The following is a 144,179-nucleotide window of genomic DNA, read 5'->3' as shown; positions in this document are numbered from 1 at the left end:
CTGCCGCGGTTCCTCTTCCCAGTCACCGGAAGAGACCCCGAGTCCACAACACTTCCAAAACCAGGTCAGTGGTGGTATTCGTGTAGTCCTCCAGTCGCCCGCGCAGACTTCGCTAGCACCGAGTTCACAAAAACCTTAGTCATGACACTAGGCCTGATGACGACCAGACATGACTGAAATTTCTTAATCTTGCTCCCATCTGCCCGATCTCCAGGCTGGGAGGTTCACGATCATGCTGAGGATTTTGAGGAAGCAGAACCGGATTTCTGTTCCTGTGAACCTGTTGGAGCAGGTTTTCTGGATTTTTCTGACCTCCTCTAAGAAAGCGGAAGGGGGTTTAGACTTCTTAGCTTTCACGGTCCGAAAGGACTGCATGGTAGACATAGGATAATATTTCTTAGCAGGTGGTGTAGCTGAGGGAAGGAATGTTGACATACCCGCAGTTGCTGTGGAGATCCACGCATCTAACTCTTCACCAAACAGAGCCTGACCTGTGAAGGGTAGGTTCTCCACACTCTTCTTGGATTCCACATCCGCAGACCATTGGCGTAGCCAGAGTCCCCTGCGTGCCGAGACAGGCATGGACAAAGTCCTCGCATTGAGATGGCCAAGTTCCTTCATGGCCTCCACCATGAATCCTGCAGAGTCCTGTATGTGATGTAAGAACAATTCAATGTCACTTCTATCCATAGAATATAGGCCCTCATTCCGAGTTGATCGGTCGCAAGGCGAATTTAGCAGAGTTACACACGCTAAGCCGCCGCCTACTGGGAGTGTATCTTAGCATCTTAAAATTGCGACCGATGTATTCGCAATATTGCGCTCACAAACTACTTAGCAGTTTTAGAGTAGCTCCAGACTTACTCTGCCTGTGCGATCAGTTCAGTGCTTGTCGTTCCTGGTTTGACGTCACAAACACACCCAGCGTTCGCCCAACCACTCCCCCGTTTCTCCGGCCACTCCTGCGTTTTTTCCGGAAACGGTAGCGTTTTCAGCCACACTCCCATAAAACGGCCTGTTTCCGCCCAGTAACACCCATTTCCTGTCAATCACATTACGATCGCCGGAGCGATGAAAAAGCCGTGAGTAAAAATACTATCTTCATAGCAAAGATACTTGGCGCAGTCGCAGTGCGAATATTGCGCATGCGCACTAAGCGGAATTTCACTGCGATGCGATGAAAAATACCGAGCGAACGACTCGGAATGAGGGCCATAATTCTTTTAGAAATGTGCCTGAACACTTTACTATGGCTTTAGAAATCCATGCACAAGCAAAAGTAGGCCTTAAAGCTACGCCAGTAGCGGTGTGTAAAGATTTGAGTGTGGTCTCAATCTTACGGTCAGCCGACTCTTTTAAAACGGTGGACCCTGGGAAACCACTTTTTTTTAGACAACCTAGACACAGAAGCATCTACTACAGGTGGGATTTCCCACTATTTCCTGTCCTCCTCAGGGAAAGGAAAAGCAATCAGAACCCTTTTTGGAATCTGGAATTTTTTCTCCGGGTTTTCCCAGGATTTTTCAAATAACACGTTTAATTCCTGAGACGCAGGGAATGTAACAGGATTTCTTAGTATCAGTAAAGTAAGTCTCCTCTGTAGGCTCAGGTATCTTATCAGTAATGTGTAAAACGTCCCTAATAGCCTCAATCATAAGTTGTATATCTCCATCACTGTCCCCTGTATCAGAGTCGGTATCCGTGTCAACTTGCATTATCTGGGCAAAGCACGCTTCTTAGGGTAATTAATTGGGGTCTTTGAAGAGGTAGTGGGAGCTGAATATGACAAAACTGTAGAAGTCGGAACAATTAGACATACAAACTACACACAGAATGGTGCTTCTCGTGGTGGCGTAAGGACGCAATTGACGTATATGGATGCACCATGCTTCTTTATCGTGCATTGTGCATAGAGTCGCACGGTGTGCGCGTTGTAGCGTGGTGGGTGTATATACGGTAAAAGGCACAATCACTGAGAAACGCCATAAAGATGCACACAGACACATTCATACAACACATAAATTACACATAGCTAAAACACGTCCAACACAAGACTTGTATTATATTGTACTTATAAAAAAGAGTGTAAAGCCAGATATATATGTATTACTGTGACAAGACAAGTTAATCATATCATGTTTAGTGTTAAAATGGTCAGGAGAATGTGAGTAATAAACTGACAATTGGGACAACTAGTTATGATCAAATATAGGATTATAAAGTCACATTCTATGAGACAAAGGACTTCCTGCAGCAACATTACCAGTGGCAAACACCTGTACCTGCATCTTAAAACTGGACATTGCTTTCATATGAACTGACCAATAACACACAGTGAATGAGAAACCTCCCTCTCCTTGACCAATAGCATTGGCTTATGGTAATGATTGGGTAAAAATAACGATGAATAAGTGAATGTCATTTTCCAATGATTGGTGGTTTTGATCCTGAGGTATTGAAGGTATTATGAAAACAAATATGTCTGACCAAAGTCATATAAGATAAGAACAAAAACATAATAACAACTGTTTGAACTCGTAGCAACAATAAGTAGAAGTAAAAAAGGAAAGCAGGTACACTACCACCACCATATGTGGATGGGGAAGCAGTTACAGCCAGTATACAATCCATAGAAAATGAAAAAGAAATGTAATCTATACCATGTACTAAAGAATATCAAAAGTTTTATTCAGGAGGAGATGGTGACCCGACACTGGGTTCAGCCATTTCTCATGCACTCAGAGGAGTAATATCCAACAGATAAATAGCCTAAAGGGAAGTGGCTAAGACCAGTGGAACTGGTAAGTATGGTGCCATTCAAGTACATAGATTAGGGGTGGGCAACATGCGGCCCGCGGGCCGGATGCGGCCCGCGAACCGATTCTGCCTGGCCCGCTGTCCCATACCACTGTGCAATGACAAGCGGCCCGGCTGAGCCGCTTGTCATTGCGCTACGAAGCTCCGAGATGCGGCGCCGCTGAGGAAATACCCGGTCTGCTGACCGGGATTTCCTCTGTGACATCAGGCGCTGGGCGGCATAGGGGGCGGAGCCACGGCAAGAGAGTGCAGAGGGCAGCGGGTAGCAGCAGCGGCTCTGCGCAGCGCAGCGGGCAGCGGATCTGGCAGAGAAGGCGGTGGATAATCTGGGCAGCAGATCTGCCACAGTGAAATAAAAACATCAAATGTAAAGCTGCTATATGGGTCCGGGGGGGGGAAAGGAGGGAGGAGAGGAGGGGGGTAGAGACTGCTGTATAGGTTCAGGGAAAGGGAAGTAGAGACTGCTGTATAGGTTCAGGGGAGGGGGTGAAGGGGGGTAGTGACTGCTATATGGGTTCAGGGGTGGGGGAAGGGGGGTAGAGACTACTATATGGGTTTAAGGGAGAGGGGAGGTTTGAGACTGCTATGTGGGTTCAGGGAAGCGGGTGGGGGGAGCTAGTAACCAGCTGTGAATACGATTGATAACAGCATTACACAGGATGCTGTTTGTTTGTTTGTTTTCAGCAGTTTTTTATTTTTATTTTTTTATTACTGGATGTGTTTTTTAAGCCCAGTACCCACGGGCCGATTTGGGAGAGATGTGTGCTGAGCGAACCGCTCAGCACACATCTCTCCTGCCGCTCAGCACAGCGCGATCTGTGCTGAGCGTGCGGGGGGAGACGGGGGGGGGGGGGGCGCTCACTTCACCCAGCGGGTGAAGTGAGCGACCCGCTAGATTGGCCTGCATGCAGGCCAATCTAGCAGCAGCGATAGCGATGTGCGGGGCCGCGCATCGCTATCGCTGAGGGGGCTACACACGGAGCGATCATGACGATATTCTAAGCAATCTAGTCAGATTGCTTACAATATCGCTCCGTGAGTACCCCCCTTTAGACATTTGTATTTTGCCTATAAAAAACTACGTATGCGGTGTAATGTATATTGTGGTGTGTGTGTTTTTATATATATATATATATATATATATATATATAAAATACTAGTAATATATATATAAACTATGGGCCTAATTCAGAACTGATCGCTAGGGTGTGATTTTTGCACTGCTACGATCAGGTAGTCACCGCCTACAGGGGGAGGAGGGTAATCGCATGTGCAGGAGAGCTGCAGAAACAGAAGTTTGTGCAGTCTCTGCACAGCCCAGGACCTACTCTTCCAGTGCGATGATCGGGGCCGGAGCTGACGTCAGAAACCCTCCCTCCAAACGCCTGGTCCCTCCTGCATTTTTCCGTGCACTCCTCTAAACCGGTCAGTTGCCACCCACAAACGGCCTCTTCCTGTCAATCACCTTGCGATCACCTGTGCGATCGCTTTGTTCGCACCATCCCATCACTGCCTGACGCTCCCCAGCGCGGCGGACCGATGTGCCTGCGAACTGCAATGCATGCGCAGTTCAGACCCGATCACCCGCTGTGCGAAAATACACAGCAGCGACCGGGTCTGAATTGGGCCCTATAACGGGTCTTATTTTGCAGCAACTGCTGACTAAGGGGCTGATTCAGACCTGATCACTGTGCTGCAAATTTTGCTGTCCTGCGTTCGGGTAGTCGCCGCCCCCAGGAGGAGTGTAAATTCACCCGTGCAAGTGTACGATCGTATGTGTACGCAGAGCTACAAAAATCTACTTTGTGCAGTCTCTGCGCAGCCCAGGACTTACTCCTACAAATATTTGTTATTCATATTAGTCCCCACCCTTGTGTGTGGCCCTCGAACATTCACTGGAAGTGTTAAGCGGCCCCCCAGCTGAAATAATTGCCCACCCCTGACATAGATAGTAAGACAAAAATAAATAAAAATAAATAAATAAATAGAAATCAGGAAAGTAATGATATAAATGGAGAATATCCTGTCCGCACGTTAGTAGTTCCCAGTAGGAAAGCGGACAGAGAAGGGGTAACCCCCAGGGTGCTTCTTTATAACTATCACTTAAGAAGTATTCATTTCTAGGAAATAGGTAATTGAGATGAGGGCAGCTAGGAATGCCCTTGTCTAGATAAGCTTGGTAATGTTTGTTGGACCATGTACAGACCCTTAATACGGGATGAGAAGGATTAAATGAATACTTTGTATGACCTAGAAGTTTTTATTGTAGTACTAGAAAATTCTCTGTTAGGATTGAAGATCACTGGAAAAAACTAATTCGGCAAATGGGAGTAACGAGAGAAATGCAACATTACCCTTTGACAAAACCTGCAGAAGTTATGATTGGGCGTCTATGATGCTAAACTCTTTTCTTTTTCTCCTGGCAGCAGTGGCCCCTGACTAACTTACTCGAGGGGTCTATATTCTCTGATGTGGCAGATCTTCAAACCTCTTCTGCTAAACAGAAGAAGCTACAACACTCGATCGTTAACAAACTGCAAGATTTGGAGAACAGATCGCGCAGAAATAACTTGCGGGTTGTGGGGGTCCCTGAAGACGTAAAAGGTCCCGCCCTCTATGATTTTATAAGAACCACTCTCCCGGAGCTACTTCAGGTCTCTGATCAATGCCAATACATGGTAATTGAGCAGGCACATCGTCTGGGACCGGTACGCAGCCAAACGGGAGCACGACCCTGTGTGGTTATCTTCCGTATCCTTAACTAGGCACATAAAAATGTACTACTGGTAGCTTCCCGTAAAACCGGCTCCTAACTGGAAAGGAAATAAACTGCTCCTATTTCAAGACTATTCGGCAGAACTGACAGCTGCTAGAATAGAGTTCTCCCCAGTTTGTTCTTACTTAATCAAGAAAGGGAAAAAATTTGCCTTGTTATACCCGGCACGGCTTCGTATTTACAATGGGTACTCATGTGTGGACTTCACTTCAGCACCCAATGCCCAACAATTCTTGGAAGAACTGCACGCTGATACAGATGCCCAATCTGGACACGACGATGATTGACATGCCGGTCTGTTGCGATTGACTCCGTAACGCTCTCCTGCACAGTATCATTTATATCCAAATATGCCTGCTGTTCTCACTCTACTTGAATGTTTGAATTTATTTGAGATTCCTCTTGCAGAATCGATGCAACGATCCAACTTGCATCAGTGTTAAACCTGCTTCCCCCCCGGTTGGCGATGGCAATCCTGCCTTTTTGACAATCTTTTTTCATCGCCTGGGCGATGTCACAGAGCTCCTCCCATGCTCCTTATGTTAAATTTCTGGTTACCACACATTGGAAGTCTGACTTCCCAAGTTTACGCACCGCGGAGATGGGTAATCTTGACTCGGAAAGGTACGAGTCGGGGACCCAGCCTCTGTTTGGTGCCTTTTGTATGGTTGTATGTTTTCATGTTTTATATGTTTGTATTTTGTTATTACCAGGAACAAGTCTGCTCCCGATTTGTTCATCCCCTCTTACTTACTCACATGCGGGCTCTTGCTATTGAGGTTGTATTTTTGCTTTTAATTTTTCCTTCTCTGATGAGTAGTGATACCTTCATGACGTGTGTTTATTTAGATAAAAGATGTCGTTGATCAAAATTGGTTCACTACAAGTAGGTGGAGTAAACTCACCTTCCAAGAGAAGGAAGGTTTTGCTCTACCTGACTAAACAACATATTGATATAGCCTTTCTCCAGGAGATGCACCTGCTCCCTGAGGATGTAATCCGGCTGCAAATTCTTGGTTGGCGAGTATTACTTTCTGCTTCACATATTTCTAAAAAAAGAGGCGTAGTCATTTTAGCTAAAAGAACCGTTCCTATTGAATTACTGTCATCTACGTCAGACCCTGATGGGCGTTATGTTTTAATAGAGGTTAAGATTGGTGCAACAGTTTATGCTTTTTGCAATCTATATGCGCCTAATGCCTCTCCCCAAAAATGTTATGCTATCATTCTCAACGCCCTTCAGCAACATACTCATCTACCTATGCTAGTTTGCAGAGATTTCAATATGTATTTTTCCCCACACCTAGATAAACAGGGCACGTCAAGCAAACCCCACCTGGCTCAGAAATATGGTTTACCCATGCTGCTGGACAGGCTCCACTTGCTTGATAGCTGGAGAACACATCACCCGACTGACAAGGTATATACGTGCCTATCGGCAGCTCACGGTTCCCTATCCACAATTGACTACATTCTAGTCTCACCCTCTGTTTTCCAAAATAGAAGATGTGGAAATCTCCCCTATATGCATATCTGACCATGCCATGGTCTGGCTGATGCTACGCACCACTATAGATCTAGGCCCCTACATTCAATGGCGTTATCCTACTTCCTTTGCCACATCTATTAAATTCCGTAGCAAAGTCCAAGCTGCTTGGGCTGATTATGAATTACTTAACACTGAAACACTATCTAATGACCCTTCATTATTCTGACAAGCATCCAAGTCGGTTCTTAGAGGAACAATTATGGCCTACACCCATTCCTTTAAAAAGAAATTGGCGACTGACTACCTCTCTCAACAATCTGCCCTCACTGCCTCTTACCAACTCTACACCCCTCTCCTATCAATAAATCGACTTATTCCCTCGCAAAAACCCATTTTGACGCCTTACTTAACAAATTAGAATCCACATACTCTTTCCGCAAGGATCATCTTTTCTCTAAGTTCGGTAACAAGGTGGGCAAATTGTTGACCAATCTATTACGCAGCCAAATCCCACCAATGGTGATTCACCCATTGAGACTCCCTGATGGTTCCTTGGAATCCCGTAGCGCATATATCGTTCATATTATGACGGACTTCTACACATCACTATATTCTGCCCCCACAAATGACACCCAGACTGACTAATCCTTTTGGGAAAACTTACTTATTCCGACACTCCCATCCTCCGCTTCTGACTTACTAACAGCTCCAATCACTGAGTTGAAAGTTAAAACCACGATATCTAATTTGAAATCAGATAAAGCGCCAGGACCTTATGGTCTGACGACTGAATACTACAAACTCCTAGCTCCTTCCATAGCCCCTATTCTGACAGCTTTATACAACCAAATTATCACCACTCACACCCTCCCTCAATATTTTAACTCTGCTATAATTAAGCTAATCCCGAAACCAGGAAGAGACCATAGCAATCCCTCCTCTTACAGGCCAATATCACTTCTTAACCAGGATTATAAAATTCTAACGAAAATCCTAGCTGACAGACTTAAAATTTTCCTTACTTCTATTATCCACACAGACCAATCTGGATTTGTGGCTGGAAGATATTCCGTCACTAATGTTCGAAGAGTCTTCTCGGCTATTTTCTCGTCTTCCCAAACAACCTCCTCAATGCCTAGTGCTATACTCTCCCTAGATGCCGAGAAGGCCTTCGACATGGTGCTTTGGAATCATCTATTCTTTACCATGACCAATTTTGGTTTCCCGGAAAACGTTATTAAGATAATTAAAACTTTATATCTATCCTCTATCTCCCAACTATTATGTAATGGGTACCTATCACAGCCTATTCCCATATTGAGAGGCACCAGACAAGGCTGGCTTCTGTCCCTTCTGCTCTTTGATATTGCATTGGAACCGCTAGCGATCACGTTGCGTGCCTCCCCCCTTTATCAAGGAATACAGGTTGGTCCGATTGACCTTCGAATCTGCCTATTTGCAGATGACATGCTTCTGTTTTTATCAAATCCCGAACACTCCCTAACAGTGGTAATGGACATCATTGCCCGCTTCAGCATTTTTTCAAGCTACAAAATAAACATCGACAAATCAGAAATCATGCCCATATCCGGTTCCCTAGACTTTATGCACTCCGACCCATCTTTAAATGCCATGACTATTGTCTCTACGCACTTTAAGTACCTAGGTATCCAAGTACCAGCTAAACTTTCTGATGTATACGACCTAAACTTCACTCCCTTAATATTGCACATTTCTAATATTCTGGACGGATGGAAATCTCTTCCTCTGTCTTTGCTGGGTAGAGTGGCGGTCATAAAACATATTATCTTCCCAAAATTACTTTACCTTATGCAGATGCTCCCTATACGTATATCTAATAAAGATATCTCTTTTTTTAATACTACCTTCCAAAAATTCCTCTGGAAAGGAGGGAAATCCCGTATTGCAAGGAAAAAACTACAAATGTCACGCAAACACGGTGGCCTAGGCCTCCCTGACCTACTGCTCTATTCTCATTCGATTCTATTCCGATATGCCTCCGATTGGCTCTTAGAAAAAAGCATATTCACTGATTACAGCTTAGACTCTGCACTATTACATCCCTTGTCACCTAACGCCCTCCTCCATACACCAAGAGCAAAAAACTACCCCCCAAGTTGTTCCTCAATCCACTCTTTAAGGACACATATACATCATGGCTGGCTATTAATAAGAAATTTAAACGTGACCATCGATACACTAAACACATTTACTTATGGGGAAACTCCCTTTTTGAGCCGGGAAGGGACTCTTTCACTTTTCATAGACTTTTCTTGAAAGGCATCCGAGCTACCTCAGATGTATTTGACCCAGGAGGCAAATTATACACCTTTCCCTCTCTTCAGGAAAAATTTGGACTCACGTCGCAGTATACTGACCCCTACATGCAGATTCAACACTTTATTTCTTCTTTATCCCACTTTGCGCCATCTGGTTCCATCCCCGATGATATCGATTCACTGCTACACTACCTTAATCAGCATACTTATAGATTGAAATTCCTCTACCTTCCTTTATTGACATTTTACAAAGATAGAATCTGTACTACCATAGTATCTCAATGGTCTGCAGACCTCCCTGTGATAGACTCAACTGCAACTATATTCCAACACTATGACCGTTCTATGAAATTGCTGCGATCCTCCTTACTACAAGAGATTCATGCCAAAATGGTACATAGGGCGTATATCACACAAATGCAACGCCAGCGTTACATACCCTCGGAACTTAAATGTTGTATGAAATGTTCTATTGCCTCTGCGACATTTATACACTATGTATGGCATTGTCATAAAATCTGAAAAATTTGAAACAAGATTGTATATTTTATTAATACTACTTTCAAACTACAGCTTCAACCAGACCCAATCCCTTGTCTTTTTGCTAATTTTCAAACTTGGATACAACAGGGTATGCTGCCATGCATGATCCCCTTCCTTACAATCTTGGTATCCGTAGCGAAGGTTATTATGAGACATTGGATTTCGGCAACGTCCCCCTCATTATGTGAGGTGAAGACCCTACTCCTCAGGATTCTCTATTTTGATAGGGAATCGACAATTCCGGACCTGGAAAAGGGGGTAGTCCACTTTTACAGGAAATGGGGTATATACATTGAAACACTTGATGAGACAACACGTTCCAAAATGTTCAAGCTTTATGAAAACACTGACTGGTGGCATTATAAACGATTGAAAGACCTCACTTAAATAAGGTATACTCCTGGGTCAACCAATTGGATACTTTGTTTTTCTACTCCTCGGACCTGGGGTGTCCCCCCTCCCTCCCTTTTTTCTTCTTCCCACTGTTTTTATTTGGTCTCGAAATATCGCTACTGATCATGATATCCCATTCTTACCTTAAGAATCGCCTCATTGCAGAGCCCCTCTCTAGCTGAATAACACCACCCCCCTTGTTTAGTTTATATGCTAAGTTTATATGAGAAAGAGTTGTACTTGGTATGGCAGTCCTATAACTATTATAAAGAAGACAGACATAATTGCCATTTTTTGAACTTTTATTATCTTCATGTAACATTTGTATAAAGGCACAACAATCAGATAGGTTATCCGTTTGCTTTTATGATAAATCCATGCATAATGCCATCCGTTGTTGCTCGATGATAAATCTGTACCCCTGATGTCTAAACATATTTTGGTGATATCTGTTTAAGATGCATTCTACTGATTTGTTATTTGTTCTGATCTTTTCTCTCCTTCTCTGTAATGATGATGACTGTTGTTATCCTGAAAGAAAACTCAATAAAATATGTTTTAAAAAAACAAACTTTTGTTTCATCTCTTCCAGACAGGACACAAGGTCTCAAAGGATAAACTGCAGTTGTGTAGGACAAGGATCAAATACTTAGGACACTGACACACGAAAATCTCAAACATTTAACGAAAGACAGGATACAGGACATGATGCTACCACTTTAAATCCCAGGTTTCTCTATTTTGGCATTGTCATTACAGGAAATGGTTTCATCAAACCAGAAAGGGTTTCTCAAACTGAGAAATCTGAACTGGCATTTGGGAAGCTAAATGAGTGCTTGACAAGAGCCTCTGTGCTGGGAATGCCTGATTACGAGAAATAATTTGAATTACACAGTACAGAGACTGCTAGGTGCACGGTTGGGGTTTTAACACAGAGACATGGTGATGCCAGCTGACCAGGAGCGTACTACAGCGCCCAACTGGACACTGTGGCATGTGCACTCCCCCACTTGTAGAAGAAATGTAGCCAAAACAGCGTTGTTGGTAAGTAAAAAGTGAGGACGTAGAACTGGTACATGATTTGACAGTTCATACACCACATGCCGTATCGGTCCTTCAAAATTCTGCCCGAACCCGGCATGTTTCATCAGCACGAGTTACAAAAATAAGATTTTACTCACCGGTAAATCTATTTCTCGTAGTCCGTAGTGGATGCTGGGGACTCCGTAAGGACCATGGGGAAAAGACGGGCTCCGCAGGAGACTGGACACTCTAAGAAAGAATTAGTACTACTGGTGTGCACTGGCTCCTCCCTCTATGCCCCTCCTCCAGACCTCAGTTAAGGAAACTGTGCCTGGAAGAGCTGATATTACAAGGAAAGGATTTTGGAATCCAGGGTAAGACTCATACCAGCCACACCAATCACACCGTATAACTTGTGATAACATACCCAGTTAACAGTATAAACAATGACAGAGCATCAAACAACGGATGCCAACATAACATAACCCTTTATTAAGCAATAACAATATACACGTATTGCAGAAAGTCCGCACTTGGGACGGGCGCCCAGCATCCACTACGGACTACGAGAAATAGATTTACCGGTGAGTAAAATCTTATTTTCTCTAACGTCCTAGTGGATGCCGGGGACTCCATAAGATCCATGGGGATTATACCAAAGCTCCCAAACGGGCGGGAGAGTGCGGATGACTCTGCAACACCGAATGGGCAAACACAAGGTCCTCCTCAGCCAGGGTATCAAACTTGTAGAATTTTGCAAAGGTGTTTGAACCCGACCAAGTTGCTGCTCGGCAAAGGTGTAATGCCGAGACCCCTCGGGCAGCCGCCCAAGAAGAGCCCACTTTCCTTGTGGAATGGGCCTTTACTGATTTTGGATGCGGCAGTCCAGCCGCAGAATGAGCCTGCTGAATCGTGTTACAGATCCAGCGAGCAATAGTTTGCTTTGAAGCAGGAGCACCCAGCTTGTTGGATGCATACAGGATAAACAGCGAGTCAGTTTTCCTGACTCCAGCCATTCTGGCTACATAAATCTTCAAAGCCCTGACTACATCAAGCAACTTGGAATCCTCCAAATCACGAGTAGCTGCAGGCACCACAATAGGTTGGTTCAAATGAAAAGATGACACCACCTTCGGCAGAAATTGCGGACGAGTCCGTAACTCTGCCCTGTCCATATGGAAAACCAGATAGGGGCTTTTACATGACAAAGCCGCCAATTCTGACACACGCCTAGCCGAAGCTAAGGCCAATAGCATGACCACTTTCAATGTGAGATACTTTAACTCCACGGTCATAAGTGGCTCAAACCAGTGGGATTTCAGGAAACCCAACACCACGTTAAGATCCCAAGGTGCCACTGGTGGCACAAAAGGGGGCTGAATATGCAGCACTCCCTTTACAAACGTCTGAACTTAAGGAAGAGAAGCAAGTTCCTTTTGAAAGAAAATGTATAGGGCTGAAATCTGGACCTTAATGGACCCCAATTTTAAGCCCATAGTCACTCCCGACTGTAGGAAGTGAAGGAAACGGCCCAGCTGGAATTCCTCTGTAGGGGCCTTCCTGGCCTCACACCATGCAACATATTTTCTCCATATACGGTGATAATGTTTTGCGGTTACGTCCTTCCTAGCCTTAATTAGCGTAGGAATAACCTCATCCGGAATGCCTTTTTCCGCTAGGATCCGGTGTTTAACCGCCATGCCGTCAAACGCAGCCGCGGTAAGTCTTGGAACAGACAGGGCCCCTGTTTCAACAGGTCCTGTCTGAGAGGCAGAGGCCATGGGTCCTCTGTGAGCATTTCTTGCAGTTCCGGGTACCAAGTGGCCAATCTGGAACAATGAGTATTGTTCTTACTCCTCCTTTTCTTACGATTCTCAGCACCTTGAATATGAGAGGAAGAGGAGGAAACACATAGACCGACTGGAACACTCACGGTGTTACTAGTGCATCCACAGCTATTGCCTGAGGGTCTCTCGACCTGGCGCAATACCTTTTTTAGCTTTTTGTTGAGGCGGGATGCCATCATGTCCACCTGTGGCAGTTCCCATCGATTTGTAATCTGTGTGAAGACTTCCTGATGAAATCCCCACTCTCCCGGGTGGAGGTCGTGCCTGCTGAGGAAGTCTGCTTCCCAGTTGTCCACTCCCGGATTGAACACTGCTGACAGTGCTTGCACGTGATTTTCCGCCAACGAAGAATCCTGGTGGCTTCCGCCATCACCACCCTGCTTCTTGTAAACCGCCAAGGCGGCACATGAGCTACTGCGGTGATGTTGTCTGACTGAATCAGCACCGGTTGGTTGCGAAGCAGAGGCTCCGCTTGACTCAGGGCGTTGTATATGGCGCTTAGTTCCAGGATATTAATGTGCAGACAAGCCTCCTGACTTGACCACAGCCCTTGGAAGTTTCTTCCCTGAGTGACTGCCCCCCATCCTCGGAGGCTTGCATCCGTGGTCACCAGGACCCAGTCCTGTATGCTGAACCTGCGGCCCTCAAGAAGGTGAGCACTCTGCAGCCACCACAGAAGAGACACCCTGGCCCTGGGGAATAGGGTGATCAGACGATGCATCTGAAGATGCGATCCGGACCACTTGTCCAACAGATCCCACTGAAAGGCCCTCGCATGGAACCTGCCGAATGGAATGGCTTCGTATGACGCCACCATCTTTCCCAGGACTCGCGTGCAGTGATGCACCGACACCTGTTTCGGTTTTAAGAGGTCTCTGACCAGAGTCACGAGCTCCTGAGCTTTCTCCGCCGGGAGAAACACCTTCTTCTGGTCCGTGTCCAGAATCATGCCCAGGAAGGGCAGACGCGTCGTAGGATTCAGCTGCGACATTGGAATATTCAGAATCCAGCCGTGCTGTTGCAACACGTCCTGAGAGTGTGCTACGCTGATCAGCAACTGCTCTCTGCACCTCGCCTTTATGAGGAGATCATCCAAGTATGGGATAACTGTGACTCCTTGCTTTCGAAGGAGCACCATTTTCCGCCATTACCGTGGTAAATATTCTCGGTGCCGTGGAGAGACCAAACGGCAACGTCTGGAATTGGTAATGACAGTCCTGTACCACAAATCTGAGGTACTCCTGATGAGGTGGATAAATGGGGACATGCAGATAAGCATCCTTGATGTCCAGAGACACCATAAAATCCCCCTCTTCCAGGCTTGCAATGACCGCTCTGAGCGACTCCATCTTGAACTTGAACCTTTTCAGGTAAATGTTCAGGGACTTTAAATTCAATATGGGCCTGACCAAACCGTCCTGTTTCGGTAGCACAAACATTGTGGAATAGTAACCCCTTCCCTGTTGAAGGGGGAGGGGGGGACCTTTACCACCACTTGTTGGAGATATAATCTGTGAATTGCCGCTAACACTACTTCCCTTTCTATGGGGGAAGCTGGCAGGGATGATTTTAGGTAACGGTGAGGGGGCATCACTTCGAATTCCAGCTTGTATCCCTGAGACACAATCTGTATCGCCCAGGGATCCACCTGTGAGCGAACCCACTGGTGGCTGAAATTTCTGAGACGCGCCCCCACCACTCCAGGCTCCACCTGTGGAGCCCCAGCGTCATGCGGTGGATTTAGTGGAAGCCGGGGAGGACTTTTGTTTCTGGGAACTAGCTGTATGGTGCAGCTTCTTTCCTCTACCCCTGCCTCTGGCAAGAAAGGAAGCACCTCTGACTTTCTTGCCTTTTTGTAATCGAAAGGACTGCATTTGGTAATACGGTGCTTTCTTAGGTTGTGGAAAAAAATTTGAATTCCCAGCCGTAGCTGTGGAAACTAGGTCCGAGAGACCGTCCCCAAACAATTCCTCACCCGTATAAGGTAAAACCTCCATGTGCTTTTTAAAGTTGGTATCACCTGTCCATTGCCGAGTCCACAGGACCCTTCTGGCAGAAATCGACATTGCATTTATTCTAGAACCCAGAAGGCAAATATCCCTCTGGGCATCCCTCATATATAGGACAGTGTATTTTATATGCCCCAGGGTCAGTAAAATAGTATCCTTGTCCAAGGTATCCAGTTCCTCAGACAGAGTATCTGTCCATGCTGCTACAGCACTACACATCCAGGCCGGCGCAATTGCCGGCCTCAGTAGAGTACTTGAATGTGTATAAACAGACTTCAGGATACCCTCCTGCTTCCTATCCGCAGGATCCTTTAGGGAGGCCGTATCCTGTGACGGCAGGGCCACCTTCTTAGATAAGCGTGTCAAAGCTTTGTCTACCCTAGGGGAGGATTCCCAGCGTATCCTGTCCGTTGGCGGGAAAGGGTACGCCATAAGTAACCTTTTGGAAATTAGTACTTTCCTATCAGGAGAATCCCATTCTTTTTTACATAACTCATGTGAAGGGGGAAAAGTCACCTCTTGCTTTTTCTCCCCAAACATATAAACCCTCTTGTCAGGGACAGGGTTTTCCTCTGATTATGTGCAATACATCCTTCATTGCTATAATCATGTAGCGTATGGCTTTAGCCATTTTAGGCAGTAATTTTGCATCATCGTCATCGACACTGGAGTCAGAATCCGTGTCGATATCTGTGTCAACAATTTGGGATAGTGGGCGCTTCTAAGACCCCGACGGCCTCTGCGCTGTAGGATCAGGCATGGGTTGAGACCCAGACTGTCCCAAGGCTTCAGCTTTATCCAACCTTTTATGCAAGGAGTTTACATTATCATTTAACACCTTCCACATATCCATCCAATCCGGTGTCGGCACCGTCGGCGGAGACACCGCATTCATCTGCACCTGCTCTGCCTCCACATAGCCTTCCTCGTCAAACATGTCGACACAATCGTACTGACACACCACACACACAGGGGATGCTCTATTTGAGGACAGGACCCCCACAAGGCCTTTTGGAGAGACAGAGAGAGAGTATGCCAGCACACACCCCAGCGCTATATAACCCAGGAATTACACAGTAACTTAGTGTTTACCCAGTAGCTGCTGTTTGTGATAATTTACGCCTAAATTTATGTGCCCCCCCTCTCTTTTTTACCCTTTTTCTACCTTGATACTGCAGGGGAGAGCCTGGGGAGCTTCCTCTCAGCGGAGCTGTGGAGAGAAAATGGCGCTGGTGAGTGCTGAGGAAGAAGCCCCGCCCCCTCAGCGGCGGGCTTCTGTCCCGCGTTTTGTGTAAAATTAATGGCGGGGGCTCATGCATATATACAGTGCCCAGCTGTATATATGCTGTTTTTGCCAAGAGGTACCTTAATTGCTGCCCAGGGCGCCCCCCCTGCGCCCTGCACCCAACAGTGACCGGAGTGTGTGGGTTAGTGTGGGAGCAATGGCACACAGCTGCAGTGCTGTGCGCTACCTCATTTGCAGACAGGAGTCTTCTGCTGCCGATTTTGACGTCTTCTTGCTTCACCCGCCGGCTTCTGACTTCTGGCTCTGCGAGGGGACGGCGGCGCGGCTCCGGACGACCAAGGTTAAGATTCTGTGTTCTAACCCTCTGGAGCTAATGGTGTCCAGTAGCCTAAGAAGCGCAACCTAGCCGCAGATAGTAGGTTTGCTTCTCTCCCCTCAGTCCCACGTAGCAGAGAGTCTGTTGCCAGCAGAAGCTCTCTGAAAAAAAAAAACGTAACTAAAATACTTTCTTATTAGCAAGCTCAGGAGAGCTCACTAAAATGCACCCAGCTCCGTCCGGGCACAGATTCTAACTGAGGTCTGGAGGAGGGGCATAGAGGGAGGAGCCAGTGCACACCAGTAGTACTAATTCTTTCTTAGCGTGCCCAGTCTCCTTCGGAGCCCGTCTATTCCCCATGGTCCTTACGGAGTCCCCAGCATCCACTAGGACGTTAGAGAAATGGGAGCTGTCACTGATGACACCAGTATATTACTGCATGTGCCTTGTAATGCACAAAAGGTGGAGGATGAGAATACTGGTGAAGGAAAAATAAGATTTTAAACCTACTGGTACATCTTTTTCTCGTAGTCCGTAGAGTATGCTGGGGACTCCGTAAGGACCATGGGGATAGACGAGCTCCGCAGGAGACATGGGAACTTTAAGAAAGAACTTTAGGTATGGGTGTGCACTGGCTCCTGTCTCTTTGCCCCTCCTCCAGACCTCAGTTAGAGAAACTGTGCCCAGAGGAGACGGACAGTATGAGGAAAGGAGTTTTGTTAATCCAAGGGCAAGATTCATACCAGCCCACACCATTCTCCCCGTATAACCTGTGATATACTAACCAGTTAGAAAAGAACATAGCATCAGTCCGAGACCGATGAAACTATAACATAACCATTTAGTAAGCAAAACTATATACAAGTCTTGCAGAAGTAGTCCGCACTTGGGACGCGCGCCCAGCATCCTCTACGGACTACGAGAAAAAGATTTACCGGTAGGTTTAAAATCTTATTTTCTCTTACGTCCTAGAGGATGCTGGGGACTCCGTAAGGACCATGGGGATTATACCAAAGCTCCCAAATGGGCGGGAGAGTGCGGATGACTCTGCAGCACCGATTGAGCAAACAGGAGGTCCTCCTCAGCCAGGGTATCAACCTTAAAGAATTTTGCAAATGTGTTTGAACCCGACCAAGTAGCAGCTCGGCACAGCTGTAGTGCCGAGACCCCTCGGGCAGCCGCCCAAGAAGAGCCCACCTTCCTAGTGGAATGGGCCTTAACCGATCTTGGTAACGGCAATCCAGCCGTAGAATGAGCCTGCTGAATCGTGTTACAGATCCAGCGAGCAATAGTCTGCTTTGAAGCAGGAGCGCCAACCTTGTTGGCTGCATACAGGACAAACAGTGCTTCTGTTTCTCTGACTCTAGCCGTTCTGGCCACGTAAAGTTTCAAAGCCCTGACCACATCAAGGGACTCGGAATCCTCCAAGTCTCGCGTAGCCACAGGCACCACAATAGGTTGGTTCATATGAAAAGATGACACCACCTTAGGTAAAAATTGAGGATGGGTCCGCAATTCCGCTCTATCCATATGGAAAACCAGATAGGGGCTTTTATGAGACAAAGCCGCCAATTTCGACACTCGCCTAGCCGAAGCCAAGGCTAACAACATGACCACCTTCCAAGTGAGATATTTTAACTCCACCATTTTAAGTGGTAAACCAGTGCGACTTAAGGAAACTCAACACCACGTTAAGGTCCCAAGGCGCCACCGGAGGTACAAAAGGAGGCTGAATATGCAGCACTGCCTTCACAAAAGTCTGTACTTATGGGAAAGAAGCTAATTCTTTCTGAATGAAAATGGATAAAGCCGAAATCTGAACCTTAATGGAGCCTAATTTTAGGCCCAAATTCACTCCAGTTTGTAGGAAGTGAAGGAAACGGCCCAGATGGAATTCTTCCATAGGAGCATTCCTGGCCTCACACCAAGAAACATACTTTTGCCATATACGGTAATAATATTTAGCTGCACGTCCTTCCTAGCCTTTATCAGAGTAGGAATGACCTCATCCGGAATGCCCTTTTCCGCTAGGATCCGGCGTTCAACCGCCATGCCGTCAAAGACAGCCGCGGTAAGTCTTGGCACAGACAGGGCCCCTGCTGCAACATGTCCTGCCTTAGAGGAAGAGGCCACGGATCTTCTGTGAGCATCTCCTGCAGATCCGGATACCAGGCCCTTTGCGGCCAATCTGGAACAATGAGAATTGTCTGTACTCCTCTTTTTCTTATTATTCTCAACACCTTTGGGATGAGAGGAAGAGGAGGAAACACATAAACCGACTGGAACACCCACGGTGTCACTAGGGCGTTTACAGCTACCGCCTGAGGGTCTGTTGACCTGGCGCAATACCTCTGTAGCTTTTTGTTGAGGCGGGACGCCATCATGTCTATCTGGGGCAGTCCCCACTGACTTGCAATCTGTGCGAAGACTTCCTGATGAAGTCCCCACTCTCCTGGATGCAGGTCGTGCCTGCTGAGGAAGTCTTCTTCCCAGTTGTCCACTCCTGGAATGAACACTGCTGACAGTGCGCTTACATGATTTTCCGCCCAGCGAAGAATCCTGGTGGCTTCCGCCATCGCCACTCTGCTCCTTGTGCCGCCTTGGCAGTTTACATAAGCCACTGCGGTGATGTTGTCTGACTGAATCAGAACTGGTATGTCGCGAAGTAAGGTCTCCGCTTGACGAAGGGTGTTGTATATGGCCCTAAACTCCAGGACGTTGATGTGAAGACAAGTCTCTTGACTTGTCCAAAGTCCTTGGAAGTTTCTTCCCTGTGTGACTGCTCCCCAACCACGGAGGCTCGCGTCTGTGGTCACCAGAACCAAGTCCTGAATGCCGAACCTGCGGCCCTCTAGAAGGTGAGCACTCTGTAGTCAGCACAGGAGAGATACCCTGGCCCTGGGGGACAGGGCGATCAACTGATGAATTATGTAGATGTGACCCGGACCACTTGTCCAGTAGGTCCCATTGCAAGGTCCTCGTACGATGCCACCATCTTTTCCAGGACTCGAGTGCAGTGATGCACGGACACCTGTTTTGGCTTCAATAGGTTTCTGACCAGGGTCATAAGTTCCTGAGCCTTTTCTATCGGAAGATAAACCCTTTTCTGGTCCGTATCCAGAATCATGCCCAAGAAGGTCAGACGAGTCGTAGGAACCAGCTGCGGAAAGCCCAAACGGCAACGTCTGAAATTGGTAATGACAATCCTGTACCGCAAATCTCAGGTACGCCTGATGAGGTGGATATATGGGAACATGAAGGTATGCATCCTTTATGTCCAGGGATACCATAAAATCCCCCCCTTTCAGGCTGGCGATGACCGCTCTGAGCGATTCCATCTTGAACTTGAACCTTTTCAAGTATAGGTTCAGGTATTTTAAATTTAAAATGGGTCTGACCGAACCGTCCGGTTTCGGGACTACAAACAGGGTTGAGTAATATCCCCTCTCTTGTTGAAGTAGGGGAACCTTGACAACCACCTGTTGAAGATACAATTTGTGAATTGCATTTAACACTAACTCCCTTTCGATTTGAAAAACCGGCGAGGAGGCACCTCTTTGAATTCCAGCTTGTAACCCTGAGAAACAATTTCTATTGCCCAGGGATCCACCTGTGAGTGAACCCAGATGTGGCTGAAAAGTCGAAGACGTGCCCCCACTGGGGCGGACTCCCGTAGCGGAGCCCCAGCATCATGCGGTGGATTTTGTGGAGGCCGGGGAGGATTTCTGTTCCTGAGGAACTAGCTGTGTTGTGCAGCCTTTTTCCTCTGTTCTTACCTCTGGCAAGAAAGGACACACCTCTTACTTTCTTGTTTCTCTGTGACCGAAAAGACTGCATTTGATAATGTGGCGCTTTCTTAAGCTGTGAGGGAATATAAAGCAAAAAATTGGATTTACCAGGTGTAGCTGTGGAGACCAGGTCCGAGAGACCTTCTCCAAACAATTCCTCACCCTTGTAAGGTAAAACCTCTATATGCCTTTTTGAGTCGGCATCACCTGTCCATTGCCGGGTCCATAGGACTTGTCTAGCAGAAATCGACATAGCGTTGACTGTAGAACCAGTAAAGCAATGGCCCTCATTCCGAGTTGTTCGCTTGCAAGCTGCTTTTAGCAGCTTTGCACACGCTAAGCCGCCGACTACTGGGAGTGAATCTTAGCATAGTTAAATTGCGAACGAAAGATTCTCAAAATTGCGAATACACACTTCTTAGCAGTTTCTGAGTAGCTCCAGACTTACTCGGCTTCTGTGATCAGTTCAGTGCTTGTCGTTCCTGGCTTGACGTCACAAACACACCCAGCGTTCGTCCAGACACTCCTCCGTTTCTTCAGCCACTCCCGCGTTTTTCCCAGAAACTGTAGCGTTTTTACGCACACACCCATAAAACGGCCTGTTTCCGCCCAGAAACACCCACTTCCTGTCAATCACACTCCGATCACCAGAACGACGAAAATACCTCGTAATGCCGTGAGTAAAATACCTAACTGCATAGCAAATTTACTTGGCGCAGTGCGGACATTGCGCATGCGCATTAGCGACTTATCGCTCCGTTGCGAGAAAAAAAATAAGATTTTACTCACCGGTAAATCTATTTCTCGTAGTCCGTAGTGGATGCTGGGACTCCGTAAGGACCATGGGGAATAGCGGCTCCGCAGGAGACTGGGCACAACTAAAGAAAGCTTTTGGACTACCTGGTGTGCACTGGCTCCTCCATCTAAGACCCTCCTCCAGACCTCAGTTAGGATACTGTGCCCGGAAGAGCTGACACAATAAGGAAGGATTTTGAATCCCGGGTAAGACTCATACCAGCCACACCAATCACACCGTATAACTCGTGATACTATACCCAGTTAACAGTATGAAATATAACTGAGCCTCTCAACAGATGGCTCAACAATAACCCTTTAGTTAAACAATAACTATATACAAGTATTGCAGACAATCCGCACTTAGGATGGGCGCCCAGCATCCAGTATGGACTACGAGAAATAGATTTACCGGTGAGTAAAATCTTATTTTCTCTGACGTCATAAGTGGATGCTGGGACTCCGTAAGGACCATGGGGATTATACCAAAGCTCCCAAACGGGCGGGAGAGTGAGGATGACTCTGCAGCACCGAATGAGCAAACTCTAGGTCCTTCTCAGCCAGGGTATCAAACTTGTAGAATTTAGCAAATGTGTTTGACCCCGACCAAGTAGCTGCTCGGCAAAGTTGTAAAGCCGAGACCCCTCGGGCAGCCGCCCAAGAAGAGCCCACCTTCCTCGTGGAATGGGCTTTTACTGATCTAGGATGCGGCAGTCCAGCCGCAGAATGTGCAAGCTGAATCGTACTACAGATCCAGCGAGCAATAGTCTGCTTTGAAGCAGGAGCACCCAGCTTGTTGGGTGCATACAGGATAAATAGCGAGTCAGTTTTCCGGACACTAGCTGTCCTGGAAACATACATTTTCAGGGCCCTGACTACGTCCAACAACTTGGAATCCTCCAAGTCCCGAGTAGCCGCAGGCACCACAATAGGTTGGTTCAAATGAAAGGCTGATACCACCTTAGGGAGAAATTGGGGACGAGTCCTCAATTCTGCCCTATCCATATGGAAAATCAGATAAGGGCTTTTACATGACAAAGCCGCCAATTCTGACACACGCCTAGCTGAAGCCAAGGCCAACAGCATGACCACCTTCCACGTGAGATACTTTTACTCCACGGTCTTAAGTGGCTCAAACCAATGGGATTTCAGGAAATCCAACACAACGTTAAGATCCCAAGGTGCCACTGGAGGCACAAAAGGGAGCTGAATATGCAGCACTCCCTTAACAAACGTCTGAACTTCAAGGAGTGAAGCCAGTTACTTTTGAAAGAAAATAGACAGGGACGAAATCTGGACCTTTATTGAGCCCAATTTTAGGCCCATAGTCACCCCTGACTGTAGGAAGTGCAGAAGTCGACCCAGCTGGAATTCCTCTGTTGGGGCCTTCCTGGCCTCACACCAAGCAACATATTTCCGCCATATGCGGTGATAATGTTTTGCTGTCACATCCTTCCTAGCTGTTATCAGCGTAGGAATCACTTCATCCGGAATGCCCTTTTCCGTTAGGATCCGGCGTTCAACCGCCATGCCGTCAAACGCAGCCGCGGTAAGTCTTGGAACAGACAGGGCCCCTGCTGTAGCAGGTCCTGTCGGAGAGGCAGAGGCCATGGGTCCTCTGAGATCATTTCTTGTAGTTCTGGGTACCAAGTTCTTCTTGGCCAATCCGGAACGATGAGTATAGTTTTTACTCCTCTCTTTCTTATTATCCTCAGTACCTTGGGTATGAAAGGAAGAGGAGGGAACACATAAACCGACTGGTACACCCACGGTGTCACTAGGGCATCCACAGCTATCGCCTGAGGGTCCCTTGACCTGGCGCAATATCTTTTTAGCTTTTTTTTGAGGCGGGACGCCATCATGTCCACCTGTGGCCGTTCCCAACGATTTACAATCAGAGGGAAGACTCCTGGATGAAGTCCCCACTCTCCCGGGTGGAGGTCGTGCCTGCTGAGGAAGTCTGCTTCCCAGTTGTCCAATCCCGGAATGAACACTGCTGTCAGTGCTAGGACGTGATTCTCCGCCCATCGAAGAATCCTTGTGGCTTCTGCCATCGCCATCCTGCTTCTTGTGCCGCCCTGGCGGTTTACATGAGCGACCGCTGTGATGTTGTCTGACTGAATCAGCACCGGTTGGTTTTGAAGCGGGGGCTCTGCTTGACTCAGGGCGTTGTAAATGGCCCTTAGTTCCAGTATATTTATGTGTAGTGAAGTCTCCTGACTTGACCACTGTCCTTGGAAGTTCCTTCCCTGAGTGACTGCCCCCATCCTCGGAGGCTTGCATCCGTGGTCACCAGGACCCAGTCCTGTATGCCGAATCTGCGGCCCTCGAGAAGATGAGCACTCTGCAGCCACCACAGCAGAGACACCCTGGCCCTCGGGGACAGGGTGATCAACCGATGCATCTGAAGATGCGATCCGGACCATTTGGCTAACAGATCCCACTGAAAGATCCTTGCATGGAATCTGCCGAAGGGAATTGCTTCGTAAGAAGCCACCATCTTTCCCAGGACTCGCGTGCACTGATGCACCGACACCTGTTTTGGTTTCAGGAGGTCCCTGACCAGAGATGACAATTCCTGGGCCTTCTCCCCCGGGAGAAACACCTTCTTCTGTTCTGTGTCCAGAATCATGCCCAAGAACAGCAGACACGTCGCAGGAATCAGCTGCGACTTTGGGATATTCAGAATCCAGCCGTGCTGTTGCAACACTTCCCGAGAGTATCATCATTTCGGCCATTACCTTGGTAAATACTCTCTGTGCCATGGACAGACCAAACGGCAACGTCTGGAATTGGTAATGACAGTCCTGTACCACAAACCTGAGGTACTCCTGGTGAGGTGGGTAAATAGGGACATGCAAGTAAGCATCCTTGATTTCCAGCGACACCATAAAATCCCCCTCTTCCAGGCTTGCAATAACCGCCCTGAGCGATTCCATTTTGAACTTCCTTATATAAGTGTTCAAGGATTTTAAATTCAGAATGGGTCTCACCGAACAGTCTGGTTTCGGTACCACAAACATTGTGGAATAGTAACCCCGTCCCTGTTGAAGGAGGGGAACCTTGATTATCACCTGCTGGAGGTACAGCTTGTGAATAGCCGCCAGTACTACCTCCCTTTCCCTGGGAGCAGCTGGCAAGGCTGATTTGAGGTAACGGCGAGGGGGAGTTGCCTCGAACTCCAGCTTGTATCCCTGAGATACAACTTGTACCACCCAGAGATCCACCTGTGAGCGAACCCACTGGTTGCTGAAGTTCCGGAGACGCGCCTCCACCGCACTTGGCTCCACCTGTGGAGCCCCAGCGTCATGCGGTGGACTTAGTGGAAGCAGGGGAGGATTTTTGTTCCTGGGAACTGGCTGCCTGGTGCAGCTTCTTTCCTCTACCCCTGCCTCTGGGCAGAAAGGATGCGCCTCTGACCAGCTTGCCTTTCTGAGGCCGAAAAGACTGTACTTGATAATACGGTGCTTTCTTAGGCTGTGAGGGAACCTGAGGTAAAAAAGTCGACTTCCCAGCCGTTACTGTGGATACGAGGTCTGAGAGACCGTCCCCAAACAATTCCTCACCCTTATAAGGCAAAACCTCCATGTGCCTTTTAGAATCAGCATCACCTGTCCACTGCCGAGTCCATAATACTCTCCTGGCAGAAATGGACATTGCATTAATTCTAGATGCCAGCCGGCAAATGTCCCTCTGTGCATCCCTCATATATAAGACGACGTCCTTTATATGTTCTATGGTTAGCAAAATAGTATCCCTGTCGAGGAAATCAATGTTGTCTGACAGGGTATCAGACCATGCTGCTGCAGCACTACACATCCATGCTGAAGCAATAGCAGGTCTCAGTATAGTACCTGAGTGTGTATATACAGACTTCAGGATAGCCTCCTGCTTTCTATCCGCAGACTCCTTTAGGGCGGACGTATCCTGAGACGGCAGTGCCACCCTTTTTGATAAGCGTGTGAGAGCCTTGTCCACCCTAGGGGATGTTTCCCAACGTAACCTATCCGTTGCCGGGAAAGGGTACACCATCAGTAACCTCTTAGAAATCACTAGTTTCTTATCAGGGGAACACCACGCTTCTTCACACAATTCATTTAGTTCATCAGATGGGGGAAAAGTCACTGGCTGCTTTTTCTCTCCAAACATAATACCCTTTTTGGTGGTAACCGGGTTAATGTCAGAAATGTGCAATACATTTTTCATTGCAGTAATCATGCATTGGATGGCCCTTGTGGACTGTACATTTGTCTCATCCTCATCTACACTGGAGTCAGACTCCGTGTCGACATCTGTGTCTGCCATCTGAGCTAGCGGGCATTTATGAGCCCCTGATGGCCTCTGAGATGCCTGGGCAGGCGCGGGCTGAGACCCCGGCTGTCCCAAGGCTGCTGCATCATCGAACCTTTTATGTAAGGAGTTGACACTGTCGGTTAATATCCACATATCCATCCACTCCGGTGTCGGCCCCGTCGGGGGCGACACCACACTTATCGACTCCTGCTCCGCCTCCACGTAACCCTCATCAAACATGTCGACACAGCTGTACCGACACACACACAGGGAATGCTGACTGAGGACAGGACCCCACAAAGTCCTTTGGGAAGACAGAGAGAGAGTATGCCAGCACACACCACAGCGCTATATAACACAGGGATTTACACTAAAGAGAGTGATTTTTCCCAATAGCTGCTTATTATCACATTTGCGCCTAAATTTATGTGCCCCCCCCTCTCTTTTTTACCCTGGTTGTATATGATACTGCAGGGGAGAGCCTGGGGAGCGTCCTTCCAGCGGAGCTGTCAAGAGAAAATGGCACTGGTGTGCTGAGGAAGAAGGCCCCGCCCCCTCAGCGGCAGGCTTCTCCCGCGTTTTGTATGATGTTAATGGCGTTTTTTTTTGCACATATACAGTTTTATAAACTGTATTATGTTCATTTTGTGCCAAAAGGTATTATAATTGCCCCCCCCAGCGCCCTGCACCCAACAGTGACCGGAGTGTGTGGTGTGCTGTGGGAGCAATGGCGCACAGCTGCAGTGCTGTGCGCTACCTTAATGAAGACAGGAGTCTTCAGCCGCCGTTTTCGTCGTTTCTTCTGGCTCTGCAAGGGAGACGGCGGCGCGGCTCCGGGAACGGACGATCGAGGTCGGGGCCTGTGTTCGAACCCTCTGGAGCTAATGGTGTCCAGTAGCCTTAGAAGCACAAGCTAGCTGCAAGCAGGTAGGTTTGCTTCTCTCACCTCAGTCCCTCGTAGCAGTGAGTCTGTTGCCAGCAGATCTCACTGAAAATAAAAAACCTAACAAATACTTTCTTTTCTAGCAAGCTCATGAGAGCCCACTAGGAGCACCCAGCTCTGGCCGGGCACAGATTCTAACTGAGGTCTGGAGGAGGGGCATAGAGGGAGGAGCCAGTGCACACCAGATAGTACCTAATCTTTCTTTTAGAGTGCCCAGTCTCTTGCGGAGCCCGTCTATTCCCCATGGTCCTTACGGAGTTCCCAGCATCCACTAGGACGTCAGAGAAATATATATATACCGACTCTAGAGATGTTTTTGGAGTAATGCTCATGGTACTCTTCCTTGCAAACACATTAAATTGAGATGCAAAATTTGCGTTCCCTACAGGAAAAGGAGGTCTGGAAGGCGAAGGGATATGGCCAAGAGTCCTCTGGACTCTGGTGAGATGGACAAGGTGAACCAGTAGCCCCCAGAGCATATTTTCTAAGCTTAGCTGAGGCAGCACATGGTCTGACTCCCCTAGGGTAAGGAAGGTATGTGCAAATTGGTAAGAGCTTACTGAAATGCGCCAGGGTTCTTTTCTCAGGCGAGCAGGAATGCAATGTTCTCTTACTTGCATGAGGAAGAACATTTGGTAAGGTAGTATCAACAGAGCCACCCCATATTCCTCCTGCAGACGGACCTTTTCAGGTAATACAAATCGACTTAGTACAGTTAACACCCTGTAGGAATTTAAAAATGTATTGGTATATGCACTGAATGTATTTTCAAGTTTGGTAGAAAAATTTCCAGATGCCACTGGCAATACTGTTTTAACGGTATCCCTAGGATTAGAACCAAAGTGATAGCTGAAACTGGACTATTGTGGTCATAAACACTGCCACTACTGTTATCTAGCATCAGAAACACTCCCAAATCCCCACTTATTACCCTCTTTGAAATTTGTTTTGTTTTTGGAAGACAACCTCATGTCATGATCAATCCGCACCATGGGGGTAATTCCAAGTTGATCGCAGCAGGATTTTTGATAGCAATTGGGCAAAACCATGTGCACTGCAGGGTAGGCAGATATAACATGTGCAGAAAGAGTTAGATTTGGGTGGGTTATTTTATTTCTGTGCAGGGTAAATACTGGCTGCTTTATTTTTACACTGCAAATTAGATTGCATATTGAACACACCCCACCCAAATCTAACTCTCTCTGCACATTATATCTGCCTCCACTGCAGTGCACTTGGTTTTGCCCAATTGCTAACAAAAATCCTGCTGTGATCAACTTGGAATTACCCCCCATGATCTGAAATACACCAATGAGGTGACAGTACAGAACCTTATCAAGATGAGCCAGCATTTGAGAACTTAGCAAAAGAACTTGAAACTGCTGATTCCTGATATGCCAAATACTAACTGTCTTGATTGTGAACCAAGAGACTGTGTGATTATTCTTACGCTCAGGTTGGCAACTAGACAGTTGGGAAGGACCGTATCAAGTTTTGTTGACAGCACGATTTCAGTGAAAGTAGCCGAGAGACTTGGGTCCACGACACCCATTGCAAGAAATTCGTTGGTCCAGAAGGAACTCGTACAGGGAATGAAATCACAGAAATATCACTCGAGAATCTGTTCCGTGAAGACTGAGAGGCGGTACTGTTGAACACTACCTGATCGTACTAAAAGGATTACAAAAAGACCAGTCATTGTAATGGATTTGCTATAAGCAAGATTTGTTTTGTTCTATCTTTCTTTTGATAAATATTTTTTTTCCAGGACATTCTATTTTTGTGAAGGTTCCTGAGGAGTCGAGCGTGGGACTGGAACTGGTTCTGGAGAAATGTCTTTATAGGATCCCAGGATCAGCCTATGACTTTGTTTAAAGCCAGAGTAAAATCAGAGGTCTAGTAGATACGGAGTTCTGAGGCAATGTGATAGGCTATGGTCTGAGGAATACTGTATTTTGTAGTTACTGCGACCCTATAAATTGAAGAGAAGTGCATACAGAGATGTCAGTTAAGCAATAATGTTGAATTTAACAGACATTCTATGAGTGATTATCATACAGTAGCAGGTAAGGTTTTAAATTAAACGGAATGTTGGCTGTGCTCACAGGTACCTCAAAGACAAAATGATTCGGGATTAGTGCCATATCCATTAAAATTACCTGAGGTACTTGAATTACACAGAGGGGGGAACCGGTGGACAAGGAATATAATATAACTAGATGTTGCACTCTTAAAATCCACCAGTACCATAGATAAAGCCCTGGTATGTTTAAATCTGACCAATTTCAGAAAAACAGGAAATCGGGAGGTAATCAGGAACAAACCGACAATGGCCTATTCACACAGAGCAGATAAAGAGCTAATTAATACCATGACTGTACAAAAGATTGTTATATGTGGAAGAAAAGAGTTTGAGTGGCTCTCCCCAAACTCCGAAGGTTTATGTTATCTAGGAAGGATACTATCTGAAATAATAACCCCTGTTCAATGAAGAAACAGACCTAACATACGATCCAGAAATTGAAACTATAATCAAACAATACCATGCATACATGTGCCAAACAATGTATACATAATGTATATTTACGTCACCAATTGTATTTGTATGTATTAATATTAGAAAAGTGTGAGTTTTTGTTTACTATCAAAGGGTGGACTGTCTAAGTCTGAACAATTAGACATACAAACTACACACAGAATGGTGCTTCTCGGTGGTGGCGTAAGGACACAACTGACCTATATGGACGCACCATGCTTTTTTACCGCGCATTGTGCATAGTCGCAGTGTGTGCGGTGCAGCGTGGTGGGTGTATATACGGTAAAAGGCGCAATCAATGAGAAACGCCATAAAGACGCACACAGACACATTCAACACAAGACTTGTATTATATTGTATTTATATAAAAGAGTGTAAAACCAGATATGATTAACTTGTACTGTACAAGTAATACATATATATCATGTTTAGTGTCAAAATGGTCAGGAGAATGTGAGTAATAAACCGATAGCTATGGGCAAATTGTAGCACATTGCGACAATTAGTTATGATCAAATGTAGGAATATAAAGTCAAATTCTATGAGACAAAGTACTTCCTGCAGCAGCATTACCAGTGGCAAACATCTGTACCTGCGTCTTAAAACTGGACATTGCTTTTATATGAACTGACCAATAACACACAATGAATGAGAAACCTCCCACTCCTGGACCAATAGCAGAAGCCCCAGATGTATATCTTTTCCAATACACAGTATAGAAGTACTTTCCCTTGCCCAGGAAGCTCAGTGCTGCGGATTCTAACTGGTGATGACTGTCCACTGAGCTAAGGGTGATGTATACTGGCTGTGACTATTTCTTATGTAACTGTAACCTTATCTTATACTTATATATGTTATACTGAATGATATACTGTACACTTTATTTTGTATTCATACCTTTTAATATCAAATCTATCTATCTATATCTGAGCATTAGACCTCAGTATACCATGTGTGCGACTACTTGCTTTCTCTTAAAGGACATAGTGCTGCTATATTTAGCGCACTATTATTGTATATGGTAATAAGACGCAACTTGCGTCCACAGTATATCATAGGAATTTGGTTACCTACTGGTAAATCCTTTTCTCGCAGTCCGTAGAGGAAGCTGGGGTCCACATTTGTACCATGTGGTACAGACGTGTCCACCAGGAGCCATTGGCACTTTAAGAGTTTTAGAGTGTGGACTGGCTCCTCCCTCTATGCCCCTCCTACCAGACTCAGTCTAGAAACTGTGCCCGAGGAGACGGACATCTTCGAGAGGATTTAACACAGATAGTGGAGAGATTCATACCACCTCACACATACAAGGCACATCAAGCTAACTTAGCTTGAAAACTCAGCAACAGCTGAAACATTACTTACCAAGTAACAATGCAGCACTCAACTAAAACGAAGCTGTACTGAACCAAAAAACGATAGCAGGAAGACAAAGCGCTGGGCGGGCGCCCAGCATCCTCTACGGACTACGAGAAAAGGATTTACCGGTAGGTACCAAAATCCTATTTTCTCTTACGTCCTAGAGGATGCTGGTGTCCACATTAGTACCATGGGGATGTACCAAAGCTCCCAGAATGGGAGGGAGAGCGCGGAGGCTCCTGCAGAACTGATTGGCCTCTGATGATCTGAAGTTCAGTCAAAGTATCGAACTTGCAGAACTTTGTAAACGTGTTCGACCCAGACAAAGTTGCAGCTCGGCACAGTTGTAAAGCCTAGACATCCCGTGGAGCAGCCTAGGAAGACCGCACCTTACAAGTAGATTGGGCCTTGACAGTCGTAGGACACAGCAATCCTGCCGTAAAATACGCATCCTGGATAGTGAACCTGATCCAGCGAGAGATCGTCTGCTTAGAAGCAGGACACGCAATTTTCTTGGGATCATTCAGGACAAAGAGTCTGATTTTCTGTGACGAGCAGTCCTCTTCACATAGATATTCAGAGCCCTTACAAGATCCAAGTACTTTGATGTAATTGAGGAGTCAGTAGCCACTGGCACCACAATAGGTTGGTTGATATGAAATGCTGACACAACCTTCGGAAGAAACTGCTGACGTGGCCGAAGCTCAGCTCTATCTCTGTGGAAGATCAAAAGTATGGGCTTTTACAGGACAAAGACACCAACTCCGACACACGTCTAGCAGAAGCTAAAGCAAACAATGTGACAGCCTTCCATGTAGGACATTTGACCTCAACCTCCTGTAGAGGCTCGAACCAGTCCAATTGGAGGAACTGCAACACCACGTTAAAGGTCCCAAGGCGCCGTAGGTGGTACAAAGGGAGGTTGGATGTGCAGAACTCCCTTCAAAAAGGTCTGAACCTCAGGGAGGGCAGCCAATTGTTTGAAATCTGGACCTTCACAGATCCCAACTTAAGGCCCATATCCACACCAGCTTGTAAGAAGAGGAGAAACCATCCCAGTTGAAACTCCAATGCAGGAAATTTCTTGGACTCACACCAAGATACATATCCCCCCCCCCCCCCCGAATACAATGGTAATGTTTAGACGTTACTCCTTTCCTAGCCTGTATCAGGGTAGGAATAACCTTGTTCGGAATGCCCTTCAGAGTAGTATCAGGCATTCAACTTCCATGCCGTCAAACGTAGTCACAGTAAGTTTTGATAGGCGAACGGCCCCTGCTGCAGCAGATCCTCCCAAAGAGGAAGAGGTCTCGGCTCTTCTTGCAGTAGATCCAGCAGATCCGCGTACCAAGCCCTTCTTGGTCAGTCTGGAGCAATGAGGATCGCTTGAACTTTTGTTCTCCTTATGAGCTTAAGAACTCTTGGGATGAGTGGAAGTGGAGGAAACACGTACACCGCCTGGAACACCCACGGAGTCACTGGGGCATTCACCGCCACTGCTTGCGGGTCCCTCGACCTGGAACAATACCACCGAAGCTTCTTGTTGAGACGAGAAGCCATCATGTCGATCTGGGGTACACCCCAAAGATCTGTTACCTCCTTGAGCACCTCCGGGTAGAGACCCCACTCCCCTGGATGGAGATAGTGTTTGCTGAGGAAGTCCGCTTCCCAGTTGTGTACTCCCGGATTGAAGATTGCCGACAGCGGAACTGCATGCTTTTCTGCACAGAGGATGATTCTGGTTACCTCTGCCATTGCAGCTATGCTCTTCGTTCCGCCCTGTCGATTTATGTAAACCACCATTGTCACATTGTCCGACTGCACTTGAATGGCCCGATTTCACAGAAGATGGGCCACCTGGAGAAGACCGTTGTAGACAGCTCTTCGTTCCAGAATGTTTATCGGCAGGCCGGCTTCCAGACTTGACCACCTTCCTTGGAGGGATTCCCCGCGAGTGACTGCGCCCCAGCCCCGGAGTCTTGCATCTGTGGTTAGAAGGATCCAGCCCTGAATCCCAAACCTGCGGCCCTCCAGAAGGTGAGGTAATTGCAGCCACCAGAGGAGTGAAATCCTGGCCTTTGGCGACAGACGTATTCGTTGGTGCATGTGCAGATGGGATCCCGACCACTTGTCCAGGAGATCCAGTTGGAAGAACCGAGCGTGAAATCTCCCGTACTGCAGAGCCTCGTAAGAGGCCACCATCTTCCCCAGAAGGCGAATGCACTGATGAACTGACACCCGGGCTGGCTTCAGGACATACCGGACCATCGCTTGAATCACCAACGCCTTTTCCTCTGGGAGAAACACTTTCTGCACCTCCGTGTCGAGGACCATTCCCAGAAAGAACCAACCAGGAGGTTGTCCTAATTGTCATTTTTGAAGATTCAGGCTCCAACCATGTTCCCTGAGAAGCTGGGTCGTGAGTGCTATGGACCGTAACAGCTTCTCCCTGGACAATGCCTTCTTCAGCAGATTGTCCAGATACAGAATTATGTTCACCCCGTCTGCAGAGAATCATCATTTCCGCCATCACCTTGGTGAACACCCTCGGTGCTGTGGAGAGCCCGAATGGGAGGGCCTGGAACTGAAAGTGACAGTCCAACAGTGCAAATCGAAGATAAGCTTGATGCAGCAGCCAAATAGGAATGTGGAGTTATGCATCCTTGAAATCCAGGGATACTAGGAATTCCCCATCCTCCAGACCTGATATCACTGCCCTTAGAGACTCCATTTTAAACTTGAACTCCCTCAGAAAGGGGTTGAGTGATTTTAAGTTCAGAATGGGCCTGACCGAACGGTTTCGTTACCACGAAATGGTTAGAATAGCAACCTTTGTTTTGCATATGAGGAGGTACTGGTACAATAACTTGTGCCTTCACCAACTTTTGGACGGCTTCTTGCAGGACAGTCCTGTCTACCAGCAGAGCTGGCAAGCTTGATCTGAATAAAATCGGTGAGATATTGAAATTCCAGCCTGTACCCCTGGGACACAATATCTTGCACCCAGAGGTCCAGGCCGGAGAACCCAGACCTGACTGAAATATCTGAGTCTCGCTCACCGGCCCCACCTGCGGGGCGTGCAGTCCACCGTCATGCGGAGGACGTTGTTGTACCTGCAGCAGGTTTTTGTTCCTGGGAGCCTGCAGCCACAGGTTTCTTGAACTTGTGCCGACCTCCCCGAAAGAAGGTGTTGGACGGCTTGACATTTCTGGGCTTGTTAGATCAAAAGGGCTGTGATGTAACTGAAGAAAAGAGTTTTTTCAGAGCAGGTGCAGCTGAGGGAAGAAAGGGTGACGTACCAGCCGTAGCCGTGGAGATTCACTCATCTAACGCTTCCCCAAAGAGCCTGACCTGTGTAGGGTAGGGTCTCCACACTTCTCCTGGATTCCGCGTCGGCAGACCACTGGCGCAACCAGTCCTCGACGAGCTGTAACAGACATGGAGGAAATCCCCGCAGCCATGGAACCCAGGTCTTTCATGGATTCTACCAGAAATCCTGCCGAATACTCAATGTTATGTATCTCGCTTTTATGAGGAGATCCTCCAAGTATGGGATGACTGACTCCTTTCTTGCGAAGAACCATCATCTCAGCCATCACCTTGGTGAATATTCTCAGAGCCGTGGAGAGTCCGAAAGGCAATGTTTGGAACTGGTAGTCCTGCACCGCAAACCTCAGGTATTCCTGATGCAGCGGGTAGATGGGAACATGTAAATAAGCATCTTTGATGTCCGTCGATACCAGAAATTCCTTTTCCTCCAAGCTGAAGATCACCGCTCTCAGGGATTCCATCTTGAATTTGAACCCTTTCAAATAAAGGTTCAGAGTCTTTTAGGTTTAAAATCGGGCTGACCGAGCCATCCGGTTTCTGCACTACAAACAGGCTTGAATAAAACCCTTTTTACTGTTGTGACACAAGAACTAAGGAAATAACATTATCTTGACATTTCTGTATTGCGTTCAGCACTTTTGCTCTGTCCTGAACAGAAGCTGGTAAGGCCGATTGAAAAATCGGCACGGGGGAAGGTCCTGAAATTCCAATTTGTACCCTTGGGATACTATCTGCAATACCCAAGGATCCAGATCTGAGTGAACCCAGACCTAGCTGAAAGACAGTAGACGTGCCCCCACCCGGTCGTACTCCCGCAGGGGAGCCTCAGCGTCATGCTGAGGTTTTAGCAGAAGTAGCTGTTGACTTCTGCTGCTACGAACCTGATGTTGTAGATTTTTTACCCCTTCCTCGCCCTCTTCCTGCGAAGAAGGGGGTAACCTTTGCCTTTTTGGACCGAAAGGATTGCATCGTATGAGAATAAAATCCTTTCCTAGGTGGAGCAGCTGCGGAAGCAGAAATGCTGACTTGCCTGATGTAGTTGTTGGGATCATGGCATCCAGCTTGTCTCCAAAGAGGGCTTCTCCATTGTAAGGAAGCGCCTCAATGTTCTTTTTTTTAACCGCATCAGCATTCCATTGGCTGATCCACAGCGCCTTGCGGGCTAAAATCGCCATAGCGGAGGATCTTGAACTCAACAACCCAAAATCCTTCATAGCTTCAACTAAGTAACCTGCAGCATCTTTGATATGGCCGAGAGTTAGGACTATTACATCCCTGTCAACTGTGTATGTTAACAAGCAAGTTGTCAGACCATTTTTCCACAGCGTTACCCACGAACAAGCAATGGTGGGCCTGAGCACCGTTCCGTTAGCTGTATACCGTATTTGGTGGCGTATAAGACTACTTTTTTGCTCTGAAAAACATGCCTCCAAGTGGGGGGGGTAGTCTTATACTCCGGGTGCACTTCATACGCCGGGTGCCATAGTGGCCTCCCGATGCACTGTGGCCACGGCGGGTCATCAGCAGCGATACAGGGGTGCCAGCCATTTCGGCGTGACCGGCCAGTTCTGCTCGGCGGGAAGCAGAGACGCTCCGACCCGCCCCTTGCACATGCGGTCATAATATACAGTATGTCACTTGGTATTAATAGACTGCTGCTAGTGACAGGGAGGGCAGACAGGGAGCAGGGACCAATCCAATCAGGCTTTGTATACAGCCAACCACAGTACTGCACCATTGTACAGTACAATACAGCTTAGAAATGTCCAGCAGTCAAACCCCTATCAACCCTATCATGGCACCAGCATGTGTGTGGAAGGTGTGCAGAAGAGGGGGTAGTCTTATACGGCGAGTATATAACAAACTCTATATTTTGAGTGGAAATGTTGGGGGTCGTCTTATACGCCCAGTCTTATACGCCGGCAAATACGGGTATATGGATTTCAGGGTTGTTTCCAATTTACGGTCAGCTGGATCTTTTAAGGAGGCTGTACCAGGGGCAGGCAAAACTATTTTCTTAGACAGCCGATAAACTGAGGTGTCTATCATTGGGGGGAGTCTCCCATTTGTGCCTGTCTACACGTATCCTTCTGAGAAGGGTAAATTTCTTCTCTGGGTTAGCCCATGATTCTTCAAAGAACGCATTCAAATCCCTTGAAGGAGGAAAAGTCACAACCTGCATTTTATTTAATTTAAAAATAAGATTTTAAAACATACCAATAAATCTTTTTCTCACTGTCCGTAGAGGATGCTGGGGACTCCGTAAGGACCATGGGGTATAGACGGGCTCCGCAGGAGACATGGGCACTATAAAGAAACTTTAGAATGGGTGTGCACTGGCTCCTCCCTCTATGCCCCTCCTCCAGACCTCAATTAGAGAACTGTGCCTAGAGGAGACAGACAGTACGAGGAAAGGATCTTTGTTTATCCAAGGGCATGATTCATACCAGACCACACCATCCACACCGTATAACCTGGAATATACGCAACCAGTTAGCAGTATGAACAAAACAGTATCAGGCAACGACTGATTTCAACTGTAACAACCCTTATGTAAGCAATAACTATATACAAGCCTTGCAGAAAAGAGTCTGCACTGGGACGGGCGCCCAGCATCCTCTACGGACTAGGAGAAAAAGATTTACCGGTAGGTATAAAGTCTTATTTTCTCTTACGTCCTAGAGGATGCTGGGGACTCCGTAAGGACCATGGGGTTTATACCAAAGCTCCAGTCCGGGCAGGAGAGTGCAGACGACCCTGCAGCACCGACTGAGCAAACGCAAGGTCCTCATCAGCTAGGGTATCAAACTTGTCACCCGTAGCCAAAGGCACCACAATAGGCTGCTTCATATGAAATGATTAAACCACCTTGGGCAAAAATTGAGGACGAGTCCTCAACTCCGCTCTATCCATATGGAAAATCAGACAGGGGCTCTTGTGAGACAAGGCCGCCGATTCGGACACCCGCCTCGCAGATGTCAAGGCCAACAACATGACCACCTTCCAAGTGAGAAATTTTAATTCAACAGTCTGAAGCAGTTCAAACCAGTGAGAGTTTAGGAACCGTAACACTACGTTAAGGTCCCATGGTACCACTAGGGGCACAAAAGGAGGCTGAATGTGCAGCACTCCCTTTACAAAAGTCTGGACTTCTGGAAGAGAAGCCAATTCCTTCTGAAAGAAAATAGATAGGCTCCATTAAGGTACAGATTACGGCCCTAACTTCAGGCCCATATGTGGAGAAAACGGCTCAGTTGGAAATCTTCCTTAGGAGCATTCTTGGCTTCACACCAACATACATACTTCCTCCAGATACAGTGATGTTTTGCCATCACCTCCTTCCTAGCCTTTATCAGCGTAGGGATGACTTCTTCCGGAAAACCTCTCCCAACTAAGATTCGGTGTTTGACCGTCATGCCGTCAAACGTAATCTTCTTGGAACTCGCAAGGCCCCTGCTGCAACAGGTCCTCCCTGAGGGGAAGAGGCCACGGATCTTCTGTGAGCATTTCCTGAAGATCTGAATACCAGGCCCTTCGAGGCCAATCTGGAACAATGAGTATTGTCTGCACTCTTTTTCGTCCTATGATTCTCAATATTTTTGAGATGAGAGGAAGAGGAGGGAACACCTAGACCGACTGAAACACCCATGGTGTCACCAGGGCGTCCACCACTACTGCCTGAGGGTTCCTCGACCTGGCACAATACCTCCGAAGCTTCTTGTGGAGGCGTGACGACTTGAGGAAGTCCCCAATGACTTATCTCTGAAAAAACTTCTTGATGAAGTCCCCACTGTCCTGGATGGAGATCGTGTCTGCTAAGGAAGTCTGCTTCCCAGTTGTCCACTCCTGGAATGAAGACTGCTGACAGAGGGCTTACGTGATTTTCCACCCAGCGAAGAATCCTGGTGGCTTCTGCCATTGCCACTCTGCTCCTTGTCCCGCCTTGGCGGATTACATGAGCCACGGCTGTGACGTTGTCTGATTGAATCAGAACCGGTAGGTCGCGAAGAAGATTCTCCGCTTGTCGTAGGCCGTTGTATATGGCCCTCAATTCCAGGACATCGATGTGTAGACAAGCCTCCTGGCTTGACCATAGTCCCTGAAAATTCCTTCCTTGTGTGACTGCTCCCCATCCTCGGAGGCTCGCGTCCGTGGTTATCAGAACCCAGTCTTGAATGCCGAACCTGCGACCCTCTAGAAGGTGAGCACTCTGCAGCCACCACAGGAGACACCCTGGCCCTGGGGGACAGGCTTATCTTCTGATGTATTTATAGATGGGACCCGGACCACTTGTCCAGAAGGTCCCACTGAAATGTCCTCACATGGAACCTGCCAAAGGGGATGGCCTCGTAGGCTGCCACCATTTTTCCCAGAACTCGAGTGCATTGATGAACAGACACTCTTTTTGGCTTTAGCAGGTCTCTGACCATGTTCTGGAGGTCCTGGCCTTTTTCCATTGGGAGAAAAACCCTCTTCTGTTCCGTGTCCAGAATTATGCTTAGGAATGATAGACGAGCTTGTAAGGTAAAACCTCCATATGCCTCTTTGAGTCGGCATCACCTGTCCGAAATCGCCATGGCGTTGGCTCTCGAACCTAGCAGCCCAACGTCTCTCTGAGCGTCTCTCATATATAAGACTGCGTCTTTAATGTGACCTAAGGTCAATAAAATGGTATCCCTATCTAGGGTATCAATATCAGCTGACAAGGCATCTGTCCAAGCTGCAACTGCGCTACATAGTAACATAGTATCTGAGGTTGAAAAAAAGACAATTGTCCATCGAGTTCAACCTATTTGTGGTGTCCTATGCATGATGATTTGACTAAAATTTCTGACCGATGCTGCTGTCAGCCATTGCATTTTATCCCTATTTATAGTAACTATAATGCATGACTATGCACCATACTTCTGGATATCCTTATCCAATAGGAATTTATCTAACCCATTCTTAAAGGTGTTGACAGATTCCGCCATTACAACTCCCTCGGGCAGGGAATTCCAAACACGTATTGTCCTTACCGTGAAAAAGCCTTTACGCCGTATTGTGCGGAATCTCCTCTCCTCTAACATGAGCGAGTGTCCACGAGTCCTCTGTGTTGATCTAACCAAAAACAGGTCCCGCGCAAGCTCTGTGTATTGTCCCCTTATATATTTGTAGATGTTGATCATATCCCCTCTTAGTCTCCGCTTTTCCAATGTAAACATGCCTAGTCTTTCAAGCCTTTCCTTGTATTCCATCGTCTCCATGCCCTTAATTAGTTTGGTCGCCCTCCTCTGTACCTTTTGAAGCTCCAGGATATCCTTTTTGTAGTACGGTGCCCAGAATTGTACACAGTATTCAAGGTGTGGCCTCACTAGTGATTTATATAACGGGAGTATAATACTCTCGTCCCTAGCATCAATACCCCGTTTTATGCATGCTAATATCTTATTAGCCTTCTTTGCTGCAGTCCTACTTTGGGTACTACTGCTTAGCTTGCTATCTATGAGGACACCTAAGTCCTTTTCCAGTACAGAATCCCCTAATTTTACCCCATTTAGTAGGTAGGTGTAATTTTTGTTCTTGTTACCACAGTGCATTACTTTACACTTGTCTGTGTTGAAACGCATTCTCCATTTGGCTGTCCATGCTTCTAATTTAACTAAGTCGTTCTGAAGAGACTCGGCATCCTCCTCTGTATTTATAGCCTTACACAATTTGGTATCATCTGCAAAAATTGACACCATGCTCTCTAGACCTTCTGTTAGGTCGTTAATGAAAATATTGAACAATAGCGGTCCTAATACTGAGCCTTGCGGCACACCACTTAGCACTTCAGTCCAAGTTGAAAAAGATCCATTAACCACAACGCGCTGCTTCCTATTATCTAACCAGTTTTTGACCCAAGTGCATATTGTGCTTCCTAGCCCTGATTCTTGTAGCTTGTAGATAAGTCTCATGTGTGGTACAGTATCGAACGCTTTGGCAAAGTCTAAAAAGATTACATCCACGTCTTTACCCTGATCTAGGTTTGCGCTTACTGTTTCATAAAAGCCAAGTAAGTTGGTTTGACAGGATCTGTCCTTCATAAACCCATGTTGATTCCTTTTAATGACTTTATTGGTTTCAAGGAACTTCTGAATACTATCTCTTAGAATACCTTCCAATACTTTCCCCACTATAGATGTAAGACTAACTGGTCTATAATTACCTGGTTCAGCTTTACTTCCCTTTTTGAATATAGGCACTACTTCCGCTATACGCCAGTCTTTGGGAACCATACCTGATATAACTGAATCCTCAAAGATCAAAGATAGCGGTTTTGCCAGTTCAGAGTGAAGCTCCATTAGAACCCTTGGATGAATACCATCGGGCCCTGGCGATTTATTAATCTTTAAATGTTTTAATCGGTCACAGACTACTTCTTCGCTTAAATAAGTACCTATCAGTGTGATATTCTCATTATTGAGATTGTGTGTCAGTCCCTGAATTGGGTCCTCTCTAGTGAATACTGTTGAAAAAAACTCATTTAGTGTGTCCGCTATGTCATTATCATTTTTGCTTAAGACTCCCAACTTGTCTTTCAAAGGGCCTATACTCTCCTTTTTAAATCTCTTGCTATTAATGTATTAAAAGATTCTTTTGGGATTCGCTTTGCTTTCCTTTGCTACTAGTTTTTCAGTTTCTACTTTAGCCGCTCTTATTTCCTTTTTGCAATTTTTGTTACATTCCTTATAGTGCTGAAATGACTCTGCTTCCCCGTCAGATTTGTATTTTTTAAATGCTCGCCTTTTCTTGCCCATAAGTTCCTTAATCTTTTTGTTAAGCCACATCGGTTTATGATTTTTATTCCTTTTTTGCTACTCATAGGAATATATTTGAGTGTATTTTTAGCTAGCAGGAATTTTAGTACCTCCCATTTCTCTGTAATATTTTTTCCTAAAAACAAACCTTCCCATTCAATGTCCCTGAAAAATACCCTCATCTTTTCAAAATTTGCTTTGCTAAAGTTTAAAGTCCTAGTTGAGCCAGTATACCCATGTCGATGCTATTTCCGGCCTGAGTAAAGCACCCATATGTGTATAAATAGATTTTAAAGGTAGTTTCCTGTCTGCGATCAGCAGGATCCTTGAGGGCTGCCATGTCTGGAGACTGTAGCGCCACCTTCTTGGACAAGCGCGTTAAAGCCTTGTCCACCCTGGGTGAGGATTCCCACCGTATCGTCCCGTGCAGGAAAAGGATACGCCATAAGAATCCTCTTGGGAATCTGCAGTTTTTCATCTGGAGTTTCCCAAGATTTTTCAAATAACTCGTTTATGGGGGAAAGGTAACCTCAGGTTTCTTTTTCTTAAACATGTGCACCCTCGTGTCAGGGGCAGAGGGGACATCTGTGATATGCAAAACCTTTTATTGCAATAATCATATAATACTTTTGGCCACCCTTGGGTGTAACCTTGCATCATCGTAGTCGACACTGGAGTCAGAATCCGTGTCGGTATCAGTGTCTGCTATTTGGGATAGAGGACGTTTTTGGGACCCTGAAGGGCCCTGCGACACAGCTAAAGCCATGGATTGACTCCCTGCTTTTCCCCTGGACTCTGCTTTGTCCATCCTTTTATGTAATAGTCACATTTGCATTTAAAACATTCCACATGTCCAACCAATCAGGTGTCGGCGTTGCCTACGGAGACACCACAATCATCTGCTCCACCTCCTCCTTAGATGAGCCTTCCGCTTCAGACATGCCGACACACTCGTACCGTCACCCCCACACACACAGGGATATATTTATATAGAGACAGTTCCCCAACAAGGCCCTTTGGAGACAGAGTATGCCAGCACACACCCAGCGCCAACTCAAACTGGAAACAAAATTCCCAGATAAATAGCACTTTTATATATAATTATCTGTATATAATACACTCACTGCACCTTGCAAATGCCCCCCCACCCTCTTTTCTGCCCTGTGTCACCGTGTTCAGCAGGGTAGAGTCCGGGGAGCCAGCTTCCCTGCAGTGCTCTGTAGAGAAAATGGCGCTGGTTAGTGCTGTGGGATCAAGCTCCGCCCCCCCCCCCAGCGGCAGGCTTCGGTCCCGCTCAATTTTGTAATACTGGCAGGGGATTTTAATATATACTGCCTCCGCAGCCTATATATGTACTAGCCAGTCCTAGAGGTATAATATTGCTGCCCAGGGCGCCCCCCCTGCACCCATCCGTGCCTGCAGTGTGTGGGAGCAATGGCGCGCAGCGTTACCTCAGTGAAGATCTGAAGTCTTCTACCGCCTTTGAAGTCTTCTTTCTTCTTATACTCACCCGGCTTCTTCCGGCTCTGTGAGGACAGTGGTGCGGCTCTGGGACGAACGGCGAGGGGAGACCTGCGTTCCAACTCCCTCTGGAGCTAATGGTGTCCAGTAGCCTAAGAAGCAGAGCCTATCACTTAAGTAGGTCTGCTTCTCTCTCCTCAGTCCCATGATGCAGAGAAATAAAAAACCAAACAAAATTCTTTTTTCAGAGAAACTCAGGAGAGCTCCCTGTAATGCACCCAGTCTCCTCTGGGCACAGGAACTGAGGTCTGGAGGAGGGGCATAGAGGGAGGAGCCAGTGCACACCAATTCTAAAGTTTCTTTATAGTGCCCATGTCTCCTGCAGAGCCCGTTTATATCCCATGGTCCTTACGGGGTCCCCAGCATCCTCTAGGACGTAAGAGAAATAATCCTTTTCCACAGGGACCAGTGTTGTTTCAGGAAACTCCAACACTTCCTTTATAGCAACTATCATACATTGTATGCTTTTGGCTAATTTGGGATCTACCCTCTCAAATCCCCAGTGTCGACGTCAGAGTCGGAAACTGTCTGCGTCCCCTTGCATTATTTGGGCCAGAGACCTTTTCTGGGAACTGGATGGGACCCGAGTGGATGATATGGAGGGGTCAGTAAACCTTGCATCCTCCACAAACTGCCTCCAATATTTAGTCTGTTGTTCAGACTCAGAATTTCTTTGCAAGCATTGACATTCTATTGCAACATTCTCACCCACTCCAGCTCCTTCCGAGAGGGAAGGGCCCCACATTATCCTCTTGTGCATCTAAAATGGGTTCTTCCCGGGAAGAACCCTCCCCAATGTTTGACATGTTACACACTTGTGTACACACACCCCTATCACACAGGGGAGTTATTGGGGACTGACCCACACTAAAGACACAGAGGGATCTGCCAGTCCAAAGACTGCGCCTTATTGTGAAAATATTACCCACTTACAGCGCATATACCAATAATAGGCTCACAGACCTAATTATAATTAACACTCTCTGACCCTTCTATAACACTCTGTACTTGTATCAGCGTTGTCATGAGAAACAGCATTCAGGAGCTTCACACTGGTTTCTACAGGAAAAATGGCACCCAGTGAGTGTTCTGGCAAGTCTGAGGAGAAGCCCCGCCCTTCAACCTCAGCAATGTAATATTTATACTGGCTGGGGATGGCACATCAGCAGCTGTACTTGTATGTACCCTTTTTTCAATTGAGAGTAAGGTTTAAAAACATGCCCTCAGAGCCCCCCCCCTCCGCGCTCTGCACTCTTTTGCTGAGACATGGCGCACAGCGCTGCACATGTACTTGTATGCCGCCAACGATGACCGGAGGATCCCCTCTCTGCAGGACTCCGGTAATACTCACCAGCCCTCTGACTTCTGGCTCTGTTAGGGGTGGCAGCAGTGCTGTGGGAGTGAATGCTGGCCAGACTTGGGCTGTGTTCAGTACCCTTCAGGAGCTAATGGTGTCCTGTCAACGGATGCAGAACCATTAACTAATTGAGAAGTTGGTTCTTACTTCCCCCCCTAAGTCCCACAAAGCAGGGAAGCCGTTGCCAGCAGCCTCCCTGTAAAATAAAAAACCTAAGTCTTTTTTCAGCAAAGCTCTGTAGAGCTCCACTAGTGTGCATCCAGTCTCCTGGGCACATGTTCTAAACTGAGGTCTGGAGGGAGGAGCCAGTTCGGCACTTTAAGACTTTTCAACAGTGAGAAGGCTCCTGCGGAACAGTCTACACCGCATGGTACTAAAATGGACCCCAGCATCCTCTAGGACGTAAGAGAAATGCAGTTTACCACTACTAAGCCCTGTATTAGTTGTGGTAAATTAAATTTCTGGACTTTACTGCCCGACGCAATGTGAACAATTGAATAGCTCCAGGCATTGATCTCGTGTTTAAACTCACGTTCAAGTGGGGGGCGTGGCCACGGCAGCAAGGGACTAGGAAGCAGGATCGAGGAGCTCCCTGGACACAGATCCTGAAATAATCCTGGGGCTCTTTTTGTTGTCCTCCCTGGACTCCTCTCCTGTCTGGCGGCGGTGGGGAAGCAGCAGGCTCCGTCACTGATCCGTGCGAGCGCTCCCGGCTTGCGCCAGCGGCCGCAACACAATCCCCGGCCTCAATTTCGTAACTCCGCCGGGCGCGCGTGCGCGATCACGCTCCCGAGGCGGGCACAGCGGCCAGCGGCACCGGAGGACAGCGGCACCCCACTCCTGCACCTCCAGGGCTCCCCATATATATAACTCTGCTCCCCTGAAGGCTGGTGCAGGGAGGGAGGAGGGGAAAAATCAGTGTGCTGGGCGGCCATTTTACATACAGCTTCCTGTGTCTCTCCTCACTTCAGGGTGCAGTGTGTGTGAAGATACACTGGGCTGGAGGATTTGGACTGGATATATATTTAACACTGGACTCCCCTGGTCCCCCCTTCTCCCTTCAATATAACAGCTGGCTACCCCAGTGCCTGATGTGCTGCTGATATTGCATTCACCACCCACAGCTATACTTCTTGACACTGAATACCGGGACTCTGAGTACTGCTGGACCTTGATACGATGGTGAGGGGCGGCCAGAGTGCGGCCGCGGCTAAATTGGAGAAGTTTGCTCGACAGCCTGCAACCCAGTCATCCCCCTGCCAGAATGGATCCCTCGGCCGGGGCCGACTCAGGGGCGAATGCACAGCCATCTGCTCCTTCCATCCAGCAGGTCTTGGAGGCCATTGCGGCCAGTGAACAACGTCTGTCGGACAAAATGGAGAAGGTGCAGTGTGATTTATCACTGCTGCGACAGGACGTCCAGCGAGTACGAGAGAGGGTGGGCGAAACCGAGAGAAGGGTCTCCAACTTGGAGGACCTCAGCGGCCCTTTACAACGATCGGTGTCTGCAGTTACACAAGTCACAACGATGCAAACCAAACTCCTGGACATGGAGGGCAGACTCCGCAGAAATAACGTGAGATTTGTGGGCCTTCCAGAAAAGGAGGAGGGGGCACACCCCGAAGATTTCCTGCAGTCCTGGCTAAAAGAGGTATATGGTGCTGAATCCTTCACCTCCCAGTTTGCAGTGGAGCGGGCTCACCAGGTGCCCTTCCGGCCTTTGCCCCCAGGCGCTCAGCCACAAACTTTAATAGCAAAATTCCTGCACTACAAAGATCGGGACTCTGTCCTGCGCCTGGGACGCGTGAAGGGCCCCCTGATCCAGAACTGAATCCGGGTGTCGGCATTTCCGGACTTTGCAGCGGACGTTCAGAAAGACCGGGCCCAGTTTCTTCCCATTAAGAGACGTCTTCGTGACCTGAACCTACCCTACTCGATGCTGTTCCCCTCCAGGCTGCGTGTGGTGGCGGACGGGGAGACCAAGTTCTTCAGCTCGCCCAGGGAAGCGGCTTCCTGGTTGGACAGATATGCTCCTGGGGTCCGCCAGCTGGCTCCAGACTGACATCGGGTCGCCCTCCTCTATGGGCCTACATTCCGCAAGTATAAGTCCAGGGAGCTTCCTCTCGTTTAGTGGTTCTGGACTCTGCTGAGAAGTGATACAAACGTATAAACGCATAAAGGTTTTTGTATTGGGGTTGTTTTGATCTGTACGCCTGGTACAGTGTTGCCGTAGGCTTTGGGATCTCCAGGGCTATAGTTTGGTTAGGGATATGGGTATGCCACAGTTTGGGGAGGTATACGGGGTGGGGGGATGTTTGGGGGCCACTGTTGGCCTCTCAGCAGTTTTTTTGTTATATGTTTTGAACTTACGAAGCCTATATACTTGTTCTTTAAAGGGTGTGGTGGGGCCGCACTGTTTTCTGGGGTTCGGCTCGGGGTCCGGGGCCTGCGGACGACATGATTATGTGAGCGGAGCGCCGGGTGGACGGGCGGTTGCTAGTAGTTCTGTGCCCCTGTTGATATCTTGGCCGACATGCCTCCCCTAAAAATCGTGACATGGAATGTCCGGGGCATCAACAACAAAGTTAAGCGATCCTTGGTATTTAAAATGATCAAGAAATATGGCCCGGACATCATTTGTCTAAGTGAAACCCACTTGGAAGGGAACAGGCTGTTGTCGCTCCGCAGGCCTTGGGTGGGGTGGGCGTATCATTCCTCGCACTCCTCCTATTCCCGAGGGGTGTCGGTAATGATAAAGAGGACCGTACAGTTTGAGATGATCAGGGTAAATACAGATTCACACGGTAGATACGTGTTCCTAGAATGTAAACTGTTTTCACGTAATTTTTTCCTATTGTCTGTGTATGTCCCCCCCCCCGTTTTCATATGATGTCCTGCAAAAGGCCGCCTCATTTGTTGCCTCCTCCCCCCGCCATCTGCCTGGGGGACTTCAACGCTGTGTTGGATGCCTCTTTAGACAGATGGGGGGCTCCTCGGGATCAAGGGGCGGCTTGATTACATCTAGATCTAAATTCACAGATTTTCTAGATAGCATGCAGTGGGTAGATGCCTGGAGGATTCGGAATCCTACCCTCCGGCAATACTCCTGTTATTCGGGTACACATGGCTCCTTTTCCAGAATCGACTTGGCCCTGGTCTCGCCTGAGCTTATGCCTGGCGTGACGGATGTCCGTTACGAGGCACGGGGGGTATCCGATCATTCACCCCTGGTGCTTACATTGGATGGGGGCTGTCAGAGGGGACAGTCATATTGGCGGTTACATCCGTCTTGGCTGGCCCAACTGGGCGATTGCCCGGATTTAGCGCCCACATGGGAGGGATTTTTCGCGGATAACACAGGCACGGCCCCGGTCGTTTGGGATGCATTCAAAGCGTATTTGCGAGGTACATTGATTGGCAAAATTGCTGCCTGCAAAGTGGCCCGCAGGGCGACGGAAAGACAGCTTGAGACTGAGTGTAGGGACCTGGAGACACGATACCTGACTGAGGGTACCCCTGCGCTGAAGGCCCGCTGGCTGGTGGCTCAGGAGGCATGGCTGGCTCACCTTTCAGACAAAAATGCACGCTCCCTCTTGTTTAGGGCCACTAATATCTATATGCAGGCGGACAGACCAGGTAGTTTGCTGGCCCACTTAGTGCATTATGACCGACCCGGGACCACGATAACACAGCTGCGTGGCCCCGACGGCTCCACGGTAAATAACACCCCTGACATCGCACAAATGTTCCTCCGTTACTTTAGGGAGGTATACGATAGTCGACTGACATGCTCCATGGAGGACTTAGACATGTACCTGACAAATATACCACTTTCTAAACTCTCCCCTGAGGCTAGGGACGCCTTGGACGCGCCTCTGACCCTGGAGGTGATATCGGCGGTGGACGTGTCCCCTAGTGCTAAATCCCCGGGTAGTGACGGTATTCCCACGGAACTATATAAACAATACATTGGGTTTTTTGTTCCCCAGCTGCTTGACACGTATGTTGATATGTTTGCCGCAAACTGCCTTCCTCCCTCAATGTCCGAGGCGATTCTTATAATGCTTCCAAAACCTGGTAAGGACCCCAAGCTATTGGAGTACTACAGGCCAATCTTCCTTATTCCCACCGATGCCAAGATCCTGGCGAAAATTCTTGCGGTCCGGCTCAACCTAGTAATAGAATCTATAATTCACCCGGATCAAACCGGCTTCATGCCTGCGAAATCCACATCCATCAATTTGCGTAGGCTGTACACTATTTTGCAGGCTCCTCATGACTTCCCCTCGGACGCGGCTGTGGTCTCATTGGACGCGGCCAAGGCATTTGACAGCGTTGAGTGGCCCCACTTGTGGGGAGTCATGGGGAACATGGGCTTCGGCCCAAACTTTATACAATAGATCAAACTGTTATACCAGAATCCACGCGCCAGGGCCCTGGTGAACGGCTACATTTCCTCCTCCTTCCCTTTGACACGGGGCACCAGACAGGGATGCCCCCTCTCTCCTGCCCTGTTTGCCATAGCCATAGAACCCCTGGCTTGTTTGATTAGGTCGCACCCGGACATTGGGGGTATAGATACGGGTTCCTGCACTGACAAAATAGCCCTTTATGCGGATGACCTGCTGTTATTCCTCCGAGACTACACGGTGGATATGCCCACTGTGTTGCGGGTCATCGAGACCTTTGGTGGGTATTCGGGTCTCCGCATAAATTGGTCCAAATCATTTATTATGCCCATTATAGGCCCTATCCCCCAGGTTCCGAAAATATCCCTACCGCTGTGTTGGACAGTCCAGTTTAAGTACCTCGGGATCTTAGTTACTAACGACCCATCAGATTTTGTGCCCTTAAACCTTGACCCTCTTGTACAGACAGTAGTGCGCAAATCGAGAGCTTGGTGTAAGCTTCCATTGACAATGACGGGCAGGGTCGGCCTCATTAAAATGGTAGTTTTGCCTAAACTATTGTATGTCCTCTTGCAGTCCCCTGTATACATCTTTCCAGCGTTCTTCAGGAAATTAAATAGTGTCATGACGTCCTTGATATGGGCCAATAAAAGACCTAGAATAAAATTATCCACCCTTACCAGACAAAAAAGGGAAGGCGGCTTGGCCTTGCCCCACTTCCAATTGTACTACTATGCTGCTCAGTTATCACATATTGGTATGTGGCTCCGAGGAGGGGGCGGGACTAGGCTGGGCGTTCCTTAGGTGCTATTACCCGGATCTTTCCCCGGCACAGTTCCTGGTGGGGGGAAACCCTTCTAGATTCTCACCTCCTATTGTTTTTCAGGCTATGAAGATTTGGCTAGCATTGAAGGGCCTGCTTGGGTACGAGGGTATGGACCCGGATACCCCCCTATGGCACTCCACACTGCTCAGTGAACCGGGGTCTCTAGAGGGCGAGAAGGTGTGGGCCTCATATTCGATAGTTTCACTGTCCCAGTTATATAGCGATGATTCATTGAAATCATTTCAGCAATTAAAGGAGGAGTTTGGACTCCCGAACTCTCACTTTTAGATTCTTACAGCTCAGGCACGCCTTGCAGGCACAGTTCGGAGATTCTACCCCGGCGCTCATCCCCTTCCCCATAAAAATATTTCTACACTCACTGGGTCGAGTCAAGGTGATCTCCTTCACCTACTCGTACCTTCTTCAAACAGTACATGCAGACCCGCTCTCGAATCTTCGGGAGAGCTGGGAGTGTGATTTGGGTCCCATAGATGGGGAAGATTGGGAGGGCGCTCTGGATAACCCGAGCCAGGTCACCAAATCGCTGCGGTTTCAGCAGATACAGCTTTTCATTCTGCATAGATCATACATGACACCGAGCAGGCTGGCCAGATTTAGGTCTGATAGCGCTGATGTTTGTCCCAAGTGCGGGGTTGCCGGAGGCACATTCTGGCACCTCACATGGGAATGCCCGTTGCTGCAGGTGTTCTGGGCTGGGGTCGGGTCGATTCTGGAACATACGGGGATACCGAGAGGTTTGCCGACTCCGAGATTTTGTATTTTGGGGGTGGGTGATCCTGACTATGGGTCCAGTTGGGAAAACATGTATGCCCGCAGTATGTGCGCTCTTGCAAAGGTGTGTATTGCGCGGACATGGATGGCCCCGCGTCCTCCCACGATACCTGCTTTCAAAGGATTAGTAAACGACACCCTATTAAAAGAACGCTATGTATATATGAAATATAATGCCCTTACCAAATACGAGAAGATATGGTCTCCCTGGATCAATTCCACATACTCCTCCCTTGCCCTTCAGATTTAGAGGGCACAGGCCTTCGCTGCGTTGCGCTATGTGGGCCTTGGAGCGATGGGCCGAACCTTTATCTCTCCTTTAACGTAGTTGTTTAACCATCTAGCTGCCACACCACGCCATACACACCTTGGCTCGACTAGGCTTGAGTTCATTTTAAGGGGTTTTGTTTGGGTGTAGAGGGGCTGTGGGCTATATAAAGCCTACTAGACGGGGTAATTACAATAAAGGTTAGGGGAGAAAATATCTAAAATGTTAAGTATGTGAATTATGATCTGCTTACAGACTTCAGAAAAGATATGTATATGGTGGGGAAACTGCACGGGAAAAGCAATACGGGGAATGTTATTCGTATATGTATACCCTTGGAGACAAATGTGATTCAGAATATTGTGTAATACCACACGTGCTTCCCAGTGTTCACTGAAATGTCTATCTTTATTATGCTGTTAAATAAAAAAATTACTCTATTAAAAAAAAAACCTCACATTCAAGTGAACTCCCCTTTATGGGCGGTATTCAAGTTTTTCCACCCCTTCCACACCCGTGCTGTTTCTGCTGACTGGAGTGGTGGTATATCAGCTCCCAAATCCTGGAGTTGTAAGGCGCCCCAACCCCTTGAGTAATAAGGCACCCAATCCTTTACACAGCTAAACCTTATTACTATGGGCGCGATAACAGGGATCACTTTAGAAAGGAGATTGGGCGCGATATCATTTGAATACCGCCCTATGTATCACATTCTATATGGACAAAATAACTCCATTAAAGCTGCAATCCCACAAATTTTTAACAAATATTGAACATTGTAACAGGAAGCTTCAGTTTTCTGCAGGATAAACTAATCATATTAGATAAAACGCATATGCATTTGAGGGTTACAAGTTGATGAGGATGTAACCTGATCTCCATGTCCGTCCCGGTCAGGAAGCTCATCAGCCTTACATTATAGAAAAGGAAGGTAACTGAGGAGATTGCGATACAAAAAAAGAGGAGCATTGATCTTCGCTTACACAAACATGTCATTAGTGGTTGTCATGGCAATCAAATGACTATGGGGGAAATTCAATTCTTAGGAAGTGCTTCCAGGTATCTAGCATATCGGCCAATTACAATACTGCTGATACCACAATTTGGCGCTTGGATGTCGGGAATTTAATACCCATTATATAATAGCAGTTTGAAGACAAACAAATCGGAGAACTATAGTCCTCCACAATGTCTCATCTCCCAGGTAACAAAGGTGATATCTGTATTTGAATGGGATTGTAGCTTTAAATAACTTCTCAAATAATACTACTCAATGACTGCACCTGTGCTTTCTGAAGCAAAATATTCTTTATTCAAACGGAATGAAAAGCAGAAGGGACCTCACTAAAAAATATGAAAAACAAAGTTTCAAGGGGGGAGGGAAGGAGAGACACGTGACTAGGATAACTGGGAAACCTATAAATTATAAAGAAACATTACACTTCTTCCCCTGCACTTTTAAATGAATGCTAATCATACAAGAGCTCATATGAAAACCAGCACCACACAATTTTGAGCTGGTATTTTCATAACTATGTCTGTCTTGCCAACATACTTTCCCACCAGTCATATTACCAAACTTCCATTAAGCATCAAAATAGACATCCACATATATCAAGAGCATGCATCAAGTATGCACTTGCTGCTTTATGACTTGGCAACTTCTTTTGATGCACTTAAAAACAAAATTACATGTTGAACTGTCGAGATGCTAACAGACCATAAGATATATATTAAAAAATGCTTTAATTCCTGAAATAAATATAAAACATCCAACATGAGGAGCATAGCAGAACTCCATATAGTAGTAGAAAGTCGGGGAAAGGGAAGTCAAGCCACCGTGGGAGAGGCTGATCTCGACCGTGGTTTCAGAGGAGAGCTGGCTGACTGGGCTTCCTCTTCAACCTCCTGTTTAATAACCTCTGTAGGAAGGGGAGAAGGGGGAGAAGTTGGAGAAGCGGAACCATCTCTAGCTTCAGAGTGGGCGACGATCTCACCCTCCTCTATTTCCTGATCGGATTCCGTGGTAAACGCCACGGTGTCCTCTTTTTTGATTTTCTTACTCGACTCTCTACTGCTGCTTCTCTTTTCACGACTGCGTTTCAGATTTTTCTCTTTGCTGCAACTACGGCTTGAATGCCTGCCATTTCTTCTGCCCCTTTCCTTGCTTCGACTCCTCTCTCTGCTACGGTTTTCCCTCTTTTTTCGTCTGCTTTCTCTTTCCTCTCTGCTGCAACTTCTACTTCTTTCTTTGCTGTGACTATGTCTGTCCTTCTTCTGGCTGCTGCTTCTATCCCTTTCTCTGCTGCGACTCCTATCTCTACGCTTCCTATCCTTGCTCCTTCGTCTGCTGTTCCTATCTCTCCTATGCCTATTCTTCCGTTCCATGCTTCTACTCCGTTGTCGCTTACTCCTATCTGTGCTACGGCTTCTATCCTTATCCTTCCTTCGACTTCCATTCCTATGCCTTCTTTCTTTACTCAGACTCCCTTCTCTCTTTTCCTTGCTTTGGCTTCTTTCCTTATCTTTGCTGAGACTCCTACTTCTTTCAAACTCCCTAGTTGGACTTTTTTCTTTACTACTGCAGTTTTCTCTCTCTTTGCTTCCATTTCCATCTTTGCTCCTGCTCTCCCTCTCCTTGCTGCAACTTTTCTCTTTGCTCCCGTCTCTGCCCTTGCTTTGGCTTCTTTCCTTACTTCTGCTGTTCTGCTCCTTGCTAGAACTCCTGCTTTCTCTCTCCCTGCTTCGGCTTTTACTCTTCTTTTGTTCCTTACTGGGGCTTTTGCTTGTCTCTTTGCTTCTTCCATCCCTATCCTTTCGTTCTTTGCTATGACTCCTACTTCTCTCTTTGCTCCTGCTTACCCTCTCTTTGCTGCGACTACGACTGCCTCTTGTCCTATCCTTACTTGGACTCCTGCTGTCTCTCCTGTCCTTACTTCTGCTTCGACTATTACTCCTCTCTCTGCCTTTTGCCCTATCCTTACTGCGACTCCTACTGTCCCTCCTTTCCTTGCTAACACTTCGACTATCTCTTCTGTCCTTGCTGTAACTCCTGCTCCTCCTTTCCCGCCTTCTGCTGCGAGAGCGAGATCTGAAAATTAGAAGGGAAGAAAATGTCAAAACATCTACAGATTGGCACATTATAGGGTCAACAACAGAACAGTTCAAACTGAAATGCAACTTACCTTGATCTAGAGCGACTGCTTCTCCCTGAGCGTGACCTGAAATATAGAATGAAAAAAATGATTCATGTCCCACAAATTGTAAAGGAAATAAGCACTCTACATTGCAAAGATATGTATGAAAGTTAAAAGATGACAAGCTTCATAATAAATCAAAGATTATGCACATCTTATGAGTACCTGTTATTATAATATGCAAGTGGTGATTACTATGTATGACATCACCACAAAGCTTAAAAAAGGGACAGCACCTTTAGAGTATAAGTGCAAAAAAATAAAAATAATTACCACCTAACCTTTACAAAGATGACCTGATTTGGCAAACGTGGCCAAACTCAGTCCTACTTAACAGTTCAGGTTTTCCATAACTCCCAGATGGTGCACATGTGCATTCAATACGAAACGCAAATAAAGTGCCGGCTGCTGGTATCCCAGCATTCAGGATACAGACACCGGAATCCCGACAGTTTGTTTGGGCGAGACATGTACAATGTGCATGGACGCCCAGACATCAGTTGAATTGTGACAATTGTTTGGGCAGCTGAACAATCCCATTTAGGATTTTTAGACGCTCAATACAATTGAATCAGAGCTAGAGAGATGAAATAAGATTTTACTCACCGGTAAATCTATTTCTCGTAGTCCGTAGTGGATGCTGGGGACTCCGTTAGGACCATGGGGAATAGACGGGCTCCGCAGGAGACTGGGCACTCTAAAGAAAGAGTTAGTACTACCTGGTGTGCACTGGCTCCTCCCTCTATGCCCCTTCTCCAGACCTCAGTTAAGGAAACTGTGCCCGGAAGAGCTGACATTACAAGGAAAGGATTTTAGGAATCCACGGTAAGACTCAAACCAGCCACACCGTATAACTTGTGATAAACATACCCAGTTAACAGCATGAACAACAAACGAGCATCACTCAACGGATGCAACAATAACATAACCCTTTTGTAAGCAATAACTATATACACGTATTGCAGAAAGTCCGCACTTGGGACGGGCGCCCAGCATCCACTACGGACTACGAGAAATAGATTTACCGGTGAGTAAAATCTTATTTTCTCTAACGTCCTAGTGGATGCTGGAGACTCCGTAAGGACCATGGGGATTATACCAAAGCTCCCAAACGGGCGGGAGAGTGTGGATGACTCTGCAGAACCGAATGGGCAAACACAAGGTCCTCCTCAGCCAGGGTATCAAACTTGTAGAATTTTGCAAATGTGTTTGAACCTGACCAAGTAGCAGCTCGGCAAAGCTGTAATGCCGAGACCCCTCGGGCAGCCGCCCAAGAAGAGCCCACCTTCCTTGTGGAATGGGCTTTCACTGATTTTGGATGCGGCAACCCAGCCGCAGAAAGAGCCTGCTGAATCGTGTTACAGATCCAGCGAGCAATAGTTTGGTTTGAAGGAGCACCAGCTTGTTGGATGCATACAGGATAAACAGCGAGTCAGTCTTCCTGACTCCAGCCGTTCTGGTTACATAAATCTTCAAATCCTGGACTACGTCAAGCAACTTGGAATCCTCCAAGTTACGAGCAGCCGCAGGCACCACAATAGGTTGGTTCAAATGAAAAGATGACACCACCTTTGGCTGAATTCTGCCCTGTCCATATGGAAAACCAGATAGGGGCTTTTACATGACAAAGCCGCCAATTCTGACACACGCCTAGCCGAAGCTAAGGCCAACAGCATGACCACTTTCCACGTGAGATACTTTAGCTCCACGGTTTTAATTGGCTCAAACCAGCGGGATTTCAGGAAACTCAACACCACGTTAAGATCCCAAGGTGCCACTGGTGGCACAAAAGGGAACTGAATATATCAGCACTCCCTTAACAAACGTCTGAACCTCAGGCAGTGAAGCCAGTTCTTTTTGAAAGAAAATGGATAGGGCAGAAATCTGGACCTTTATGGACCCTAATTTTAGAACCATAGTCACTCCTGACTGTAGGAAGTGCAGGAATTGACCCAGCTGGAATTCCTCTGTAGGGGCCTTCCTGGCCTCACACCAAGCAACATATCTTCGCCATATACGGTGATAATGCTTTGCCGTCACGTCCTTCCTAGCCTTCATCAGCGTAGGAATAACTTCATCCGGAATGCCTTTTTCCGCTAGGATCCGGCGTTCAACCGCTATGCCGTCAAAGGCAGCCGCGGTAAGTCTTGGAACAGACAGGGCTACTGTTGCAATAGGTCCTGTCCGAGAGGCAGAGGCCATGGGTCCTCTGTGAGCACCTCTTGCAGCTCCGGGTACAAAGTCCCTCTTGGCCAATCCGGAACAACGAGTACTGTTCTCACTCCTCTTCTTACGATTCTCAGCACCTTGGGTATGAGAGGAAGAGAGGAAACACAGACCGACTGGAACACCCACAATGTTTCCAGTGCGTCCACAGCTATCGCCTGAGGGTCTCTTGACCTGGCGCAATACCTTTGCAGCCCCTTGTTGAGACGGGATGCCATCATGTCCACTCGTGGCAGCTCCCATCGACTTGTGATCTGAGCAAAGACCTCGTGATGAAGTCCCCACTCTCCCGGGTGGAGGTCATGCCTGCTGAGAAAGTCTGCTTCCCAGTTGTTCACTCCCGGAATGAACACTGCTGACCGTGCTTGCACGTGATTCTCCGCCCAACGAAGAATCCCGGTGGCCTCCGCCATTGCCAGTCCGCTTCCCGTGCCGCCCTGGCGGTCCACCGCAGTGATGTTGTCCAACCGAATCAGCACTGGTTGGTTTCGAAGCAGAGGCTCCGCTTGACTCAGGGCATTGTATATGGCCCTCAGTTACAGGATATTGATGTGCAGACAAGTCCCCCGACTTGACCACAGCCCCTGGAAGTTTCTTCCCTGAGTGACTGCCCCCCCATCCTCGGAGGCTTGCGTCCGTGGTCACCAGGACCCAGTCCTGTATGCCGAACCTGCGGCCCTCGAGAAGGTGAGCACTCTGCAGCCACCACAGAAGAGACACCCTGGCCCTGGGGGACAGGGTGATCAGCCGATGCATCTGAAAATGTGATCCGGACCACTTGTCCAACAGATCCCACTGAAAGATCCTGGCATGGAACCTGCCGAAGGGAATGGCTTCGTATGACGCCACCATCTTTACCAGGACTCGCGTGCAGTGATGCACCGATACCTGTTTTTGTTTCAGGAGGTCCTTGACCTGAGTCACGAGCTCCTGAGCCTTCTCCTCCGGGAGAAATACCTTCTTCTGGTCTGTATCCAGAACCATGCCCAGGAAGGGCAGACTATTCGTAGGAATCGGCTGCGACTTTGGAATATTCAGAATCCAGCCGTGCTGCAGCAACACTTCCTGAGAGTGTGCTACGCTGATCAGCAACTGCTCCCTGGACCTCGCCTTTATGAGGAGATCGTCCAAGTATGGGATAATTGTAACTCCTCGCTTCTGAAGGAGCACTATCATCTCCGCCATCACCTTGGTAAATATCCTCGGTGCCGTGGACAGACCAAACGGCAGCGTCTGGAATTGGAAATGACAGTCCTGTACCACAAACCTGAGGTACTCTTGATGAGGCGGATAAATGGGGACATGCAAATAAGCATCCTTGATGTCCAGAGACACCATGAAATCCCCCTCTTCCAGGCTTGCAATAGCTGCTCTGAGTGATTCCATTTTGAACTTGAATTTCTTCAGATAAATGTTCAGGGATTTCAAATTCAAGATTGGTCTGACCGAACCGTCCGGTTTCGGTACCACAAACATAGTGGAATAGTAACCCCTTCCCTGTTGAAGGAGGGAAACCTTTACCACCACCTGCTAGAGATATAGTTTGAGAATGGCCGCCAACACTACCTCCCTTTCCATGGGGGAAGCTGGCAATGCCGATTTTAGGAAACGGTGAGGGGGCGTCACCTCGAATTCCAGCTTGTATCCCTGAGACACAATTTGTATAGCCCAAGGATCCAACCGTGAGCGAACCCACTGGTGGCTGAAATTTCGGAGACGCGCCCCCACCGCTCCTGGCTCCGCCTGTGGAGCCCCAGCGTCATGCGGTGGATTTAGTGGAAGCTGGGGAGGACTTTTGTTCCTGGGAACTAGCTGCGTGGTGCAGCTTTTTTCCCTTACCCCTGCCAAGAAAGGATGCACGTCTGACTTTCTTGCTTTTTTGAGAACGAAAGGACTGCATCTGGTAATACGGTGCTTTCTTTGGCTGTGAGGGAACATAAGGCAAGAAATTTGACTTCCCAGCTGTAGCTGTGGAAACGAGGTCCGAGACACCGCCCCCAAATAAATCCTCACCCTTATAAAGCAAAACCTCCATGTGTTTTTTTAGAGTCGGCATCCCCTGTCCATTGCCGAGTCCATAAGACCCTTCTGGCAGAAATGGACATTGCGTTTATTCTAGAGCCCAGCAGGCAAATGTCCCTCTCGGCATATATAGGACAGCGTCTTTGATATGTCCCAGGGTCAGTAGAACAGAGTCCCTGTCCAGGGTATCTATCTCCTCCGAGAGATTATCAGTCCATGCTGCTACAGCACTACACATCCAGGCCGAAGCAATTGCTGGCCTCAGTAGTGTACCAGAATGTGTATAAACGGACTTCAGGATAGCTTCCTGCTCTCTATCCGCAGGATCCTTTAGGGCGGCCGTATCCTGAAACGGCAGGGCCACCCTCTTAGATAAGCGTGTCAACGCCTTGTCTACCCTAGGGGAGGATTCCCAGCGTAACCTGTCCGTTGGCAGGAAAGGATACGCCATCAGTAATCTCTTGGAAATTATTACCTTCCTATCAGGGGAATCTCACGCTTTCTCACATAATTCATGTGACGGGGCAAAGTCACTTCTTGCTTTTTCTCCCCATACATATAAACCCTCTTGTCAGGGACAGGGTTTTCCTCTGAAATGTGCAATACATCCTTCATTGCTATAATCATGTAGCGGATGGCCTTAGTCATTTTAGGCTGCAACTTTGTATCATCGTCACTGGAGTCGGACTCCGTGTCGGCATCCGTGTCAACTATCTGGGATATTGGGCGCTTATGAGACCCTGAAGGCCTCTGAGCTGTAGGACCAGACATGGGCTGAGACCCTGACTGTCCCAAGGCTTCAGCTTTATCCAACCTTGTATGCAAGGAGCTTACATTATCATTTAACACCTTCCATATATCCATCCAATCAGGTGTCGGCACCGTCGGCTGCGACACCACATTCATCTGCACTTGTTCTGCCTCCACGTATCCTTCCTCATCAAACATGTCGACACTGACGTACCGACACACCGCACACAGGGAATGCTCTGACTGAGGACAGGACCCCACAAAGGCTTTTGGGGAGACAGAGTATGCCAGCACACACCCCAGGGATTACACAGTAACTTAGTGTCTACCCAGTAGCTGCTGTTAGTGATAATTTGCGCCTAAATTTATGTGCCCCCCCCTCTCTTTTTTACTCTTTTTGCACCTGGATACTGCAGGGGAGCTTCTTTCCAGCGGAGCTGTGAAGAGAAAATGGCGCTGGTGTGCTGAGGAAGAAGGCCCCGCCCCCTCAGCAGCGGGCTTCTGTCCCGCTTCTATGTGTAAAAAATGGCGGGGGCTTGTACATATATACAGTGCCCGACTGTATATATGTATTATTTTGCAAAAAGGTATCTTAATTGCTGCCCAGGGCGACGCCGGTTTTATATTTGTCTATATACATAAATATATATATTTTTTCTACAGATAAAAATAAGGAGAAGGTGCGCTCATAGTGCAAATCAATACTTTAATGGAAAGTACACCGATAGGTATAATCCAGGACAGGTAATTCAAAGACTCGTACCCTAATTACCCACACTGTGGGCTGAATACCACATGATATAGAATTTTTCCACAAGGCTGTAGCTGTGATCGCCTACCGCAGTCCGGGACAAAGCACCGTATCCGGCCGTGAAAGAGCCAGGACCCGTCAAGCCACCGTGCTGGGGAATCATGCAGATCATCCAGTACACTTGCAGGAGAGAGACGTCAGACAGACAGACAGTCTATCATGTGGTATTCAGCCCACAGTGTGGGTAATTAGGGTACGAGTCTTTGAATTACCTGTCCTGGATTATACCTATCGGTGTACTTTCCATTAAAGTATTGATTTGCACTATGAGCGCACCTTCTCCTTATTTTTATCTGTAGAAAACTTATCTCCTGGAGTTCGGAGTCATTATAGGAGGAATGTGCTGCGGTAATTAAACTTACCAGTGCCCCAAACCCGGACGGTTGGTCTGTGGATGGTCCATCATAGAGTCACCAGCGCACCTGTACATGCTTTGCTAAATAAATATATATATGCACAAATACTTTTAAACACATAGGAGTGATTCTCCAGACAGTGAACAAACTCCTGTGCACCACTTTTTTTCTTTTAAAACTGGTCTGTTAAGTTTTCATATAACAAAAATTTCTTAATTGCTTAGCAGCAATGCCTAAAGCCAGGTACACACTAGTCGATGTGCGTACCCGGCGATATTGGCTGCGCCAGGGACCCAGTGGGGTGCCGGCATCAGCAAGTGCATACAAACTTGCTGATGCCAGCATGAAGGGAGCAGGGGCCATGCTGCGCCCTTGTTAACCAGGTCCTTCCTTGCCTGGACTGTTCAGACGAGGGAGGGGGCCGTTAACGATATTGAGTGTACAGACTAGACAGTAAAAGAAATCGCTCAGAATGGCCCTTCTGAGCGATATCTTTAATGTTCTCGTCTAGTGTGTATGGAGCTTTACTCTCTATAACTTAAAACCTACTAAAATCTTGGCATTTTGGAGAAGTATGTTTAAATTTATGTAGCTGTCCCGTGCATCACAGAGAATCGCCAATAGATGCAATACATATGCTATTAATTTAAAAAAAATCTGCATTTTGCGGTTGTTTGTTCATGTCATTCAAGAATCTGTGACATTATGAAACTCACATTTGTCAGTAGCTGTATCACTGGCATTTGTCCAATATATCAATTTACCAATCGACACATCGTATGTATTTGTGCAGTATAAAATTAAGTCACGGTTTCAATTACAGCACCTAATCATAGCTTTAATTATGGAAAACAAAGTTACTGGAATATGGCAACAATTGAAAACTTACAAAACCAGTGTCTTAACAATAGCAAATACACCCATAATATGGTGACAAAAATAAAGTCAGCCACATGAACTACCAAGCTGGCAGTTTCCTCCAAGTACTCTTCCCTTCCCAATTATGGGGTATATGCAATTCACGGCGAATCGCGGCAATTTTTCGCCGTTTTTTAATTCGACTAAATTCGCCAGGTGAATTCCGGAAGGTGGCTTCCGGAATTCACCATATTCAATGAAAAACGGATTCGCCAGAATCGCGGGCGAAAATCGGCCGATTTGGCGGATTTTGCCGCGATTTTAAAAAACGGGAAAAAACGGGAAAAACCCGGAAAAAAAAAATGGCGTGGGGTCCCCCCTCCAAAGCATAACCAGCCTCGGGCTCTTCGAGCTGGTCCTGGTTCTAAAAATGCAGGGGAAAAATTGGGCAGGGATCCCCCGTATTTTTAAAACCAGCACCGGGCTCTGCGCCTGGTGCTGGTGCCAAAAATACGGGGGACAAAAAGAGTAGGGGTCCCCCGTATTTTTAACACCAGCATCGGGCTCCACTAGCTGGACAGATAATGCCACAGCCGGGGGTCACTTTTATGCCGTGCCCTGCGGCCGTGGCATTAACTACCCAACTAGTCACCCCTGGCCGGGGTACCCTGGGGGAGTGGGGACCCCTACAATCAAGGGGTCCCCCCCCCCCAGCCACCCAAGGGCCAGGGGTGAAGCCCGAGGCTGTCCCCCCCCATCCAATGGGCTGCGGATGGGGGGGCTGATAGCCTTTTGTGATAATAAAAAGATATTTGTTTTTTTCCATTAGTACTACAAGTCCCAGCAAGCCTCCCCCGCAAGCTGGTACTTGGAGAACCACAAGTACCAGCATGCGGGAGAAAAACGGGCCCGCTGGTACCTGTAGTACTACTGGAAAAAAAATACCCAAATAAAAACAGGACACACACACCGTGAAAGCAAAACTTTATTTCATACGCCGACACACACATACTTACCTATGTTGACACGCCGACTGCCACGGTCTCCGACGATCCGAGGTACCTGTGAAAAAATTATACTCACCTTCCAGCGTCCAGAGGTACATCCAGGTCCAGAGATAATCCACGTACTTGGCAAAACAAAAAAACAACGATCCATACCGGACTAGAAAGGGGTCCAATGCTCTCACATCAGACCCCTTTCTCCCGAATGCCGGGACATCACGTGACTCCTGTCACTGAATTCCCTTCAGCCAATCAGGAAGCGCTACTTCCGTGGCGCTCATCTGATTGGCTGTGCGCTGTCTGTGATGTGACAGCGCATCGCAAAGCCGCTCCATTACTTTCAATGGTGGGAACTTAGCGGCTAGCGGGGGGGTCACCCGCTGACCGGCGGGTGACCTCACCGCTAGCCGCTAAGTTCCCACCATTGAATATAATGGACTGGGCTGTGCGATGCGCTGTCTGCTCAGACGCACAGAGCCAATCAGATGAGCGCAACGAAGTTGCGCTTCCTGATTGGCTAGAGAGACCTTTCTGTGACAGCTGTCACTAACAGGTCTCTCTGCATTCGGGGATAGGGGTCCCATGTGTCAGCATGGGACCCCTTTCAGTCCGGCATGGAGCGGGTGTTCGGTTTGTTTTTTTCTCCAAGTACGTGGATTTATCTCTGGAGCCTGGTTGAGGTGAGTATATTGATCTTTTATTTTCAGGTACCCCTGGATTCTACATGGAGAAGAGGACCGATGTCGGCGTGTGAACATAGGTAAGTATGTGTGTGTCGACGTATGAAATAAAGTTTTACTTTCACGGTGTGTGTGTCCTGTTTTTATTTGGGTATTTTTTTTCCAGTAGTACTACAGGCACCAGCGGGCCCGTTTTTCTCCCGCATGCTGGTACTTGTGGTTCTCCAAGTACCAGCTTGCGGGGGAGGCTTGCTGGGACTTGTAGTACTGCTGGAAAAAACAATATTCTTTTCATGATCACAAAAGGCTATCAGCCCCCCCATCCGCAGCCCATTGGATGGGGGGGGACAGCCTCGGGCTTCACCCCTGGCCCTTGGGTGGCTGGGGGGGGGGGGGGGACCCCTTGATTGAAGGGGTCCCCACTCCCCCAGGGTACCCCGGCCAGGGGTGACTAGTTGGATATTTAATGCCACGGCCGCAGGGCACGGCATAAAAGTGACCCCCGGCTGTGGCATTATCTGTCCAGCTAGTGGAGCCCGATGCTGGTGTTAAAAATACGGGGGACCCCTACGCTTTTTGTCCCCCGTATTTTTGGCACCAGCACCAGGCGCAGAGCCCGGTGCTGATTTTAAAAATACGGGGGATCCCCTGTCAATTTTCCCCCCGCATTTTTAGAACCAGGACCAGCTCGAAGAGCCCGAGGCTGGTTATGCTTTGGAGGGGGGACCCCACGCCATTTTTTTTAAGGATTTTACCGTTCCAGCAATAAAAAAAATAATAAAAAAATAATAATATTTTAAAAAATATATAAATAATATTTGTGCCTCCAAAAAAAAAAAAAAAAAGTACCTAATCCCTTCTAATATAAATAGATCTGCTATTCCCCAAAAAACAAAAAAAACAAAAAAAAACATGTTTAAATTTTTTTTATTTGTTTTCACCCTCCAAAGTGTGGCGGATTGAAAATGACGAATTTGCTGTCTAAAAGCACTGCTGTCGAATTTCCAAACTTGAATTGAATATGCTTTGGTCGAATTGCAGCACTTATATCATTGCAGAAAAGTCGAATTTGCAAAAATTCGAATTTCAAAAAGTCGAATTTTGAAAGTCCGTTTTTTGGTCGGAAAGCACTGAATTGCATAGGCGAATTTTTTTTTTGGTCGAAAATGACCCGAAATTCGACAATTTCGGGAATTCGACTGCAATTGCATATACCCCTATGTCTCTACCTTTCTAATCCATTATCTCCCATCAGGTATCAGAATAACCACGAGCCAATAAATCACTGCGACTTACCTAAAGCCGGGTACACACTAGCTGATGTGTGTACCCGGCGACACTGGCGGCGACCCGTGCATACACACTTGCTGATGCCGGCGTGAAGGAAGCAATAGCGGGGGCCCATCGTTAACGAGGTACTCCTTCGGCTGGACTGTTCAGAGGGAGGGGGTCGTTAACGATGTTGAGTGTACAGTCTAGGAGATAGTAAAAGATATTGCTCAGAATATCCCTTCTGAACGATACATTTTACTTTCTCGTCTAATGTGTATGGGGCTTTAATATTAACACAAAAAGGTAGATTTCTGAGCACTAGGTTTTGAGCAATGCTACTAAAAGCAAGAGTTACACAGACAGGATTAATTTTAGTATGAAGTTCAATTAACTGAAACTATTTTATTGCAACCTCAATACATTTCTCTCAAGACAAAAAAAGTCAGCACTTGTGGAGGAATGCCTGACTGCATCTGGTTGATAGAGCTAGATAACTGATACAGTCAATAAGGTCGACAGGTACAAAAGGTAGGCATGCAAGAGGTGGCCAGTGCTTAAGGCTATCAGGTTCAAATAATCAATATTTGTGTGTGTGTGTGTGTGTGTGTGTGTGTGTGTGTGTGTGTGTGTGTGTGTGTGTGTGTGTGGGGGGGGGGGGGGGGGGGGTTCTTTCTACTTTATCACTCACTAATCACTAATTTTTCATCCATGTGGACTAAGAATGGGAAGCAAGGGGAGTGTGGCACCCTTCCTGAAGAATGGTGAGCGAAGAGAGCCCTGCAATGGGGCACGGTACACTAACTGGGGTCACGTGGTTAAACACAGAAAAGGATTTTTTTTTTAAATGTGTCGACCATTGTCATTGTCAACGTTTTGACCATGTCGACCATTTGGATTTGACCTACTGACTGTCGGGGGGGGGGGGGGGGGGGGGGGGGGGAATTAAATTGTTTCGGGCGTCCAGTTTTCCTGTCTAAATGGGATGGTTTAGATGCCCAAACAGTTGTCACAATTGAATTGTTTGGATGCACATGTATATCGCGCCCAGACAGACCGCGTTTAGCTGCGTAAAACAACAGTGTCCTGCTTTGAGCATGCAAACTACTGTTTGGACAGCCAAAGTGCCGAGTTTGTAAACTTGTTTTCTTGCACCTCAGGAGGCTGCAGGAAAATAGGATTTTGGTACTTACCAGGTAAATCCTTTTCTTTGAATCCATAGGGGGCACTGGAGTACTCTTGGGATATGGACGGTTTCCGTAGGAACAAGGCACTGAATATTAAAATTTAGAACTCTCCTCCCCTCCATATCCCAGAGTACCTCAGTGTTTTTTTACTGAGCCGAACAGGAGCGAGAGATGTTGACAATGGAGAATTACATATAACAGAACGGACAACAATAAAGTTGACACATAACGTGACTGACAACTAAACAGTTGGCACAATAACCGATAGAACTTGAAACTTGAACCACTCGGTAAGTGTTACCATACGATTCCCTGAACTTACTGCAAACTAGGTAAAACTGCTCTGGGTGGGCGTTTAGTGCCCCTATGGATTCAAAGAAAAGGATTTACCTGGTAAGTACCAAAATCCTATTTTCTTTTTCATCCACTAGGGGTCACTGGAGTGCTCTTGGGACGTACCAAAGCTTCCCCCGTGGGCGGGAGAGCAGTTTGGCACCTGTAACACTAGGCGGTCAAAGCTAGATGCTGATGCCGCAAACGTATCAAACTTGTAAAAATAGGATTTTGGTACTTACCAGGTAAATCCTTTTCTTTGAATCCATAGGGGGCACTGGAGTACTCTTGGGATATGGATGGGATTCCGTAGGAACAGCACTGAATATTTAAATTTAGAAACACTCCACCCCTCCATATCCCCGAGCACTTCTCAGTGTTTTTTACTGAGCCGAACAGGAACTATAGAGATGTTGACAATGGAGTATTACATATAACATAACTGACAATAACGAAGTTAACACATAACGTTACTGACAACTAAACAGTTGACACCCTAACCAGCACTTGTAATTTGAACCAGTCGGTGAAAGTGTGTTACCATAAGATCCTCAGAACTAACCACAAGTAGGTAAAACTGCTCTGGGTGGGCGTCCAGTGCCCCCTATGGATTCAAAGAAAAGGATTTACCTGGTAAGTACCAAAATCCTATTTTCTTTATCATCCACTAGGGGTCACTGGAGTACTCTTGGGACGTACCAAAGCTTCCCCCGTGGGCGGGAGAGCTGTTTGGCACTTGTAACACTAGGCGGCCAAAGCTAGATGCTGATGCCGCAAAAGTATCAAACTTGTAAAAGCGCACAAACGTGTGCACTGAAGACCATGTAGCCACCCGGCAAAGCTGCGTCGCAGAAGCCCCACGACCAGCTGCCCATGAAGTTCCCACAGAACGTGTGGAATGAGCGGTTACTGACGTAGGCGGTTGTAACCTAGCATGAAGGTAAGCCTGACGTATGGTCAGTTTTATCCATCTGGATAAAGTTTGTTTAGATGCTGGCCAACCTATCTTGGCAGCATCATAGAGAACAAATAACGTATCCGTCTTACGAACTGAAGACGTTCGGGATACATAAACGCGTAATGCGCGTACCACATCCAGAGTTCCAGAATGTGCTGTCAACACAGGAACTACTATTGGTTGATTGATGTGAAAAGATGACACTACCTTTGGTAAGAAGGCGGGATTCGTCCGAAGTTCCGCTCTGTCATCATGAAACACCAAATACGGTGGCTTGCATGACAAGGCACCCAAATCCGAAACACGCCTTGCTGAAGCTAAGGCTAGGAGAAAAATTGTTTTCCAAGTGAGAAACTTTATATCCACTTGTTGTAAGGGTTCAAAATATGAAGACTGTAAGAACTCCAAACCAGATTCAAGTCCCATGGCGCTGTAGGTGGAATGAATGGAGGCTGTACCCTGAGTACACCTTGGAGAAAAGTGCGTATAGACGGCAATAGAGCCAATCGTCTTTGAAAGTAAATTGACAAAGCAGATACCTGCACCTTTAGTGTAGATAAACGCAATCCTCCATCTAACCCTGTTTGTAGAAACAACAACAGGCGGCATACCTTGAAAGCGGATGTCGGAAATTTCCGAGCTTCACACCAACCTATATAGGCACGCCATATTCTGTAATAATGAGCTGCCGTAACCGGCTTCCTAGCTCGTAACATGGTTGGTATAACTGAATCTGGAATGCCCTCTCTTCTTAAGAGGGCGGTCTCAACAGCCACCCCGTCAAACGCAGCCGCTCTAAATCGGGGTAAAGAAACGGACCCTGTTGTAACAGGTCTGGACGTATCGGGAGCGGCCAAGGATCGTCTGCGAGTAATCCTCGGAGATCCGAGAACCAAGCTCTCCGAGGCCAATGAGGCGCCACTAGTATGACTGTGACCGACTCTCTTTTGATCCGTTTTAGCACCAGAGGGAGCAGCGGAAACGGTGGAAACAGATACACAAGACTGTACGGCCACGCGACAGTGAGAGCATCCACCGCCACTGCCTTTGGATCTCTTGTTCTGGACACATACTGGAACGTTTGGTGATTGTGTCGAGATGCCATCAGGTCCACCTGAGGATAACCCCATCGCTGAACCCACATGTGAAACACTTCTGGATTTAATGACCATTCGCCTGGATGAAAATCCCGACGACTGAGATAATCCGCTTCCCAGTTGTCCACTCCCGGAATGAACACGGCCGACAATATCACCTGGTGGCATTCCGCCCAATTGAGGATTCGAGCTACTTCCCGCATTGCCATGCGGCTTCTCGTTCCTCCTTGTTTGTTGATGTATGCGACGGCCGTCGCATTGTCCGACTGCACTTGGACAGGCTGAGAGCGAATCCTGTGCACTGCTTGTCGTAGCGCATTGTAAATTGCGCGGAGTTCTAGAACATTTATAGACAGCAATTTCTCGTGATCCGCCCAGAGACCCTGGAGCTGACAATTTTGAATTACCGCTCCCCAACCTCTGAGACTGGCGTCCGTAGTTAGAATTATCCAATTCCAAAGTCCGAACCGTCTTCCTGCGGTTACATTGTGTTCCTTGAGCCACCAGAGCAGAGATACTCTTGCTATTGGCGACAACCTCACCCTGTGGTGAATCTGCAGATGCGAGCCCGACCACTGGGCAAGCACGTTCAGTTGAAATGGACGAGAGTGAAATCTTCCGAACTGAAGCGCCTCGAAAACTGCCACCATTGTGCCTAAAAGGCGAATGCACAAGTGTACCGACACTGTGCGTGGCTTGAGCACTAATTGTACTAGATGGTGTAGCATTTGTACTTTCTGTTGTGGTAGGTAAATTCTTTGATTGACCGTATCGAGAATCATACCTAGGAACTGAAGGCGTTGAGACGGAATTAGATGTGATTTCTTGAAATTTACAATCCAACCGTGGTGAACCAGTACATTGTATGTTAGCAGCGCATGTTGGGTAAGTATCTGCTGAGACGGAGCTTTGATGAGCAGATCGTCTAAATACGGAACTATTGTCACTCCCAGGGATCTGAGGTGAGCTATCATCACAGACATCACTTTGGTGAATACCCGAGGCGCTGATGACAGGCCAAACGGTAGAGCCTGAAACTGGTAATGGTTCTGGCGTATTGCAAACCTCAAGAATTTCTGATGAGGCTGCCAAATTGGAATGTGTAAGTACGCATCCTTGAGGTCTAGCGCAATCATAAATTCCTTGGTCTCTAACCCCGCAATCACCGAACGTAGAGACTCCATTTTGAATCTGTAGTAAGTTACGTACTGATTGAGCCCCTTTAAGTTCAATATTGGTCTGACTGAGCCATCCGGCTTCGGGACCACAAACAGACTTGAATAATAACCCTGACCCTGTTGGTGTACAGGGACCGGAATCAACACTGCCGAATCCAGTAAGGACTGAATGGCAATTTGCAAAACCGTCCTCTTGTCGTCCGACAGAGGCAATCCTGTCTTGAAAAACCGCAGAGGCGGAAGACAGTCGAACTCTATTTTGTAACCTTTTAACACTAAATTGCGGATCCAGCCCTCCGCGGATGTGTGGAACCACGCCACATGGAACGTCTGAAGGCGTGCTCCCACAATTGGAGAACCGAGATGGGCTGGTAACCCGTCATGCCACTGGCTTGTCGGTAACCTTAGCGTCTTGGCGAGTTGTGTTGGTTTGATGGAAACCACGTCCTCGACCACGTCTAGCAGGCGTGGCTGATCCTCTGCCATCGAAAGGGCTGAGGTCTAAAGGATTTGAACGAAGGTCCAGCGTACCTTCTTCTTGGAGCCGGTGGAGGCAATGGTAAGAAAAATAAGATTTTACTTACCGATAATTCTATTTCTCGGAGTCCGTAGTGGATGCTGGGGTTCCTGAAAGGACCATGGGGAATAGCGGCTCCGCAGGAGACAGGGCACAAAAAGTAAAGCTTTTCCAGATCAGGTGGTGTGCACTGGCTCCTCCCCCTATGACCCTCCTCCAGACTCCAGTTAGGTACTGTGCCCGGACGAGCGTACACAATAAGGGAGGATTTTGAATCCCGGGTAAGACTCATACCAGCCACACCAATCACACCGTACAACTTGTGATCTAAACCCAGTTAACAGTATGATAACAGCGGAGCCTCTGAAAGATGGCTTCCTTCAACAATAACCCGAATTAGTTAACAATAACTATGTACAATTATTGCAGATAATCCGCACTTGGGATGGGCGCCCAGCATCCACTACGGACTCCGAGAAATAGATTTATCGGTAAGTAAAATCTTATTTTCTCTATCGTCCTAGTGGATGCTGGGGTTCCTGAAAGGACCATGGGGATTATACCAAAGCTCCCAAACGGGCGGGAGAGTGCGGATGACTCTGCAGCACCGAATGAGAGAACTCCAGGTCCTCCTTAGCCAGAGTATCAAATTTGTAAAATTTTACAAACGTGTTCTCCCCTGACCACGTAGCTGCTCGGCAGAGTTGTAATGCCGAGACCCCCCGGGCAGCCGCCCAAGATGAGCCCACCTTCCTTGTGGAGTGGGCCTTTACAGATTTAGGCTGTGGCAGGCCTGCCACAGAATGTGCAAGTTGGATTGTGCTACAGATCCAACGAGCAATCGTCTGCTTAGACGCAGGAGCACCCATCTTGTTGGGTGCATACAATATAAACAACGAGTCAGATTTTCTGACTCCAGCTGTCCTTGCAATATATATTTTTAATGCTCTGACAACGTCCAGTAACTTGGAGTCCTCCAAGTCACTTGTAGCCGCAGGCACTACAATAGGCTGGTTCAGATGAAATGCTGACACCACCTTAGGGAGAAAATGCGGACGAGTCCGCAGTTCTGCCCTGTCCGAATGGAAAATCAGATATGGGCTTTTGTAAGATAAAGCTGCCTGTTCTGACACTCTCCTGGCCGAAGCCAGGGCTAGAAGCATGGTCACTTTCCATGTGAGATATTTCAAATCCACCTTTTTTAGTGGTTCAAACCAATGAGATTTTAGGAAGTCCAAAACCACATTGAGATCCCACGGTGCCACTGGAGGCACCACAGGAGGCTGTATATGCAGCACTCCCTTAACAAAGGTCTGGACTTCAGGGACTGAAGCCAATTCTTTTTGAAAGAAAATCGACAGGGCCGAAATTTGAACCTTAATAGATCCCAATTTGAGACCCATAGACAATCCTGATTGCAGGAAATGTAGGAATCGACCCAGTTGAAATTCCTCCGTCGGAGCACTCCGATCTTCGCACCACGCAACATATTTTCGCCAAATTCGGTGATAATGTTGCACGGTTACTTCCTTGCTTCAATCAAAGTAGGAATGACTTCTTCCGGCATGCCTTTTTCCTTTAGGATCCGGCGTTCAACCGCCATGCCGTCAAACGCAGCCGCGGTAAGTCTTGAAACAGACAGGGACCCTGCTGAAGCAAGTCCCTCCTTAGAGGTAGAGGCCACGGATCTTCCGTGATCATCTCTTGAAGTTCCGGGTACCAAGTCCTTCTTGGCCAATCCGGAACCACTAGTATCGTTCTCACGCCTCTTTGCCGTATAATTCTCAATACTTTTGGTATGAGAGGCAGAGGAGGAAACACATACACCGACTGGTACACCCAAGGCGTTACCAGCGCGTCCACAGCTATTGCCTGCGGATCTCTTGACCTGGCGCAATACCCGTCCAGTTTTTTGTTGAGGCGAGACGCCATCATGTCCACCATTGGTCTTTCCCAACGGGTTACCAGCATGTGGAAGACTTCTGGATGAAGTCCCCACTCTCCCGGGTGAAGATCGTGTCTGCTGAGGAAGTCTGCTTCCCAGTTGTCCACTCCCGGGATGAACACTGCTGACAGTGCTATCACATGATTCTCTGCCCAGCGAAGAATCCTTGCAGCTTCTGCCATTGCACTCCTGCTTCTTGTGCCGCCCTGTCTGTTCACATGGGCGACTGCCGTGATGTTGTCCGACTGGATCAACACCGGTTTTCCTTGAAGCAGAGGTTCTGCCTGGCTTAGAGCATTGTATATTGCTCTTAGTTCCAGAATGTTTATGTGAAGAGACGTTTCCAGGCTCGTCCATACTCCCTGGAAGTTTCTTCCTTGTGTGACTGCTCCCCAGCCTCTCAGGCTGGCGTCCGTGGTCACCAGGATCCAATCCTGTATGCCGAATCTGCGGCCCTCCAATAGATGAGGACTCTGCAACCACCACAGAAGAGACACCCTTGTCCTTGGAGACAGGGTTATCCGTAGGTGCATCTGAAGATGCGACCCTGACCATTTGTCCAACAGATCCCTTTGGAAAATTCTTGCGTGGAATCTGCCGAATGGAATTGCTTCGTAAGAAGCCACCATTTTTCCCAGGACTCTTGTGCATTGATGTACAGACACCTTTCCTGGTTTTAGGAGGTTCCTGACAAGCTCGGATAACTCCTTGGCTTTTTCCTCCGGGAGAAAAACCTTTTTCTGAACCGTGTCCAGAATCATCCCTAGGAACAGCAGACGAGTTGTCGGCATTAACTGGGATTTTGGAATATTCAGAATCCACCCGTGCTGTTTTAGCACTTCTTGAGACAGTGCTAATCCCATCTCTAGCTGTTCTCTGGACCTTGCCCTTATTAGGAGATCGTCCAAGTATGGGATAATTAATACGCCTTTTCTTCGAAGAAGAATCATCATCTCGGCCATTACCTTTGTAAAGACCCGAGGTGCCGTGGACAATCCGAACGGCAGCGTCTGAAACTGATAGTGACAGTTTTGTACAACGAACCTGAGGTACCCCTGGTGTGAGGGGTAAATTGGAACGTGGAGATACGCATCCTTGATGTCCAAGGATACCATAAAGTCCCCCTCTTCCAGGTTCGCTATCACTGCTCTGAGTGACTCCATCTTGAACTTGAACTTCTTTATGTACAGGTTCAAGGACTTCAGATTTAGAATAGGCCTTACCGAGCCATCCGGCTTCGGTACCACAAAAAGAGTGGAATAATACCCCTTCCCTTGTTGCAGAAGAGGTACCTTGACTATCACCTGCTGAGAGTACAGCTTGTGAATGGCTTCCAAAACCGTCTCCCTTTCGGAGGGGGACGTTGGTAAAGCAGACTTCAGGAAACGGCGAGGTGGATCTGTCTCTAATTCCAACCTGTACCCCTGAGATATCTGCAGGATCCAGGGATCTACTTGCGAGTGAGCCCACTGCGCGCTGTAATTTTTGAGACGACCCCCCACCGTCCCCGAGTCCGCTTGAGAAGCCCCAGCGTCATGCTGAGGCTTTTGTAGAAGCCGGGGAGGGCTTCTGATCCTGGGAAGGAGCTGCCTGTTGCTGTCTCTTCCCTCGACCTCTGCCTCGTGGCAGATATGAATAGCCCTTTGCTCTCTTATTTTTAAAGGAACGAAAGGGCTGCGGTTGAAAGGTCGGTGCCTTTTTCTGTTGGGGAGTGACTTGAGGTAGAAAGGTGGATTTCCCGGCTGTAGCCGTGGCCACCAAATCTGATAGACCGACTCCAAATAACTCCTCCCCTTTATACTGCAAAACTTCCATATGCCGTTTTGAATCCGCATCGCCTGTCCACTGTCGCGTCCATAAAGCTCTTCTGGCCGAAATGGACATAGCACTTACCCGTGATGCCAGTGTGCAGATATCCCTCTGTGCATCACGCATATAAAGAAATGCATCCTTTATTTGTTCTAACGACAGTAAAATATTGTCCCTGTCCAGGGTATCAATATTTTCAATCAGGGACTCTGACCAAACTACCCCAGCACTGCACATCCAGGCAGTCGCTATAGCTGGTCGTAGTATAACACCTGCATGTGTGTATATACTTTTTTGGATATTTTCCATCCTCCTATCTGATGGATCTTTAAGTGCGGCCGTCTCAGGAGAGGGTAACGCCACTTGTTTAGATAAGCGTGTTAGCGCCTTGTCCACCCTAGGAGGTGTTTCCCAGCGCTCCCTAACCTCTGGCGGGAAAGGGTATAATGCCAGTAATTTCTTTGAACTTATCAGCTTTTTATCAGGGGCAACCCACGCTTCATTACACACGTCATTTAGTTCTTCTGATTCAGGAAAAACTATAGGTAGTTTTTTCACACCCCACATAATACCCTGTTTAGTGGTACCTGTAGTATCAGCTAAATGTAACGCCTCCTTCATTGCCAAAATCATATAACGTGTGGCCCTACTGGAAAATACGGTTGATTCGTCACCGTCACCACTGGAGTCATCGCCTGTGTCTGGGTCTGTGTCGACCGACTGAGGCAAAGGGCGTTTCACAGCCCCTGACGGTGTTTGAGTCGCCTGGACAGGCACTAATTGATTGTCCGGCCGTCTCATGTCGTCAAACGACTGCTTTAGCGTGTTGACACTATCCCGTAGTTCCATAAATAAAGGCATCCATTCTGGTGTCGACTCCCTAGGGGGTGACATCCTCATATTTGGCAATTGCTCCGCCTCCACGCCAATATCGTCCTCATACATGTCGACACACACGTACCGACACCCAGCAGACACACAGGGAATGCTCCTAACGAAGACAGGACCCACTAGCCCTTTGGGGAGACTGAGGGAGAGTTTGCCAGCACACACCAAAAGCGCTATATATATATATATATATATATATCAGGGATAGCCTTATAATAAGTGCTCCCTTATAGCTGCTTTGTTATATCAAAATATCGCCATAAATTTGCCCCCCCTCTCTGTTTTACCCTGTTTCTGTAGTGCAGTGCAGGGGAGAGACTTGGGAGCCGTCCTGACCAGCGGAGCTGTGAGAGGAAATGGCGCCGTGTGCTGAGGAGATAGGCCCCGCCCCTTTTCTGGCGGGCTCGTCTCCCGCTATTTAGAGAAATCAGGCAGGGGTTAAATATCTCCATATAGCCTCTGGGGGCTATATGTGAGGTATTTTTAGCCTTTATATAGGTTACATTTGCCTCCCAGGGCGCCCCCCTCCCAGCGCCCTGCACCCTCAGTGACTGCCGTGTGAAGTGTGCTGAGAGGAAAATGGCGCACAGCTGCAGTGCTGTGCGCTACCTTTAGAAGACTGCAGGAGTCTTCAGCCGCCGATTCTGGACCTCTTCTGACTTCAGCATCTGCAAGGGGGCCGGCGGCGCGGCTCCGGTGACCATCCAGGCTGTACCTGTGATCGTCCCTCTGGAGCTTGATGTCCAGTAGCCAAGAAGCCAATCCATCCTGCACGCAGGTGAGTTGACTCCTTCTCCCCTCAGTCCCTCGCTGCAGTGATCCTGTTGCCAGCAGGAATCACTGTAAAATAAAAAACCTAGCTAAACTTTTTCTAAGCAGCTCTTTAGGAGAGCCACCTAGATTGCACCCTTCTCGGCCGGGCACAAAAATCTAACTGGAGTCTGGAGGAGGGTCATAGGGGGAGGAGCCAGTGCACACCACCTGATCTGGAAAAGCTTTACTTTTTGTGCCCTGTCTCCTGCGGAGCCGCTATTCCCCATGGTCCTTTCAGGAACCCCAGCATCCACTAGGACGATAGAGAAACAGACTTACCTCCCGTAGCCTCCGCAATCCATGCGTCCAATTCTGGACCAAACAACTTCTTGCCATCGTAAGGCAACGCCTCTATACTTCGTTTGACCTCTGCCTCCGCCTGATAAGTACGCAGGTAGAGTGCTCTTCGTGCCGTAACTAGCGACGATGAAATACGAGAAGTGAGCTGACAGACGTCAGTAGACGCTGTACAGAGATACTCTACAGCCTCAATCATTTGATTTACAAGAATTATTAGGTTTTCATCATGTAGAGAAGATTTGAGTTCTGTAAGCCATATTATGAGCGCCTTAGTTACCCAAATGCCAACCAATCCAGGTCTTAGCATCACACCTGCTGCTACATACATGGTTTTTAGCATAGTTTCTATCTTGCGATCTGAAGGATCTTTAAGCGTAGTAGCTGCTGGCACTGGTATGGTTAATTTCTTGGTAAGCTTTGACACTGAAGAATCAACTATTGGTGGATTCTCCCATGTACACGTTACCGAGTCTGGAAACGGATAACTAGACTTAAATCTGCGAGGTATAGAAAACCGTTTATCTGGATTCTGTCGTGTTTCTACTAACATCTGATTTAGAGAATCCGACACAGGAAAACTTACTGGCGTCTTCCGTCGTTTAGTAAATACGACCTGATCATTGGTGAGAGGCCGCTCAGCTTCAGGAAACCTTAGAGACGGACGTACCGCTCTGATGAGATCATCAATGCCGGAACTGTTAACATCCTCGCCATCTGACTCCACTTCGCCCTCCTCACCCTCATCGTGTTCCGTGAGGTCTGGCATGGAATCGTCAGAATGCAACATAGCAGACACTGGAAAATCATAAGACATATGAAAATTATCCTGTTTGCCCAAAATGGATTTGGACCTTACGCAAGGCTGAGATGCCTCCGGTAGTTCTGGCGGTCTCACCCTAGACTCAGATCTTATCGTTTCTCGCTCCAGACGAGCAGCGGTCATTTCTGTCTGTAATCTATCCAGTACATTTACTAACATACCCCACGGAGGGTCCGGTGAGGACATTGGTTGTAAAACTGGCGCAGAAATGGTATTCTGAACGGAATCCACAAAACATACTGTACATGTGGTAGATGCATCCGGTAACACAGCCACATACTTTGCAATTATGCTTTTTAGTTTTTGCTGGTGCCTTACTCATTATGGCGACAGACAATACAATACACAACAAACAGACACCTGCACGACTCAGTAAAATAGCAATAAGGTGTCTCTGTATATATATCTGGCCAAGTGCAGTACACGTGGCCAGTACTAAGAAATGTTATCCCAAATTCCCACTACACCCCTGCGCCTCCGGTGGAGTAGAGATGTAGGACAGGAACGTTCTGGAATCACAGGAGGAAGACACAGGAAGCATGGTTAAACATGGCTGCCATGCTATCTTATACATATAATCTTAGTGCTGGTTACAAAACTTTCACTGATTATAATGCAACAATCCCTGCAGCCTCTTATCTGCTGCTGCAGTATTTCATATGCCGCTTATTGCCCCTGTATTTATTATTGTTTGTCCCCCCTGTAATGGCTGCCTGCTCTTTTCGACTCAGAGCAGCGGCAGCACAGCGTGTGGGGCCCCAGCGGGTATCGCAGAGCGCTGTGAGCCCGAGTGAGCCGCGTGTTGGGACCCGGAGCAATAACGGCGGCCAGCCCCGTGAGCGAGAGAGCTGTGGCGGCCGGCGGCCTCTGAGAGGAGATCAGCGCCTGCACGGAGGTCTGCTGTGGCCGTTGGGAGGGCGCTGAGTGGGGAGAGCAGCGGCGTGGACACACGCCTGGAGCGCTAAGCGCTAACAATGTCCCCACACCTCGGGGCGGCAGCGGGAGCTGACCGCCCCGTCCTTCACATACCTGAATCCTGCAGTTGTGCGGAGGCTCCGACGGGGCTTCTTAAACAAGCGCCGGCCAGCCTGTGCAGGAGGCTGTGTGTGTGGCTGTGAGGGAGCTCTTTCAGAGAGGCCCGACACGCCCGTGCTGCTATCAGCAGCTGCACTATCCCTGACCCTGCCTTTTGGAAGGGGGAAAGGGATGTGTCAAATAGTAGAAAAAATAAAAAAGAAAAATTAAAAATTTCTTCAAGTAACCGTGACTTCAGTTACCGAGCTGTTGCCACGTGGAGCACAGAAAAAACACTGAGAAGTGCTCGGGGATATGGAGGGGTGGAGTGTTTCTAAATTTAAATATTCAGTGCTGTTCCTACGGAAGCCCGTCCATATCCCAAGAGTACTCCAGTGACCCCCTAGTGGATGATAAAGAAAGCGCACAAACGTGTGCACTGATGACCAGGTAGCCGCACGGCAAAGCTGCGTCGTAGAAGCCCCACGACCAGCTTCCCATGAAGTTCCCACAGAACGTGTGGAATGAGCTGTTACTGATGTAGGCGGCTGTAACCTAGCATGAAGGTAAGCCTGACGTATGGTCAGTTTAATCCATCTGGATAAGGTCTGCTTAGAAGCTGGCCAACCCATCTTGGCAGCATCATACAGAACAAACAACGTATCCGTCTTACGAACTGTAGACGTTCGGGACACAAACGCGTAATGCGCGTACCACATCCAAGGTTCCAGAATTTCCTGTCAACACAGGAACTACTATTGGTTGATTGATGTGAAAGGATGACACTACCTTTGGTAGGAAAGCGGGATTCGTCCGAAGTTCCGCTCTGTCATCATGAAACACCAAATACGGTGGCTTGCATGACAAGGCACCCAAATCGGAAACACGCCTTGCCGAAGCCAAGGCTAGTAGGAAAATTGTTTTCCAAGTGAGAAACTTAATATCCACTTGGTGTAAGGGTTCAAAATATGAAGACTGTAAAATCTAAAACCAGATTCAAGTCCCATGGCGCTGTAGGTGGAATGAATGGAGGCTGTACTTTGAGAACACCTTGCAGAAAAGTGTGTACAGACGGCAATAGAGCCAATAGTCTTTGAAAGTAAATTGACAAAGCAGATACCTGCACCTTTAGTGTAGATAAACGCAGTCCTCCTCACACCAACCTATATAGGCACGCCAAATTCTGTAATAATGAGCTGCCGTAACAGGCTTCCTAGCACGTAACATGGTTGGTATAACAGATTCTGGAATGCCCTCTCTCCTTAAGAGGGCGGTCTCAACAGCCACTCCGTCAAACGCAGCTGCGCTAAATCGGGGTAAAGGAACGGACCTTGTTGTAACAGGTCCGGACGAAGTGGGAGCGGCCAAGGCTCGTCTGCGAGTAGTCCTCGGAGATCCGAGAACCAAGCTCTCCGAGGCCAATGAGGCGCCACTAGTATGACTGTGACGGACTCTCTTTTGATCCGTTTTAGCAACAGAGGGAGCAGCGGAAACGGTGTAAACAGGTAAACGAGGCTGTACAGCCACGCGACAGTGAGAGCATCCACCGCCACTGCCTTTGGATCTCGCGTTCTGGACACATACTGGGGCGTTTGATGATTGTGGCGAGATGCCATCAGGTCCACTTGAGGGTAACCCCACCTCTGGGCCAACATGTGAAACACTTCTGGATGTAATGCCCATTCTCCTGGATGAAAATCCAGACGGCTAAGATAATCCGCCTCCCAGTTGTCCACTTTCGGAATGAACACTGCCGACAACATCACTTGGTGACGCTCGGCCCAATTGAGGATTCGAGCTACTTCTCGCATTGCCATACGGCTTCTCGTTCCTCCTTGTTGGTTGATGTATGCGACCGCCATCGCATTGTCCGACTGCACCTGGACAGCCTGAGACCGAAGAATGTGCACTGCTTGTCGTAGTGCATTGTAAATTGCCCGGAGTTCCAGGACATTTATAGACAGCAATCTTTCGTGAGCCGCCCAGAGACCCTGGAGCTGACAATTTTGAACTACAGCTCCCCAACCTCCGAGACTCGCGTCCGTCGTTAGAATTATCCAATTCCAGGCGCCGACCCGTTTCCCTGCGGTCAGATTGTGTACATTGAGCAACCAGAGTAGAGATACCCTGGCCCGTGGCGACAACCTCACTCTGTGGTGAATCTGCAGATGCGAGCCCGACCACTGTGCGAGCACATCCAGTTGAAAAGGACGTGAGTGAAGTCTCCCGAACTGAAGCGCTTCGAAAGCCGTCACCAATGTGCCTAAGAGGCGAATGCACAAATGTACCGAGACTGTGCGTGGCTTGAGCACCAATCGAACCAGATGACGAGTGATCTGTACTTTGTTCTGGTAGGTAAATTCTTTGATTTACCGTATCGAGAATCATACCTAGGAATTGCAGTCGTTGAGACGGAATCAGATGTGATTTCTTGAAGTTGACAATCCAACCGTGCTGAACTAGGATATCGTACGTTAGCAACGCATGTTGGAGGAGCATCTGTTGAGACGGAGCTTTGAGGAGCAGATCGTCCAAGTACGGAACTATTATCACTCCCAGGGATCTGAGATGAGCTATCATCACAGACATCACTTTGGTGAATACCCGAGGCGCTGACGAGAGGCCAAACGGTAGAGCCTGAAACTGGTAATGGTTCTGCCGGATTGCAAACCGCAAGAACCTCTGATGAGGTGGCCAAATCGGAATTTGTAAATACGCATCTTTGAGATCCAGCGCAATCATGAATTCCTGTGGCTCTAAACCTGCAATTACCGACCGCAGAGATTCCATCTTGAATCTGTAGTAAGTGACGTACTGATTGAGGCCCTTTAAGTTCAACATTGGCCTGACCGAGCCATCCGGCTTCGGTACCACAAACAGACTGGAATAATAACCCTGCCCCTGTTGGTGTACAGGGACTGGAATCAAAACGGCTGACTCCAGCAGAGACTGAATGGCAAGTTGCAGAACCGCCCGTTTGTCGTCAGACACAGGCAGTCCTGTCTTGAAAAACCGCAGTGGCGGGAGACAGTCGAACTATTTTGTAACCTATTAGCACTAAATTGCGGATCCACCCATCTGTGGACGTCTGGAACCACGCCAAATGGAACTTCTGAAGGCGTGCTCCCACAACTGGAGATCCAAGATGGGCTGGGAGTCCGTCATGCCACTGGCTTGTCAGTGACCTTAGCGTCTTGACGACTGGCGTTGGTTTGTTGGAAACCACGCCCTCGACCTCGTCTACCGGCCGTGGCTGGTCCCCTACCACGGCCTCGAAAGGGCTGAGGCCGAAAGGATTTAAACGACGGGCCAGAGTATTTCCGCCTTGGCGCCGTTGGAGGCAATGGTAAGAAAACAGACTTACCACCCGTGGCCTCAGCAATCCATTTGTCCAATTCAGGACCAAACAACTTCTCGCCACCGTAAGGTAACGCCTCTATAACTCTTTTGACCTCCGCTTGCCAAGAGCGCTCGTCGTGCTGCAACTAGCGACGATGAAAGGCGAGAAGTGAGCTGACAGACGTCAGTAGAAGCTGTACATAGATAATCAGCAGCTTCCCAGATTTGATCAGCGAGAAGTATAAGGTGATCGTCATGTAGGGCAGACTTGATTTCTGTTATCCATACCAGGAGCGCCTTAGTTACCCAAATGCCAACCAACCCAGGTCTAAGCAACACTCCTGCTGCTATATACATGGATTTTAGCATAGCTTCAATTTTACGGTCTGAAGGGTCTTTAAGCGTAGTAGCCGTTGGTACTGGTATGGTTAATTTCTTTGTAAGTTTGGACAGACGAATCCACCAATGGCGGATTCTCCCATGTAGCTGTCAGACTCCGGAAACTGGTAACTAGACTTAAATCTGCGAGGTATAGAAAACCGTTTATCCGGATTCTTTCGTGTTTCCAGTAACATCTCATTAAGAGAGTCTGAAACTGGAAAACACCTCGGAGTCCTCTGTTTAGCAAAGACGACTTCATCACTTGTCAGAGGCTCCTCAGATTCTGTAAACCTCAGAGACTGACGCACCGCTCTGATGAGATTATCAATGCCTGGGCTGTCAAAATCTTCACTATCGGACTGCTGGTCTACTTCGCCCTCCTCACCGTCATCTTGCGCAGTGAGGTCTGGCATAGAATCATCAGACTGTAACATAGCAGAAACTGGTAAATCATAAGACAAAGTAAATTTATCCCTACTACCCAAAATGGACTTGGACTGTTGGCAAGGCTGAGACCCTCCGGTAGTCCTAGCGGTCTCACCCTAGACTCAGATCTTGCCGCTCCCCGCTCCTGTCGAGCGGCGGCCAATTCTGATTGCAATCCAGCCATGACATCTGCTAGCATAGCCCATGGAGGGTCCGGGGATGAAACCGGCTTAGACAGCGGAGCAGAGATTGTATTCGTAGCTGAATCCACAAAACATACTGTACATGTGGTAGATCCATCCGGTAACACACTGACAGACATGGCAGTGCGTTTTTGGTTTTGCCAGTGCCTTACTCATTATGCAGACAGACAATACAACATACAAAGACAGACAACCTGCACGACTCAGTAAATAGTACTAAGGTGTCTCTGCCAGATATAGATATATATATATATATATATATATATATATATAGATATAGATATAGATATATATATATATATATATATATATATATATATATATATGTGTAGTGCACGTGGCCAGTACTATATGAAACTGATCCAAAATTCCCAACACCCCTGCGCCTCCGGTGGAGTAGAGATGTAGTACAGGAACGTTCTGGAATCAAACTGGAAGACAGGAAGCAAGATTAAAATGGCCACCATGCTTCACAGTGCAGGGTATATGTAACAAGTGCAGCCAACCGTGTAATATAGGCTTAACAGCCTATCTCATCAATGTCACCCCCCTTATGCAGCCCTCCGCTAATGTAATCTCCCATCCCCCCCCCCCCTTCTGCTCCCTCCCCCGTGGCCCGTGTACCGCTGTCTGAGCGGGAATTACTGGGGCGCGGGTATCTCACTCCCAGCGCAATCAGGGTGCAGGGAGCCGGGGAGCGCTGTACTGGAGCACGGTCCAACAGCGGCAGCCGGCGGGTCTCAGCGGTGGAGGCGGCGCTGCTCGGAGCGGTTGCCGGGGCGGCCTGTCAGGAGCGGCGGGTGCAGTGAGAGCGGCGTCAGTGAACAGTGTCCCCACACAGCGGGGCGGCAGCGTGCGCTGACCGCCCCGTACCCCCAAGCATACCTGACTCCAGAGGCGAAGGCTGTGACGGCGCTTCTATCTGTAAGCTCCGTCCAGCTGTAGCAGCAGTCAGGGAATGAGCTGCGTGTGGCTGTGAGGGTTTTTTACAGAAACATTTTTTTACAGAAACTGGGAAGGGATGTGCTGTGAGCAAAAAATTTAAAAGTAGAAAAAAATAAAATAAATATATTCAAAGTAGTGTGGTTAAGCTCCACACAAGCCCTGTTGCTACGAGAAGCACAGAAAAAACACTGAGGTACTCTGGGATATGGAGGGGAGAGTTCTAAATTTTAATATTCAGTGCCTTGTTCCTACGGAAACCTTTTATATCCCAAGAGTACTCCAGTGACCCCTAGTGGATGTAAAAGAAAAAATGTTACCTCCATGGCTACTGAGCGCCCGAACAGCAGAGCAATTGAATTGCTACCGTCAAGCACCATCTAGTGCAGTGATGGCTAAACTTGACACTCCAGCTGTTGAACTACACATGTTCATATGGTGTGCAGTGCATGAGTTGAACAACTTGTAAGGCATAGAAATGGTTCATTATATCTACAGGAAAATCATAGGAGGGGATTAAATCGTTTTTGCCACTAGATCAGTGATGGCTAACCGACACTCCAGCTGTTGTTGAACTACACATCCCAGCATGTCCTGCAACAGTTTTGCTATTTGGCTTTGCTAAACTGATGCAGGGCATGCTGGGATGTGTAGTTCAACAGCTGGACCTAGTGGCAAAAACGATTTAATCCCCTCCTATGATTTTCCTGTAGATATAATGAACCATTTCTATGCCTGACAAGTTGTTCAACTTGTGCACTGCACACCATATGAACATGGTACTATACCAGACAACCACAAAGTTTTATAAAACACTTATGTATGATACAAACCAGCATACTAACATAGCGCTAAACACACTAGTACTATTATGCATTATACAAACCATATGCCATTACCTTGATCGACTGCGAGAGGAAGAGTGTCTAACCAAAGATCCTGCCCTGTCCTCCACCAGACGTATCTTTCTACCATTGACCTCTGTTCCATCCAGTTTATCTAATGCCCGTTTCATGTCAGAGTATGAGCGAAATTCTATGACTCCTTCATTAGCTCGACGCTGGTGAGCATCAGCATAAGTGACCTCTCCAGCCTGGCGCATGAAATCCTGCCGGACAGATAATTATATGTAATGCATTTAAGCGAGTGACATGGACAATAGAAGCAAAAAAAGTCTAAACCACAAATAGCAAAACTAAGATACAGCAGACTCACATGAAGCTTAAAAATAGGAATTTAATACCTACCGGTAATTCCTTTTCTCCTAGTCCGTAGAGGATACTGGGATGGTCTTAGTACCATGGGCTATAGCAGTGATGGCTAACCTTGATACTCCAGCTGTTGTTGAACTACACATACCAGCATGCCCTGCATCAGTTTTAGCAAGCCCAAATAGCAAAACTGTAGCAGGGCATGCTGGGATGTGTAGTTCAACAACAGCTGGAGTGTCAAGGTTAGCCATCACTGGGCTATAGGGAGCAATGACGCTTTAAAAATTCTTCAGTGCGCTGGCTCCTCCCCTCTATACCCCTCCTGCAGACTCAGTCTAGGAAACTGTGCCCGAGGAGACGGACATACTATGAGAGGAGGAAAATAGAAAAGAAAAAGTAGTGATGTAATGAACTACACAACATAAGAAGGATAGCCAAGCTAACCACAACTTGAAACTAGGAACAGCAACAGCAGACCCAACCAAGAACACAAAAACAATGCTTGCAGGAAAATAAACGAATCACAGAGGCGGGCGCCCAGTATCCCCTACGGACTAGGAGAAAAGGAATTACCGGTAGGTATTAAATTCCTATTTTCTCCCACGTCCTAGGGGATACTGGGATGGTCTTAGTACCATGGGGATGTCCCAAAGCTACCAGACCAGGTGGGAGAGTGCCGAGACCCCTGCAAAACCGAGCAACCAAACTGAAGGTCCACTGTAGCTAAGGTACCGAACTTTTAAAACATGTCAAAATGTGTTCGAACCAGACCAAGTAGCTGCTCGGCATAACTGCAAAGCTGAGACACCACGGGCAGCTGCCCAGGAACAACCCACCAAACTTGTGGAGTGGGCCTGACTAGAACTCGGCAGCGGCAAGGCTGCCGAAGAGTAAGCATGTTGAATTGTCATCTGGATCCAACAAGCAATAGACTGCTTTGAAGCAGGACATTAAATCTTCGTAGCGTCAGAGAGAACAAAAATAAGAATTTACTCACCGGTAATTCTATTTCTCGTAGTCCGTAGTGGATGCTGGGAACTCCGTAAGGACCCTGGGGAATAGCGGGCTCCGAAGGAGGCTGGGCACTCTAGAAAGATTTATGACTATCTGGTGTGCACTGGCTCCTCCCACTATGACCCTCCTCCAAGCCTCAGTTAGGACACTGTGCCCGGACGAGCTGACATAATAAGGAAGGATTTAGAATCCCGGGTAAGACTCTTACCAGCCACACCAATCACACCGTACAACTCGTGATACTATATCCAGTTTGACAGTATGAAAACAACTGAGCCTCTCAACAGATGGCTCAACAATAACCCTTTAGTTAACAATAACTATTTACAAGTATTGCAGACAATCCGCACTTGGGACGGGTGCCCAGCATCCACTACGGACTACGAGAAATAGAATTACCGGTGAGTAAATTCTTATTTTCTCTGACGTCCTAGTGGATGCTGGGAACTCCGTAAGGACCATGGGGATTATACCAAAGCTCCCAAACGGGCGGGAGAGTGCGGATGACTCTGCAGCACCGAATGAGAGAACTCCAGGTCCTCCTCAGCCAGGGTATCAAATTTGTAGAATTTTGCAAACGTGTTTGCCCCTGACCAAGTAGCTGCTCGGCAAAGTTGTAAAGCCGAGACCCCTCGGGCAGCCGCCCAAGATGAGCCCACCTTCCTTGTGGAATGGGCATTTACAGATTTTGGCTGTGGCAGGCCTGCCACAGATTTTCTGACTCCAACCGTCCTAGAAACATATTTTCAGGGCCCTGACAACATCCAGCAACTTGGAGTCCTCCAAATCCCTAGTAGCCGCAGGCACCACAATAGGCTGGTTCAGGTGAAACGCTGACACCACCTTAGGGAGAAATTGGGGACGAGTCCTCAATTCTGCCCTATACATATGGAAAATCAGATAAGGGCTTTTACATGATAAAGCCGCCAATTCTGACACTCGCCTGGCTGAAGCCAAGGCCAATAACATGACCACTTTCCACGTGAGATATTTCAGATCCACGGTTTTTAGTGGCTCAAACCAATGTGATTTTAAGAAACTCAACACCACGTTGAGATCCCAAGGTGCCACAGGAGGCACAAACGAGGGCTGAATATGCAGCACTCCTTTCACAAATGTCTGAACTTCAGGTACTGAAGCTAGTTCTTTTTGAAAGAAAATCGACAGAGCCGAGATCTGTACTTTAATGGAGCCTAGTTTTAGGCCCATATTCACTCCTGCTTGCAGGAAATGCAGAAATCGACCTAGTTGAAATTCCTCTGTTGGGGCCTTTTTGGCCTCGCACCATGCAACATATTTCCGCCATATGCGGTGATAATGCTTTGCCGTAACATCTTTCCTGGCCTTAATAAGCGTAGGAATGACTTCTTCCGGAATACCCTTTTCCTTTAGGATCCGGTGTTCAACCGCCATGCCGTCAAACGCAGCCGCGGTAAGTCTTGGAACAGACAGGGCCCCTGCTGTAGCAGGTCCTGTCTGAGCAGTAGAGGCCACGGGTCCTCTGAGAGCATCTCTTGAAGTTCCGGGTACCACGCTCGTCTTGGCCAATCCGGAACCACGAGAATGGTGTTAACTCCTCGCTTTCTTATTATTCTCAATACCTTTGGTATGAGAGGCAGAGGAGGGAACACATAAACCGACTGGTACACCCACGGTGTCACTAGAGCGTCCACAGCTATCGCCTGAGGGTCCCTTGACCTGGCGCAATATCTTTTTAACTTTTTGTTGAGGCGGGACGCCATCATGTCCACCTGTGGTTTTTCCCAACGGTTTACCAGCATCTGGAAGACTTCTGGATGAAGTCCCCACTCTCCCGGGTGGAGGTCGTGCCTGCTGAGGAAGTCTGCTTCCCAGTTGTCCACTCCCGGAATGAACACTGCTGACAGTGCTAGTACATGATTCTCCGCCCATCGGAGAATTCTTGTGGCTTCCGCCATCGCCATCCTGCTTCTTGTGCCGCCCTGTCGATTTACATGGGCGACTGCCGTGATGTTGTCTGACTGGATCAGCACCGGCTGGTGTAGGAGCAGGGATTTTGCTTGACTTAGGGCATTGTAGATGGCCCTTAGTTCCAGATATTTATGTGAAGGGAAGTCTCCTGACTCGACCATAGTCCTTGGAAGTTTCTTCCCTGTGTGACTGCCCCCCAGCCTCGAAGGCTGGCATCTGTGGTCACCAGGACCCAGTCCTGTATGCCGAACCTGCGGCCCTCTAGAAGATTGGCACTCTGCAGCCACCACAGTAGCGACACCCTGGTTCTTGGAGACAGGGTTATCAAGCGATGCATCTGAAGATGCGATCCGGACCACTGGTCCAACAGGTCCCACTGAAAGATTCTGGAATGGAACCTGCCGAAGGGAATTGCTTCGTAAGAAGCGACCATCTTTCCCAGGACCCGCGTGCAGCGATGCACTGATACCTGTTTTGGTTTCAGGAGGTCTCTGACTAGAGATGACAACTCCCTGGCTTTCTCCTCCGGGAGAAACACTTTTTTCTGGACTGTATCCAGAATCATACCCAGGAACAGTAGCCGTGTCGTCGGAACCAGCTGTGACTTTGGGATATTCAGAATCCAGCCGTGCTGGTGCAGCACCTCCTGAGATAGTGCTACTCCCACCAACAACTGTTCCTTGGACCTCGCTTTTATTAGATCGTCCAAGTACGGGATAATTAAAACTCCCTTCCTTCGAAGGAGTATCATCATTTCCGCCATAACCTTGGTAAATACCCTCGGTGCCGTGGACAGTCCAAACGGCAGCGTCTGGAATTGGTAATGGCAATCCTGTACCACAAATCTGAGGTACTCCTGGTGAGGATGGTAAATGGGGACATGCAAGTAAGCATCCTTGATGTCCAGGGATGCCATGTAATCCCCCTCGTCCAGGCTCGCAATAACCGCCCTGAGCGATTCCATCTTGAACTTGAATTTCTTTATGTATGTGTTCAAGGATTTCAAATTTAAAATGGGTCTCACCGAACCGTCCGGTTTCGGTACCACAAATAGTGTGGAATAGTAACCCCAGCCTTGTTGAAGTAGGGGTACCTTGATTATCACCTGCTGGGAATACAGCTTGTGAATTGCCGCTAGCACCGCCTCCCTGTCTGAGGGAGCAATCGGCAAGGCAGATTTTAGGAACCGGTGGGGTGGAGACGCCTCGAATTCCAGTTTGTACGCCTGAGATACTATTTGAAGGATCCAGGGATCCACCTGTGAGCGAGCCCACTGATCGCTGAAATTCTTGAGGCGGCCCCCCACCGTACCTGGCTCCGCCTGTGGAGCCCCACCGTCATGCGGCGGACTTGGAAGAAGAAGCGGGGGAGGACTTTTGCTCCTGGGAACCTGCTGTTTGTTGCAGTCTTTTTCCCCTACCTCTGCCTCTGGAAAGAAAGGACCCGCCTTTTCCACGCCTGTTTTTCTGGGTCCGAAAGGACTGAACCTGATAAAACGGCGCCTTCTTAGGCTGTGAGGGGACATGGGGTAAAAATGCTGACTTCCCAGACGTTGCTGTGGAAACTAGGTCCGAGAGACCATCCCCAAATAATTCCTCACCCTTATATGGTAACACTTCCATGTGCTTTTTTGAATCTGCATCTCCTGTCCACTGGCGAGTCCATAAGCCTCTCCTAGCAGAAATGGACAATGCACTTACTTTAGATGCCAATCAGCAGATTTCCCTTTGTGCATCTCTCATATATAAGACTGAGTCTTTTATATGGTCTATGGTTAACAGGATCGTGTCTCTGTCTAATGTGTCAATATTTTCTGACAGTTTATCTGACCACGCAGCGGCAGCACTGCACATCCAAGCTGACGCAATAGCTGGCCTAAGTATAATGCCTGTGTGTGTATATACAGACTTCAGGATCGCCTCCTGCTTTCTATCAGCAGGTTCCTTGAGGGCGGCCGTATCCGGAGACGGTAGTGCCACCTTTTTAGACAAACGTGTGAGCGCTTTATCCACTCTAGGGGGTGTTTCCCAACGTGACCTATCCTCTGGCGGGAAAGGGAACGCCATTAGTACCTTCTTAGGAATTACCAATTTTTTATCAGGGAAAGCCCACGCTTCTTCACACACTTCATTTAATTCATCTGATGGGGGAAAACCTACGGGTAGTTTTTTCTCTCCAAACATAATACCCTTTTTAGTGGTACCAGTAGTTATATCAGAAATGTTTAACACCTCTTTCATTGCCTCAATCATACAGTGAATGGCCTTAGTGGGCATCAGGTTTGACTCATCGTCGTCGACACTGGTGTCAGTATCCGTGTCGACATCTGGGTCTGCTTGAGGTATTTTAGAGCCCCTGACGACCCATGCGACGCCTGGGCAGGCACGAGCTGAGAAGTCGGCTGTCCCACATTTGGCATGTCGTCGATTTTCTTATATAAGGAGTCTATACGTGCACTCATTACTTTCCATAAGCCCATCCACTCAGGTGTCTGCCCCGCAGGGGGTGACATCCCTTCTAAAGGCGTCTGCTCCGCCTCCACATCATTATCCTCATCAAACATGTCGACACAGCCGTACCGACACACCGCACACACACAAGGAATGCTCCGAATGAGGACAGGACCCACAAAAGCCCTTTGGGGGGACAGAGTGAGAGTATGCCAGCACACACCAGAGCGCTATATAATGCAGGGACTAACTGAGTTATGTCCCCTATAGCTGCTTTTTATATATGTATTGCGCCCAAATTTAGTGCCCCCCCTCTCTGTTTTTACCCTGTTCTGAAGTGTAGACTGCAGGGGAGAGCCAGGGAGCTTCCTTCCAGCGGATCTGTGAAGGAGAAATGGCGCCAGTGTGTCTGAGGGAGATAGCTCCGCCCCTTTTCCGCGGCCTATTCTCCCGCTTTTTTCTGGATTCTGGCAGGGGAATTTACCACATATATAGCCTCTAGGGCTATATATTGTGGTATTTTTGCCAGCCAAGGTGTTTTTATTGCAGCTCAGGGCCCCCCCCCCCCCCCCCAAGCGCCCTGCACCCTCAGTGACCGGAGTGTGAAGTGTGCATGAGGAGCAATGGCGCACAGCTGCAGTGCTGTGTGCTACCTTGGTGAACACTGATGTCTTCTGCCACCGTTTATCCGGACCTCTTCTTGCTTCTGGCTCTGTAAGGGGGACGGCGGCGCGGCTCCGGGACCGAACACCAAGGACTGGGCCTGCGGTCGATCCCTCTGGAGCTAATGGTGTCCAGTAGCCTAAGAAGCCCAATCCGGCTGCAAGCAGGCGAGTTCGCTTCTTCTCCCCTTAGTCCCTCGCTACAGTGAGCCTGTTGCCAGCAGGTCTCACTGAAAATAAAAAACCTAAAACTATACTTTCTTTCTAAGGGCTCAGGAGAGCCCCTAGTGTGCATCCAACCTCGGCCGGGCACGAAAACTGAGGCTTGGAGGAGGGTCATAGTGGGAGGAGCCAGTGCACACCAGGTAGTCCTAAATCTTTCTAGAGTGCCCAGCCTCCTTCGGAGCCCGCTATTCCCCATGGTCCTTACGGAGTTCCCAGCATCCACTAGGACGTTAGAGAAAATAAGAATTTACTTACCGATAATTCTATTTCTCATAGTCCGTAGTGGATGCTGGGAACTCCGTAAGGACCATGGGGAATAGCGGCTCCGCAGGAGACTGGGCACAAAAGAAAAAGCTTTAGGACTAGCTGGTGTGCACTGGCTCCTCCCCCTATGACCCTCCTCCAAGCCTCAGTTAGGATACTGTGCCCGGACGAGCGTACACAATAAGGAAGGATTTTGAATTCCGGGTAAGACTCATACCAGCCACACCAATCACACTGTACAACCTGTGATCTGAACCCAGTTAACAGCATGATAACAGAGGAGCCTCTGAAAAGATGGCTCACAACAATAATAACCCGATTTTTGTAACAATAACTTGTATTGCAGACAATCCGCACTTGGGATGGGCGCCCAGCATCCACTACGAACTATGAGAAATAGAATTATCGGTAAGTAAATTCTTATTTTCTCTAACGTCCTAGTGGATGCTGGGGACTCCGAAAGGACCATGGGGATTATACCAAAGCTCCCAAACGGGCGGGAGAGTGCGGATGACTCTGCAGCACCGAATGAGAGAACTCCAGGTCCTCCTCAGCCAGGGTATCGAATTTGTAAAATTTAGCAAACGTGTTTGCCCCTGACCAAGTAGCTGCTCGGCAAAGTTGTAAAGCCGAGACCCCTCGGGCAGCCGCCCAAGATGAGCCCACCTTCCTTGTGGAATGGGCTTTTACAGATTTTGGCTGTGGCAGGCCTGCCACAGAATGTGCAAGCTGAATCGTACTACAAATCCAACGAGCAATCGTCTGCTTAGAAGCAGGAGCACCCAGTTTGTTGGGTGCATACAGGATAAACAGCGAGTCAGATTTTCTGACTCCAGCCGTCCTGGAAACATATTTTCAGGGCCCTGACTACGTCCAGCAACTTGGAGTCCTCCAAGTCCCTAGTAGCCGCAGGCACCACAATAGGCTGGTTCATGTGAAACGCTGAAACCACCTTAGGGAGAAATTGAGGGCGAGTCCTCAGTTCTGCCCTGTCTGAATGAAAAATTAGGTAAGGGCTTTTATATGATAAAGCCGCCAATTCTGAGACACGCCTGGCTGAAGCCAGGGCTAACAGCATGACCACTTTCCATGTGAGATATTTTAATTCCACAGTGGTGAGTGGTTCAAACCAATGTGACTTTAGGAGACTCAACACTACATTGAGATCCCAAGGTGCCACTGGAGGCACAAAAGGAGGCTGTATATGCAGAACCCCTTTGACAAACGTCTGAACTTCAGGCACTGAAGCCAGTTCTTTTTGGAAGAATATTGACAGGGCCGAAATTTGAACCTTAATGGACCCTAATTTTAGGCCCATAGATAGTCCTGTTTGCAGGAAATGCAGGAAACGACCCAGTTGAAATTCCTCTGTAGGGGCCTTCTTGGCCTCACACCACGCAAAATATTTTCGCCAAATGCGGTGATAATGTTTCGCGGTTACATCCTTCCTGGCCTTGATCAGGGTAGGGATGACTTCATCTGGAATGCCTTGTTCCTTCAGGATCCGGCGTTCAACCTCCATGCCGTCAAACGCAGCCGCGGTAAGTCTTGGAACAGACAAGGTCCCTGCTGGAGCAGGTCCTTTCTCAGAGGTAGAGGCCACGGGTCCTCCGTGAGCATCTCTTGAAGTTCCGGGTACCAAGTCCTCCTTGGCCAATCCGGAGCCACGAGTATAGTTCTTACTCCTCTCCTTCTTATGATTCTCAATACTTTGGGTATGAGAGGCAGAGGAGGGAACACATACACTGACTGGTACACCCACGGTGTTACCAGAGCGTCCACCGCTATCGCCTGAGGGTCCCTTGACCTGGCGCAATATCTGTCTAGTTTCTTGTTGAGGCGAGACGCCATCATGTCCACCTTTGGTTTTTCCCTACGGTTTACAATCACGTGGAAGACTTCTGGGTGAAGTCCCCACTCCCCCGGGTGGAGGTCGTGTCTGCTGAGGAAGTCTGCTTCCCAGTTGTCCACTCCCGGAATGAACACCGCTGACAGTGCTGTCACAATTTTCCGCCCAGCGAAGAATTCTTGCAGCTTCTGCCATTGCCCTCCTGCTTCTTGTGCCGCCTTGTCTGTTTACGTGGGCGACTGCCGTGATGTTGTCCGATTGGATCAATACCGACTGACCCTGAAGCAGATGCCTTGCTTGACTTAGGGCATTGTAAATTGCCCTTAGTTCCAGGATATTTATGTTAAGAGACGTTTCCATGCTTGACCACAAGCCCTGGAAATTTCTTCCCTGTGTGACTGCTCCCCAGCCTCTCAGGCTGGCATCCGTGGTCACCAGAATCCAGTCCTGAATGCCGAATCTGCGGCCCTCTAGAAGATGAGCACTCTGCAACCACCACAGGAGAGACACCCTTGTCCTTGGAGATAGGGTTACCCGCTGATGCATCTGAAGATGCGATCCGGACCATTTGTCCAGCAGATCCCACTGAAAAGCTCTTGCATGGAATCTTCCAAATGGAATCGCTTCGTAAGAAGCCACCATCTTTCCCAGGACCCTTGTGCATTGATGCACTGACACTTGTCCTGGTTTCAGGAGGTTCCTGACTAGCTCGGATAACTCCCTGGCCTTCTCCTCCGGGAGAAACACCTTTTTCTGGACTGTGTCCAGAATCATCCCTAGGAACAGTAGACGTGTTGTTGGAATCAGCTGCGATTTTGGAATATTTAGAATCCACCCGTGCTGACGTAGCACTACCTGAGATAGTGCTACTCCGACCTCTAACTGTTCCCTGGACCTTGCCCTTATCAGGAGATCGTCCAAGTAAGGGATAATTAAGACGCCTTTTCTTCGAAGAAGAATCATCATTTCTGCCATTACCTTGGTAAAGACCCGTGGTGCCGTGGACAATCCAAACGGCAGCGTCTGAAACTGATAATGACAGTTTTGTACCACAAACCTGAGGTACCCTTGGTGAGAAGGGTAGATTGGGACATGGAGATAAGCATCTTTGATGTCCAGAGACACCATATAGTCCCCTTCTTCCAGGTTCGCTATCACTGCTCTAAATGACTCCATCTTGAATTTGAACCTTTTTATGTAAGTGTTCAATGATTTCAGATTTAAAATCGGTCTCACCGAGCTGTCCGGCTTCGGTACCACAAACAGCGTGGAGTAATACCCCTTTCCCTGTTGTAGGAGGGGTACCTTGATTATCACCTGCTGGGAATACAGCTTGTGAATAGCTTCCAATACTGCCTCCTTGTCGGAGGGAGACGTTGGTAGAGCAGACTTCAGGAACCGGCGAGGGGGAGACGTCTCGAATTCCAATTTGTACCCCTGTGATACTACCTGCAGGATCCAGGGGTCCACTTGCGAGTGAGCCCACTGCGCGTTGAAATTTTTGAGACGGGCCCCCACCGTGCCTGAGTCCGCTTGTAAAGCCCCAGCGTCATGCTGAAGACTTGGCAGAAGCGGGGGAGGGCTTCTGATCCTGGGAAGAGGCTGTCTGCTGCAGTCTTTTTCCCCTTCCTCTGCCCCGGGGCAGAAATGAGTGGCCTTTTGCCCGCTTGCCCTTATGGGGACGAAAGGACTGAGTTTGAAAAGACGGTGTCTTTTTCTGCTGAGAGGTGACCTGGGGTAAAAAGGTGGATTTCCCAGCCGTCGCCGTGGCCACCAGGTCCGATAGACCGACCCCAAATAACTCCTCCCCTTTATACGGCAATACTTCCATATGCCGTTTGGAATCCGCATCACCTGACCACTGTCGTGTCCATAAACTTCTTCTGGCAGAAATGGACAGCGCACTTACTCTTGATGCCAGGGTGCAAATATCCCTCTGTGCATCTCGCATATATAGTAATGCATCCTTTAAATGCTCTATAGTCAATAATATACTGTCCCTATCCAGGGTATCAATATTTTCAGTCAGGGAATCCGACCAAGCCACTCCAGCGCTGCACATCCAGGCTGAGGCGATTGCTGGTCGTAGTATAACACCAGTATGTGTGTATATACCCTTTAGGATATTTTCCAGCTTTCTATCAGCTGGTTCCTTGAGGGCGGCCGTATCAGGAGACGGCAACGCCACTTGTTTTGATAAGCGTGTGAGCGCCTTATCTACCCTAGGGGGTGTTTCCCAACGCGCCCTAACCTCTGGCGGGAAAGGGTATAATGCCAATAATTTATTAGAAATCAGCAGTTTTTTATCGGGGGAAACCCACGCTTTGTCACACACCTCATTTAATTCATCTGATTCAGGAAAAACTATGGGTAGTTTTTTCACACCCCACATAATACCCCTTTTTGTGGTACTTGTAGTATCAGAAATGTTCAAAGCCTCCTTCATTGCCGTGATCATGTAACGTGTGGCCCTACTGGACATTACGTTTGTCTCGTCACCGTCGACGCTGGAGTCAGTATCAGTGTCTGTGTCGACCATCTGAGGTAACGGGCGCTTTAGAGCCCCTGACGGTGTTTGAGACGCCTGGACAGGCACTAACTGATTTGCCGGCTGTCTCATGTCATCAACAGTTTGTTGCAAAGTGCTGACACTGTCACGTAATTCCTTCCATACGACCATCCAGTCAGGTGTCGACTCTGCCTCCACATCATTTTCCTCCTCATACATGTCGACACAATCGTACCGACACACAGCACACACACAGGGAATGCTCTGATAGAGGACAGGACCCCACGAGCCCTTTGGGGAGACAGAGGGAGAGTTTGCCAGCACACACCAGAGCGCTATATATATATATTATATATATATATATATATATATATACATACACACAGGGATAACCTTATATAAGCGTTTCTCCCTTCTATAGCTGCTGTATTTGTATTATCTGCCAATTAGTGCCCCCCCTCTCTTGTTTTACCCTGATTCTGTAGCAGGACTGCAGGGGAGAGTCAGGGAGCCGTCCTTCCAGCGGAGCTGTGAGGGAAAATGGCGCTTGTGTGCTGAGGAGATAGGCTCCGCCCCTTTTTCGGCTGCCTTTTCTCCCGCTTTTTTTAGGAAAACTGGCAGGGGTTAAATGCATCCATATAGCCCAGGAGCTATATGTGATGCATTTCTTTAGCCATATAAGGTTTAAAACGTGTTTTATTGCGTCTCAGGGCGCTCCCCCCCAGCGCCCTGCACCCTCAGTGACCGGAGTGTGAAGTGTGCCGAGAGCAATGGCGCACAGCTGCAGTGCTGTGCGCTACCTTATTGAAGACAGGAACGTCTTCTGCCGCCGATTTTTCAGGACCTCTTCGCTCTTCTGGCTCTGTAAGGGGGCCGGCGGCGCGGCTCCGGGACCCATCCAAGCTGAGCCTGTGATCGTCCCTCTGGAGCTAATGTCCAGTAGCCAAGAAGCCCAATCCACTCTGCATGCAGGTGAGTTTGCTTCTTCTCCCCTTAGTCCCACGATGCAGTGAGCCTGTTGCCAGCAGGTCTCACTGAAAATAAAAAACCTATTTAAACTTTTACTCTAAGCAGCTCAGGAGAGCTACCTAGCATGCACCCTTCTCGGCCGGGCACAAAAATCTAACCGAGGCTTGGAGGAGGGTCATAGGGGGAGGAGCCAGTGCACACCAGCTAGTCCTAAAGCTTTTACTTTTGTGCCCAGTCTCCTGCGGAGCCGCTATTCCCCATGGTCCTTACGGAGTTCCCAGCATCCACTAGGACGTCAGAGAAATAGGATTTTGGTACTTATCAGGTAAATCCTTTTCTTTGAATCCATAGGGGGCACTGGAGTACTCTTGGGATATGGACGGTGTTAGCAAGGACTGGGCACTGAATATTCAAATTTCAGTAACTCTCCTCCCCTCCATACTCCCAGAATACCAGTGTTTTTTCCTGAGGCGAACAGGATAGAGAGGATGAACAATGGAGAATTACCTATAATATTATAACATAACGGACAACAATAAAGTTGACACATAACGTAACTGACAACTAACCAGTTTACACCATGACTGATAAATCGGTGAGAATGCGTTACCATAAGATCCCCTGAACTTACCACAACAAGGTAAAACTGCTCTGGGTGGGCGTCCAGTGCCCCCTATGGATTCAAAGAAAAGGATTTACCTGGTAAGTACCAAAATCCTATTTTCTTTTTCATCCACTAGGGGTCACTGGAGTACTCTTGGGACGTACCAAAGCTTCCCTCGTGGGCGGGAGAGCTGTTTGGCACCTGTAACACTAGGCGGCCAAAGCTAGATGCTGATGCCGCAAACGTATTAACTTGTAAAAGCGCACAAACGTGTGCACTGATGACTATGTAGCCGCACGGCAATTCTGTGTCGTAGACACCCCACGACCAGCTGCCCCTGAAGTTTCCACAGAACATGTGGAAAGAGCTGTTACTGATGTAGGCGGCTGTAACCTAGCATGAAGGTAAGCCTGACGTATGGTCAGTATAATCCATCTGGATAAGGTCTGCTTAGAAGCTGGCAAACCCATTTTGGCAGCATCATAGAGAACAAACAACGTATCCGTCGGGATACATAAACGCGTAATGCGCGTACCACATCCAAAGTTCCAGACTGTCCTGTTAACACAGGAACTACTATTGGTTGATTGATGTGAACATATGACACTACCTTTTGCCAGAAAGCGGGATTCGGACGAAGCTCCGCTCTGTCATCATGAAACACTACAAACAGTGGCTTGAATGCCAATGCACCCAAATCTGAAACACGCCTTGCTGAAGCTAAGGCTAGAAGAAAAAATCGTTTTCCAAGTGAGAAACTTAACATCCACTTGATGTAAGGGTTCAAAGTATGAAGCTGTACAAAATCTAAAACCAGATTCAAGTCCCATGGCGCTGTAGGTGGAATGAATGGAGGCTGTACTCTGAGAACACCTTGCAGAAAAGGTGTGTGAGACGGCAATAAAGGCAATATTCTTTGAAAGTAAATTGACAAAGCAGAGACCTACACCTTTAGTGTAGATAAACGCAGTCCTCCATCTAACCCCGTTTGTAGAAATAACAAAAGACGGGATAACTTGAAAGATGATGTCGGAAACTTCCGAACTTCACACCAACCTATATAGGCACGCCAAATCCTGTAATAATGAGCTGTCGTAACTGGATTTCTAGCACGTAACATGGTTGTTATAACAGATAGTGGAATGCCCTCTCTTCTTAAGAGGGTGGTCTCAACAGCCACCCCTTCAAACACATCCGCGCTAAATCGGGGTAAAGGAATGGACCCTGTCGTAACAGGTCCGGACGTAACGGAAGCGGCCAAGGATCGTCTGCGAGTAAGCAACAGAGAGAGCTGCGGAAACGGTGGAAACAGATACCCAAGGCTGTACGGCCACGCAATCGTGAGAGCATCCAATGCCACTGCCTTTGGATCTCGCGTTCTGGACACATACGGGCTTTTGGTGATTGTGGCGAGATGTCATCAGGTCCACTTGAGGGTAACCCCACCTTTGGACCAACATGTGAAACACTTCTGGATTTAATGCCCATTCTCCTGGATGAAAATCCCGATGGCTGAGATCATCCGCCTCCCAGTTGTCCATTCTCGTAATGAACACTACCGCCAATATCACTTGGTGATGTTCGGCCCAATTGAGGATTTGAGCTACTTCCCGCATTGCCATGCGGCTTCTCTTTCCCCTTTGTTTATTGACGTACGCAACCGCCGTTCCGTTGTCTGACTGCACTTGGACCGTCTGAGACCGAAGCAAGTGCACTACTTGTCGTAGCACATTGTAAATTGGTCGGAGTTCTAGGACATTTATAGACGGCAATCTCTGGAGGTCCAGACTTGTGCTTCCTGTCCATGTGAGCACCGAAAAAACACTGGTATTCTGGGAGTATGGAGGGGAGGAGAGTTACTGAAATTTGAATATTCAGTGCCCAGTCCTTGCTAACACCGTCCATATCCCAAGAGTACTCCAGTGACCCCTAGTGGATGAAAAAGAAATACATACACCGACTAACACCCACGGTGTCATTTGCGTATCCACAGTTATCGCCTGAGGGTCTCTTGACCTGGCGCCATACCGTCGTAGCTTATTGTTGAGGCGAGATGCCATCATGTCTACTTGTGGCAGTTCCCACCGACTCGCCATCAGCGTGAAAACTTCTTGATGAAGTCCCCACTCTCCCGGGTATAGGCCGTGCCTGCTGAGGAAGTCTGCTTCCCAGTTGCCCGGAATGAACACTGCTGACAGTGCGCTTACGTGATTCTCCGCCCAGCGAAGAAATCTGGTGGCTTCCATCCTCGCCACCTTGCTCCTTGTACCGCCTTGGCGGTTTACATGAGCCACTGCGGTGATGTTGTCTGAGTGAATCAGAACCGGTTGGTCGCGAAGCAACGTCTCCGCTTGACTTAGGGCGTTGTGTATGGCCCTTAGGTCCAGGATGTTAATGTGAAGGCAAGTCTCCTGACTTGACCACAGACCTTGGAAATTTTCTTCTCTGTGTTACTGCCCCCCCCCTCGGAGGCTTGCATCCACAGCCACCAGGACCCAGTCCCGAATGCCTTATCAGCGGCCCTCGCGAAGGTGAGAACTCTGCAGCCACCACATGAGAGACACCCTGGCCCTGGGGGATAGGGTGAGTAACCGATGCTTCTGAAGCTGTGATCCGGACCACTTGTCCAGTAAGTCCCACTGAAAGGTCCTCGCATGGAACCTGCCGACGGGAATGGCCTCTTATGATGCCACCATCTTTCCCAGGACTCGAGTGCAGTGATGCACTAACACCTTCTTTGTGTATATAGATTTCTGACCAGTGTCACGAGCTCCTGAGCTCTCTCTATTGGGAGATACATCCCTTTCTGGTCTGTGTCTAGGATCATGCCTAGGATGGGCAGATGAGCTGTAGGAACCAACTGCGACTTTGGAATATATAGAATTCAGTCGTGTTACCGTTACACTTTCCGAGAAAGTGATACGCTGTTCAGCAACTGCTCTTTTGATCTCACTTTTATGTAGAGATCTTCTAAATACGTGACAACAGTGACACCTTGCTTCCACAGGATCACCCTCACTTCCGCCATTATCCTGGTCTAAACTGGTAATGACAATACTGTACCGCAATACTGAGGTACGCCTGATGAGGTGGGTAAATGGGGACCTGAAGGTATTCATCCTTATGTCTCGAACCCCCTTTCAGGCTTACAATGACAGCTCTAAGCTATGCCATCTAGAACTTGCCCTTTTTCAGGTATATGTTCAGGGATTTTAATTCAATATGGGTCTGACCAAACCTTTTGGTTTTGGGACCACAACATGGTCAAATAAAAATAATCCCCTCCTTGTTGAATGAGGGGAACCTTGACCACCACCTGTTGAATATACAATTTGTGAAATGCAGTTCACACTGTTTCCCTCTTGTGAGGGGAAGCCGTCAGGGCCGTCGGTGAGGGTGCATTTTTTCTTGTATCCCTGAGACACAATATCTAACAGGTAGTGAACCCACTTGCGGCTGCACTTCCGAAAGCGTGCCCCCACCGGGCCTAGCTCCGCCTGTGGAGCCCCAGCGACATACGGTGGATTATGTAGAGGCCGGGGAGGACTTTTCTCTGCCCCCGCCTCTGGCAAGAAAGGACGCATCTCAGACTTTCTTGTTTCTTTATTCGAAAAGCTACATTTGATAATGTCGTGCTTTCCTAGGCCGTGCAGGGATAAAAGGCCAAATATCAGAATCACCAGATATAGCCGTGGAGACCCGATCCGATAAACCATCTCCACCCAATCCTCAGCCTTCCATATGCCTCTTAAGGCTGCATCGTCTGTCCATTGTACAGGACACGTCAAGCAGAAATCGACATAGCTTTGTCACTAGGACCCAGTATACTCATGTCTCTATAGGCATGCTATAATATATATACACACATACATATCTCTTAAGACAGCATCATTATTATCTATATATCTATCTCTATACATACTGGGGTCTCTATCTCTGCTGATAAGGTACCTGTCCATGCTGCCACAGCGCTATAAACCCATGCCGACCCAATCGCCGGTCTGAGTAGTGTACCATAATGTGCACGCTATCTGCAGGATCCCTGAGAATAGCTGTAGCACCAGGGCTGTCTTTTGACACACCCTAGGGGAAGATTTCCATCTTATCCTGGCCCTAGTGGGTAAAGGATACTGTCTGAGAAATCTTTGTGGGAAGCTGCAGTCTTGTCTGGAGATTCCCGCTCTTTTTCCTCATGAGAGGAGGGAAAGTTACCTCAGCTTCCTTTCCCTTACACCTGTGTACCCTCATGTCAGGAACAGATGAGTCATCAGTGATATGCACATTTTATTACAATAAACATATATTGAATACTGTACTGCCAATCTGGCTGTAATTTTGCATTATCATAGTCGACACCGAAGTCAAACTCTGTGTCGATATCAGTGTCTATTATCTTGGATAGTGAACATTGAGAGACTGACGGACTCTGCGACATAGGGACAGACATGGGTAGATATCCTGTCTGTTTCCTAACCTTCTTTGTGCAATAACTTTATCTCAGCACTAATTTACACATATCCACACAAGTGTCGGCGTTGTCGACGGCGACACCTTCTTACACGCATATTATCTCCATCTCCTCCTTATGGGAGCCTTCTACATCAGACATGTCGACACACGTACCGACACACCATACACACAGGGGAAGCTCTTTTTGAAGACCGCTCCCCCACAAGGCCCTTTGGAGAGACAGAGAGAGTTTGCCAGCACACACCCCAGAGCTATATGACCCAGGAAAAAACACAGTAACTCAGTGTTTACCCAGTAGCTGCTGTATTATATGATTTGCGCCTAAATTTATGTGCCTCCCCCCCTCTTTTTTTCACCCCTTAATCATGATTCTGCAGGGGAGAGTCTGGGGAGCTTCCTTCCAGCGGAGCTGTGAAGAGAAAATGGCGCTGGTGAGTGCTGAGGAAGAAGCCCCGCCACCTTCATGGCGGCTTTCTGTCCCGCGATTTTGTGTGAATAATGGCGGGGGCTCATGCAGACATACAGTGCCTACCTGTATGTCTGCTTACTTTTGCCAAAAGGTACCTTATTGCTGCCCAGGGCACCCCCCCCCCTGCGCCCTGCACCCTACAGTGACCGGAGTGTGTGGTGTGCTGTGGGAGCAATGGCGCACAGCTGCAGTGCTGTGTGCTACCTTATATGAAGACAGAAGTCTTCTGCCGCCGATTTCACTCCACGCCGTGCTTCTGGCTCTGCGAGGGGGACGGCGGCACGGCTCTGGGATCGGACCGCCAATGGTTAGTACCTGTGTTCGATCCCTCTGGAGCTAATGGTGTCCAGTAGGCTAAGGAGCACAACCTATCCCGCAGTTGGTAAGGTTTGCTCCTCTCCCCTCAGTCCCACGTAGCAGAGAGTCTGTTGCCAGAAGCTCTCTGAAAATAAAAAACCTAATCAAAATACTTTTCTCTCAGCAAGCTCTGTAGAGCTCACTAAGGTGCACCCTTCTCGTTCGGGCACAGATTCTTAACTGAGGTCTGGAGGAGGGGCATAGAGGGAGGAGCCAGTGCACACCAGTAGACCTAATTCTTTTCTAGAGTGCCCTATCTCCTGCGGAGCCCATCTATCCCCATGGTCCTTACGGAGTCCCCAGCATCCACTTAGGACGTTATATATATATATACACACATATACACACACACACACACCCTGGTGCACTTAGCCCCCTCAGGGTACAGAATATAGGGCTAGCTATACTGGTGTGATATACACTTAATGGAAAACACACACACACACACACACACACACACACACACACACACACACACACACAAAACAGCTATTTGGCACACAGTGACATGCAATGAAGACATTATTACAAACAATAAAACTGGACTTACTACCATCTTGCTCTTTGTTTCTCACTGACTGTTTATGTATGCCGTTGTTGTGACATTGTCCGATTGTATCTTCAAGTGTTGACCTATCACCAGGTCTTCGGCTAAGAGAAGCGCATTGTAAACTGCTCTCAGTTCGAAAATGTTTATGGGTAGACTGCTCTCTTGTGACGTCCACCTGCCCGAGACTGATGTTTCTCTAGGACGGCGCCCCAACCTCTGAGACTGGAATCCGTTGTGAGGATCCTCCAATCCCAAATTTCTTCCCTGTTACGAGATTCTTGTGTAACGACCACCAAATTAGGGAGGTTCGGACTTGTGGCAAAAACCGAATTCTGCGATATAGAAGCCAGTGCGAACCTGCTCTCTGAGCAATGAGGTTCATCTGGAATGGTCGGGAGTGAAGTCTGCCGTACTGTAGAGCCTCGAAAGACGCCACCATCTTCCAGAGAAGTTGTACACATAGGTGTAGGGAAACAGTCTGTGCCTTTAGTACCTGATCCACCAGCCTCTGGATCTTGCTCTCTGGTAGGAATACCATCAATTGTACTGTGTTCAAGATGAGACCTAGAAATTGAATCCGTTGCGTTGGCATTAGGTTGGATTTCTGGAAATTCACAAACCACCCATGTTGAATAAGAAATTGATTAGTCTTCTGAGCATCTTTGATCAGCTGTTCCTGAGGTGGCCTTGATCAGCAGATCGTCTAGATAAGGTATGATCGTGACCCCTAAAAGTCTCAATCCTGCGACCATTATCGCCATGATCTTTGTAAAAATTCTCAGGGCTGATGATAGACCCAATGGTAAGGCCCTGAACTGGTAGTGATCCTTCACCAGTGCGAATCGTAAGTATGCTTGGTAAGGAGTCCAAATCGGGATATGAAGGTATGCATCCTCTATGTCCATAGACACCATGAACTTCCCCTGTTCAAGGCCTGCAATGACCGATTGGATTGATTCCATCTTGAATCTGTAGACCGTTAGAAACTGGTTTAAAACTTTTACATTGAGTATCGGTCTGACCTTCCCGTCTGGTTTTGACACAACAAAGATTTGAATAGAATCCTGTTCCTCTTTGAGAGTCGGGGACTGGAATAATTACCTCTGTGTGTAGCAATTTCTGAATTGCAGTCAGTAATGCCTTCACTTTGAGGACACAGAGGCAATCCTGTTGTAAAAAACTGACTGTGCTGTTGAAAATCTATTATATAATCCTGAGAGAATGTTGTTTATCCAAACTTCTGGTGAGGTCTTGGCCCAGATGTCCCAGGAGACCGTCATGCCACGGTCTTTTCAGTAGGCTTATCCTGTTTTCTGGCAGTTGTCTGTGAGCGACCTCTGCCTTCACGTGCTTAAGCACTAAAACGTCTTCCTCGGGCTCGAAAGGAATGTGATCTAAATTAATTAAAAACTGGACCCGAATAACCTCTCCTAACCTGTGGAGACGTTCTCGTATAAGGAGTAGGAAGAAAGGTGGACTTCCCTGCCGTCGTTTGTGAAACCCACTTGTCCAACTCCGGACTGAACAACATCTACCCCCCCAAAAGGGGATGGCTTCTACCTCCTTCTTGGAGTCCATCTCCCTGCCATTCTCTGAGCCATAAAATCCTTCTAGACCAGGGCTGGCCAAACCGGTCCTCGAGATCTACCAACAGTGCATGTTTTCCAGGCCTCCTGGAGACCTGTAGAATCGTCAGTTAGGAATTAAAGCAGCACATCTTAATTAGTAATGACTACACCTGTGCACCAGCTAGGTGATCTGGAAAATGTGTACTGTTGGTAGATCTCGAGGACTGGTTTGGCCAGCCCTGTTCTAGACGAATGGGCCGATGCAGAGATGCGTGAGGCTATCTTGCTTGTATTCTTTGAGGCTTGACACATATGAATCAGATCCTCGAATATGCTCTGCTAGCTGAGCAATCTCTTCCAGACTATTTTCCTCCTCAATAGCTTGTACAATACGTCCAGACCATGCTACTATGGCCTTGTTAACACAAGCACTGATAATCGTAGGTCTGTTTGCTGCACCTGCTGCTACAAAGATACCACTGCTCCCGGGTGGAGCGTCCTTGTCTAAACAGGAATCGCACACCATGGAGCTGCCAACCCTTGTGCTCTTCTTGTTACATTTCGTGCAAACATAATGTCTTAGAGGTCTTGGTTGGTGCTTTAGACATGTTGACTACACCCTGTTCCAGACCGTTTTGCAGTGCTTTCACCCTTTAAACTAGGAAGAGAAAGATCGTGACGGATGATGGAAGCAAAGGTACTTTGGAGTCACCTGGCTGGAATATTTATATATAAGAAAAAAATAAAAATAAATTTTTAAACAAAACACCAGCCGTCTTACAACGCTCGCACACCCAACTGTAATTCAGCTACGATGTTGGGGTTGATCTTCAATTGCTTCCTTCTATTTTCCTCAGGATCTTTGCAATAGAAATCCTTTGAAAATATAAACAATGAAAGTGAAATTTATAGGAGATCCTTTCAGCAGTTATACTTCAAGTTAAAACAGTAGAGGGAGCTTTCCTTGTAAAATCAACCATCCCCCTAAGCTAATTTGGGGGGGTGGGGTTTAGTATCCTCTCCTTTACCTCCGTTTGGCACCTGAATATTTAAAGAAGGCCGCCACTGAAATTTTCTTTACTTACTAGTATCTAGTGTTAGCCCCTTGAGCCACAGCGCCGCTCCGCTTGTTCTATTGTCAGTGCGCTCCATGCATGTTAGAATGCTGCCTCTCCCCACCCGTGCTGCGCGAGCTAAGGCGTCCCGCCCCACGCAGCTGAAACCTCTCTTCAGCCGCGCGGCGCATCTGTGTCTGGGAGTCCCGCTGCACGCTAGCCGGCGCGCGCTGGGACCGTTCATCCAAGGTCCCGCAGTGGTTCCAAGCAGCTTCTCACATCACACGTGTAGGCACTGCTATCTCCCCACCGCCCAAAGGGGAGATAAGCTAAAACTGCATGCTGGGACTCTATAGAAGGCTGTTTTATAAAGGGGATGCATATAAAAAAACCTGTTCTAAGACCTCACAGAGAAATATTTATGCTATACCTAAGGCCCCATTTGTACAACCAGTACTCACTCGGCTTCCAAGCTATTTTGAGGATCTCCTGTAGAGATGCAGGTCCCTTCAAAAGGGATCTTTGTCTCTCAGAACTCTCTTGGCTTTGTCCCCCTTTTTCTAGGTTCACACAGCACAAAGTAGTAGTTCTTTTTCAGTATTCTGTCAAGGAGCAGTAGCTCCCACGTTCTGTACTTCCAGCACAATTTTTCAAACTGAGGGATGAGGGGCGTGAAGGGGGAGGAGCCAGCTGTGCAGACAAGGTTTAATTTTTAGATTGTGCCACACCACCGGTTGCAAGCTTCAAACCCCTACTGTATAAGCTGTTCCAGTGTCTCCTAGTGGATGAAGGGGAAATAAAGTTTGAAGAAAACTCTCTGGAGCTGCAGAGAATGCACCAGGCTCCTTGGGCACATTTGTCTAAACTGAGTCTGCAGGAGGGTCAGAGGGGAGGAGCCAGTACACTGAAGAATTTTTTAAGTGCCATGGTTCCAATGGACCCCATCTATACCCCATGGTATTAAGACCATCCCAGTATCCCCTAGGACTGGAGAGAAATACAGATGGAAATATCACATGACAAGCACAAGACAATCTGAGGCAAATAGTTTAGACCCAAAACTGATACCCAAAAAACCTACCTTAAGGTCCTGCCAACTGCACCGTGTAGAAAGATTCTCCACCCTTAGTCGGTACATTGTACGAACTGGAGGGCCAAACTTATCACTGCCACTATTGCGATAGCCAGAGCCACCTGGGACAGAGAAAAAGATTCATGGGATGTAGTGTTAATTATGGCTAATAAACTATGAACGCACTATCTGTAGCTGTCTTATACACACAATTAAGAAAACAACCCAATTATAACTATCATATATGAAAAACACAGCAGCTGCCAGATTGTTTACAATAACCTTAACTCACCAACCCCTAAAATGTAACATATCAATAGAACCACTACCCCCTTAACACCATAAACCTCTCTGCTTAAGTTCCATAGAATTACATATTTTACTACTAAAGTATTCCCACATACTTTCCCCACTGTTTCTCAACTCCCTAACAGTAAACCCATGCATCTCACCAGTCACTTACCTTAAATCAATGGACTCCCCTCACCGCCCACGCTCACTCTGCATGCCATGCGTCGGACGGCTGCCTTGGCCCCCCGCTGCCTGGTAAACCCAACACGCTCACCCACGTACGCGCCCCCCCGCGGCACCTCCTCGGATCTCACGAGAAGAAGAGAGAGGAGGTGGAAGGAAGAGGCTGCACAGTGAATATTACTTGGAGACAGACACAGAGTCAACTCCATGCTAGCCTCTACATTATATACCCAAGGCAACGTCATGAAATGGTCACTGACTGACTGGACACAATAGATTTCTATCAATGTCAGAAGCCATTTCAAAAAGGCACATGGGGTTAAATACAGTAAACGTTAACAAACTTTACAAAATAAAAAGGAGGTGGGTTTTGATATATCCAACTTATAGACCCATTACAATAAAAGAAAAAAAAAAAAGGAAAGGATAGCTTCAAAACCACTCTCCAATGTACAAAAGATGTTTTGGTGCAGCAAGATATTTACGACATCAAAAGGAAACGGACTTTAAATAAAGCCATTGAGAAGATATCCAAGAGGAAACAAAAATAAAGTATAATTAACAACATGTGAGTCAATTCAATTCAGATGTAGTTTGGGAGTGCACATTTGTGACTTAATTCTCATGAAGTAAGCTCTCAAGCCTTTCAAAAATCAATTTCGAAATGGCCATCTCTGCGAATTGCGGCAAATATTGCACATTAATAATACAATGTGCGACCAAGGATGAATTTATGAAAAAGCGGGGAAATTACCCTGAATCCTCCAAAAGTGGCAAATAACAGAGTGTTCTTAAAAGGTATCAAATGGGTTATAGTTTTTTTTTAATTAAATGGTGGAAAAATAGTAGGCAGCAAGTGCTTTTCAGTACTAAAGTCTGTACAGTAGTTTAGGGTACAAAAGAGCATATGTAATATCACTTTTCAGCGTGGTAAGACTAGTTTATAAAAATGTTGGGGTAAAACCCTTTGAACTCGCACCTACAAGTTCAGGAGCACTTTCCCATAGATGCAGCATTCCCACATACCTTAATGACATCATCTATTCCATAATTGAGCATTTTAGAGAAATTCACCTGAAATCTTTCATAGCAATATTGGCCAAATTCTGCTATTTTAAATACATGATTATTCTTATTAGGAGTAGTGTTCACGCTAGGTGTCTTTCACAGGGCACTGCCCCTTTTTTAGACAGCTGAATCCCACCCTGCTCATTCTTGTGCGCCCTGCCGCCCCGCCATTTGCTGCCAGACACGGTAAGCATACTGTCTCCCTGCATGAGAGTCCCCCGCGGACCACTCCGCCCGTCCGTAGCTGTCAGCCGCCGCTGTCTCAGCCTTGCACTGACACAGTGACTGACAGCAGCTTCCCTCCTCTGCGAGCAGACTATAGGTCTGCTCATTATCTGGTGTGACAGGAGGGCTGGGTTTGCCTCTCCCGCCGAGGCAAACCCAGCCCTCCTGTGTATGAATGTTTAAAAGGACTCGGAGACGCCAGGGAGCATCAACAGGTCGCCATCTTTAATGTAGCTCTGCAAGTGTGGCGGTGATCAGCGCTCCCCCTCTGTGTCCTGGGTTAAACTTACCATGTAAGTACTGCAGCTGTAAACTTCAATCTCAGTGCTCTCTACCTGGTGCAGTGTGCCCAACGTGCTCTCTACCTGGTGCAGTGTGCCCAACGTGCTCTCTACCTGGTGCAGTGTGCCCAACGTGCTCTCTACCTGGTGCAGTGTGCCCAACGTGCTCTCTACCTGGTGCAGTGTGCCCAACGTGCTCTCTACCTGGTGCAGTGTGCCCAACGTGCTCTCTACCTGGTGCAGTGTGCCTAACGTGCTCTCTACCTGGTGCAGTGTGCCTAACGTGCTCTCTACCTGGTGCAGTGTGCCTAACGTGCTCTCTACCTGGTGCAGTGTGCCTAACGTGCTCTCTACCTGGTGCAGTGTGCCTAACGTGCTCTCTACCTGGTGCAGTGTGCCTAACGTGCTCTCTACCTGGTGCAGTGTGCCTAACGTGCTCTCTACCTGGTGCAGTGTGCCTAACGTGCTCTCTACCTGGTGCAGTGTGCCTAACGTGCTCTCTACCTGGTGCAGTGTGCCTAACGTGCTCTCTACCTGGTGCAGTGTGTCTAACGTGCTCTCTACCTGGTGCAGTGTGTCTAACGTGCTCTCTACTTGGTGCAGTGTGTCTAACGTGCTCTCTACCTGGTGCAGTGTGTCTAACGTGCTCTCTACCTGGTGCAGTGTGTAGAACGTGCTCTCTACCTGGTGCAGTGTGTAGAACGTGCTCTCTACCTGGTGCAGTGTGTATAACGTGCTCTCTACCTGGTGCAATGTGTATAACGTGCTGTATCTGGCGCAATATATATAACGTGCTCTACCTGTCGCAGTGTGTATAGGAGGTTCTACCTGTCGCAGTGTGTATAGGAGGTTCTACCTGGTGCAATGTGTAGTAGGCGCACTACTGTGTGGTGTAATGTGAATTGCCACTTATGTGGTACGCCTCTTCCCCACGAAACAATGCCCCATGCTATGACCTATAGGAATGGGAGCACCAAGCATTATGGTATGTACCTAATTTTGCCCTTTCTAACTTAAAAATGTGCCCTCCCCGTGATCAACATCCTGCCCTAAAAAAAATCCTAGAGAACACTAAAGGTGCATACACACGGTGAGATTCGGACTTATCCGATTCTCACCGTGCGACAGGGGGCCGGGTCGGCACTTAGCCAGTATCGCAAGCACATAATAACTGTGCTTGCGATGCTGGCTATGTGCGATTTCAATCCTGACTATCTCTTCTATAGAGATAGTCAGGATTGACTTGCCTGCACAGCCTATTTTTTCTTCCGATGCCGACCGCGCGGGGCCGCGCATCGGCATCGGATCGGGATCGCAAGGTGACTGTCACCTTGCGATCTGCACTATATTTTCTTCCGATTCTGACTATATAGTCAGAATCGGAAGAAAATATCTTACCGTGTGTACACACCTTAAGGAGGGTTTCTGCGCTGTGCCTAGACAAAAATAAAAACCTCTACCTTTTCCCATGCTCAGGGGGTGCGAGGGAAAATACACAACTTTGCTGTGAACCTTATCTAGCACTTTAGAAACTTTACAATATTGCGTGGAGATTACTTGTACCTATGAAATCACATTGCCAACCTAAATTCACGACAGGGCACTGAATTGAATTGGCTCCATAGCATTTGAAATAAATATCAAGCCAGAAGACACCAAAACACTTGATTTAAAACCTGTTTAAATGCAAGACAACCCTGTGTGTGTATTTTCAGTAACATGAGTTGTAGAGCAATTATACATGGTACAATTTAAAGGAGGATTCTATGGAGAAAAATGTCAGCTGCAGGACAAGTCTGAGATCAGTCAATGCATTAACGCTTGATTCTGCTAATATACTACTGTGGTCCCTTCCTCAGACAGACATGTTATGATCTACTGAATAAATTGAATTAGCAAACATTAGGTTTCTATGCCTGGTTCTCCAAGGAAAAGACCCAGTCCTGCCAATGCTCAAAACATCAAAGATCACCAAAGGCTCCTCAGCATGAAGCCGATAATGAATGGCTCTGTGAACTGAGCTTTATGGGTCCAGGAACCAGCCACCCTCTTTTTGGACTCTTTACCTTCCAGCGGTATTTGATTTGAACCAACCCACTATCCACTATTAAGGAGCGTTTTTCAACACCCATTTGCAGAGTTAACTATTATACTATTTTTGCTTATCAATAAGAGTACTATGCACTGCACTGTGGATAGGTTGTATTTTGAGACTTGATGTTGTCTGAATCATTATACTTATAGGGATTGATCTATCACGAAACGGTTTTTATCAAGTTCCATTAAGACTGCACTGGAAGGCCCTCTTGATTTCTCTTTAGCCACGTACACAGTGGGCGAAATACTAGATGATATGAACGATAACGAAGATCTATCGTTCATATCATCCAGTGTGTATGGATTAACGATGTGCGCACCTACGTACATCGATATCATTCAGTATGTATGCACTGGCGATCTCCCCTAATCAGCAATCAGTGATATAGTGCTGATTGCCAACTAGCTGAGGTCACCCAGTGTGTACCCGGCTTTACATGTATGAAGTCACATCTGTAAGCAATTATGCAGAATTTTTTTTTTCTTACTTTACACAACAGGCCCCACACGCAGTAGCTAAAATAAGACACTAAAGAATAACTATTGGCTTGATTAAACTCAGCGTGGATTGAATAATTCAGCACAAAGTCATATGTGGAAGGCCGTTCTCGCTAACAGGGTGTTTTGTCGCTTTAACCAGCATTTTCCATCTAAAGTGCCCGCCACAATATTGTTTCCGCCACGCTTAGGGCACAAAACAGAATTGCGCCAGCACTTTTGTCGGATCTCTGCTCGCACCCCCGGAGGGGTGCAAGAAGAAATCCTCTCGTTGGGTGTCACAGCATGCTAAAGCTAAATCCCGCCGCTATTCAATCCGGACTGAATTGAATCAAGTCCAATGTCTGTCTGACAAAAGAACCAAAAAGCTTTGCAAAGCATTCACCTTTTCTTTTCAAAGACCAATATTATAAAGTATGCGTTTGTCATTTTTGTTTTAGTTTTTATAAGATGCTCTGTCTGACATGTAACTGCAGGACATATTGGAAAATGCTAGAATGGGAACGCCTCACAATCAGAAACAAATATATAACTTGATATACTTACTGCGGGTATCTCTCCTTGGTGCACGAGCATGTTCCACAATCACCCGCTCACCACAGAGGTCCTTTCCATTCATTTCATACACTGCATCATCAGCATCACGCATATCTTCAAACTCCACAAAGCCATAGCTAAAGCAACATAATACGGTATGCAGGTTACTTACTTTAATGAAATATTGCTTGTTAATCTAGCAAAAACGCACACGTGTCGCAACTGTATTGGAGGCGTGTTACTCAGAAATGTCTGCAGTCTTACTTCCTGTGGCCATAGGGCTACACAAATGGTCGATGTTTGCCTAAAGTGTATCTTTGTATGCAGGCGGTGAGTCAAAGATGCCAGTAATGCCGGCAGCTGCGCTATTTGCATACAGTCACACAGCCGATGCATACAAATTTGCAGATGTGAATGCATTTGCATACGTCTCTGACTCAGGCCATATCATGAGGTCATATTTATTATTATATCCAATCCTGGATATGAATGGTGGGAAACTCCAATAAGTTCAGGTTGCGAAAACAGTTACCCATGAAAAACTAGATCAACTTAAAACTACAACAGCACCTAGGGAGCCCAATAAATGTATTTTTTTTTTTTTTAGAGGATGGCCTGCAAGTGGGCCAGTGATGAGCCACAAGCAAATCCCGGTCTAGAAACCATTTTAATATAGTGAACACAAATTACACCAATTTAGGTGGCCACGAAGGTTTAACATGGTATAACTCCTGATTAGAGGAGGGGCCTTCAATGCGAGAGGCATATTAAAGCCAGTTTATTTCAGATATGTAATCTATGAAGCAAAAACATTATTTTGTGTTAATGGGGTGTTAAAATACAGTTCCCATTATTAGGCAGCAGAATCCTATCCTTTTTAATAGGACAAATTCAGTCAGGGACTAATCATACTTTATGCAGCTGTGACACTGCCGTCCCCCATGTCAGACAACACAGCTAGAAGTTACACAGTGCAAGACTAAGCCCATCTGCTGCTGGTCCTGTTAGTGCAGCATTCCTCCCATCTAATACTTGAACTAGGGATGGCCATTGGTGCAGTTATCGATGGTAGCACAGTCAATGGCAGGTAACTATTCTGTGTAGTGCCATCAATGGTTTTGTCATCGTAATTTCTGCACGAGCCCCAGATGTGACTGACCCTCTGAGGCAGGACATCCCATTCACGGCTTACACAGTGTAAAAGCCATGGCTATTACTAACACCAAGTTGGGGAAAGGACCTCTGATGTCACCAGGGGGAGGAGCAAGGGTAGAACATGTTACAGAAATGCACCCTCGCTTCATTCACCAAGCTTCAGGCAGTGGCTCACAACCAGGTTACTAAAGGTAGTAGTTGTTGGCGTTCACATTGAAAGTACTCTCTCACCGGTCTAACTCTCCCCCTGATGTCAGAAGTCCGTTAGCCCACTTGATTCTAGCATCCACCAAAGAGGCACGAGTAGTGGAGGGCTGCTGGCTGACAGCACTGAAAATGTTAGGGAATACAGCTCAGCGCACCCCTGCCACAGCTAACATCAAAAGCATGATGGCAAAACCATCTGGTTACACGCCATTAATGGGAAAAATGTATTAATCAGCCATCTATCGTTTTGGCGCATCGATGGTCAATTCCAAACTTGAATCAACTGCTGCATGGGCTGCTACAAGCAGGTGTGGGGCCGGGCACCACAGCAGCTACAGTACGTGCACTGTACCCCACTGGGCTGCGCGCCCCTAGTGCACAGTGTAGGAGGTTACTGCTTGTCAGGCTGCAGCGGCCCGGCATAGAGCGCACTCCTCACAACGCACGATCACAAAATGAAATAGCAGCTGCTCCCTCACACCCGGCCGCGGCCCGCGGTAACAGCGTCCCCGGACCTGGGAGATCCGGCTAGTTCAGAGCAGGTGACTCTGGTGGAAGCCCGCCACTTGCACCCAGGCCAATGGAAGACCCCAACCAGGACACAATGCTGCCGCCCATCCAGCCCATGGAGGCCGCACTCACCCTTTCTTCAGATCTACTTCCACGATTTTTCCATAGCCCTTGAAAAAGCGCTCCACATCACGCTCCCGGGCCCGGTGGCTGAGCCGCCCTAAATATATCCTCGGCATGGCCGAAGACCGCGACATAAGGCCAGGAAGGAACGATGTAGCCGCAGCTGTCCGCCTCGCACAGCTCCCGTCACACACGCACCCCTGCCACAGCAGCAGCAGCCAAGCGCGGGCTCCAGAGCGGAAGTGAGAACCCTTGGGCAGCGCAGCGAGTGGGGAACGTACAACGCACGTGCTCGCGTATTTCCGGGACGTGTCCGTGCGTGCCGCCATTTCCTGGGGACCATTACCCTATGGGACAGCTGTGGAATTGGCTCCAACAAAATGGCACCTTCCATGCGGACAGATAATCCAGAAATATTTTGTGGCCCCTTTAATGTAGGTTGATTCTATTTCGGAGTGGGAGAAGGGACCTTCTGACGTACCTAGGGGAGGAAACATGTCACCAGGGGGAGGAGCTACGGGCGTACAGGGTACCCGAAAAGTACCCTCGCGGGCTCGCTTCGCTTGCCACGCTTTGGTCTCGGTGGCGAGCGAATGGTTAGTGGCGTGGATAATAGGATTTTAATACCTACCGGTAAATCCTTTTCTCTTTGTCCGTAGAGGATGCTATGGATGCTTCATAGACCATGGGGCATAGACGGGATCCGCAGGAGCTATGGGCACTTTAAGACTTTTAATGGGTGTGAACTGGCTCCTCCCTCTATGCCCCTCCTCCAGACTCCAGTTATAGGAACTGTGCCCAGGGAGACGGACATTTCGAGGAAAAGGATTTATTGTTAAACTATGGGTGAGATACACACCAGCGCACACCACAAATACGCCGTACAACATGGCATTTTAACAAAAGTCCAGTCAACGGCATGAACCAAATCAGCAACCACCTGACCATAACCAAAACACAACCTTTGTGTAACACAATCAATAACTATTAAACAAGTACTGCAGATAGAGTCCGCTCTGGGACGGGCACCCAGCATCCTCTACGGACTAAGAGAAAAGGATTTACCGGTAGGTATTAAAATCCTATTTCTCCTACGTCCTTGAGGATGCTGGGGACTCCGTAAGGTCCATGGGGTATAGACGGGATCTGCATGAGACATGGGCACACTATAAGACTTTGAATGGGTGTAAACTGGATTCTCCCTCTATGCCCCTCCTCCAGACCTCAGTTAGATTCTGTGCCCAGGAGTGACTGGAGACACACAAGGGGAGCTCTACTGAGTTTCCCTAAAATACTTTATTGTTAGGTTTTTTATTTTCAGAGAGACCTGCTGGCTACAGGCTCTCTGCTTCGTGGGACTGAGGGGAGAGAAGTCAGACCTACTTCTGTGAGTTAAAGGCTCTGCTTCTTAGGCTACTGGACACCATTAGCTCCAGAGGGATCGATTACTTGGTAAGCCTAGCTGCTTGTTCCCGAAGCCGCGCCGTCAACCCCCTCACAGAAGCCAGAAGAAAGAAGCCGGGTGAGTATGCAGAAGACTTCAGTGACGGCAGAAGACTTCAGTAACGGAGGTACAGCGCAGCGGTCGCGCTGTGCTCCATGCTCCCACACAGGGCCGTTTCTAGACAATTTGGCTCCCAGTGCGAGATTTCAAAATGCGCCCCCCCCCCCCCCCATTGCTATAAAAAAAAATTGCGTGCCCCCCCCCCCCCCCCCCATATAGCCAGAAAAAAAGCATGCGCGCGCCGGAGGCGCGCGCGCTCCCGACAAGGCTGTGTGGCCTGATTGAAATGGGCGTGGTCTCATTACAGTGGGCGTGGCCTCGTCTGATATCACGCCCACCACAGGGGGAAAAAATAAAAAAAGTCCCCTTTTTACACATTACACCAGGCAAGTGTCCCCATATTACACAGCGCGGCAGGCAGGTGTCCCCATTTTACAAAGCGCGGCAGGCAGGTGTCCCCATTTTACAAAGTGCGGCAGGCAGGTGTCCCCATTTTACACAGTACGCAGGCAGGTGTCCCCATTTTACACAGTACGCAGGCAGGTGTCCCCATTTTACACAGTACGCTGGCAGGTGTCCCCATTTTACACAGTACGCAGGCACGTGCCCCCATTTTACACAGTACGCAGGCAGGTGTCCCCATTTTACACAGTGCGGCAGGTATCCCCATTTTACACAGTGCGGCAGGTATCCCCATTTTACACAGTGCGGAAGGTGCCCCCATTTTACACAGTGCGGCAGGTGCCCCCATTTTACACAGTGCGGCAGGTGCCCCCATTTTACACAGTGCGGCAGGTATCCCCATTTACACAGTGCGGCAGGTGCCCCCATTTTACACAGTGCGGCAGGTATCCCCATTTTACAGAGTGCGGCAGGTATCCCCATTTTACAGAGTGCGGCAGGTATCCCCATTTTACACAGTGCGGCAGGTGCCCCCATTTTACACAGTGCGGCAGGTATCCCCATTTTACACAGTGCGGCAGGTATCCCCATTTTACACAGTGCGGCAGGTATCCCCATTTTACACAGTGCGGCAGGTGCCCCCATTTTACACAGTGCGGCAGGTATCCCCATTTTACAGAGTGCGGCAGGTATCCCCATTTTACACAGTGCGGCAGGTGCCCCCATTTTACACAGTGCGGCAGGTATCCCCATTTTGCAGAGTGCAGCAGGTATCCCCATTTTACACAGTGCGGCAGGTGCCCCCATTTTACACAGTGCGGCAGGTGCCCCCATTTTACACAGTGCGGCAGGTATCCCCATTTTACACAGTGCGGCAGGTGCCCCCATTTTACACAGTGCGGCAGGTATCCCCATTTTACACAGTGCGGCAGGTATCCCCATTTTACACAGTGCGGCAGGTATCCCCATTTTTTTACACAGTGCGGCAGGTGCCCCCATTTTACACAGTGCGGCAGGTATCCTCATTTTACACAGTGCGGCAGGTATCCCCATTTTGCAGAGTGCAGCAGGTATCCCCATTTTACACAGTGCGGCAGGTGTCAAGTGGGGGGAGGGAGGGGGAGAGAGAGAGAGAGAAAAAGAATACTTACAACTTGCCGCTCTACGGGTCCCGCGCGCCGGCCGCCTCCTCTGTAGATGGTTATCTCCAGTCCTCCTCTCCTCCCCCCGAGCGCTCCTGCTCGGGGGGCGGGGCTTCGCGGAATGACGCGTTTGCGTCGTGACGTCACGACGCAAACGCGTCATTCCGCGAAGCCCCGCCCCCCGAGCAGGAGCGCTCGGGGGGAGAGAGAGGGAGGAGAGCAGTGGTCACAAAGTGCCGCGGCGGGCGCCCCGTGCGGTTGCACGGCTCGCCCGCCGCTAGAAACGGCACTGCTCCCACACATCAACGGCACTCACAGGGTGCAGGGCGCTGGGGGGGATCGCCCTGGGCAGCAAGTTACTGAGGGTCTTAACGCTGGCATGAGATGCATGTTTGGTGCCCGGGCACCGTGTACGATACCCCCGCCAGTGTAAAGCAGCGGTCGCGCGCCATTGCTCCCACACACCAACGGCTTTACAAGGGTGCAGGGCGCAGGGGGGGGCGCCCTGGGCAGCAATATATACCTAATTTGAGTGTGGCAAAACATGTATACAGTGCGTGGGCTGAAGCGCGCCGAGAAGGGGCGGGGCTTAGCCCTCACAACACGATTCAGCGCCATTTTCTCCATGTCCCTGCCAAAAGCAATGTATACAGTGCAAATGAGGGGGGGGGGGGGGGCCACAGTGTTTTAGTGCTGTATAGAGAAAGATATAGCACTATTTTTAGATAATGGGCATGTACTCATTGTTGTGCATATATCTCTGTGTGTTCCCTGTCAGATATACCCGCTATTGTTTTTTTAGTCCACATATGTCGACATGCGTGAATGCTATGTCAAAACCACCTGTGGGGATCACTTTCGGCATCGCCGACGCCTGTTGGTACTTGATTCAGTAGATGCAGTGTCAGCAGGTCGGTAGTTGTGTGCTTGTCAAAAGTAAACACTGTATGGGAGACACAGTAGTGTGTGGGTGACCCTGTCGGCACCAACTGTTTTTACTGGGTGTAAATGAACATGCTGTAACTGCCTTATACCTGTATATATATTTATATGTACGGTACCGTTCCATGGGCCTGTAGCTCGAGCACAGACATGGTAGTATATGTGGGGGCAGTGGCGCAAGTTCCTCACAGTCGCCCGGAGGCAAGATAAATATTGGTGCCCCCCTATTTCCTATATTAAGATAAGTATATGTCTGTATGTGTGTGCGTGTGTGTGTGTGTGTGTGTGTGGAGTGTTCTGAGAAAAAATTATATACTGTATTTACACATTTAATTGTCTTATTTTAGTGCAAAATATGTTTATTGTAAAATTTGTAGCAATAACAAATGGTTAACATACAGACAGTCGCAATAAAAGAAAAGTAGTGTCGTGATACAACTGCAAGCCTATCTGGCTCCCGTGGTCAATACCAAGAGAGCATATACTCAATGTTTCATAACAGCTTGAACACATAAAATGGTACAATGTGATAGTCAAACATATCTTGTTAACCTTATTAACCCAATACAAGAACAAGATAAAGAAAAGAGATAAAGAAAGAATACGGAAAGAGATAGAGGGGGAAGAGAAGGGAGGGAGGCTTAGAACGAGAGTCAGAATCAGAGTCACCCGGTCCACAGCGCATGTCTCCTGCTTACCACACAACAAGGAGCAATACAACGAGGTGGGAAAACGTCTAAGATGGCGTGGGGGAGCTGGAGGCGAGGATGGACCTAAAAGTTGAGGAATCCTTAAAAAGTAGCCATCGCGCCCACGTATCCCTGAAGGATGGATAGCCCCCATCGGCAGATGCCATTATATCATCCAATTCCATATAAAGATCTACTCTATTCAACCAATCTCTAACAGTTGGAGGGGAGGAGGATCGCCAGCGGACAGGAATCACCGCCTTGGCGGCATTGTTGAGATGGCATAATAAGGAGTGTTTATAGCTCGAGATGGGTTTGGACGAGTAGTGAAACAGCCAAAACATGGGATCCGTTGGAGTCTCGTCACCTATAATTTCAGCAGAAAGTGAAAGTATCTCCTTCCAGTAGGGTTGAAGCAAGGGGCACGACCACCATATATGGAGCGGGTTCCCAGGGCCAGAAGAGCAGCGCCAACAGGTGTTGGGGAGACCAAGACCCATCTTAGAAAGAATATCAGGGCATCTATACCATTGAGAGATTAATTTGTACTGGGTTTCTACTACCAGTGTACTGGGGGAGCAAGCATGAGCCAGTTTGAATATTTTCTCCCAAACGTCTTCGCCAAGCTCTCTGTCGAGATTTCTATCCCACGCCTCAGTAAAGGGAGGGAGAGTTGTGCTGGAGTCTGCCAATAGAAGGTTGTATATCAGGGAGATAGAGTGGGGCGGGGGCGCCGAGCTGTCGCAGAGGCGTTCAAACGGCGTGAGGGCTGGGGGCCTCCCTCTAGAGTAGCCCTGAGACATCAAAAAATGGCGAACTTGCAGATATCGCCAAAAGTCTCTGGGCGGTAAATGCCATTTCTCTTGTAGATTCGAAAAGGAGACAACCTCACCCCCATCCATCAGCTGCCCGACCCTTCAGAGTCCTAAATCATACCAAGATTGGAAGGCCCGTATGGCCATACCAGGGGGAAATCGTTCATTAAATAAAAAGGACATGTAAGCGGAAGTCGATGAGGAAATAGAGGGGGATTTTCTAATCGCTTTCCAACATGTTAAGGTGGGGCCTATAGTGGGGTGGGAGATGGCAGGGAGGGTATGTAACCAGGGAGAGACAGCGATTGGTGACGGGAGTACTTGATTCTCTATCTGCACCCATTGTTTCGTTGTTACAGCCCTAGACCACCAAAGGATCCTTTGGAGATGGCAGGCTCGATAGTAGCCTTGTATATCTGGCAGGCGGAGGCCACCTTTGTCTCTCTGCCTAACCATCATGGAAAATTTCAGGCGCGGTCTGTTGCCTCCCCAGATAAATTCTCTAAATAGCAGTTGTACCTCCCGGAACCATGTTGAAGGGATTGTGATCAGTAGGGTCTGTAGTAGATACAAGATTTTAGGGAGGGAATTCATCTTGAGAATACCCAGTCTGCCTAGCCAGGAGAAAGACTTAGAAGTCCAGGATTGGAGATCTGCCCGAAGTTTAGTTAGGAGGGGGGTAAAATTAGAATCGAAAAGGCGGGAAGGATCCCTGTTAATGGTAGTCCCCAAGTATTTCAAATGTGAGGTGTGCCAGGTGAAGGGGAGTGCAGCTTTAAGTCCTGATACCATGGCAGTCGGGGCATTAAGGTTCAGGGCCACTGATTTTGAGTAATTTATTTTAAAGTTAGAGAGCTCACCAAAGAGCTTAAACTCATCCATTAAATTAGGCAGGGAGACTGTAGGGTTTGTGATCGTAGCCAGTAAATCATCGGCATAGAGGGCAAGTTTGTATTCGTCATCCTTGAGCCTAATTCCAGAAATATTTGGGTTGAGCCTAATCGCCCTAGCTAAGGCTTCCATGCAGAGAATAAAAATCATGGGGGATAGGTGGCAGCCCTGTCTAGTTGGGTTATGAATATCGAACGATCCGGACAAGGAACCGTTTATCGCAATTCTGGCCGAAGGGGAGGTATAAAGGGCCAGGACGCGGTGCAAGCAAGTCGGCCCCAGTCCCATGTGTCTCAGCACCCCAGCCATGAAACCCCAGACGATTCTATCGAACGCCTTTTCAGCGTCAGTAGATAACAGGATCGACGGGGAGTTCGTTGAGGAAACGTAGTGTATAAGAGCTACGATCTTAGACGTATTGTCCTTCGCCTCTTGACCAGGGACAAACCCCACTTGGTCATTATGTATAAGGGAGGGTAGGAGGGACCTGAGTCTATTAGCAAGGAGCTTGGCGAAGAGCTTAACGTCAGCATTTAGAAGGGATATAGGCCGGTAGCTGGGACACAGGGAGGGGTCCTTGCCTTCCTTAGGGATGACCGTGATGTGGGCCTCGAGGGATTGCCTAGAAAAAGGGTTAGTATCAGAGACTGTATTGCAGGCGTCTAAGAGGAGGGGGGACAATTTATCTTTAAAGGCTTTATAGTAATTGATGGTAAAACCGTCCGGGCCAGGGCTCTTTCCAGAAGGGGTGGATTTGATGGCATCATCGAGTTCTTGTGAGGTGAAGGGCCTCTCCAACTCCTCCTCGGCCTCCTCCGAGAGTTTAGGGAAGCCGACCTTTGTAAGGTAAGCGTCGACGTCGCCCGACCAATCGCTAGCCAAGTCGGAGGGGGGGAGATTGTAGAGGGAGGTGTAGTATGAACAAAATGTCTCCGCAATTTTGTCCGTGTTATGGAGAAGACGGCCTTGAGCGTCCTTTATGGAGGGGATATATGAGAGCGCTCTCTGGGTACGCAAAGCCCTGGCAAGCATTTTGCCCGGTTTGTTGCCCCAGCGGTAATAACGATTGCGGCACTTTCTGAAAGAGAATTTCACCTTATCTAATAGCAATTTATTCAAGGACGAACGGGCCGCAACCAGATCGACATAGGTGTCGGGGGAGAGGGAGGCCTTATGGGCGGTTTCTAAGGATTGGATTTGCCGCAGAAGTCCTTCAATTTGGCCCAAGCGTTGTTTCCTTAAATAGGAGCCTAATTGAATGCACTTTCCCCGGATTACACATTTATGAGCCTCCCAAATTGTCAAATCAGATACATCAGGGGAGACATTACAATCAATATACATATCGATGGCATCTTCTAGTTGGGCTTTACAGTACGGGTCGAGTAATAGAGATTCGTTGAAGCGCCACAAGCGTCGCTGAGCAGGGGGGGGTCCAATGGAGATGTCTAGTCTAACCGGAGCGTGGTCAGACCATGTCATCTGGCCTATTGAAGCATTGCAGGCCAGGGGCAGGTGTCTGTGGTCTAGTAGAATATAGTCTAGCCTAGAGTATGAACAATGAGGGACCGAGTAATATGTGTAATCCCGGTCTGACAGGTGGAATATGCGCCAGACGTCGGACAGCTGATGGACGTGGAGGAGGAGCCGCACCTTCCTGGACAAGCGGTGGCGTACCAGCGGGGACTCGGAGGAGGTGTCTAGAGTGTAGTCGAGGACCCAGTTGAAGTCTCCTCCCACAATCAGGATCCCCTGTTTCAGCGCATCAACCCTATCCATAATAGCCTCGAGGAAGGCAGGTTGACCTTGGTTGGAAGCATATATATTAACAATTGTAAAGGTCGTGTTAAAGATGGAGCATACTAGTATGAGGCATCTCCCCTCCTCCAACCTATGGGCCACCACATTGGTAATAGGTAAATGTTTAGCAAAGAGGATGGCCACCCCTTTAGATTTAGACTGGGAGTAATTACAATAATACGAAGTGGGAAAAAACCTATTCCTAAGATGGGGTGCAGAGGAGGAGTGCCGGAAATGGGTCTCCTGCACAAGGACAATATCAGCCCTCTCCGCGTGGAACGAACGGAGGGCACAGGCCCTCTTCTCAGGGACGTTTAAACCCCTGGCGTTTATGGAGACTATCCTCAGTGTGGAAGCCATATGTCGGGGTGTTGTAGAGCCTCAAAAATCATATACTGCGGACCAGGTGACGAGAGGGAAAAAAGGAATGGTAGGATTAGGAAGAAAAGAGAAAATGGAAGAGAATCTAGGAACAGGAAAGAGAGAAGGCGACATACCTGAGTAAGTCGAACAGTAAGATACCGCAACCGGACAGGGAAGGGACTGTAAGGGTGTCCCAGTCTCGGGAAAACCGTAGCGGTAGGGGGTATATTAGGGGGCCGCAGCCCCGCCATCCTAAAATCAGTTAATTCAAGTGGAGCGTAAGCAACAAAAATAACCGGTGTTGGTTGTGCATTTCAAGAATAGTAACATAAATAACAACAGTAACAGCAATATTAATAATGATAATGGGAAGGGTCCTTCCGGGGAGAGAAATAAATAAAAATAAAAAAATTATATGGGGGGGGGGGGGGGGGGGGGGAGATCAGGCGGCACTAATTAAGGGTCAGAACTGCGTGAAGTAAATGCGTAAAAGTAAGGTCTTAGGTCTAGAAACAAAGTAGTGATTGACAGCTATGGCATGGTACAGTGATGAAATACAGGATATGAATATTGTCAAGCACCTAGGGGGGCTGAGGGGAGAGGGAGTGAGGAGAGGGAGAGGGAAGAGAAAAAAAATTTTTTTATGGAGGGGGACATCACAAATCTGAAGTCATGAAGCAGAAACCACAGAGAAACGAAGCAAACAAGTCACCCATGGGGGACCTTCTACAGGTTCGTCCCGGGAGCCAGTACAATCAAAACTGGAGAAAGGACTAATAAAGTCCCTCAGCCGTACTCCCTTCAGGTGGCATCCATCAGGTAGAGAGGTTCTTCGCCTTTGGATTTCCGTTTTGGATTCTGGACTTTGTGCCACCTCTCTTTTCTGGTCGGATTGGTAGGGGCCAGGGTGGGGAGAGTGAAAGCTCGCCAATCAGAGAGGGAAATATCTTCTAGTCCCAGAGCAGAGCAAAATCCAGGCAAATCCACTGGGGATTGGAGAGAGAGGACCTTACCCGCATGGGATACTTGCAGGGAAAACGGGAAACCCCATCTGTACTTCAGGTCACGTTTGCGCAGCAGTTCTGTCAAGGGCTTCAGCAAACTCCGCTGTTGGAGTGTGCGCCAGGAGAGGTCTTGGAAGATTTGGATCAGAGTACCATTAAAATCAACACCTTCCAAGGCTCGTACTTTGCGAAGGATCGCCTCTTTCTGTGAGAAGTAGTGGAGTCTGCAGATGACGTCTCTCGGGCGTTCGGAAGCTGGTCCTTTAGGTTTGAGGGCTCTGTGAGCTCGGTCAAATTCAATCGAGTCAGAGGGGTCCAGGCCAAGAATTTCGCCGAATACTTTAGTTAGAGCGTCAACAAGGCCGGTTGAAGGAACCTCTTGTTATGCACACCAGTGCCTGCAGGAATGTACTGGTGTTTGAACTGTTATGCACACCAGTGCCTGCAGGAATGTACTGGTGTCTGAACAGAGAGGGATGCAAAACAAATGAACTCACAGACAGACTGGGAAATATGACATAGCGTACACAGAAGGTGATAGGGTAACAAAACTAACACAGAGTGAACAGAGAAGCCCAGAGGCTAAGAAACTGGGTGTCTCCCTAGTATTAGAAATGCTCAGATGGAGAAAGCAAGATGTTGTGTTTTAATACGTAGAGAACCCGAAATGCTGTTGCTAAAGGCAACAGCAAAACCCTAAAGGGTTACCAACGGGTGTGGCAGTAAACTCCTTGGTCAGAGATGGAATAATAGACACAAGGAGAGTCTCCACAATCCTAATTCTCACTTGCAGGGCCCAGGTTCAGCTTACTGCCACTAAACTGACACATGGACGCCCTGCACAGTGAGAGAGGATTATGCAGGCAGGTCTGAAAGTACAGCCACAAACCTGCTGAGTTCACAGAATAGCAAAAGAACCTCAGCAGGCTAAATGACTGACTGCAGTCTTACTGCTAGGTCTGGATTGGCAGAGTGTAGTACCAAATCCCCAGGCCTATTTGCAGTAAGCAACAACAAATACAAAGCTACACAGTACTGGCTAACTTTCAGGAACTGACTAACCAACAAAGATTCAGCAGCATCTGCTTAACCTGAGAAGAGGCCTTATAAAGCAGGTGCTGTCCACGCCCCCCTCAGACCTCACAGACTGTGAGCACAAAAACCAGCACCGGATCCCCTGCCTGTAACCACTGCATAGCAAAAGACCCGAACCGGAGTATCAGCTGCGCTCAGGTTACTCCGCTAGCACTTGTCTCCCGGTTGCCATGACGACGTGGCAGCACAGGGCAGGAGACCCTAACAGTACCCCCCCTCTGACGAGGGGTCAAAGAACCCCTACCACCGGGTTTATCGGGGAACTGCGAGAAGAAAGAGCGTATCAGTCTGGGGGCATGAAGATCACAACTGCGCACCCACGACCGCTCCTCCGGGCCATACCCCTTCCAGTGCACCAAAAATGACAGCCGACCCCGAACCATCTTGGAGTCAAGAATCCTTTCAACAACAAACTCCCTCTGGCCACGTATCAGAAGAGGGGAAGGTCTTCCTCTGGAAGAAGGATTACTAATCGCCCGTTTTAAAAGGGAACAATGAAATGTTTTATTGATACCCAAAGAACGGGGCAGATCTAACTGAAATGCCATAGGATTGATAACCCTGGTGATCTTATAAGGGCCGATGAACCGGGGGCCTAACTTATGAGATGGCTGTCTCAACTTCAAATTCTTGGTAGACAACCAGACGAAGTCTCCTAATTTGAAGCTGCAGGGTCTTTTCCGCTTATCAAAAACCCTTTTGGTCACTAATGACACAGACACAAGGGCTTTCTTCACTTTCCTCCAAATACCTCTAAGGACCGAAACGACAGAGGAACCACCAGGCGTGGAGTCCAGGGGGTCAAAAGAATTGGCCTTAGGATGATGCCCATACACACAAAGGAAGGGAGAGATCCCTGTAGCAGAGTGAGCCGCGTTGTTATAGGCAAACTCCGCCATTGACAGATGAGCAACCCAGTCAGTCTGACACTTGGAGACATAACACCTGAGGAACTGCTCCAAGGACTGGTTCACCCTTTCAGTCTGCCCATTAGACTGCGGATGGTAGCCTGACGACAAGCTGACAGAAATCTGGAGATCGGAACAAAATGCCCTCCAGAATTTGGCCACAAACTGGGATCCGCGGTCAGAGACCACATCAAGTGGCAACCCGTGGAGGCGCACAACATGCAGCATAAATAATTCAGACAGGCGTCTGGCCGATGGCAGCCCAACCAGTGGAACGAAGTGCGCCATCTTCGAAAACCTGTCAACGACAACCCAGATGGCTGTCATCCCCGAGGATTTGGGCAAGTCCACCACAAAATCCATTGAAATGTGGGTCCATGGCTTAGATGGAATAGAGAGTGGATGTAATGGGCCAACAGGAACCCCTCTAGGAGTCTTATTTCGGGCACAGATGTCACATGCCCGAACCCACTGATCCACATCCTTAGCCACCGAGGGCCACCACACCGCCCTAGATAGCAACTCCCGAGTTCTGGCAATACCCGGGTGACCTGCCGACTTCTTGGCATGGAATTCCAGGAACACTCGCTGTCTTAACCTAGGAGGCACAAACAAAAGACCTACCGGAAGGTCTGGAGGAGCCTGCTCCTGTGCTCTAAGGACTAATGACAAGAGGTCCTGGGTAATGCCCACTTTAATACATGATGGGGACACAATGGGCAACGGCTCCTCGGTGGTCTCCTGGATTGGAGCAAAACTCCGCGAGAGCGCATCAGCCTTGATGTTTTTTGACCCAGGGCGATATGTTATCAAAAAATTAAAGCGAGCAAAAAACAAAGCCCATCGTGCCTGCCTGGCATTGAGACGCTTCGCTGACTCTAAATATGCCAAATTCTTATGGTCGGTGAGAATTGAGACCACAAACTTAGCCCCCTCAAGCCAGTGTCTCCACTCCTCGAGTGCATCCTTAATAGCCAACAATTCCCGGTTACCCACGTCATAATTCATCTCGGCAGGCGAAAATTTACGGGAAAAGTAAGCACAGGGATGAAGGCGATAATCAGACACTCCCATCTGAGAGCACTGCCCCAATACCCATCTCAGAGGCATCCACCTCCACCACAAAAGGACGCTCTGGATCTGGGTGTCGCAGCACCTTGGCCGAGACAAATGCCCTTTTGAGACGGGCAAAAGCCGCTTTGGCCTCACAAGACCAGTGAGCAATAGGAGAAGATTAGGATGTCATCTAAGTATACAACTAAGAATCTATCCAAATATTCCCTGAGCACATCGTTCATGAAAGTCCTGGAAGACTGCCGGGGCATTACAGAGCCCAAAAGGCATCACCAAATATTCATAATGCCCTGAGTGGGTATTAAAGGCAGTCTTCCATTCATCCCCCTCTCTTATTCGGATTAGATTGTACGCACCGCGTAGGTCAATCTTAGAAAAAATGGTGGCAGTACGAAGCTGGTCAAACAAGACCGAAATGAGAGGCAGTGGGTATGAGTTTTTAATCGTGATACGGTTCAATTCCCTGAAGTCGATGCAGGGTCGCAATGAACCGTCCTTTTTACCCACGAAGAAGAACCCCGACCCAACTGGAGACTGTGAAGGTCTGATAAATCCTTTAGCCAAGTTCTCCTGAATGTACTCTGCCATAGCCTGAGTCTCAGGACGTGACAGGGAGTACAACCTGCTCTTGGGAAGCTTAGCATTCGGCAACAAATCAATGGCACAGTCATAGGGGCGATGGGGAGGTAGTACCTCTGCAACTTTTTTGGAGAACACGTCCGCAAAATCTGCATAACACCCTGGCAATCCTGGCAAACTTAGCTGCGAGAGCCTGACTGGAAGGCTCAAGCAACTCCTGAAACAATCAGTACCCCAACTAAGAATCTCCCCAGAGACCCAGTCAAATTGAGGATTGTGGGCCCTTAACCAGGGTAACCCCAACACCAATGGGGCAAAAGTACAGACAGTCACATAAAAGGACAATTTTTCAGAGTGTGTGGCTCCAATAAACAAAGAAATCTGGCTAGTGCAAGAGGTAATTTTACCCTGGGATAATGGTTCCCCGTTTAACCCACAAATCTCAATTTCCGACGCCAAGGGTACTAAGGAAACAGAGTGTTTCAGGGCGAATTGGCGGTCCATAAAAACCCCGTCGGCCCCACTGTCCACAAAGGCTTCAGTCTTGACAGTTTGACCGAGGATCTTCAAGGTCACCGGAATGATAAAAGTCTTCTTGGGAAATTCTGACTTCTGGCCTGACAGGATATTTCCCATCACCCTCAGGCCCTGAAGTTTTCCGGCTTTTCTGGGCATGATACTACCACATGACCCTTATTCCCACAGTACAAACACAACCCCTGCTGTCTCCTCCGCGTCTTCTCACGCGAGGAGAGGTGGGTAGCCCCAATCTGCATAGGCTCCTCGGAAAATTCCTCAGAGTCTGAGGTTCCCTTGGGAAAGAAGGAAACCTCGGTCTCCCTTTCAAGCCTACGCTCTCTCAGCCGTCTATCCACCCGGATGGATAACTGCATGAGCTGATCCAAGCTATCAGGCAAGGGATATTGTACCAGTTGGTCTTTTATCTGGTTAGAAAGACCTCTTCGGTACTGGTGTCTCAGGGCTGGGTCATTCCACTGGGTATCATGGGCCAACCTCCGAAACTCCGTACAGTAAACCTCAACTGGCCTTCGCCCTTGCTTAAGGATCGAAATCTGAGCCTCGGCTGAGGCCGTCTTGTCAGGGTCATCATACAACATGCCCAGTGCCGTAAAAAAAGCATCAACACTTTTAAGCGACGGACAGTCAGGCTGCAACCCATATGCCCAGACCTGTGGGTCTCCTTGTAGCAAGGAAATCACTATACCCACCCGCTGAATCTCTGACCCAGAAGACTGAGGCCTAAGCTGAAAATATAACTTGCAGCTCTCCTTCAAACAAAAGAACTGCGAGCGATCTCCAGAAAAACGATCCGGAAGATTTACTTTCGGCTCCATAACCCCTGAAGGTGCTGCTGCTGCGGGAGCTCCGCCAGCGGCCTGGGAGGTGTGCATTTTAATGGACAAATCATTAAATTGACGAGTCAGGACCTGCACCTGATCGACCACCTGTTGCAACGTATTTTGAGGGGTATGCTCCATATTCCCACAAAATTTCAACAGGAGTATTGGGCTGCTGAATATGTTATGCACACCAGTGCCTGCAGGAATGTACTGGTGTTTGAACTGTTATGCACACCAGTGCCTGCAGGAATGTACTGATGTCTGAACAGAGAGGGATGCAAAACAAATGAACTCACAGACAGACTGGGAAATATGACATAGCGTACACAGAAGGTGATAGGGTAACAAAACCAACACAGAGTGAACAGAGAAGCCCAGAGGCTAAGAAACTGGGTGTCTCCCTAGTATTAGAAATGCTCAGATGGAAAAAGCAAGATGTTGTGTTTTAATATGTAGAGAACCCGAAATGCTGTTGCTAAGGGCAACAGCAAAACCCTAAAGGGTTACGAACGGGTGTGGCAGTAAACTCCTTGGTCAGAGATGGAATAATAGACACAAGGAGAGTCTCCACAATCCTAATTCTCACTTGCAGGGCCCAGGTTCAGCTTACTGCCACTAAACTGACACATGGACGCCCTGCACAGTGAGAGAGGATTATGCAGGCAGGTCTGAAAGTACAGCCACAAACCTGCTGAGTTCACAGAATAGCAAAAGAACCTCAGCAGGCTAAATGACTGACTCCAGTCTTACTGCTAGGTCTGGATTGGCAGAGTGTAGTACCAAATCCCCAGGCCTATTTGCAGTAAGCAACAACAAATACAAAGCTACACAGTACTGGCTAACTTTCAGGAACTGACTAACCAACAAAGATTCAGCAGCATCTGCTTAACCTGAGAAGAGGCCTTATAAAGCAGGTGCTGTCCACGCCCCCCTCAGACCTCACAGACTGTGAGCACAAAAACCAGCACCGGATCCCCTGCCTGTAACCACTGCATAGCAAAAGACCCGAACCGGAGTATCAGCTGCGCTCAGGTTACTCCGCTAGCACTTGTCTCCCGGTTGCCATGACGACGTGGCAGCACAGGGCAGGAGACCCTAACACCTCTTCAGGGAGGCCCCGGACTCTAATATTATTCCGACGGCCCCTGTTGTCCAAGTCGTCTAATTTATTCTGCATCAGTTCCATGTCTGACCCCTGTTGGGCGACCGTGTACCGAAGCTGGAGTAGTTGATCCTCCACTGTATCTCTTTCTTCCTCTAGGGAGACGATTCTGGATCCCAAGTGTTTTATGTCAGATTGTACCGACGAGATCTGGGTTTGAATAGAGTCCTGCAGTCGGCATTCCAGAGCTTGCATGTCTTGTTTAGAAGGAAGGGAGCAGACGTGGGTCAGGATCTCCCCGATTTCACCCCGCAGCTGGGACATATGAGCCTGTAGATCTCCAGGCGGGGGAGAGGAGGCCATTGTGGGTGGGGTAGTGCCTGTATGAGGCGTAGTGGGAGGGGGATCAACAGCAGCCGCTATGGACAGGTAAGATCGGAGATTCGGTTGAGATGAAGTGCTACGTGTAGACCGGGTGGATTTTCCCTGTTGGTTTTTCTTGCCTCTGGCCATCAGAGAGGGGTGAGTGGAAGGACCATTTCAAAAGGACAACACCGTATTCTTAGAAGGATGGCGGGGGATACATTCCCCTACTAGTTAGATAGCATAGCCGGTGGAGAGCAGCCGTGCTCACATCCCATCTGCGGCCCAAAGGCGGACGCCCGGGAGTATGTAAATGAGGAAGAGTACAGTAATATAGTGCACCGCTATCGGAGAGGGAGGGTCAGAGTAGTGCAAAAATCAACAGAGCAGCAGCGATCGTCCAGCAGGAGGGTTCACCTGATGTGTGGACGTAGAGCACGGGAGACCCCTGCGGTGATATCAGGGTATAGGCTCTGACCCCCACTAAGTCACCTAAAGTGGGAGCCTGGTGCAGAGGTTCGAGCAACCTTGCGGCAGGGATTCGGAGAGTGCTCCGGGTGTGGAGCCTGCTCAGAGATCCCCAGTGCTCGCTTAATCTAGCAGGATGGCTGACTGGGGGGGAGGGGGGGGAGGTATTGCAGGGTAGGCAAAGTATTAGTTTGTAATCCCCAGGAAGCTCACAATCCTCCAGTGCCTATTAATATAGGAGACCTCAGATCATGGTCAATATTGCCGGAGGGATCAGTGCTCACACCTTAAGGAGCCGCCTGCACAGCTGCAGCCCCCGTTCACGGAGCCTCAGCCCGCACCGCTGGTGGAAGGAGAGATGAGGGCGGACGCCGTCGGGACAGTTCACAGGCACCACTCACCGTGTAGTATGCCCGGCTGCTGGAAGGCTGAGAGGAGGAGACCAGCGCACGGCGTCACAGCGGCTCCACAGCTCCAAGCGGCGGCCGGCAAGATGGTGGCCGCTCGATCTCCGGTCCCCGTGCAGTCGCCCCTCCGCGGTAAACCCCAGCACCCAGCCTCCAGACGGGGGTGTGGGGAGCCCGGACGGGGTAGCAGGACACTGAAAACGGCTGGGGGGAGGAGAAAACAGCAGGGTCTCCACTTCGGACGCCCGTCCCGTCCCCGAACTCGAGGTCCCGGCTTCACACTGGGGGAAGGCCGCAGTCCGCAGGAGCGCTTAGAAGCACTCCCCGACTCCGCGGGTCCCCCACGGCTACAGCAGTTGAGGGAGAGAGGGCTTAGGTAAGGGACTGAGGTTGATTGGTGCCTGGCAGGGGGGGAAAAGGGTTGTTGGTGAGGGTATTCCTTCAGGAGCTTGGGAGAGCACGTCCACTATCCAACACAGCCAGGTCACGCCCCCTAATTGTCTTTTATTTTAAATCACACATTTCTTAGCAGTCATACACAGGATTAGAACCCATGAGCTGTTACACTGACAGCAGACACTTTACTGATGGAGTTATTTGCTCCTGTAAAGGAAGCATGATAATTCTAACTATATGAAGTTACGTGTAATTGTCAGAGAAGTAGCTTCATATAGGCCCTCATTCCGAGTTGTTCGCTCGGTAAATTTCTTCGCATTGCAGCGATTTTCCGCTTAGTGCGCATGCGCAATGTTCGCACTGCGACTGCGCCAAGTAAATTTGCTATGCAGTTAGGTATTTTACTCATGGTTTTTTCTTCGTTCTGGCGATCGTAGTGTGATTGACAGGAAGTGGGTGTTTCTGGGCGGAAACAGGCCGTTTTATGGGCGTGTGGGAAAAAACGCTACAGTTTCTGGGAAAAACGCGGGAGTGGCTGGAGAAACGGAGGAGTGTCTGGGCGAACGCTGGGTGTGTTTGTGACGTCAAACCAGGAACAACAAGCACTGAACTGATCGCAGATGCCGAGTAAGTCTGGAGCTACTCTGAAACTGCTAAGAGGTGTGTAATCGCAATTTTGAGAATCTTTCGTTCGCAATTTTAAGAAGCTAAGATTCACTCCCAGTAGGCGGCGGCTTAGCGTGTGCAAAGCTGCTAAAAGCAGCTTGCGAGCGAACAACTCGGAATGAGGGCCATAGTTAGAATTCTCATATTTCCTATACAGGAGCAAACAGCTTCATCAGTAAGGTGCCGCATCCAGTGTAATAGGTTGTGGTTTCTAATCCTGGGTATGACACCTGTAAAATGTGTATATTCAGTATAATAAAGAGGATGTGATCTGTAAGGTGCAGGGACCAGTGAGGAAGTCGGCCACTGAAAAGACAGCGGCAGCTATCAATTAACTTAATTCAATGGTGTCACAGAAGGGGAGGAGAGGTGCCCCCCTTCTGAACAGGAGCCCGGCGGCAGATGACTCCGTTGCCTCCCAGAGTTCTGCCTCTGTGTGGGGAAGTGTTATTTCTCTAACGTCCTAGTGGATGCTGGGGACTCCGTCAGGACCATGGGGAATAGCGGCTCCGCAGGAGACAGGGCACAAAAGTAAAAGCTTTAGGATCAGGTGGTGTGCACTGGCTCCTCCCCCTATGACCCTCCTCCAAGCCTCAGTTAGATTTTTGTGCCCGGCCGAGAAGGGTGCAATCTAGGTGGCTCTCCTAAAGAGCTGCTTAGAGTAAAAGTTTTGTTAGGTTTTTTATTTTCAGTGAGTCCTGCTGGCAACAGGCTCACTGCATCGAGGGACTTAGGGGAGAGAAGTGAACTCACCTGCGTGCAGGATGGATTGGCTTCTTAGGCTACTGGACACCATTAGCTCCAGAGGGAGTCGGAACACAGGTCTCACCCTGGGGTTCGTCCCGGAGCCGCGCCGCCGACCCCCTTGCAGATGCCGAAAAGTGAAGAGGTCCAGAAACCGGCGGCAGAAGACTTTTCAGTCTTCATAAGGTAGCGCACAGCACTGCAGCTGTGCGCCATTGTTGTCAGCACACTTCATAACAGCGGTCACTGAGGGTGCAGGGTGCTGGGGGGGGCGCCCTGGGCAGCAATGATAGTACCTTATTCTGGCTAAAAATACATCACATATAGCCCCTGGGGGCTATATGGATGTATTTAACCCCTGCCAGGTCTCAGAAAAACGGGAGAAGAAGCCCGCCGAAAAGGGGGCGGGGCCTATTCTCCTCAGCACACAGCGCCATTTTCCCTCACAGAAATGCTGGTGGGAAGGCTCCCAGGCTCTCCCCTGCACTGCACTACAGAAACATGGTTAAAACAGAGAGGGGGGGCACTGATTTGGCGATATGACTACATATATTAAAATGCTATAAGGGAAAAGCACTTATATAAAGGTTGTCCCTGTATAATTATAGCGTTTTTGGTGTGTGCTGGCAAACTCTCCCTCTGTCTCCCCAAAGGGCTAGTAGGTCCTGTCCTCTATCAGAGCATTCCCTGTGTGTGTGCTGTGTGTCGGTACGTGTGTGTCGACATGTATGAGGACGATGTTGGGAGGCGGAGCAAATTGCCTGTAATGGTGATGTCACTCTCTAGGGAGTCGACACCGGAATAGATGGCTTATTTAAGGAATTACGTGATAATGTCAACACGCTGCAAGTCGGTTGACGACATGAGACGGCCGGCAAACATATTAGTATCTGTCCAGGCATCTAAAACACCGTCAGGGACGTTATAATGCCCATTTTACCTCAGTCGGTCGACACAGACACGGACACTGACTCAAGTGTCGACGGTGAAGAAACAAACGTATTTTCCTTTAGGGCCACACGTTACTTGTTAAGGGCAATGAAGGAGGTGTTACATATTTCTGATACTACAAGTACCACAAAAAAGGGTATTATGTGGGGTGTGGAAAAACTACCTATAGTTTTTCCTGAATCAGATAAATTAAATGAAGTGTGTGATGAGGCGCGGGGTTCCCCCGATAGAAAATTATTGGCGGTATACCCTTTCCCGCCAGAAGTTAGGGCGCGTTGGGAAACACCCCTTAGGGTGGATAAGGCGCTCACACGCTTATCAAAACAAGTGGCGGTACCGTCTCCAGATACGGCCGCCCTCAAGGAGCCAGCTGATAGGAGGCTGGAAAATATCCTAAAAAGTATATACACACATACTGGTGTTATACTGCGACCAGCAATCGCCTCAGCCTGGATGTGCAGCGCGGGGGTGGCTTGGTCGGATTCCCTGACTGAAAATATTGATACCCTTGACAGGGACAGTATTTTATTTACTATAGAGCATTTAAAGAATGCATTTCTATATATGCGAGATGCACAGAGGGATATTTGCACTCTGGCATCAAGAGTAAGTGCGATGTCCATATCTGCCAAAAGATGTTTATGGACACGACAGTGGTCAGGTGATGCAGATTCCAAACGGCACAAAGATGTATTGCCGTATAAAGGGGAGGAGTTATTTGGGGGTCGGTCCATCGGACCTGGGGGCCACGGCAACTGCTGGGAAATCCACCGTTTTTACCCTAAGTCACATCTATGCAGAAAAAGACACCGTCTTTTCAGCCTCAGTCCTTTCGTCCCCATAAGCATATCTGCCCAGGGATAGAGGAAAGGGAAGAAGACTGCAGCAGGCAGCCCATTCCCAGGAACAGAAGCCTTCCACCGCTTCTGCCAAGTTCTCAGCATGACGCTGGGGCCGTACAGGACCCCTGGATCCTACAAGTAGTATCCCAGGGGTACAGATTGGAAAGTCGAGACGTTTCCCCTCGCAGGTTCCTGAAGTCTGCTTTACCAACGTCTCCCTCCGACAGGGAGGCAGTATTGGAAACAATTCACAAGCTGTATTCCCAGCAGGTGATAATCAAAGTACCCCTCCTACAACAAGGAAAGGGGTATTATTCCACACTATATTGTGGTACTGAAACCAGAAGGCTCGGTGAGACCTATTCTAAATCTGAAATATTTGAACACTTACAAAGGTTCAAATCAAGATGGAGTCACTCAGAGCAGTGATAGCGAACCAGGAAGAAGGGGACTATATGGTGTCCCGGGACATCAGGGATGCTTACCTCCATGTCCCAATTTGCCCTTCTCACCAAGGGTATCTCAGGTTCGTGGTACAGAACTGTCACTATCAGTTTCAGACGCTGCCGTTTGGATTGTCCACGGCACTCCGGGTCTTTACCAAGGTAATGCCCGAAATGATGATTCTTCTTCGAAGAAAATGGACGACCTCCTGATAAGAGCAAGGTCCAGAGAACAGTTGGAGGTCGGAGTAGCACTATCTCAAGTAGTTCTACGACAGCACGGGTGGATTCTAAATATTCCAAAACCGCAGTTGTTTCCGACGACACGTCTGCTGTTCCTAGGGACTGGACACAGTCCAGAAAAAGGTGTTTCTCCCGGAGGAGAAAGCCAGGGAGTTATCCGAGCTAGTCAGGAACCTCCTAAAACCAGGAAAAGTGTCAGTGCATCATTGCACAAGAGTCCTGGGAAAAATGGTGGCTTATTACGAAGCGATTCCATTCGGCAGATTCCACGCAAGAACTTTTCAGTGGGATCTGCTGGACAAATGGTCCGGATCGCATCTTCAGATGCATCAGCGGATAACCCTATCTCCAAGGACAAGGGTGTCTCTCCTGTGGTGGTTACAGAGTGCTCATCTTCTAGAGGGCCGCAGATTCGGCATTCAGGATTGGATGCTGGTGACCACGGAGGCCAGCCTGAGAGGCTGGGGAGCAGTCACACAGGGAAAAAAAAAAAAGAAAAAAAAAAAATTTCCAGGGAGTGTGATTAAGTCTGGAGACTTTTCTCCACATAAATATACTGGAGCTAAGGGCAATTTATAATGCTCTAAGCTTAGCAAGACCTCTGCTTCAAGGTCAGCCGGTATTGATCCAGTGGGACAACATCACGGCAGTCGCCCACGTAAACAGACAGGGCGGCACAAGAAGCAGGAGGGCAATGGCAAAAACTGCAAGGATTCTTCGCTGGGCGGAAAATCATGTGATAGCACTGTCAGCAGTGTTCATTCCGGGAGTGGACAACTGGGAAGCAGACTTCCTCAGCAGGCACGACCTCCACCCGGGAGAGTGGGGACCTAATCGGGAAGTTTTCCACATGATTGTGAACCGTTGGGAAAGACCAAAGGTGTACATGATGGCGTCCCGCCTGAACAAAAAACTGGACAGGTATTGCGCCAGGTCAAGAGACTTTCAGGCAATAGCTGTGGACGTTCTGGTAACACCGTGGGCGTACCAGTCGGTGTATGTGTTCCCTCCTCTGCTTCTCATACCCAAGGTATTGAGAATTATAAGACGTAGAGGAGTAAGAACTAAACTCGTGGCTCCGGATTGGCCAAGAAGGACTTGGTACCCGGAACTTCAAGAGATACTCACAGAGGACTCATGACCTCTGCCGCTAAGAAGGGACTTGCTTCAGCACGTACCATGTCTGTTCCAAGACTTACCGCAGCTGCGTTTGACGGCATGGCGGTTGAACGCCGGATCCTAAGGGAAAAAGGCATTCCGGAAGAGGTCATTCCTACCCTGGTCAAAGCCAGGAAGGACGTGACCGCACAACATTATCACCACATGTGGCGAAAATATGTTGCGTGGTGTGAGGCCAGGAAGGCTCCACGAAGAAATTTCAACTCGGTCGATTCCTGCATTTCCTGCAAACAGGAGTGTCTATGGGCCTCAGATTGGGGTCCATTAAGGTTCAAATTTCGGCCCTGTCGATTTTCTTCCAGAAAGAATTGGCTTCAGTTCCTGAAGTCCAGAAGTTTGTCAAGGGAGTACTGCATATACAACCCCCTTTTGTGCCTCCAGTGGCACTGTGGGATCTCAACGTAGTTCTGGGATTCCTCAAATCACATTGGTTTAAACCGCTCAAATCTGTGGATTTGAAATATCTCACATGGAAAGTGACCATGATGTTGGCCCTGGCCTCGGCCAGGCGAGTGTCAGAATTGGCGGCTTTGTCTCACAAAAGCCCATATCTGATTGTCCATTCGGACAGGGCAGAGCTGCGGACTCGTCCCCAGTTTCTCCCTAAGGTGGTGTCAGCGTTTCACCTGAACCAGCTTATTGTGGTACCTGCGGCTACTAGGGACTTGGAGGACTCCAAGTTGCTAGATGTTGTCAGGGCCCTGAAAATATCGGTTTCCAGGACGGCTGGAGTCAGGAAAACTGACTTGCTGTTATCCTGTATGCACCCAACAAACTGGGTGCTCTTGCTTCTAAGCAGACGATTGCTAGTTGGATGTGTAGTACAATTCAGCTTGCACATTCTGTGGCAGGCCTGCCACAGCCAAAATATGTAAATGCCCATTCCACAAGGAAGGTGGGCTCATCCTGGGCGGCTGCCCGAGGGGTCTCGGCATTACAACTCTGCCGAGCAGCTACGTGGTCGGGGGGAGAACACGTTTGTAAAATTCTACAAATTTGATACCCTGGCTAAAGAGGACCTGGAGTTCTCTCATTCGGTGCTGCAGAGTCATCCGCACTCTCCCGCCCGTTTGGGAGCTTTGGTATAATCCCCATGGTCCTGACGGAGTCCCCAGCATCCACTAGGACGTCAGAGAAAATAAGATTTTACTTACCGATAAATCTATTTCTCGTAGTCCGTAGTGGATGCTGGGCGCCCATCCCAAGTGCGGATTGTCTGCAATACTTGTACATAGTTATTGGTACAAAAATCGGGTTATTATTGTTGTGAGCCATCTTTTCAGAGGCTCCGCTGTTATCATGCTATTAACTGGGTTCAGATCACAGGTTGTACAGTGTGATTGGTGTGGCTGGTATGAGTCTTACCCGGGATTCAAAATCCTTCCTTATTGTGTACGCTCGTCCGGGCACAGTATCCTAACTGAGGCTTGGAGCAGGGTCATAGGGGGAGGAGCCAGTGCACACCACCTGATCCTAAAGCTTTTACTTTTGTGCCCTGTCTCCTGCGGAGCCGCTATTCCCCATGGTCCTGACGGAGTCCCCAGCATCCACTACGGACTACGAGAAATAGATTTATCGGTAAGTAAAATCTTATTTAAAATTATATATGTATACTTCCCATGGACCCTTTGGGGTTGCTAGAATGTTATTTTGCCTGGTTATTACTCCCTGCTGTCGACGAATACTGGGTTTTCTGTCGACCATAACGTTTCCTGGTAGATCCACAACTGGGGCATTCAGTACATGGTTTAAAAATTGTAATCATAGTTTGTCGTCTATTCGCTATAAAATGATCGATCACGTTCCATTAAACAATAAAGGTGGGGACAGAGGCCAGGCACTTTTGAGAAAGGAGGCGTGGTGGATTCACACCCTCCAAACGGTTCATCCGCTGGGCCTCAATGAGGCACTTAGCTTTAATTGTTTTTTGTAATTTATTTGTAATTTACCTGTTCAATCCATGGTGCATGAGTGTGTACACAAAGGTTTGGGTGTTTCTAATACGGCCTACAAATGCTGTGTTGAGGCTATGCAAATTCCATCTAGTATGCATAAGTAGTTGTACAACTAGCCGCACACTAATATATTAATTACACTGTGTTTGCTCGTTAAAATCATTTATGCTTTGGTATAATTATACAGCTATGAGGTTATACATACGCATTTTCAAAGATGGATTTAGTTTAGATTATCGACAATGTTTATGCTGTGATATATTGTTATTTACACAGTAATACATTGGTCATTTTGCCGGCTGTTATCATTAAGTACTCTGCTATATATGATTGCGCTGCCCGGTATTGACAAACACATGTTCAGGTGCTTTTAATTGTTTGTTATCCTTGTCTTAATCTTTTGTATCAGTTATGTGTACTTGTACGTTTGCACTTCCTGTTGTCTGTGGTTGCCTAGCAACCCTCCGACGTGTGTACCGAGCCGCACCCCCTGCCTGCCCGACGTTGACCCTCGGCGCAGGCCTGCGCGGATGATGTCATCGCCCGGCGTCAGTGGGAGGCGGCTTGAGCCACGCGATTGGAGTCTTGCAGGGTACTGGTATGTATATATATTTCTTGTATCACAGGTTGCTGGTTGTGTCTTGATAAAAGGGAGCCATCCCTGAAACGTTGACTGCATCAGCGTTGCCTGTGTTGTCGTTATTTCTGAGTGCCACCACACGTTCTCCTATATATATATATATATATATATATATATTTATTTATTTATTTAGGATATGTGTGTAATTGTGTATTACATTATCTATAGTCATATTATGATTTATAATGAATGCTGAAGTAAAAGTATTCCTTCTCATGTGCCGGTCGCTCTGTTGATAAAGCTCTAGGTCGGTCGTGTCGAGTTGATCCTCTCAAGGAGTCTGAATGTTTATTCTTTTCCCACCGCGGATAGAATACTGTGAAAGTCAACTCCTGGTCAACACGGGGCCCTGTCACAAAGGATTGTACACAGGAAGCTAAGTGATATTTTATTCTTTACTTTGGTGTTATTTGCATTACACGCACATGGGGGAGTGTTTGTATTCGGAAAGGCATCCGATAGAATTACCCTATAGAGACAGGGGATGTGTCTTATGTTGATTCTTCTCTATAACATGGCGGCAGGTTGCCGTGCGACTGCAGAAGAAATGCTGAGGCTGAATCCGAGAGATACTGGAGGGTTTCCCTGGCACGGTGTACCGCTGTTGTGGAGGCCCCAGTTCAGTCAATCTCGACAGATACCACTGGTAAGTCTAACTTCGTGTGTTAGATTCCCTCACAACGGTTGGTGACGCATTCTGTTGTGGGATGCAGTATTTTTAACCAGTTTGATACCGTTCTTTTTTCCCTTTTGGTGCAAATTGTGGAAGGTGAAAAGGTAAGAGTTCTGCAGCCTTGTTAGGTTCGCAGAAGCAGATGTCGTTTTCTGTTTCTACCACATCCACCGCATGTCGCTGGGTCTATCTGGCTGGAGCCCACTCCAGTGGGAACTCGTCTACCATTATTCAGTCAGTCCAGGAATGGACTTGGACCTGTGAGTTAATAATAGAATCCAAAGGGGGATATGCTGAAGTTTACAGATGATTCTCCTCACTGATTTTTGTAATAGATCTTAGCGATTCCCCTCTGGAAGGGGAGGTAGTACGCGACGCCATACCAGAGTTGCGTCAGGTTCAGGACATTGGGGGTCATTCTGAGTTGTTCGCTCGTTGCCGATTTTCGCAACGGAGCGATTAAGGCAAAAATGCTCATGCGCATGGTTAGCACAAAACTTAGTAGATTTACTCACGTCCGAATGAAGAATTTCCATCGTTGAAGTGATCGGAGTGTGATTGACAGGAAGTGGGTGTTTCTGGGTGGAAACTGACCATTTTCTGGGAGTGTGCGGAAAAACGCAGGCGTGCCAGGATAAAACGCGGAGTGTCTGGAGAAACAGGGGAGTGGCTGGCCGAACACAGGGCGTGTTTGTGACATCAAACCAGGAATGAAATGGGCTGAGCTGATCGCAGTGTAGAAGTAAGTCTCGAGCTACTGAGAAACTGCTAAGAATTTTCTATACGCAATTCTGCTAATCTTTCATTTGCAATTCTGCTAAACTAAGATACACTTCCAGAGGGCGGTGGCCTAGCATGTGCAATGCTGCTAAAATCTGCTAGCGAGCGAACAACTCGGAATGACCCCCATTGTCCTGATGTCCTTGTAAAAAAAAAAAAATCAAAGATTTCTACTTACGAAGGGAGCTCCAGCACGTAAAGGTAGAAAAAGGGTTAAATGCGTTTTTCTCGGCATTCGGCTTACCTGGGTTGATATCCAGGATTGGCTTTGCCATTTCACCGTAATGATGGCAGTATGATGGGTTTCTTTCAATAGTAAGAGCCATTGTTATTCTGTACTGAGACGCTCTCCTGATTAAGGCGAGGTCAAGAAACAAGTGGTGCAAATCGTTGTTTCTCTCTGACTGTTCTTCAACACAGGGAATGGCTGTTGTTCCCAACGACGCAGATGTCGGAGGTGGGCGTCAGAGTAGATACTGAACGGTTGAGGTTCAGTGTTTTCCTGTGGAAAGAGGTCTGAGGATCCAGAGTTGGATCAGAGTTGCAGTGACAATCCATCAATATGTTCCGTTGATGAAGAAGATGGTGTGGCCTAAGAGGCTTTTCAGTGAGCAGATCAAATGCCAGAGTGGTTTTCACGGCGCCAGTTGGAAATGTGGTCCGGGTCTCACCTGCACATGCGCCAGAATATAATTCTAATGGACAGGATATCGCTCCTGTGGTGTCTGCTCAGTTCTCACCTTCTAGAGGGACGAAGGTTTGGAATCCAGGTGGAGTTCCTGGTGTCCATGCATGCAGATCTCCGAGACTGGGGAGCAGTCCTTGGAAGGGAAGTATTTCCAGAGGAAAAGGTCAAGCTGGAAGCTTGTCTGCAATAAGCTTTCTTGGATTAAGAGCTATTTTCAGTGAACATATGCTTAGTGATCTGCCCGTGTTAATTCTGTCGGACGACTTGACAGCAGTGGTGTAAGTAAGCCGCTAGGGCGGAACAAGGAGCAAAGCGGCAATGGCAGATGCCATAAAAGTTTTCCGCTGGGTGAAAGGACTGGTAAACGCCATATTAGCAGTCTTCGTTCCGGATGTGAACAACGGAGGAATAGATTCCTCTGCAGATGCGATCTCCATTCGGGAGAAATACAGTCGTCATCAAGAAGTTTCACTGAAGCGACAAGTCTTTGAGGAGTTCCTCAATTGGACATGTTGGCGTCTCGCCTAAACGAGAGATCTCAGGGATATTGTTCCAGGTCAGGGGACACTCAAGCTATAGCAGTGGACGTCCTCAGGACACCTTGGCTGTTTTCAGTCGGTCTATGTGTCCCCTCCATTTTCACTCTTCTGAAGGTGATAAACGTAAGACGAACAAAGGTTCAGGCGATCCTCATTGCTCCGGTCTGAACATGGAGGGCTTGTTATCCAGTTCTTCAAGATTTACTCATAGACGATCCCTGGCCTCTTCCTCTACGTGAGGAACTGTTACAGCAAGATCCGGGCGTGTATCAAGACTTACCACGGCTGCGTTTGGTGGCGTGGCGGTTGAACGCCATATCCTAGCCAGAAAGGGTATTCCCAGTGAAGTCATTTACACTTTTCTTCAGGCTAGAACAGAAGTAAAGGCAAAGCCTAACCGCCGTGTTTGGAGAAAATATGTGTCTTGGTGTGAATCCAAGAAGGCTACTACGGAAGCTTCAGCTGGGTCGTTCTTCTCCATTCTTTGCAAGCAGGTGTGGGTGCAGGCCTAAAGTTAGGCTCCATTCAAGTGCGGTTTTGGCCTTATACATTTTCTTTCAAGAAAGAATTGGTGACCTTTCCGGAAGTTCGGACATTCGTGGAAGGAGTACTGCAAATCCAACCTCCATTTGTGCCCCCATTGGCAACGTGGGACCTTGACGTGGTGTTGAGTTTTCTTGTGTCACAATGATTGGAACCTTTCTGAAAGGTTGTGTTAAAATTTCTCTCTTGGAGAGTGGTCATGTTTTTGGCTGTGGCGTCCGCACGGCGAGTGTCGGAAGTAGTCTCACAAGAGCCCCTGTTTGATCTTCCAGGTGGATAGAGCGAAATTGAGAACTCGGATAATAGTTCTGCCAACGGTGGTTTAGGTGTTTTGCAGAAACCAGCCTATTTGATGCCTGTGGTTACTTAAGCTGATTCAAGGTCTCTCGATGTAGTCAGAGCTTTGAATATTTATGTCGCCAATTTGGCTCAGATTGCGGAAACAAAGGCTCTGTTTGTCCGGTATGCTCCCAGCGTGATTGGGGCGACTGCGTCTCTGCAGTCGGTTACACGCTAGATCTGTGATCCGATTCGGCGTGCTCGTTCTACGGCTGGATTGCCGTTACCGAATTCGGTGGTGACCCATTCTACTAGGAAGGTGAGCTTTTCTTGGGCGGATGTCCGAGGAGTCTCGGCGATTCAACTTTGCCGAGCGGATACTTGGTCGGGTTCAAACACTTTTGCTAAGCTCTACAAGTTTGATACCCTGGCTGATGGGGACCTCATGTTGCTCAATCGGTGCTGCAGAGTCGTCCGCACTCTCCCGCCCGGTCTGGAGCTTTAGTATAAACCCCATGGTCCTTACGGAGTCCCAAGCATCCTCTAGGACGTAGGAGAAAATAGGATTTTAATACCTACCGGTAAATCCTTTTCTCTTAGTCCGTAGAGGATGCTGGGCGCCCGTCCCAGTGCGTACTGTGTCTGTAGTTATTGGTTATGGTTACACTCTTGTGGTGTTTCTTTTCTGTCAGGCTGTTGCTCATGTTGTGCGTGCCATGGCAGGTGGTATCTTATTATTGGTTGTGTTGACACACTGGTTGTGTTACATATTCTCTCAGCATGTGGCTGTGTATTTTTCATGCCGTTGGCTGGTATTCTTTTGAATGCCACGTTCTGCGGTAAGTTCGTGGTGTGAGCTGGTATGACACTAACCGTGCTTAAACAATAAATTCTTTCCTCCAAATGTCCGTTTTCCTGGGCACATTTTTCTAACTGAGGTCTGGAGGAGGGGCATAGACGGAAGAGCCAGTTCACACCTATTCAAAGTCTTATAGTGTGCCCATGGCTCCTGCGGATCCCGTCTATACCCCATGGTCCTTACGGAGTCCCCAGCATCCTCTATGGACTAAGAGAAAAGGATTTACCGGTAGGTATTAAAATCCTATTTTTCTCATACGTCCTAGAGGATGCTGGGGATGATTCATAGACCATGGGGTTTATACCAAAGCTCCAGATCGGGCGGGAGAGTGCGGATGATTCTGCAGCACCGATTGACCAAACAAGAGGTCCTCATCAGCCAGGATATCAAACTTGTAGAATTTTGCAAATGTATTTGAATCCGACAAAGTAGACGCTTGGCAAAGCTGTAATGCCGAGACCCCTCGGGCAGCCGCCCAAGATGAGCCCACCTTTCTGGTAGAATGGTCCTTCACCGATTTCGGTAACGGCAATCCAGACGTAGAATGAGCCTGCTCAATCGTATTACAGATCCAACGTGCAATAGTCTCCTTGGATGCAGGAGCCCTAATTTTGTTGGGAGCGTACAGGACAAACAGAGCCTCCATTTTCCTAATCTGAGCCGTTCTGGCGACATAAATTTTCAAAGCTCTGACCACATCTAGAGACTTTGATTCCACTAAGGCGCCAGTAGCCACTGGCACCACAATAGGTTGGTTCATGTGAAACGATGAAACCACTTTTGGCAGAAACTGCTGCTGAGTTCTCAACTCCGCTCTATCTTCATGGAAGATCAAATAGGGGCTCTTGTGAGACAAGGCCGCTAACTCAGACAAGGCCAACAGCATGACCACTTTCCAAGTGAGGAATTTGAACTCAACCTTACGTAAAGGTTCAAACCAAGGAGATTGCAGGAACTGCAACACCACGTTATGATCCCACGGTGCCACTGGGGGCACAAAAGGAGGATGGATATGCAGACCTCCTTTTACGAAAGTCTGAACTTCAGGAAGGGAGGCCAATTCTTTTTGAAAGAAAATTGATAAGGCCGAAATTTGTACTTTAATGGACCCTAACATTAAATGGGCAACCATACACGGTAGAGTGTTGAAATTAGATGTGAAGAATACACTTTTGTTCAGTGTGCAGCTAAAGGTTTTTCAGTCTCTCCACACTTCAAGGTGTAATTTTATTTTGCAGGGTTAGTAGCGGACAAGTTGTGTACACCTTGAAGCATGTTGCATGAACTTTGTGTGAGGCACAAATGGAGCCCTGCTTAAATGATGTCTTCAGAATCAAGCTTTATTACTTCAATAGCTCTTTTGACACTTTGAAACTACGAAGACTACAGTATATTCAGGCCTATATCCAAGTCTATACTCAGTGGCCACATTATTAGGTATACATGATTATTAATAAAAATATCTAATTAGCCAATCAAGTGCTGCACACTGTGCTGTTGTTATGAGCCACGGCAGTGGCTCATTCCTGTTTTGCATTTTGGTTTTGTATTTTATGTTATAGTTCTCTTGCAGGCCAGGATTTCCTTTGCTCTGGTTTAGAAAGACTCTTGTTGGCCGCCGGTGGTGAGTCTGTGTAATTGCAGCCTGTTTCCATGTGTTTAGCCTCACCTGTTTGTTAATTGCGTTTGTCAGTTTGGAGTCGTGCAACAGGGCAGCTGCACGACATAATTAATCAGGGTCCCTGCTGTGATTGGAAGAAATCCTTGTTACATTCTGTCTGAGTGCATTACACAGACGCCGGTGATAGTTTCTGTCTAGCTGCTTCCAGCCTTGACCCAGTGTCTGACCCAGTGTCTTGCCTTGAAGCGTTCCTGTCCTGAAGTCCAGTGGCTTTGTCTGTTCCTGATCCCGTATCCTGTTTCTTGGTATCCACTGCTCAGTCGTTGAAACTCTGCCTGTCCTGAGAGCCTGTGTCAGCTACATTGGGGGTTCCTGTCCATTTGCCAGTATTTGTACCGGTTTCGTGAGTAGTGGCTTTGCCGCGTCCGTCAGCCAAGGCCGCTGTATTCTTTAGTTATACTAGTTACTGGTGTATTTTGCAGAGGGTTCTGCATATGCTGTCACCGCCGGTACACAACCATATTGTGTCGGCATGTGGACAGCATTTCCTTTGTTGTTGTGTATCCTGGCGGCTGTGCCGCATATACGTTTAGTTTGAGGTCTCTTCGTAGCCCCTAGCTCTCAGGTTGGTTTAGTTAGAGGTCCCCTTGTTATCATCCCATCTCGGTTTATGCCTTGTCCCACATTAAGACCTGGGGGCATCAGAGTTGGGTAGACCTAATCCGCCCTTCAAATGCGGCTGCCGTAGACCCAAGAAACCACAGTCTCGCAGGCGTAAACTGACCACGCGGGTGAAACAACGGAGATAGGCTGCTAGGGGCTATTACTACACCTTGCCTTTTATTTCAGAGTCACGTTCTGGTGCTTTGGACTCAGTGCGTAACACCTCTTTCGTTCTGAGCACCAAGAAGGTAACAGCTGTATCCAGCAGTGAACAATGAATGATCATACCCTTTACTCACATCTAGAGGTTGAACAAGATAAGGAGGTATCTTTTTAATGCAGAGTTCTGTCTCCAGAGTTCCTTTGTCATCCTTATAAATTTGAAGGTCACAAAGTATGTTGGAATTACCAACCGGATGCTTAAACAACGTATCCTGGAACATGTTGGCATAGTTAGAAATGCCCCTTCCGACTAACGTAAAATGAAAGATCTCACATTGGTGGCAAAACACTTTCATGTCAAACACAAGGGTGACCTTAAGAAGCTGAAGGCATTTGGGCTAGAGGTGGTTCGCTTAGGGGTAGGAAATTTAACTAAGACGGTGGTGGTCGTCCACTCTGCCTGTCACCACTGTCTCTTCACTGAAGGAACCGACAGATAAGCGTGTGGAGGGATGCCTGAAATCTATTTACTCCCTTACAGGTGCTGTACATAGACCCACTATTGCTGCCCCTTGGGCTGCAAAAGAAATTGAAGCATGGGTTCAGGCATTAGAGGAAGGGCTGCCCGAGGATATATCTGACAATGCCAGACAATACCTGTCTCACATTACCACTGCCACCTATTACATTCAGGAGGCGTCCTCTGAGGCGGGTATGTCTGTCCAGGCTCGCTGTATCCTGTGTTTGAGCTCATGGAAGGTGGACCAAGACGCCAAAATGATCTTGGAGGTACTCCCCTTTAAGGAGGACATTTGTTTGGGGAAGACCTAAATAAAATTGTGTTTAAATTGGTGATTGCTAAGACGGCCTTTCTCCCAAATACTAATCCTTCTGCGCAGA

General features: G+C 48.1%; 1 protein-coding gene across 1 annotated transcript; it reads right to left on the bottom strand.

Annotated features, from left to right (window-relative positions):
- Window positions 1–51,047: 51,047 nt before the first annotated feature.
- On the bottom strand, window positions 51,048–111,770 carry LOC135037145 (serine/arginine-rich splicing factor 6-like). The gene is made up of 6 exons (XM_063954525.1): window positions 111,514–111,770; window positions 109,519–109,646; window positions 104,339–104,451; window positions 81,981–82,189; window positions 52,944–52,979; window positions 51,048–52,849 (listed from the first exon to the last, which is right to left on the bottom strand). Exons 1-6 carry the CDS (start codon window positions 111,636–111,638, stop codon window positions 51,589–51,591), a joined length of 1,872 nt encoding a protein of 623 aa, XP_063810595.1. The 5' UTR covers window positions 111,639–111,770; the 3' UTR covers window positions 51,048–51,588.
- Between the last annotated feature and the right edge of the window lie 32,409 nt (window positions 111,771–144,179).

This window comes from Pseudophryne corroboree, chromosome 2, assembly GCF_028390025.1.
Source record: "Pseudophryne corroboree isolate aPseCor3 chromosome 2, aPseCor3.hap2, whole genome shotgun sequence".
Classification (NCBI taxonomy): domain Eukaryota; kingdom Metazoa; phylum Chordata; class Amphibia; order Anura; family Myobatrachidae; genus Pseudophryne; species Pseudophryne corroboree.
This window is presented reverse-complemented; position numbering and strand designations above follow the sequence as displayed.

What these genes read in the sequence shown, in the direction of transcription:
- LOC135037145 (XM_063954525.1), bottom strand. Translation starts at nt 111,638, where the DNA reads ATGTCGCGGTCTTCGGCCATGCCGAGGATATATTTAGGGCGGCTCAGC. An exon ending in GAAGTAGATCTGAAGAAAGG is followed by an intron (nt 109,647 to 111,513) that starts GTGAGTGCGGCC and finishes ATGTTGCTTTAG; the next exon opens with CTATGGCTTTGTGGAGTTTG. An exon ending in GCAGTTGGCAGGACCTTAAG is followed by an intron (nt 82,190 to 104,338) that starts GTAGGTTTTTTG and finishes TCTGTCCGGCAG; the next exon opens with GATTTCATGCGCCAGGCTGG.